Source organism: Somniosus microcephalus, unplaced genomic scaffold (assembly GCF_052327205.1).
Source record: "Somniosus microcephalus isolate GS21.2 unplaced genomic scaffold, FLI_Smic_1.0 unresolved_chr6, whole genome shotgun sequence".
NCBI classification, from domain to species: domain Eukaryota; kingdom Metazoa; phylum Chordata; class Chondrichthyes; order Squaliformes; family Somniosidae; genus Somniosus; species Somniosus microcephalus.
In genome coordinates, this window is record NW_028225184.1 from 51,426,120 (window position 1) to 51,566,229 (window position 140,110).

The following is a 140,110-nucleotide window of genomic DNA, read 5'->3' on the forward strand; positions in this document are numbered from 1 at the left end:
TAACATCTCTGGTAGGTAAAATTTTGGAGTCCATTATTAAGGAGACAGTAACAGGACATTTGGATAATCATAATTTAATAGGACAATGTCAGCATGGTTTTATGAAGGGGAAGTCATGTTTGACAAATCTGCTGGAGTTCTTTGAGGAAGTAACATATAGGGTGGATAAAGGGGAACCAGTGGACATAGTGTATTTAGACTTCCAAAAGGCATTTGACAAGGTGCCACACAAAAGATTATTGCTTAAGATAAAAAATCACTGGATTGGGGGTAATATTCTGGCATGGATAGAGGATTGGCTATCTAACAGAAGGCAGAGAGTTGGGATAAATGTTCATTCTCAGACTGGCAATCAGTAACTAGTGGTGTTCCGCAGTGGTCAGTGCTGGGTCCCCAACTCTTTACAATCTATATTGACGATTTGGAGGAGGGGACCGAGAGTAACATATCAAAGTTTGCAGATGATACTAAGATGGGGGGGAAAGTAGTGAGTGAGGAGGACATAAATAAACTGCAAGGTGACATAGACAGGCTAAGTAAGTGGGCAGAGATTTGGCTGATGGAATACAATACTAGAAAGTGTGAGGTTATGCACTTTGGCTGGAAAAATCGTAGAGCAAGTTATTATCTTAATGGCAAGAAACTGGAAAGTACTGAAGTACAAAGGGATCCGGGGGTCCTGGTGCACGAAACTCAAAAGGTTAGTATACAGGCGCAGCAAATGATTAATTAGGCCAATGGAATGTTGGCTTTCATTGCTAGGGTGATAGAATATAAAAATAGGGAGGTATTGCTTCAGTTGTACAAGGTATTGGTGAGACTGCACCTGGAATACTGCATACAGTTTTGGTGTCCATACTTAAGTAAAGACATACTTGCTCTCGAGTCAGTACAAAGAAGGTTCACTCGGTTAATCCCGGGGATGAAGGGATGGACATATGAAGAGAGGTTGAGTAGATTGGGACTCTACTCATTGGAGCTCAGAAGAATGAGAGGCGATCTTATTGTAACATATAAGGTTGTGAAGGTGTTCGATCGGGTGGATGCGGGGAGGATGTTCCCGATGATGGGTGAAACAAAACTAGGGGGCTTAGACTTATAACAAGGGGCTGCTCTTTCAAAACTACTGTGATGAGGAGGAACTACTTTACTCAGAGTGTGGTAGGTCCATGGAATATGCTGCCCCAAAAAGCTGTAGAAGCTACATCATTACATAAATTTAAAAAAGAAATAGACAGTTTCCTAGAAGTAAAGGGAATTACGGGATACGGGGAGCGGGCAGGAATTTGGACAAGTCTAGGTTCGGATCAGACATGGCCCTGTTGGTAGCAGAGCGGGTCATGGGCCGTGTAGCCAGATCCTGCTCATATTTCGTGTATCTAATTCTGTAAGATTCAGGAGATGGTTCTGTGATAGTAGATTGGCTGTTAGGATCAGATCAGCCATGACCTTATTGAATGGCGGAGCAGGCTCGAGGGGCCGATTGGCCTATGCCTGCTCGTATTTCTTATGTTCTTATGTTCTTATTAAGAGAGTTGGAACAGTTTGGGCCTATACTTATTGGAGGTTAGAAGATTCAGAGAGGATCTTATTGAAATTTATAAGATTTTTAAGGGTCTTGACAAGGTAGATACAGAGAGAAATCTGAAACTAGGGGGCATACTTTCAGAATATGGGGGCACACGTTTAAATCGGAAATGGGGAGGAATTTGGTCCCTCATAGGGACGTGATTCTTTGGAGTTATCTTCCCCAGAGATCTGTGGAGGCTGGGTCATTGAATCTATTTAAGTTGGAGTTAGACAGATGGTTGAAAGGTAAGGGAGTCAATGGTTATGGAGAACGGGCAGGAAAGTGGATTCGAGGCCAAGATCAGATTAGCAGTTATCTTATTATATGACAGAGCAGGCTCGAGGGGCCAAATCACCTACTCCTGCTCCTGCGGCTTATGTTCTTATGATGATATGTAACTCGCTCCGTGCCCAACATTGCGAGCACTCGCCTGGAGTCTCAGCTGATAGTGTTTATAAAAACTTCAGTGTAATTCACTCCAAGCCCGGCACTGTGAGCTCTCCCTTGGTGTGTCAGCTCCCTGTGTTTATAAACACTTCAGTATGATTCACTCCGTGTCCAACACTGTGAGCTCTCCCCTGGTGTGTCAGCTCACTGTGTTTCTAAACACTTCAGTGTAATTCACTCCGTGCCCAACATTGTGAACTCGCTCTTCGTGTGTCAGCTGACTGTGTTTCTAAACACTTCAGTGTAATTCACTCCGTGCCCAACATTGTGAACTCTCTCTTGGTGTGTCAGCACACTGTGTTTCTAAACACTTAGTGTAATTCACTCCGTGCCCAACATTGTGAGCTCTCCCCTGCTGTGTCAGCTCACTGTGTTTATAAACATTTCAGTGTATTTCACCCCCTCTCCAACCAATTGAGCTTTACCCAGGTGTGTCAGCTCACTGCGTTTATAAAGTCTTCAGTGTAATTCACTCCGTGTCCAGCACTGCGATCTCTCCCCTGGTATGTCAGCTCTCTTTTTTTATAAAAACTTAAGTGTAATTCACTCAAAGTCCGACACATTGAGCTTTCCATTGGTGTGTCAGATCACTGTGTTTATAAACACTTCAGTGTAACTCACTCCGTGTCCCACACTGTGAGCTCTCCTTTAGTGTGTCAGCTCCCTGTGTTTATAAACACTTCAGTATGATTCACTCCGTGTTCAACACTGTGAGCTCTCCACTGGTGTGTCAGCTCACGGTGTTTCTAAACACTTCAGTTTAATTCACACCGTGCCCAACATTGTGAACTCTCTCTTGGTGTGTCAGCTGACTGTGTTTCTAAACACTTCAGTGTAATTCACTCCGTGCCCAACATTGTGAACTCTCTCTTGGTGTGTCAGCACACTGTGTTTCTAAACACTTAGTGTAATTCACTCCGTGCCCAACATTGTGAGCTCTCCCCTGGTGTGTCAGCTCACTGTGTTTATAAACATTTCAATGTATTTCACCCCCTCTCCAACCAATTGAACTTTACCCAGGTGTGTCAGCTCACTGTGTTTATAAACACTTCAGTGTAATTCACTCCGTGTCCAGCACTGGGATCTCTCCCCTGGTATGTCAGCTCTCTGTTTTTAGAAACACTTCAGTGTAATTCACTCAAAGTCCGACACATTGAGCTTTCCAATGGTGTGTCAGATCACTGTGTTCATAAACACTTCAGTGTAACTCACTTCATGTCCCACACTGTGAGTTCTCCTCTGGTGTGTCAGATCACTGTGTTCATAAACACTTCAGTGTAACTCACTCCATGTCCCACACTGTGAGCTCTCCTCTGGTGTGTCAGCTCACAGTGTTTATAAACACTTCAGTATAATTCACCCTGTGTCCTACACCGTGAGCTCTCCCCTGGTTTGTCAGCCACCTGTGTTTATAAACTATTCAGTGTAATTCCCTTCGTGTCTGACACTGTTAGCTATCCTCCGGTGCGTAAGCTCTCTGTGTTTATAAACACTTCAGTGTAAATCACTCCGTGTCCGACACTGTGAGCTCTCCCCTGATGTGTCAGCTCACTGTGTTTATGAACACATCAGTGTAATTCACTTCACGTCCGACACTGTTAGCTATCCCCTGGTGTGTCAGCGCCATGTTTTAATAAACACCTCAGTGTAATTCACTCCGTGTCCAACAATGTAAGCTCTCCCCTGGTGTGTCAGCTCACTGTGCTTATAAACACTTCAGTGTAAATCACTCCGTGTCAAACACTGTGAACTCTCCCCTGATGTGGCAGCTCACTGTGTTTATAAACACTTCAGTGTAATTCACTCCATGTCCAACACTGTAAGCTCTCCCATGGTGTGTCAGCTCACTGTGTTTATCAACATCTCAGTGAAGGCAACAGTGCATGGTAGCGATAGGGGTAATGATAGCCAAAATTTGACAGAGAGGTACAGAGCGTATACACATAAGAGAGCATATGAAAGAGGGGTCCGAATAGGGAAAAATAGTTAATAGACATCATTAACAACTCTATATCTGAAAGCAAGCAGCATTCGTAACAAGATAGATGAGTTGGCAGCACCAATAGAAGTAACTGAGTTTGATCGGACAGCCTTTAGACAGACGTGGTTGCAATGTGACTAAGGCTGGGAACTGAATATTCAGGGGGTTTTGGCATTTCGTAAGGATAGGCAGAAAGGAAAACGAGCTCTCTTAATAAGGGTTAACTTCAGTGCGGTATTGAGAAATTAAATTGGCCTGCAAGATCAAGATGTAGAATCAATTAGGGTAGAGATAAGAAATAATAATCGTAAGAAGTCACCGGTGGGAATGGTCTCCAGCCCCGCAAAACAGTAACCACACGGTAGGGCAGAGTATACATCAAGAAATAATAGAAGTTTGTAACAAAGGTAGGGTAATCATCATGGGAGATTTTAATCTTCATATTGATTGGACAAAGCAAAATGGCGAAGGTAGACTTCAGGAAGTGTTCTTAAAGACTAAATGGGATGGTTTCTTGGAACAATATGTTATGGTTCCAGCCAGGGAGAAGAGTATTTTACATCTGGTAATTTGTAACGAGGCTTGATTAGTTAATGATCTCGAAGTGAAGGATACTCTTGGGAAGAGTGATCAAAGCATGGTAGCATTTCAAATTCAGTTTGAGGGTGCAAAAGTTAGCTGTCAATCTAGTGTCTGAACATAAACACAGGTAATTACAAAGGTATGAAGGCAAATCTGGTTAAAGTGGACTGGAAAAAACATGTTAGAGTGTAAAACTGTAGAAAAGCAATGGTAATCATTTAAGGAGACATTTCATAACTCTCAGTAAAGATATTTACCTGTGTGAAAGAAATACTGTAAGGGAAGGATGAACAATTCGTGGCAAATTAAGGATGTAAAGCATGGTATCAATTTGGAAAAAAAAAGTATATCAAAAGTTGCAAAAAATAGTGAAAGGCCAGGAGATTGAAATTATTAAAAAAACCAGCAAAGGACAACTAAAAAAATGGTAAAGGGAGAGAAGATAGCTTATGAGATTAAGTTAGCAAGAAATATAAAAACAGAGAGGAAGAGTTTCTACACGTATATTATAATGTAAAGCGACTAGCTACAGTAAACGTTGGTCCCCTAGAGGATGAGTCTGGGGAACTAATAATAGGAAACAGGGATATGGCTGATATTTTGACCAAATATTTTGTATTGGTCTTCATGGCAGAAGGCATTTGAAGCATGCCAATAATGGATAATCAAAGGGCTACTGGAGTGCGGGGTGGAAACTTGAAACAATGACTGTCACTTGACAGAATGTACTGGGCAATCTAATGGGACAAAAGGTCGACAATTTCCCTGGACACGATGGCCTGCATCCCAGTGCCTTAAAAGATGTGGCTGCAGAGATAGTGGATGCATTGGGTGTAAATTACGATAGATCCCTGGATTCTGGAGAGGTCCCAGCCGACTTTAATCCACAAATATAACGCCCCTATTTAAGGCTGGAAGTAGACAGAATGCAGGGAATTTTCGACCTGTTTGCCTAGCTTCTGTCATTGGGAAAATGCTAGAGTGCATCATTAAGGACATGGTAGCAGGAGAGTTAGAAAATTTAGAGTATAGCCAAGCAGAGTTAGCTTAGTTTTATGAAAGGGAAATCATTTTTGCCAATTTTCTGGAGTTCTTTGAGGATGTAACGAGCAGGATGGATAAAGGGGAACCAGTAGAGATCGTGTATATGGATTTCCAGAAGGTATTCGATAAGGTGTCACATATAATGTTTCTACACAGGACTAGACAGACTAGATGCAGGAAGGATGCTCCCGATGGCCGGGAAGTCCAGAACCAGGGGCCACAGTCTAAGGATAAGGGGTAAGCCATTTAGGACAGAGATGAGGAGGAATTTCTTCACTCAGAGAGTGGTGAACATGTGGAATACTCTATCACAGAAGGCAGTGGAGGCCAATTCATTAAATACATTCAAGAAGGAGTTAGGTATATTTCTTAAGGCTAAAGGGATCAAGGGATATTGGGAGAAGGCAGGGACAGGCTACTGAAGCTGTATGATCAGCCATGATCTCCTTCAATGGCAGAGGAGGCTCGAGTGGCCAAAGGCCTACTCCTTCTCCTATCTTCTATGTTTCTATGTTTACACATGTTAAGAGCTGATGGGGTTGGGAGTGATATATTAGTATGATGGATAGAGGATTGGCTAACAAACATATAACAAAGAGTAGATGTAAATTGGACAATTTCAGATTGGCAATCTTTAACTAGTGCAGTGCCGCAGGGATTGGTGCTGGGGCCTCAACTACTTACAATCTATATTAGTGACTTGGTTGAAGGGACTGAATGTAATGTGGCAAAGTTTGCCGAAGTTAGAAACATAGGTGGGAAAGGAATTTGCGTGGAGGACACAAAGCATCTCCAAATGTATATAGATAGGCTAGGTAAGTGGGCAAACATCTGGCAGGTGGGGTACTGCGAGGTTATCCGCATTGGTAGTAAAAATTAAAAAGCAAATTATTATTTAAATGGGGAGAGATTACAGAATGCTGAGGTACAGATGGATCTGGGGGTCTTTGTACATGAATCACAAACAGTTATCATGCAGGTATAGCAAAAAGTTAGGAAGGTGACATATGAAAACTACTAGGCACTTGGTCTAAGCATTAAACAAAGCTTCAATCAACTGTTTTACAACATGGAGGTCTAGTTCTGTCCTTCACTAGATCCTGATAAGAATTGTGTGGAAATGCCGGAGTTGTACTAGGGTGGACAAATGTAAGAAGTCACACAACACCAGGTTATAGTCCAACAGCTTTATTTAAAGTCACAAGCATTCAGAGCGCTGCTCCTTCTTCAGGTGAAGTGGAGAAATGCATAAAGACACAGCTTATATAGTCAGAGAATCATGTCAGATTTTTACAGGTAACCTTTCCAAATGCCATTTATCACACCTCGGCAGAGAGATAATCACAGCAGTCAAAGGTGTGAATGGTGTCCAAACAGGTCAGTCAGGGAAACATTACATCAAAGAACAATGAGGTGGTGTCACAAGGGGTCAAATATTGCAGATGCTGGGGTCTGTATGAAAAACAAAAAAACTGAGAAAAAACATTTTTTTGGCTGGATATCACAGCAGGTCCGGCCGCATACAGACCCCAGCATCTGCAATATTTGACCCCTTGTGACCCCACCTCATTGTTCTTTGATGTAATGTTTCCCTGACTGACCTGTTTGGACACCATTCACACCTTTGACTGCTGTGATTATCTCTCTGCCGAGGTGTGATAAATGGCAGTTGGAAAGGTTACCTGTAAACATCTGACATGATTCTCTGACTATATAAGCTGTGTCTTTATGCATTTCTCCACTTCACCTGAAGAAGGAGCAGCGCTCCGAAAGCTTGTGACTTCAAATAAAGCTGTTGGACTATAACCTGGTGTTGTGTGACTTCTTACACTGATAAGAATGTCCTGCGCAAGCTGGGCCCGTGCCCGAGTATTTATACCCTCCCTGGACAGCGCCACCCACATGCCGCTCAACATTATTTCATAAAACTTTATTTCATGAATGATTGATTCATTTCAGAAGGCAAATGGAATGTTGGCCTTTATTACAAGGGGGCTGGAGTATAAAAGGAGGGAAGTCCTTCTACAAATGTGCAGGGCGTTGATGAGACCACACCTAGAGTACTGCGTACAGTTTTGGTCTACTTATTTAAGGAAGAATATACTTGCATTGGAGACAGTTCAAAGAAGGTTCACGAGGTTGATTCCGGAGATGAAGGGATTGTCTTATGAAGATAGTTGGAACAGGTTGGGCCTATACTCATTGGAGTTTAGAAGCATGAGAGAGGATCTGATTGATAATTATAAGATTCTGAAGGGTCTTGACAAGGTAGATGCAGAGACGATGTTTCCCCTAGTAGGCGAATCTGAAACTAGGGGGCATAATTTCAGAATATGGGGGCACACGTTTAAATCGGAAATGGGGAGGAATTTGTTCCATCAGAGGGACATGAATATTTGGAGTTCTATTCCCCAGAGATCTGTGGAGGCTGGGACATTGAATATATTTAAGTTGGAGTTAGACAGATGTTTGAAAGGTAAGGGAGTCAATGGTTATGGAGAACGGGCAGGGAAGTGGAGTCCAGGCCAAGATCAGATTAGCAATTATCTTATTATATGGCGGAGCAGGTTCGAGGGGCCAAATCACCTACTCCTGCTCCTGCGCCTTATGTTCTTATGATGTTATGTAATTCACTCCATGCCCAAAATTGCGAGCACTCCCCTGGTGTGTCAGCTGACTGTGTTTATAAACAATTCTGCATAATTCACTCCGTGTCCATCACTGTGAGCTCTCCCCTGCTGTGTCAGCTGACTGTGTTTATAAACACGTCAATATAATTCACTCCTTGCCCAATATTGTGAGCTCTCCCCTGGTGTTTCAGCTCACTGTGTTTATAAACACTTCAGTGTAATTCTCTCTATGTCCGACACTGTGAGCTTTCCCCTGGTGTGTCAGCTCTCTGTGTTTATAAATACACTTCAGGAAGGTTGGGAAAGCACTAGAGACGGTGCAGAGTAGAATTACCAGGTGCTTTGTGCATTGAGTGCTGTTGGAGTTTTGCTAAGTGGGAGAAAAATCATTTAAGTGTATTTTGTGAATTTTAGTGTGTTAAGAAGTCAATTATTTGAAGTAAGTTTAATTTTTTAAGGGTTTTTTAAACTCTTGGGCAGTTTAAACAGGAAGTAGAATCCGGGTATAAAAGGGGAGGGGCTAGTGCGGTGCACGGAGTGCTTTGTGCATTGAGTGCTGTTGGAGTTTTGCTAAGTGGGAGAAAAATCATTTAAGTGTATTTTGTGAATTTTAGTGTGTTAAGAAGTCAATAATTTGAAGTAAGTTTAATTTTTTAAGGGTTTTTTAAACTCTTGGGCAGTTTAAACAGGAAGTAGAATCCGGGTATAAAAGGGGAGGGGCTAGTGCGGTGCACGGAGTGCTTTGTGCATTGAGTGCTGTTGGAGTTTTGCTAAGTGGGAGAAAAATCATTTAAGTGTATTTTGTGAATTTTAGTGTGTTAAGAAGTCAATTATTTGAAGTAAGTTTAATTTTTTAACGGTTTTTTAAACTCTTGGGCCGTTTAAACAGGAAGTAGAATCCGGGTATAAAAGGGGAGGGGCTAGTGCGGTGCACGGAGTGCTTTGTGCATTGAGTGCTGTTGAAGTTTTGCTAAGTGGGAGAGTTCGGATAAGTGGGAGGTGAGGGTGTGTTTTTTGCTCTGTTTTGTTCCCCACTCCCAGGCTTAGACATCACTGCGGAGGCGGAGCAGCGAGACGAGTCAACCAAACAGGCTCCACAGACAGTATTCAAGGAGGAGGTTGGTGATCAGCTGGTTGCTTGGTTTTCTTCCTTCTCTTCTCTTTCATACATTTAAGTTGGTAAGTCCTATTGAATAGTGGTGTGATATTATCATATATATCCGGGCAGGGTCTTCATAACTAATAATAAGAAATTTAATTAATTATATAGAATGGAGCAGGTGATGTGTTACTGTTGCGAGATGTGGGAGCCAGTGAACCCCATTGAGGCTAACGGTGCTTACATCTGCGACAAGTGTTTGCTGCTAGAGGAACTCAAGTTCCATGTTATGGAGCTTGAGACCGAGCTTCGGACACGGCGACACATCAGGGAGGGGGAGAAGTTCCTGGACTCTATGTTTCAGGAGATGGTCACACCTATGAAGTTAATTACTGCAGATGTAGTCCGTGGTCAGGGACAGGACGGTGTGACTACGAGTGAGGAAGGTACAGGGATCCAGGATGTAGTGTTGAAGGAGACGCAGCCCTTGTTCTTGTCCAGCAGGATCGAGGTTCTTACTCCCTGTGAGGGCGGGAGCGGGGACTGCAGGGAGGATGAGCAACCTGGCCACAGCACCGTGGTACAGGGGGCCATTCAAGTGGAGGGAGTAAAAAGAAATGTTGTAGTGGTAGGGGATAGTATCATTAGGGGGATAGATAGGGTTCTCTGCAGTCAAGACCGGGAGTCCCGAAGGCTGTGTTGCCTGCCTGGTGCCAGGGTTAAGGACATCTCTTCTGGGCTGGAAAGAAACTTGCAGTGGGAGGGGGAGGATCCAGTTGTCGTGGTCCATGTTGGTACAAACGACGTAGATAGAACAAGGAAGACGGTTCTGTTAAAGGAGTATGAGCAGCTAGGGGTCAAATTAAAAAACAGAATCTCAAGGGTAATAATCTCTGGGTTATTACCTGAGCCACGAGCGAATTTGGCTAGGATAAATAAAATTAAAGAGTTAAATGCGTGGCTCAAAGACTGGTGTGGGAGAAATGGGTTTTGCTTCTTGGGACACTGGCACCAGTACTGGGACAGGAGGGAGCTGTTCTGTTGGGACGGACTCCACTTGGCCAGTGCTGGGACTAGAGTCCTGGCGAATCATATAACTAGGGCTGTATAGAGGGCTTTAAACTAATTAGTGGGGGGGAGGTTTCTAGAGAGCAAATCATAGAAATGACAACAGAGAAGGTCATAGACTTAGGTAGCAGTGGGGGAATTAAAAAACAGAATATGTCAGGAAGGGACAGAAGGTATGGAGTAAAAAGTAAAGTACTAAAAAGGGAAAAAACAGGAACTAAGTGTTACAAAACATATTTGAAAGTTCTTTATCTGAATGCACGTAGCATTCGTAACAAAATGAATGAGTTAACGGCACAAATAATGACATATGGGTATGATCTTGTGGCCATTACAGAAACATGGCTGCAGGGTGACCATGACTGGGAATTAAACATACCAGGTTATTTAACAATCAGGAAGGACAGGCAGGAAGGGAGAGGAGGTGGGGTGGCTATGTTAATAAAGGAAGGAATCACTATAATAGAGAAATGATATTGGGTCAAAGGAGCAGGATAGTGAAACAGTTTGGGTGGAGGTAAGGAATAATAAGGGGAAAAAAACACTAGTGGGTGTAGTCTATAGGCCTCCGAACAGTTGCAACTCTGTTGGACGGAGTATTAATCAGGAAATAGTTGAGGCTTGTAATAAGGGAACAGCTATAATTATGGGGGATTTTAATTATCATATTAACTGGACAAATCAAATTGGGCAGAGCAGCCTTGAGGAAGTGTTCATTGAGTGTATTAGGGATGGGTTTCTTGAGCAGTATGTAACTGAACCGACCAGGGGGCAAGCAACCTTAGATTTGGTCCTGTGTAATGAGACAGGATTAATTAAAAATGTCCTAGTAAAGGATCCCCTTGGAATGAGTGACCATAACATGGTTGAGTTCCATATTCAATTAGAGGGTGAGAAGGTTGGATCTCAAACAAGCGTGCTGAGCTTGAATAAAGGAGACTATGAAGGTATGAGAGCGGAATTAATTAGAGTGGACTGGGAAAATAGATTAAAGGGTAAGACGGTACATGACCAGTGGTGTACATTTAAGGAGTTATTTTACAACTTCCAAGAAAAATATATTCCACTGAGGAAAAAAGGGTGTAAAAGAAAAGATAGCCATCCGTGGCTAAGTAAAGTAATTAAGGATAGTATCCGACTAAAAACAAGGGCATATAAGGTAGCCAAATCTAGTGGGAGGATGGAAGATTGGGAAGTCTTTAAAAGACAGCAAAAAATAACAAAAAGATTGATTAAGAAAGGGAAGATAGATTATGAAAGTAAATTAGCAAAAAATATAAAAACAGACAGTAAAAGTTTCTATAGTTATATAAAAAGAAAAAGGGTGGCTAAAGTAAATGTTGGTCCCTTAGAGGATGAGACCGGGAAATTAATGGTGGGAAACATGGAGATGGCAAAAACACTGAACAATTATTTTGTATCAGTCTTTACAGTAGAGGACACTAAGAATATCCCAACACTGGACAAACAGGGGGCTCTAGGGGAGGAGGAACTAAATACAATTAAAATCACTAAGGAAGTGGTACTTGGTAAAATAATGGGACTCAAGGCGGATAAATCCCCTGGACCTGATGGCTTGCATCCCAGGGTCTTGAGGGAAGTACCGGTAGGGATTGTGGATGCATTGGTGATAATTTTCCAAAACTCACTGGACTCAGCAAAGGTCCCGGCAGATTGGAAAACTGCTAATGTAACACCATTATTTAAAAAGGGTAGTAGGCAGAAGGCTGGAAACTATAGACCTGTTAGCCTAACATCTGTGGTTGGTAAAATGTTAGAGTCCATTATTAAGGAGACAGTAAGGGGACATTTGGATAAACATAATTTAATAGGGCAAACTCAGCATGGTTTCATGAAGGGGAAGTCATGTTTAACAAATTTGCTTGAGTTTTTTGAGGAAGTAACATACAGGGTGGATAAAGGGGAACCAGTGGACGTAGTGTATTTAGACTTCCAAAAGGCATTTGACAAGGTGCCACACAAAAGATTATTGCTCAAGATAAAAAATCACGGGATTGGGGGTAATATTCTGGCATGGGTGGAGGATTGGCTCTCTAACAGAAAGCAGAGAGTTGGGATAAATGGTTCGTTCTCAGATTGGCAACCAGTAACTAGTGGTGTTCCGCAGGGGTCAGTGCTGGGTCCCCAACTCTTTACAATCTACATTAACGATTTGGAGGAGGGGACCGAGTGTAACATATCAAAGTTTGCAGATGATACAAAGATGGGACGGAAAGTTGTGAGTGAGGAGGACATAAAAAACCTGCAAAGGGACATAGACAGGCTAAGTAAGTGGGCAGAGATTTGGCAGATGGAATAAAATACTGGAAAGTGTGAGGTTATGCACTTTGGCAGGAAAAATCATAGAGCAAGTTATTATCTTAATGGCAAGAAACTGGAAAGTACTGTAGTACAAAGGGATCTGGGGGTCCTGGTGCACGAAACTCAAAAAGTTAGTATGCAGGTGCAGCAAGTGATCAAGAAGGCCAATGGAATGTTGGCTTTTATTGCTAGGGGGTTGGAATATAAAAACAGGGAGGTATTGCTGCAGTTGTACAAGGTATTGGTGAGGCCGCACCTGGAATACTGCATACAGTTTTGGTGTCCATACTTAAGAAAAGACATATTTGCTCTCGAGTCAGTACAAAGAAGGTTCACTCGGTTAATCCCGGGGATGAGGGGGTGGTCATATGAGGAGAGGCTGAGTAGATTGGGACTCTACTCATTGGAGTTCAGAAGAATGAGAGGCGATCTTATTGAAACATATAAGATTGTGAAGGGGCTTGATCGGGTGGATGCGGTGAGGATGTTCCCAATAATGGGTGAAACTAGAACTAGGGGGCATAATCTTAAAATAAGGGGCTGCTCATTCAAAACTGAGATGAGGAGAAACTTCTTCACTCAGAGGGTGGTAGGTTTGTGGAATTTGCTGCCCCAGAAAGCGGTGGAAGCTACATCATTAAATAAATTAAAAACAGAAATAGATAGTTTCCTTTCCGGGGAGCGGGCAGGAAATTGGACATGAGTCTGGGTTCGGAATGGTCATGGCCCTGTGGGTAGTGGAGCGGGCCCAGGGGCCGTGTAGCCTTGTTCTGCTCCTACTGTGTTCTAATTCTGTTAGATTTCAGGAGATGGTTTTATTCCTGTTCCTGGCTGGGGTGGAGATCGCCTTTACAGAAGGTAAGTACTGTAGAAAATATAGGGACAGAGTGATCTCCTGGAAGAATTTCGATCGCCTAGATGGGTCGGAGAGGAATTTCCCAGATTTTTTTCTCCCAAATTGGCCATTGGGTCTTTATCTGGTTTTTCACCTCTCCCGGGAGATCACATGGGTTCGGGTGGATGCAGAGTGATAGAAGATTTGAGGTTAGGATCATATCAGCCATGATCTTATTGAATGGTGGAGCGGGCTCGAGGGGCCGATTGGCCTACTCATACTCCTATTTCTTATGTTCTTATGTTCTTAATTGTTCCGGGTTTGGGGGATCTTAGCAGCAACGACAGATTGGAGAATCTAGATTTGTTTTTATTTGAGCAAAGGAGGCTGAGGGGTGATTTGACAGAAGTGTACAAGTTTTTGTCGGGCTGGATAGGCAAGGCGGGGAAAGGTTGTTGCCACCAGTTGATAGAACTAGGGCTACGGGACGCAGATTTAATTTGTTGGGCAATAGATACAGTGGTTATGTGAGGAACAGCTATTTTACACAGCGAGTGGTGAGTACCTGGAACTCGCTGCTGATGGAAGTGGTGGAAGCGGAGACACTCAATGTTTTCAAGGGGAGACTGAATAGGCACTTGAGGGAAATAAACTTGCAGGGCTACGGGGATAGAGCGGGGGAATGGGACCGACAGGATTTCCTGCAGAGAGTCTGCATGGACACTATCGGCCGAATGTCCTCCTTCTTTACCGTTATGATTCGATGACACTATGACTATAACTATTGATTGCATTCCTAAATCAGCCTTTTTTACCAATTTGGTTTATGCTTCCCTTGTCCAACTCTTCCAATTTCGATTACATATTTATTTTTAATTTCCTTTTCCATACCATCAATTATCTCCCAATCGGCCTAGTCACGCCTTATCGAAGTTGGTAATTCCAGATTCCTCCATTATTTCCTCAATAACCAGGGCTTCCACATTGGGGATCACCCTTGTGGCTGTTCCCTGCACTGCCTCAAGTATTTGAATATATCCCTTGTGTCTCGGTGAATAAAGGTGGACAGATTTCTTAAGCTTCTGACTGAGCCGAGCTCCACACAATAAAATAATTAATTTCACTGACTTGTACACTATTGCGTTGGATATGTAGTTGAATATGTTATTGATTTTTTGATTGCTGTTTTGCAATGGAAATCCTTGTTGAGTATGCAATCTAATTAGAATCCAAAGGGTATTTCTGCTTTAGCCTCAGCTCAACAAACACTATTCAAATAGTATATGGACGTCCCATTCACCTTACGATGTGTAGTATGTAACGAGATTCAGCATAAAATCACACCGACCGTTATTATCCCTCCCGAAGCTTTTGCCCAAAACGTTGTGTTGTTTCTGAGCTGTGATCTCCGCCAACTGAAACTCCCGAAAATATCTGCAAGACTGACAAATTTACATTGAGTTTCATAGGTTTTATTTTTGAAGTAAATTTGCAATGAAAGCTATCTCAGCACCGATCAATAGCAACCCCACTCAGTAATTTGCCAACCTGGTATAACGCCTGTAACATTTACCAGATGAATTCTACTATTACACCTGTTTGTTATCCATTTGAGGAAAGATATTATTCCAATGTTTGACGTGTCACTTTGCTATTTTTATTCCCATAACAGTATTAACCTGGGAGTAAAGTGGCTGACGCAACCTGTTTGTTCAAATGACTGTAACTAACATCAGTTGCCCGGGGACAGAACTGTTCACTGGAGATTTCCCTGCTGTATAAATAAAGGCTGCCTTCAATGTATCACATCACACTTTCCACCGGGCCTGCTGTGTCCATCACTACAGGGATCATCGCTTCTCACACTAAATGGAAGTCCTGATACTTCAGCAGATAAGCGCCATTTACTATCCTATTCTCGCAGCTGTTGGTGTTCCTGGTGAGTGGTGAAGAAAGACATGAATCTGATAAAAAATCTCTTAACTACAAAGCTTCTCGTGCTGCGTGTCTGGCAAAATGTGCTTTTCTTATTCTCTGGGTAGCACAGTTATGTAAGGTTTGCTGTCAGATTAACCCGAATGTTCCCTGCTTAATTAACGTGGTGTCTTCCTTCACACTGCAGTCTCCAGTGATGATACCATGCTTCTTCTAAAAAGAATGGCATGCAATCTGGGTTCCGGATGAAAGGACACTAAAACATTGAGAAATAGGGTCGTCTGACTTAAATCTGCAACACTTTAATAACTAAATAGAACTGAATCATGCTGCTATGCTCGCTTTCTCCAAAAGTCACTTTCAACTAATAAAGAATGTATTTATTGATGCTCAGTGGTGTTTCTGTATTGGAAAGAAGGGATGCACTACCCAATAACATTATTTCTATTTCAGTGATATTTCTTTTGACTGTTATACAGCGAAAACTTCAGGAATGTTTTCCAGCACAACAAGTTGTAAATGTTAAAGGAATTTCAGTGACTGTGTTTATTTATCTATTGAAGCAATATTCATTCATATATTCACCTTGAGCAATTCTGCAGATCTCACTATTCAGTTCAGTCCAGTGTTGCTCTATATTTCCTGATATGGTGTTTTACTTTCAAACTTTCTTTAATGTATAACTGAATTGCCTTGGGAAGTATACGGTCCGATTTTACATCTTGTCAACTACCTGTCCCTCAGTGATAAACATAAATTGCCACTTTAGAAAGTGGGATTGCTGATTACAAAAGTATTATTAAATTATACGTTAAATTGTAAAATTCTTTACAATATGTATATTTTTAGCTGGTCCTTGGTACCAGCTGCCAATATTTAATTCAGAAAGTTGCCTGTTGAAGTTTCACTCTGCTATATAAACTTGCAAGAAACTGACATTTCCTTTAGTTGGTGCTGCATTGTCAAGGGTGAGGAACCACGTTTCCCCTTTTAAACCAGGAGCCTTTGCAGGAGGGACTGCTCTCCAAGTTTTCCCCTTTTTGTGGCCAGCGTGCCTACTTTAAACCAGCGCCACCGAAAAATGTGTTCATTGGATCTTGCTCGGTTGCTGCTTCAGCTACAACAAACGGGGCAGCGCTTCAGATCTTCATGGGCGCTTTGGGATTTTAGCAGAAGCCATGTCAAAGTGCTAATCTCTGTTTATATTGTGAATCGCACATTCCTGCTGAACAGATGTGGAAGTAGAAATACAAATACATTCTTTAACAGCAATAGGGTTAATCAAAGAAGGCCCATTACAAGAGTGAACCCCAGGAAACTGAAACGTATGTCTGCTGAACCTGATATAATTACCACACTACAAATCAACAGGAGTTCAAAAATAGGTTGAATTTTGAAAGAACAGTGAGTAGTTCAGAGCATAATTCATTGGAGATTGCAGTATTTAATTTGGTTGATAATTCAGTGGATAATCGAGTGCTTACTTCTTTGTATAATATAATGTGTCATTCGCTAGATAGTTGTGTGGTTAATACATTGGATATTTCAGAGTTGAATACTATAGATAACTAAAGGATAATTATTTGTATGTTTCAGTGTTTAATTCGATGGATAATTGTGTGGATAATTTTTTGGATATTTCATAGTTCAATTCGGTGGATAATTGAGAGGATAATACTTTTGATATTTCAGTGTTTAAGTCGATGGATAATTGAGAGGATAATACTTTGGATATTTCAGTATTTAATTCGATGGATAATTGAGCTGGTAATTCTTTAGATATTTCAGTGTTTATTCGGAGGATAATTGTGTGGATAATTATTTGGATATTTCAGTGTTTAATTCGATAGAAACTTGAGAGGATAATTATTGGATATTTCAGTGTTTAATTCTATAGAATATTGAGTGGTTAATCTTTTGGATATTGCAGTGCTTAATTCGATAAATAATTGAGTGGATAAATATTTGGATTGTTTAAATCGGTGGATAAATGAGTGGATTTTTCTTTCCATATATCTATATTACATTCACTAGATAATTGAGTGCATAATTCAGTTGGGAATTCTGTTGATAATTCAGTGCTTAATTCGGTGGATAATTTAATAAATAATTATTTTGATGATTCGGTTGATAGTCGTTTGGAAAATTCTTTGTATATTTCAATACTTAATTCGGTTGATATTTGAATCGATGTTTTCGATGACAATTATTTGACTCCTTCAGTGTTTCATGCGCTGGATAATTCAGTAGGTAATTATTTTATAATTTATGGGATAAATATATATGAAATCCATTGGAATGAATTTCTCGAAATTGCAGAACCAATGAAAGTTCTGTGGACATATCTGCTTGTCGTTCACATAATATTACTTCTCACTTTTCTAATTTAATCCCACTTTAAATCAAACTCAATTTTTTTTTGGTCTAACAACAGAAACCGCTGGAAAAGAATTTTCCAAACCACTATCAACCGAATCATCAAAATAATTATTTATTAAATTATCCACCGAATTAAGCACTGAATTATCAACAGAATTCCCAACTGAATTATGCACTCAATTATCTAGTGAATGTAATATAGATATATGGAAAGAAAAGGCCAGGCAACATCCGTGGAGAGAGAAATAGATTCAACATTTCAGGTCGATACCCTTCATCAGAACTGAGAAAGAAAGGCAGGAAATGAGATAGATTAAAAGGCCATTTGGCGGATGGGAAATGGGGGAGGGGATGAAAGAACAAAAGCGAAGTGAAGAGACATTAGGAGGTATTCAAGACGAGACGAGGTGGTAATAGGACAAGTGAAGAGACTAAAGACGGCTCTAGATGAAGTGTGAAATGCGCTGGCAGAATAAGAGACAGCTAGCATGTGGGAGAGAAAAAGGGGGAAGGCACAATCAAAGGCGTGGATTAAAAATATATAGAAAATTAATAGAGGCCGAGATTGTGATGTGAATTTGTTGAACTCGATATTGAGTCCGGGAGGCTGTAAACTGCCTATTCGGATGACGAGGTTTCTGTTGTTATTTCGGATTTCCAGCATCAGCAATATTTTGCTATCGTTTTAATTCAGCCTGGTGGCGTAGTGTGGGGGGAGGTAGGGAATTCTGCTTCGAATTATCGCGTGTTTTATCCGCAGTTATTAAAACGTTGCTAAGTTAAGTCTCTGTGGTCAACATCAGCAACATATTTGATATCAGACAGACAGCAGTGCGGAGCCTAGGCCCAGCACCATATTCAGATCCTCCCCACAGGTGAATGTAAAAGGTTTCTCGGCTTCTATGTATGAAAACACGCCTATCCTCGTATCCGTGCCCAATATCTGCTCCTGGCTTCCCTCCAGTGGTCGCTATTCATGTCCTCTTGCTGCATCCTTACTATTATTGGGTCCACCTCTAACTATATCACAATGATTCAGCACTATCAACAACTCATTACTTCTTTCTCACTTATCTACCGTACAGCAAGCCCGATTTTAAACTGGAGGAAACACGTGTTCCAATTGTACCTTCTTCCTGCCACGTCCCCATTGCAGCTTTACACCTTCCGGTCCCCAATTCTCCTTCCCCAGGTGCAGTACTCATTGCACCATCACCATGCCGAGTCCCCATTGCAATTTCACCTACCCATACCCCATGTACCTTCCTCCTGCCCTGTTTCCATTGTACCTACACCCCGCAGGTTCCCCTTACATAGAATAGGATAACTTACAATTTTACAGCATAGAAACAGGCCATTCTGCCCAACAGATTTATATTCCACACGAGCCATCTCCCGCATTTCCTCATCTCACTCCACTAACACATCATTCTATTCATTTTTGACTCCTATAGTTATCCAACTGCCACTTACATGCATCTATGCAAAGTTCTGCAAATACTGCATGGCATAGAGTCATAGAGTCATAACGGCAACAGAGGAGGCCAGTCGGCTCATCGAGTGCGTGCCAGTTCTCTGTAGAGCAAGTCAGTCATTCCCATTCCCATCGGGGGTTGTCTTATGAAGAACATTTGAGCAGGTTGGGCCGATACTCATTGGAGTTTAGAATATTGAGAAATGATCTTATTGAAACTTATAATGACCCAGAAATTCGGGTCTCCACGGTTGAGTACGCACGGGGTACTCGCCCGTGGGCCCAATCGAAGTGCCGTTTTCGTGTGTGCACTGCACATGCGCGGGAAAGCAGAACTTCCATTCCCCTGAAAGATGGGGTTAACAGGTGGAACGCGTGCGTGGGAGAGGCAGCGCGTGCACATTTAACTTACTATTTTTTCCAGGTTTCTCCGGGAAGGTAAGTCTCCAGAAATTAGACACGTAAAGTGCAGTCCTCAGGCCTGCTTTTAAAAAGGTAAGTGGTGCATTAATCAATGTTATAACATTTTTTCCACAGGTTTATTATTTTTAAATACTTCAAAGAAAGGTAAGCTTATTTTTAGCCCCGTTAGAAAATGTAATTAATTTTTTCAAAAATTTAAATTATTGTTTAAAATAGTTGTTTCATGTAATTTATAGTTATTTTAAAAATGCAATGTTTTTTTTTAATTTATTTGAAATTTTAGTTACGTTTTGGGGCTTATAGTATTTATAGGATTGACAGCTCTTCCTGTCAAACTTATGAATGAAGCATTCCCTGCTACCATTGGCTCTCCATGGCCCACGTGATCCCAGGGGGGTGACTCGAACTAACTGCGCCCCTGGGATACACAAGCACTTCGCGCCGGCAGTTGGAGGAGGCACAGGATCGGAACACCACGCAGGCCCACATCTCAACGGCCGGCATGCTAGGTAAGTGCACGTCAGAGGCATGCACCCGCGGGAAGCCACCGAACCGAATTTCTGGGCCAATATTCTAAGTGGGCTTGACAGGGTAGATGCACAGATAATGTTTCCTCGCGTGGGGGAATCTAGAACAAGGGTGGCATAGTTTCTAATTGGAGATGAGGAGGCATTTCTTCTCTCAGCTGGTCGTGAATCTTTGGAATTCTCTGCATCAGACAGCTGTGGATGTTGGGTCATTGAATATATTCAAGGTGGAGATAGACAGAATTTTGAATTATAGGGGAATCAAGGGTTATGGGGAGCGGGCAGGGAATTGGATTCGAGGCCAAGATCAGATCAGTCATAGCCTTAATGAATTATAACGAGTTCCACTTTCTAATATTTTTTGCACTTTCTCCAGTGCTTCTATCCTCTTATTGGGCTAAGCAGATCATAACTGTTCACAGCACTCTAAGTGTGGTCTCTCCAAGGTTCAATATAAGTTTAACACATCTCCTCTGTTATTGCTTTCCATTCCTCTAGATATGAACTCCGTTGCTTTGACTGTACGCTTAATGGCTTCTTTCATCTCTTTGTGAATTTGTAGCCCTAAATTCCTTATCTTCTCCCACCATTTGGACTCTTATTTTCCAAGTCTCATGTGCCCTACTTATTCCACCTACCAAAATACACAACCTCACATTATATTTACTGAAAATCAGTTATCATTTTCTCTCCATGATTCCATTTTGTTAATAACTTCCTGAATTTTGTCGCAAACATCCGCAGTGTTAACTATACCCCATAATTTGGTGTCATCCACAAATGTTGATATTATATTTCTGATTCCCAAGTCCAACCCACTACTGTAAATTGTAACCAATAGTGACCCCTGTGGAACACCACTTCCCACATTTCCCCAGTCTGAGCAACTACCTTTAACATCTACTCTCTGTTTTCTATTGAGCAGCCAGTTTTTCTATCCATTCGGCCACTTTTCCACTGAGTCTACAGGCTCGTACCTTAGTCACGAGTCTACTATGGCGGTGGAAGCTCTTATAAATGTCTATTTATATTATATTCACTACCTTACCATTATCTACTCTGCTAGTTTTTCAAATAACGCAGTACGGTTGGTCAAGTAGGAGCTTCCCGTTTGAAATCCGTGCTGACTAGACTTTATTATGTTTCGGTTTCAAGAGAAATTTCTTTTTTATGTTTGAGCGAAGATTACTATACCTTTCCTCTCACCCTTGTTAAGCGCACTGGATGAAAGTTCTAAGAATGTTTACATATATTTATATACAGTGCCTCTGCTGTCTCTTCCTTAGCTTTGACTGTGAGTGGAAATAGTCCTTCCAGACACGGGATTTATCCTCTATACATATGTTTAGTTTATCATAAGAACATAAGAAAAAGTTGCAGGACTCGGCCATTAGGCCCCTCGAGCCTGCTCCAACATTCACTGAGTTCATGGCTGATCTTCTTCCTCAATTCCATGCATCGGCCTTATCGTCATATCGCTTGATGGCCTTACTAGTCTGAAATCTATCGACTCCTGTTTTGAATACGCCCAGTGACTGAGCCTCCACTTCCCTCTAGGGCAGACAATTCCAATGATTCTCCACCCTCTGTGTGACGCAATGTCCTCTCGTCTCAGTCCTGAATGGCCTTCCCTTTACCCTGAGGCTGTGCCCCAGGTCCTAGACTCCCCAGCCAAGGGATACATTCTCCCAGCATCCACCCTATCAAGCCCTGAAATCATTTTGTATGCTTCAATGAGATGCCCTCTCATTTTTCTAAATTCAAGCAAACACAGGCCTAGTTTACTCAATAACTTCTCATGCGACCGTCCTGCCATCCCAGGAATCAATCTCGTTAACCTTCCTTGCACTCCCTCTGTGGCAATTATATCCTTCCTTAGGTAAGCAGAACAAAATTGTACACAATACTCCAGGTGCGGTCTCACTAATGCCCAATATATATGGAGTAAGACGTCTTTACTCCTGTATGCAAATCCTTTTATAATGAAGGCCAGCATACCATTTGCCTTCCTAATAGCTTGCTGCAACTGCACATTCATTTTAGTGACACATGTACAAGGATACCCAAGTCCCTTTGAGCATCTACATTCCCCAATCTTTCACCACTTAGGAAATACTCTGCCTGTCTGATTTTTCTACCTTCAAATTTATCCACATTATAATCCATCTGCCCTGTTCTCGCCCTCTCACTGAACCTGTCGAGAGCCCCTTGAAGCCTCTTCACATCCTCTTCGCAACAGACACTGCCACCTAGCTTTGTGACATCAGTAAAATCTTGAAATGTGACATTTAGTCCCCTCATCTAAAACATTGACATAGAACGTGAATAGCTGGGACCTAAGCACTGTCCTTGCGGTACCACTCTCGGCACAGCCTGCCATCCTGAAAAATACACGTTTTTCCCTACTCTTTGTTTTCTGTCTGTTAACCAATTCTTAATCAAGGCTAGTATATTTCCCCCAATTCCATGCGTCCAAATTTTGGTCACCAACCTCTTGTGTGTGACCTTATCGAAGCCTTCTGAAAATCCAAATATAACACATCAACCAGTTCTCCTTTGCCTGCTGCATTAGTTCCATCCTAAAAGCACTCCAATAAGTTTGTTAAACAGTATTTCCCTTTCATAAATCAATATTGACTCTGCCCAATCTTACTATTCGTTTCTAAGTGCCCAGTTATTGCATCCTTTATAATATATTCCAGCATTTTCCCAACGACTGATGTGAGGCTAACAGGTCTGTAGTTCCCCGTATTCGCTCTCCGCACTTTCTTAAATAGAGGGGATACATTTGCTATCCTCAAACCTGCAGGAACCGTTCCTGAATCTATAAAATTTTGGAAGATGAAAAGCAATGCGTCCACTATCCCAATGGCCACCTCTTGCAAAACCCTGGGATGCAGGTCATCCATTCCTTGAGATTTATCGAATTTTAGTCCCATTAATTTTGCTACTATTGTTTTTTTTTACTAAAAATAATTTCTTAAAGATCCTTATTCTCGCCACAGCTTTCGTTTTCTCGTATTTATGGGAGATTTGTTGTGTCTTACTTCGTGAAGACAGAAACAAAGTATTTATTTAATTTCTCTCACAATTCCTCATTCCCCATTATAAATTCTCCCGTCTCTGACTGTAAAAGACCTACATTTACTTTCGCCAGACTTTCCCTTTTTACATACCTAGAGAAGCATTTACAATCCGGTTTTACATTTTTGGCTAGTTTGTGCTCATATTAAAGTTTCATTTTCTTTATCAAATTTTGGTCACCCATTGCAGATTTCTAAAAAATCCCAATTCTCAGGCTGACCCCTTTTTCTGGCAACTTTTTAAGCTTCCACCTTTGACTCAATACTAGTTCATTTTATTTTGTTTGCCTTGGTTGGATCACTCCTCCTTTTGGGTTTTTATGCCATAGAGAAATATATGTTTTTTTTCAAAATATGCATTATTACCTTGAATGTTAGCGATTGTATTTCCACCTTCATACCTTTTAGTATAGTCTCCCAATCTACCATGCTCAACTTGTCCCACATTCCCTTGTAGTTTCCGTTGTTGAGACTGAAGAATTTAGTTTCAAATTGGACTACATCACTCTCAAACGTATTACAATTCAATCATATTATGACCATTTGTCAGTAAAGGACACTTTAACACAAGATTATTGATTAGCCCTTTCTCATTAACAGTACCAGATCCAGCAGAGTCTGTTCCCTGGTTGGTTCCTCCAAATACTGATCGAGGAAACCATCTTGCATGCATTCCAAGAATTCGTCCTTCACACCATTAGTGGTTTTTGATTTGTCCAGTCTATATGTACATTAAAGTCCACCATGATTGCAGTATTGCCCGTGTTACATGCACTTCTAATCAAAGACCTCGCTCCTGTCTATCTTAGAAGCCTTGGTATGCATTTTGAATTCCTCGGATAATTTCACGCCCACCATGTTTGTGGCCCGGGTAAAAACTGAGGTATAAGAACTGTTCAATTTATTTCATTTCACTGCTTTTATTTTAGAGTTTATCCTGTCCATTCCTAAGTGGCCATATCCCTATTTAACTATTCCTATGCTTATAGAATTCTGAAATATTTATTTTTATATTGATTGATAATTTAATTTTGTAATTCGACATTGATTTCCTAATTGTATATTGGCTTATTTCCGAACATCGTTATCGCATTTGCCTTCCTCTCCTTTATTGTCTCTGTAATGTACTCAATGTATACCTTTAGTTATTTTTTTCTCTTTAATCAGCCGGGCTCACTTTGTATAGGCACTTGACTTTCACCCCACAGTCCCAATTTCACCATCACTCTGCTCAGTCAACGTTGCACCTTCACCCAGCCAGTTCCCCATTGCATCTTCACCCAGCCTGTTCCCCATTGCACATTCATCCCACCGACTTCCATTGAACGTTCAGCCTGCCCAGTCCCTATTGCACCTTCAGCTCGCCCAGTCACCATTGCACCTTCACGCAGTCCATTCTCGATTGCACGTTCACCCAGCCTGTACCGCATTGCACTTTCACCCTGTCCACTTTCAGTGAAAAATCAGACTGTCGAGTCCCTATTGCACCTTCTCCCAGCCCGATCCCCATTGCACCTTTGCCTAGTCCGTGCCCCACTGCACGTTCACCTAGCCCCTTCCCCATTGCACCTCCAACACGCCCACATCCATTGAACATTCACCCTGCCCGGACTCTCTTGCAACTTCACATCGCCCAGTTTCCATTGCACCTTCATCGAGACTGTTCTCCATTGCAGCTCCACTGCACATCATCCATTGGATATTCACCATGGCCAGTTCCACTGAATATTTACACTGCCCAGTCCCTATTGCACCTTCACCCCGCCCAGTTTAATTTGCAAATTCGCCCAGCCCACTTCCATTGCACCTTCAGCCTGCCCAGTCCCTAATACACCTTCACCCCGCCCAGTCCATATTGCTTTTGTAGTGGAAGGCACGGTCGCCAATGGTGGATCGATTGAAATCCAGGATTCCCAAGAGGCCAGAATTGGAGGAGGGCAGAAACGTCAGATGATTGAAGGGCTGGAACAAGTTACAGAGATAGGGAGGGGCGAGGCCAGGGTGAGATTTGAAAGCAAGAATGAGAATATTAAAATATAGACTTTGATGAACCGGGAGCAATTGTAGATCAGCGACCTCAGGGGGTGCTGGGTGAACGGGCCTTGCTGCGAGTTGGGATACAGACAGCAGAGTTTTGGATGAGCTCAAGCATACGGAGGTTGGAAGATGATAGGGTTGCCAGGAGAGATTTGGTGTAATCAATCCTAGAGGCCACCGCAGCATGTATGAGTGGTTCAGCAGCAGTTGAGCTGAGGCAGTGGCTGAGTCGGGCGATGTTCCGGAGGTGGAAGTAGGCAGTCTTTGTGATGGAGAAGATATGTGGTCGGAAGCACAACTCGGGGTCAATTACAATGCCAAGGTTGCGCACAGTCTGGTCCAGCCTCATAAATTTGCCACGGAGGGATGTAGTCGTTGGCTGGGAATGGAGTTTAAAGCAGGGACGAATACAATGACTTCGGTCTTCCCGATAATAGGTTGCAGGAAATTTTGCCTCATTCAATCTGACAAGCGGTGTGACAAAATGGGGACAAGTGCCGTGTTGGGAGAGGTGGTGTTGAGATGGAGCTGGGTGTCCCCGGCGTGCCTTTGAACAAGACGTTGTGTTTACAGATGATATCGCTGATGAGTAGCATGTAGATGATGATAAGATGGGGGCAGAGGTAACAGTGTTGGAGCGAGCACAGAAGCCGTTGCAGGCTATGGTTATATAGATAAGAATAGAGCCAGGCGTTTGCAGTCCCACCCAGCTGGACGACGCTGGAGAGGCGTTGGAGGTGGTTTGTCCAGACAAAGGCATGAGACAGGTCGGAGAGGAAGAGAGGGAATAGCTTACCACAGACACAGTTACATACAATACAAATTCTGACTTTGGTAAGGGCGATTTAGAAGTCGGGCAGGGGGCGATAGCTGATATGACGGGGTCTAAAATGGAATTCTGTGAAAGATGGGCACGGACTTGGGAGGAGACAGCACGAACAAGGACATGGTAATGAAAGGGATGTTGGAGATAGGGCGGTATTTGGCAAGGACACAGGCTTCAAGGATAGTTTTTGAGCAGTTGTTCATGACAGCATGTTTGAAGGGGAGGGGAGAGTATGTGAGGAGAGAGAACCATTAACAATATCAGCTAACATGCGGGCCAGGAAGTGAAGTTGGGTGGTCAGCAGTTTGGTGGGAATAGGAGCAAGTGAGCAGCAGGTGGGTCCCATAGACAAGTTGAGCTCGTACAGGGCATGAGGGGAGCTAGGAGAGAAATTGGAGAAAGATGCGAGTTCAGCGATAGAGCAGATTGGAAGCAACAGAGCACACATCATATCCCATTCATCAGTGCAATAGCAACCTGAAACTCCACTCAAAATAACTGTAATAACGATGGATATAAAGTGTGTCTGAGTGGAAACAAATCTCACTGATCTGTGTATCTCTTGCAGGTAACTTGGCGGCGATTGTGATCCTGTCCCGAGGAAAGTGCGGTCTCTCCAAATGTATCACTCGCTACCTGGTCGCCATGGCAACGGCCGATCTCCTGGTTGTTTGTACGGATGTAATATTAAGCTGCATTGTTGAAATTTATTTCCCAGTTTCATTCTTGACGATTACCCCCGTGTGCTGTCTCAATACAGTCTTGCTTTGTGCAGCCACGGCGACCTCTGTCTGGTTCACAGTGGTTTTCACCTTCGATCGATTTGTGGCCATTTGTTGTCTGAAGCTGAAAACAAAATATTGCACCGAGAAAACGGCATCTGTTGTTATCGGGGTGGTGATTGCGCTTGGCTGTTTAATAAACATTCCGTGGTACTTTGTATTTGACCCTGAATATATAATGGAGAACGTACCCCGGGGTTGTGTCAGGAAACTGACCTTTTTTACTGCACCCACGTGGGCAGCATTTGACGTCTTTATTCTTACTTTAATCCCTTGTGTCCCATTCGTTCTGATTTTGTTGCTCAATGTTCTCTCCGCTAGACACATTTTAATGTCCAGTCGAGTCCGGAGGGGACTCCGGGGCCTCAGCAATGGAGAGAATCACAAGGATCCAGAGATGGAGAACCGAAGGAAATCCATCGTTTTGCTGTTCAGTATATCGGGCAGTTTTATTTTGCTATGGACGACCATTGTTGTTTATTCTCTATCTATCCGTACAACCACCATTCAGTATGATTATGATAATGACATTGAATCTGTGGGATTCATGCTTCAGGTTCTCAATTGCTGCACAAACACATTTATTTATGTGCTGACCCAGGGTAAATTCAGAGAGGAGCTAAAGAATGGGGTAAACTATCCACTGCATTTAATTGCAAAATTATTTAAATAATAGAAATAGCTGATGTCTATCCATACAATGTTTATCGGCCATTGCAATAAAGATCAAAACCTGTTTATTGGATCAATTGATATTGGTACAACATTTTAAGCAAAGTTGCAAATCGAAGGTTACTGTAATATATTCTCCTTAACAAACTGTGTTATGTAACGTCACATGTATGATTATAATATTAAATGTTTTCCTGTTATTAACTGTGAAAATTAAAATAAATGCTGACTGAACATGCCCAGCTGATTATTAATGTTACACAGGATGATTGATTGGGTGGATTTAGGGCCAGTTGGAAGGATGACGCAGCATATTGTATCATTGGAGCAACTGTTCCCATCAGAAGGGAACCGTCGCACATCATCACCTGAATCATCTGTAACTAACACAATATAAGTGTAACTTTCAATCAACGGGAAATACCCAGATTGTCTCTTCTCAGCTAAATTTACCTCAACGGCTGATGTACTGCCTAAATGGACCTGAAAATCCTTCACCACCACTCAGCGTCACTCCCCCAGTAACCAGCCTGCTTCTCCTCAGAAAACCTTCATTAAATATTGAGGCCGGGCGTATTCGCACCCCCTCAGCAGTACTCGTCTGTGGGTGACATCGCTGATGCTGCGACAGCTGAAAGAGCCAAGATAACCAATTCATTTCTGTAGTTAGGGCTACTGCGGGCATCGAAACATAAATTTAAATAATATTAAATTCATGGGTTGCTCGCGGCAATCTGGAAATGTATCGCCCATTTTCCATTTTCTCTCCAATGTAAGGAGGTCCAAGAATGTCATGACCCAGCTCCACAGAGGGTGACCTTGCTAGTGATTGCTATTTCCAGCAAGTTGTTCATGCGGGAATAATTTTACAGACCTTACCAGGCCAGCCAAATAAACTGGACACAAGTATGGCCCGTAAGAGTGCCGTGTAAATAGCATGATTGACAATTGGAGCCACTTTCCTCTCACTGCATCAAACAATATCTGAAATTTACTGTGATACGGCGTTCCACAATATCTTAGACATTTCATTCAGCAGCAATTCTTATTGTCTTAAGATCTGAACACTCTAAGACGCAGTTGAAGGCTCTTGTGACAGATATTCCCTTACCAATATATGATTTCACCCAATCAATGAAAGCGGTATGAAACCACAGTTGGAACATGTATGGTTTTGGAGCAGTTTCACTCGAGCAACTTTATTGTAACATGGGAACTAGCCTACAAGCAAAGACAAGGAAAAATTAACCTCAACCCCCATGGGTTCTGCTGTAACTACTCACCCACCAACTAATATTCCTGTACGATGACACCTAACTCTCTCTGAAATTCAACATTTAATATTTTGTCACCAGTTAAATGTATTCTGTTTTTCTATTCTTTATACCAAAGTGAATAACCTGACATTTGCTCACATTTTAGTACATCTGACAGTTTATTGTACAAACACGCAAACTGTGTATATCCCTTTGCAGGATCTGTGTATCCCCCTCACAATTGACTTTCCCACCTAGCTTTGCATCGGCATCAAATTGAATACTTTACAATAGGTTCCTTCATGTAAATCATTATTTATGATTGTATATATTTGTGGTCCAAGCACTAACCCTTGCGACACCCCACTAATAAGAGCCTGCCAACCGCAAAATGACCCGTTTTTCCCTTCTCTCTGTTTTCTGCCCGTTATCCAATCCTCTAACCATGCCAGTGTTTTACACCAACCTAATGAGCCTTTATCTTCCATAGCCATTTGTAAGTGGCACCTTGTGGAATGCTTTTTGGAAATCCAAATAATCTACATCCAGATAACCTGCTTCCTCTTCATCTACCCTTCCAGTTGCATCTCAATATACTCCAATAAATTTCCTTAACACGATTTCCCTTTCAAAAAACCATGTTGACTCTGCCTAAACATATTATGATTTTCTAAGTGCCCTGTTATCTCATCGTCAATAATGGTAAGCGTGATAGTTTTGAACAAATGCATATGGTTCGACTGGATCTGATTAAGCCTGTAAACAGAAAGCTGAATTTTGAGGCATTTGGCTCCCTCAAGTAAAACAGCAACTTTGAGTTGTAAGCATTTTTAAGTGTAATTTGAACGACTATTCAGTTGTACATTCAGGTACAGCAAACAATTAGAAAGGTAAGTGGCATGTTTGCCTTTAGTGCAATGGGGTCGAGTACAAGAGTAAGGAATTCTTACTACAATTGTACTACAGGGCTTTTGTGAGACCTCACCTGGAGTACTGCGCACGGGGTTGGTCTATTTAATACAGAAAGGGTATACTTGCCGTCAAGGCAGTGCAATGGCGGTTTAATAGATTGATCCATGCGATGGGAGGAATGTACTAAGGGGAGAGTTCAGTAGATTGAGCCTGAACTCTGTGTGGCAAGATGGATGCGGCGATGCTACTGACGCGGAATTAGGTGAACTTTGTTATAGAGTGACTATTGTGTATAACGCAGAACCTATGATCAGAGAGATGCTGAGGGTCATTGGCAGCTAACGCCCAATGTAGGGATTGATATTGGTGATTAGGATACAATATTTGTGGCTGCGACTAAAGCTGATGCATTTAGCCATGCCAATGTTTGTTTAGAGAAAATTATGGCTCATCCAAAACAGGATATTGGAAATGTAGTCCGACATCAAAGGGGGGGGGGAGTGGGTGGCGATAGAGGGGACAGAGGATTAAAACTGGTTTCGTCAACGTACATGGAACAGCTGATCACATATTTGGGAATGAAAGTTTCAATGGGAAGCAGGAGGATGAGGAAGAAGAGAGGGCTGGCATATGGAGAGTTAGAAAATAAACAACAATGGGCGTCCATAATAATATATAACAGCCAGATATACTGAAGAGCAAAACGATGGATTTCCTCCGATTTTCCATTTCTGGGTCTTTGCTCAACTGATTGCAGCGCGTAGAGAGGCAGAGGTAACACGGTAAAGAAAGTAAACACTGCAAGAGACGAATCAATATAGGTAAAGATGCAAAGGGTAAGTGATGTAGATGCTGAAATGGATAGTGAAACAAGAGAGAAAGAAGAATAGAGAGACAGAGCGAGAGAGCGAGAAATTATTGGGCAGACATACTGAGAAGGCAGAAAGAGAAACCGGCAAAAGATAAGATGGAGGAAAATAGAAAGAAAACAATATAATGAGGGAAATTACATGGACGAAAGCCATAAACAGTAAAGGCACATGTATATAAATTAAGAAAGCAGCACACATTCAGCACAACTTAAGAGAAAGATAGGAGTTTGTGAGCAAGAGGAAGCTGCGAGAAATTGTTGTACAAATGGAGACAGAAACTGAGAGAGGTAGAGGAAAGTTAAACAGGAATAATTGTCACACAGGGGAGTTATCAGCTTACATTCCCACTAATTTCTCCAGCTCTATTATTTTTACTATTACTAAGTTCCTTTAATTCCTCCTTCTCACAAGACACTTGGTTCCCTCGCATTTCTGGAAAGTTAACTGTGTCCTCTTCCATGAAGACAGAACCAAAGTATTTGTTTAATTGCACTGCCATTTCCTTGTTCTCCATTATAATTACTCCCATTTCTGAATGTAAGTGACGTACATTTGTCTTCACTAGTCTTTCTCTTTTTACAGACTTGCAGAAGTTTTACAATCCACCTTTATGTTCATTGCAAGTTTACTCTCATACTATATTTTTCCCCTCTTAATCAATCTCTTGACACATTTTTGCTGAACTCTAAACTGCTTCCAATCCTCAGGCTTGCTAGATTTTCTGGCAACTTTATATGACTTCACTTTGGATTTAATAGAGTCCTTCATTTCTTTTGTAAGCCATGGCTGTGCCTCTTTTCCTTTTGTGCTTTTGCACCAGAAAGGAATGTATATCAGCTGCAATATCACTGTTTTCTGGTTGAGGGTCAGATGTCGTTGTAATGGCATTAATAGAGTAATACATAGAGTTACACAGCAAAGATTGAGGCCCTTCAGCCCATCATGTCCATGCCAGTCATCAAGCCCTGTCTATAATAATCCCATTTTCCAGCACCTGGTCCATAGCCTTGTATGCTATGGCGTTTCACGTGCTCATCTAAACGTTTCTTGAATGTTTAGAGTTCCTGCATCTACCAGCCTTTCAGGCAGTGATTTCCAGATTTCAACCAACCAGTGGGTGAAAATATTTTTCCTCAAATCCCCTCTGAACCTCCTGCCACTTACCCTAAATCTATGCATGCTGGTTAACGACCACTCTAATAAGGGGGAACGTTGTTTTATATCTACCCTATCTATGCCCCTCATAATTTTGTACACATCAACATGTCCCCCTCAGCCTTCTCTGCTCTAACGAAAACAATGCCAGCCTGTCCAATATCTCTTCATAGCTGAAGCTCTCCAGTCGAGGTAACATCCTGGTGAATCTCCTCTGCAACCTCTCCAATGCAGTCACATCCTTCCTATAGTGTGGTGACCAGAACTGCACATAGTATTCCAGCTGTGGCCGAACCAGCGTAAAGCTCCTTCATAACCTCCCTGCTCTTATAGGCTATGCCTTGGCTAATGAAGGCAAGTATCCTATATGCCATTTTAAAAACCTTATCTACCTGTCCTGCTGCCTTCAGGGATGCACCATGTACATGCACACCAAGGTCCATCTCATCCTCTGTTCTTCCTAGGGTCCTACTATTCATTGTGTATTCCCATGCCTTATTATTATTCTCAAAATGCATCACCTCACACGTTTCAGCGATAAATTCCATTTGCCTCTGTTCTGCCCATCTAACCAACCCGCCTATATCGTCCTGTAGCCTGAGGCTTCCCTCCTCACTATTTACAACTCCACCAATTTTCGTTTCATTTGCGAACTTAATGATCGTACCTCCTACCTTCATATCTTAATCATTAATGTACACAACAAATAGCAAAGTACCCAGCGCCAATCCCTGCAGTGCACCACTGGATACAGGCTTCCAGTCGCAAAAACAACCTTAGACCATCATCGACTGTCTCCTGCCACTAATCCAATTTTGGATGCAATGTGCCAAATCACCCTGGATCCCATGGTCTCTTATCTTCTTGAGCATTCTCCCATGTGGGACATTTTCAACAGCCTTGCTGAAGTTCATGTAGACTACATCAACTACACTACCCTCATTCACACACCTAGTCACACCCTCGATAAATGCAATCAAATTGTTAGACATGATCTCCCCCTGACAAAGCAATGCTGACTATCCTTGATTAACCCTTACCTCTCCAATTGGAGAATAATTCTGTCCCTCAGAATTTTTTCCAGTAATTACCCGACCACTGATGTTGGGCTCACTGGCCTGTAATTCCCTGGTTTATCCATACTAACTTTCTTGAACAATGGTTCTACGTCAGCTGTTCTCCAGTCCTCTGGCACCTCCCCTGTGGCCAGAGAGTTTCTGACCATTTATATCAGACCCCCTGCAATCTCCTCACTTTACTCACACATCAGCCTGGAATACATCGCGTCAGGGCCTGGGGATTTATCCACTTTTATGTCTGCTTAAATGGCTAGCACCTCCTCCCTCTGAATACTCATTTGTTCAAGTATATCACAATCCCCCTGCCTAATTTCTATGCCTACATCACCCTTCTCCATAGTGAACACAGATGCAAAATATTCATTTAAAACCACAACTACATCTTCCGGCTCTCTACACAGATTGCCACTTTGGTCCCTAATGGGCCCTACTCTTTACCTGGTTATCCTCTTCCATTTAATATACTTATAAAAACACCTTGGGATTTTCCTTTATTTTGCCCGCCAGTGTTTTTTCATGCCCCCTCTTTGCTCTCCTTATTTCTTTTTTAAGTAGGCCCCTGTCTTTTCTATACTCCTCTAGAGCTTCCACTGTTTTTAGTCCTTTGTACCCACCAAAAGCCCCCCTTAATTCCTAATCCATTCTTATATATCGCTTGACAGCCAGGATTTATTTGGCTTTTTGAACCCACCCTTGACCTTTACGGGAACACGTTGGCGTTGTACTCTCCTTATTTCCTTTCTGAAAGACTCCCATTCCTCTGATGTGGATTGTCCTACAAGTAGCTGATATCAGTCCACTTTGGCCAGATCCTGCCTTTTCATATTAAAATCGGCCTTCCCCCAATTTATAATCTTTATTTCCGGTCCATGTTTCTGCTTTTCCATGACTACCTTGAATCTCACCGAATTATGGAAACTATCACCAAAATGCTCTCCTACTAACACTTCTACCACTTGCCCGGCTACATTCCCTAGATTTAGGTCCAGTTACCGCCCCCTCTCTTTGTGGACTTTCTACATGCTGGCTGAAAAAGCTCTCCTGGATGCACATTAAGAATTCCGCCCCTCTAAGCCTTTCACAGTCGGTCTATCCCAGTTAATATTGGGTAAGCTGAAATCCCCTACTATTATTGCCCTAATATTTCCACACTTCTCTGATATTTGCCTCCATATCTGTTCCTCTATCTCCCCCTGATTGTTTGGGGGCCTATAGTACACTCCCAGCAAAGTGCTGGCACCATTCTCGTTTGTAAGTTCTACCCATATGGCCACATTAGAGGAACCTGCTAAGATATCATCCCTCCATACAGCAGTAATTGACTCCTTGATTAATATTGTGACAAGCCCTCCTCTTTTACACACCCCTCTGTCTCGCCAGAAAATTCTATACCCTGGAATATTGAGCTGCCAGTCCTGCCCCTCCCTCAACCATGTCTCTGTGATAGCAACAATTTCCTACCCCCATGGTTGCACCAACACCTTCAATTTAGCTGCCTTGCTCACAAGACTCCTCGCCTTAATACAAATGACACCCAGCCTTGACATACACCCTTGTGCCATTACATATTTGCTCTGCCTTACAGGATGACTTGTTTTTTCCTCTATATTTGGCTGTGCAGCGACCCCTTCTATAGCTGCACTCCGTATCCCATCCTTCTGTCAAGTTATTTTAAACCACTCCCCAACAGTACTAGCAAACTTCCCCACAAGGATTTTGGTCCCGTTCCGGTTCAGGAGCATTCCTTCCGATTTGTTCAGGTCCCACCTTCCGCAGAAGCAGACCCAGTGATCAAGGAAACTTAAGCCCTCCCTCCTGCACCAACTCTTTAGCCACACATTCATCAGCTCTATCCTCCTATTCCTATACTCACTAGCACTTAGCACCGGGAGAAATCCAGAGATTACAAACTTTGAGGTCCTGCTTTTAATCTGCTACCTAGCTCCCTAAATTCTTATTGCAGTACCTCATCCCTCTTTCTACCCATGTCCTTGGTACCAATGTGAACCATGGCTTCCGATTTTCACCCTCCCCCTCAAGAGTGCCCTACAGCCGTTCAGTGATATCATTGACCCTGGCAGCAGGGAGGCAAAATACCATCCCGGAGTCACGTCTGCAGCCACAGAAATGTTTATCTGTTCCCCATACGTTCGAATGACCTATCAGTATTGCTCACCAAATCTTTTTCCTCCCCATCTGTGCAGCTGAGCCACTGCTAGTGCCACGGACTTGGCTCTTGCTGCATTCCCGAAGAACAATCTCCCCCATCAGTATCCAAAGCAGAAAATATGTTGGTGAGGGAGATGGACCCAAGGGACTCGTGCACTACCTTCCTAGTTATTTTACTCTGTCTGGCGGTCACCCATTCCCTGTCTGCCTGTGCACTGTTTATCTGCGGTGTGACCACCTCGTTAAACATGTTATCCACGAAGATCTCAGCTTTGCGGATGCTCCGCAGTGACCCCAGCCACAGCTCCAGATCCGAAAGGCGGATTTCGACTAGCTGCAGCTGGAGACACTTCCTGCACACATGTTCGCCCTGGACACAGAAAGTGTCCCTGACTTCCCACATAGCACAGGAGGAGCACTCCACACTGCCGAGCTGCCCTGCCATGCCCTACTCTTAATTTACTCCCTTTACTTTCTTTAAATTAAAGAATAATGGCCCAGTAATTCGGGTCCCAACACGTGAGTATGGACGGAGTACCCACGCGTGGACCCGATGGAAGTGCCAGTTTCTTTCATGCATAGCGCATGCATGGGAAACCGGCATTTCCGGACCTCTGAACGAACGTGTGCACAAGGGAGTCTCTGCGTGCGCTTTGCACTTACGTTTTTTTTTACAGATTTTTCCGTGCGGGTAAGTCTTTAGATTTTAGAAATGTAAAAATTGGGCATAAGGACTGCATTTCAAAAGGTAAGTGGTCCAATAATTAAAGTTTAAATTTTTTTTCCACAATTTTATTATTTTAGTAGAATTTACAGTAAGATAAGTTTATTTTTGGACCAGATATCGTGAAAAAAAATGTTTTCCGAAATTTGAATAATTGTTTAAAATAGTTTTTTAATGTTATTAATAGTTCATTTAATTAGTGGGATTTTTTTAACTTTTATTTTAAGTTTAAGTACTGTTTTGGGCGCCCGGAGTTTTCATGAGTTTGACAGTTCTTACTATCAAACTCATGAATGAACTTTTGCAACCTCCGATTAGTTGCCCAGTACTCACGTGATCCCAGCTGGCTCATCGAACTAACTACGTCGCTGTATCACGCTAGCACAGTGCGCCGGGACCTGGACCGGGCCACAGACGCTTCCACACAGGCCGAGGTCTGAAATGTCGGCATGCTAGGTAAGTGTAGTTCGGGGGCTTGCACCCGCGGGAAGCCCCCGACCCTAATTTCTGGGCCATTAATTACACTAGGGACCTTATATTATTTAAACACTACTTATTCTAAACTATAGACCTTACTTTTACTTTAACGACTGGAATGTACATTTAGTCACCAGGTCCTACTTAGCAATCAGCTCCTTCCATGGTTGTGAGGTCATTTTAGTGGTTTTGCAGTTGTTGTTTGACTGCTCCTGCTCTCGAGCTCTTTACTTGGTGTAAAGTAAGAACCAATTCCTACAGGGTGAAATGTTAGGAAAAGCAAAGGCGAAGCAAGGGAACTCCTCCTCCCACTCCTCACCTAACTCCCTGATTCACTCAACTCGCACTACTCTGTTTAAAACACACTCAGTTCAAAATCGCACTGCACAGCCTGTTTTTAGATGTGAATTAACTTAATTGTATAAACAATTTGTTCTAAATTAACCTCATACCTACACAGTCATAAGGACATTTCTGTGGCCGATTATCTCCGTTCGGGAGCATGCGGCATTGAATCCTTAAGCAATCGTTTCAAACATAGTCATAGAATCATAAAGGCACAGATGGAGGTCATTCGGCCCATTGCGTCCTTGCCGGCTGTCTATAGAGAAATCCAGTCAGTGCTATTCCCCCGCTCTTACCCCGTAGCCCTGAAACTTTAATTCCCTCAAGTGCCTATCCAGTCTCCATTAGAAAAATTTGAGTGTCTCCACTTCCAGCCTCTTCTAACGGCAGCGACTTCCAGATCGTCACCACTCGCTCAATCAAAACGTTTTTCCGCACATCCCACCTGTATCTTTTGCCCAAAAGGTTAAATCTGTGTCCCCTAGTCATTGTAACATCAGCTGTTGGGAAGAGCCTTTCCCCGTGTAGCCAAGGCAAACCTGTCATAATCACCTCTATCAAGTCACACCTCAACCTCCTTTGCTGTAATGATAAAAATCCAGCTTCTCCAACCTGTCCTTGTAACTAAGATCCCCCATCACCGTTAAATCTCCTCTGCACCCTCTCAAGTGTCTTCACATCCTTCTGAGAAACATACAAACAAAGAAACATAGAAGATAGGAGCAGGAGTAGGACATACGGCCCCTCGAGCCTGTCCCACCATTTAATGAGATCATGGCTGATCATCCAAATTCAGAACCTGGTCCCTGCTTTCTGTGATATCCCTTGATCCCTTTAGCCTTAAGAAATATATCTAGCTCCTTCTTGAATATATTTAATAATTTGGCCACATCTGCCTTCTCTGGTAGAGAATTCCACAGGTTTACCACTCTCTGGGTGAAGAAATTCCTCCTCATCTCAGTCCTAAATGGCTTACCCCTTATCCTTAGACTGTAAACCCTGGTTCTGGACTCCTGCACCAACGGGAACACCCTTCCTGCATCTCGTCTGTCTAGTCCTGTTAGAATTCTATAAGTTTCAATGGATCCCCCCTTATTATTCGAAACTCCAGCGAATATAAGCCTCATTGACCCAATCTCTATTCATACGTCATTCCTGCCATCCCAGGTATCAGTCTGGTGAATCTTTGCTGCACTCCCTCCATGGCAAGAACATCCTTCCTCAGATAAGGCGACGGAAACTGCACACATTACTCGAGGTGTGGTCTCACCAAGGCCCTGTACAACTGCAGCAAGACATCCTTACTCCTTTACTCGAATCCTCTCGCTGTGAAGGCCAACATACCAGTTGCCTTCTTAACGGCCTGCTGCACCTGCATGCTTACCTTCAGCGACTGGTGCACAAGGACACCCAGGTCTCCTTGTACTTCCCCTTTTCCGAATCTGTTGCCTTTCAGATAACAATCTGTCTTCCTGTTCTTGTCACCAATGTTGATAACCTAACATTTCCCCACATTGTACTGCATCTGCCATGCATCTGCCCAATCACCCAACCTGTCCATATCATACTGGAGTTTCACTGCATCCTCCTCAAAGCACACTCCCCCACCCAGCTTTGTGTCGTCTGCAAACGTGCAGATATTACAGCTAGTTCCCTCGGCTGGATCATTAATGTATATTGTGAACAGCTGTGGTCCTAGCACCGATCCCTGTGGTACCCGACTAATCACTGCCTGCCACTGGGAAAAAGACACGTTTATTCCAACTCTTTGCTTCCTGTCTGTCAACCGGTTCTCTATTCAATTCAATACATTCCCCCCAATGCCATGTGCTTTAAATTAGCAAGCTGATCTCTTATGCGGGACCTTATCGAAAGCCTTCTGTTAGTCCAAATGCACCACGTCCACTGGTTCTCCCTTATATATTCTACTAGATACATCCTCAAAAAATTCCAGTAGATTATTCAAGCATGATTAACCTTTTGTAAACCCATGTTGACTTTGTCCGATCCTGTCACTATTTTACAAGTGCTCTGCTATTACATCTTTTATAATGGACTCTAGCATTTTCCCCAATACCGATGTCAGGCTTACCGATCTATAATTCCCCGTTTTCTCGCTACCACCTTTCTTGTAGTGGGGTTAATTTAGCTGCCATCCAATCTATGGGGACTATTCCAGTGTCTATAGAATTTTGGAAGATGACCAGCAATGCATCTACTATTTCTAGGGCCACTTCTGTAAGTAGCCTAGGATGTAGATTATCCAGCCCTGGGGATTTATCGGCCTTAAATGCCGTCAATTTCCCTAACACAATTTCCCTAAAAATACTGATTTCATTGAATTCCACCCTCTCATTCAAACCTATGTTCCCCGACATTTCTGGAAGGTTATTTGTGTCCTCCTTTGTGAAGACAGAACCAAAGTATGTATTTAATTGTTTTGCCATTTCTTTGTTCCCCAGTATAAATTCCACTGATTCTGAGTGCAAGGGACCTACGCTTGACTTCACCAATCTTTTGCCCTTCGCATATCTATAAAGACTTTTCCAGTACGTTTTGATGTTCCCTGCAAGCTTACTCTCATATTATATTTTCCCCCTATTAATTAATCCCTTTGTCTGCCTCATAACATCGTAGTTTCCTTTATTTAAATTCAGGACTCTAGTCTCTGATTCAATTATTTCACTCTCCACCTTCATATTATGATCGCTCCTCCCCAGGGGGCCGGACACAACACCATTGCTAATTAATCCGTTCTCATTACATAATACCCAGTCTAAGATGGTCTGATCTCTAGTTGTTTCCTCGGCAAATTGGTCCAGGAAACCATCCCGTATACAGTCTACTATTTCCTCGTCCACAGTATTGTTACTAATTTGGTTAGCCCAATCTAAGTGTAGATTAAAGTCACCCATGATAAATGCTGTGCCCTTATTGCACGCTTCTCTAATTTCCCGTTTAATGTCAGCCCCAAACTCAGTATTACTTTTTGGGTGTTTGTATACAACTCCCACTATATTTTTCTGCCCCTTGGTAAGTGTCAGCTCTAACCCTACGGGTACCACATAATTAGTGCTAATATCCATCCTTGCTATTGTGTTAATCTCCTCTTTTAAATGTGGTGACCACAACTGAACGCAATACTCCCGTTATGGCATAACCAGTGCTTTATAAACGTTCATCATAACTTCAGTACTTTTGTACTCAATACCTTTATTTATGAAGCCCAATATCCCATATGCTTTGCTAACCACACTCCTAATATGTCCTGCCACCTTCAAGGACGTATGCACATTAATTCCCAGGTCCCTCTCTCCCTGCACACTCTTTAAAACTGTGCCATGAAGTGTATATTGCCCCTCCCTGTTATTTCTGCCAAAATGCATCACCTCATACTTCTCTGTATTAAATTCCATCTGCCACTTGTCTTCCCATTTTGCTAGCCTATCTATGTCATGTTGCAGTCTATTGGTATCATCCCCACTGTTTGTCACCCACCCCCAAGTTTGGTGTCATCAGCAATTTTAGAAATTCTACTCTGTATACAAATATGCAGGTCATTTAAACATTTCAAAAAAGCAGTGGCCCCAACACAGACACTTGCGAAACACCACTGTCTACGATTCTCCAGTCTGCAAGGCAACTATTTACCACAACACGATGTTTTCTGTCCTTAAGCCAATTCCATATCTAACTTGCCTATTCCATGTGGCGCAATGTTGGTACCCAGCTTTCTATGTGGTAATTTGTCAAATGCCTTCCTAAAATCCATGTAGACAACATCCATTGCATTCCCTTCATCAATCCGCCCTGTTACTTTAGCAGAAATTTGAATTGAATTAGTCAAACACGATCTGCCTTTTAAAAATTCGTGGTGGCTCTACTTCACTAATTTAAAGCTCCCAAGTGCCCGTTAATTTTCCCCTTGATTACAGTGCGCTTGCTCGGCACCCCATCCACGAGTTTAAACATCCACTTTTCATGAGGGCAGCAAGTTGTTCCAACATCTGAGGCTCCAGCTGCATTGAATTGGCCCGGAGCTGCTCTTCATCAACCCGGACTCCTCAACATCTCAGCTCACAGCAGCCGCTGGCTGACGGTTTCGTGTGTATTCACAATGCAGAGCGAGCAGTCACAGCTCTTGTTCCTGTTTGACTCCCTGTCGTTCTTCCACCTCACTTTCTGTTTCGGACATCGGATTTTGGTCTGGTCACAAAACCTTCACAATTGCTGCTTTGCTGCAGTTTCTTTTAATGTTTACAGGGGAGATGAGCAGAAACTTAACGAAAGGAAGTCGGCAGCAGCATCTGAACAGTTTGCTCCAGATCTCGGTAACACCTCGTAGGGAGCTACAGGGTTACAACGGGATTAGTCTGATTGATAGTGGACTGACTAAAGGGAACTGATGTGAGATAGAGAACGAGGATCCTCAGAAACTGATCCTAGTGAACAAGTGCAATGTACATGCTACATGTGAGGATAAGCATTCAGACTGTCAGTGAAAACTTTTGTTCTCCTTACCTAAGGGAAAATACACGTGCCTTAGAGGGAGTGCAAACACAGGTTCACCAGACTGATTGCTGGGATAGGGGGATTGTACTATTAATATATGTTGAGTAGACTAGGCCTATATTCTCTCGAAACATATACAATTCTTACAGGGATCGACAGGCTAGATGCAGCGAGAATGTTTCATTTGGCTGCAGTGTATAGAACCAGCGGTCACAGTTTGAGAATAAGGGGACGGCCATTTAAGACTGGGAAGAGGAGAAATTTCTTCACTCAGATGGTGGTGTATCTTTGCAATTAATCACCCCAGGGGACTGTGGATGCTCAATCCTTGAGTAAATTCAAGACAGAGATCGATAGAATTTTGGATATTAAAGGAATTGATGGAATTGGGATAGTGCAGGAAAGTGGAGTTGGGGTAGAAGATGAACCGTGATCTTATTCAATGGAGGAGCAGGCTCGAGGGCCCAAATGGCCTACTCCTGCTCCTACTTCTTATATGTTCTTAGAAGGATAGTTATGGGACAAATAGTGGGCTGTGGGATTAAATTGGATTGTTCTTTCAAAGAGACGACACTCTCACAACGGAGCCAAATGCCCCTGTTGTGATGTAAGATTCTATGATTATATGTTGTTATCTCTTCATAATGATAAAGGCCTCTCTGAGGTCTCCTCTTAGTCTCCTTTTTCCCTGAGGGAGGAGCCCAAGGAGTCCCCATGTCTTCCTGCTCAATGCCCCTTTCACACTTCTGTGCTGAGCCCTGGTTTCTTCTCTTCACCCACAGTTGTATTAGGTGCACATATTCAATACATACTTGGAGCAAAAAAGGAGCTTATTTTAAGTCCAGCAAATGAATGTTGGCATTGAGAAAGTAAGGAACTCAGTCCGTCTATCCTTGATGTCATTAGCTTGGTGCCCCGGACATGTAGCTCAGTGGTATGCGAGCCTAAGTTGCATCTCCAAGCATTTTCTTTAACCACAGTTGCTGAATGTTGCTTTATGAGGGCAGCAGGTTACAACAGCTGAGGCTCCAGAAACATTCAGTGGGCCGAAGCTGCTCTTCACCCACAGTCACAGACTGGCCAGATTGTGTGACGTCACAATGCTGAGCGAGCAGCCACAGCTCTAGTTCCTGTTTGACGCCCTGTGGTTCTTCCATCTCACTTGCTGATTCAAAGATCGAATGTCAGCTTGGAAACTAAACCTTGGTCATTGCATTTATGCAACAGACCTGTTTTTGAAATATTCAAAGAGGAGCAGAAACCTTGAGAAAAGAAAAGTATTTAAAAGCTGTGAGCCATCAGTATCGCTGGGCAGCTGGCTCTCTGTCAGAGAAAATAGAGATTATATTTTCATAATTACAGTCATAATGTGCTTGGAGAGACTAAAAATTATAACACGTGACCTTGATACATTCAAAGCATGCGCTCTACCACTGAGCTACACCCACACTGACAGCTAAGCACGCAAACCTTGGACAGAGAGAGGAGCGCTGCTGTCCAAGGGCTGCTGTTTGCTTCTTTGAGCGCCTCTCCCGCAGACTCATCACCTCCAAACATTTAATTATATCGGAGCAGGAGTTAATCTCAGGCTCCCAGAAACAGCTCAGTTCAATGGGTAGTGCCTGAATATGTGATGGTGTCCACGGTGAGCGAGCAGCCCCTCTTGTTCCTCATTGGCTGCCGATGATTGGTCCTCCCACTTTCTGAATCACAGTTCAGATTCCAGCCCAATCTTCAGTTCTCACTTTTACAAAGCGCTGACCGCTGGTCCACACAACGTTTGTAATTTTATCTTTGGGAGCTAGTGTATCATGAGCGATATAGGTTTACCCACCCGTTAGTGGAGATGTGTGGACGTGAAAGAGGGCGGAAAGTATGTTTTGTGGGGGCTTTAGTAAGGGCAAGGTATTTCCACCCTGTTAAAGTCGAAAGAAAAAATAAAGTCTTCCATTTCACGAACTCAGGAAACACTGTAGAGCAAATGAAGTACGTTTGAGGAGCAATCACTGTTGCAATGTCAGAAATGCGGCATCCAATTTGTGCACAGCAATGTCCCACGAAGTGCAATGCGAGGAACAGTACCTCATCTTCCGATTAGGCACTTTGCAGCCTTCCGGACTCAATATCGAGTACAACAATTTCAGATCATAACCTCGTCCCCTATCACTTTTTTACTTTAATTTTTTCCACCCGTTTGTTTTGGGTCTTCCTTCCCACCCGCATTTCCTTCTGTTTCTCCCTCTCACCTGGCAGCTGTCTCTTGCCTGCTAGTTCACTTCACACCTAATCTCAGCTGTCTTTTGTCTCCACCGGCCTATAACCATCTCGTTTGCTTTCGAATACCTTTTATTGTCTCTTTTACTCCTTTTGTCGATCGCAGTCCTGCCTTCGATCGATTTAATTTCTTTCCAATTTTGAAAAATGGTTCCGACCCGAAACGTCAACTCAAATTTCTCTCCACGGATGTTGCCTGAACTGCTGAGTTTTTCCAGCATTTTCTGTTGTTATGAGGTGGAGATGATCTGTTTTAGTGATGTTGGTTGAGAGACAAACATTGTCCAGAACACAGGGGAGAACTCCCCTGCGCATTATCGAATAGTGCCATTGGATACTTTATGTCTACTTGAGAAAGTAAGCGGGGACTCGGTTTAACGTCTCAGCCATTTTGATCTCCTTATCGGAGCAAGGATATACATGCCTTAGGAGTGGTGCAACGAAGGTTCAATAGATTCATTCCTGAGATCAGGAGGAATAACTTCATTCAGAGGGTTATGAATCATTGGACTTCTCTACCCCAGAGGGCTGTGGATGCTGATTCGTTGAGCATATTCAAGGCTGAGACAGATTGATTTTTGCACTCTAGGTGAGCCAAGGAATATATATCTTCTCAGATACCTCGATCTCAATTTTTTTCTGATTACCTTCCTGTGAAACACCTTGGACCGTTTAAGGAAAGGATATAAATGCAATTTGTTTTTATTGGACTTTCAAACCTCATGGGACCTTGTAGTAAATAAACAAACACCACTACTGTGTAATTAGACTTCTGCGAAATTGTAATGCCTTTATTCAGATATTGAACACATGACATTGCTGTACGCTCAAATGCATATGCTATTATAAAGCTATTAAATCATCTTCCATGCCATTAACAGTTATAATTATTTCCTGCAACAAAGCATCACCCGGGCAGAGCGCAGAGAGGAAACTCTGGCAGGGCAGAGGGGAATCGCACAGTTTTAACATAATAAACCCCGTTTTTATCAGTGAAAGGAAAGTCAATCCCATTCCTCAAGGTGCGCGCGATACTCTGCGCCAGATTTAACATTCGGCGCTCTGCTATGGTGAAACTTAGCACCCAGGCAGTAAAAGCAAAAACATATTTTACAGCAAATTATTTAGAGCAGAATTGCCTTCCTGGAGGAAACTCCAGCAGTAGCGGAGAGGGCAAAGATGTTCATGAAGTTTCCTGATCTATTCTAATTTCCCCAAAGTGAGGTCCGTTCTGTAATGTGCAAGCTTAGTAAGAAGTTTTACTTTACTAAAACACCGCTTCTACCCTACTGCTGCAAGGTGGTGCCGAGAGTATTGGCGAAATTGATAGCCCCCAATCCGGTGGTTAATCGATTATTGAAATTCATGGACTGGGGGCCAAGTTTGCATTTTGTGCCCGGCTACACAGAAACAGCGATTCAGTCACAATTATCTCAAGGAACATGGCAAAAAGGATGGAATTTAAACTTGAGTTGTACAAATCCTTGGTCAGACCCGGTCTGGAATACTGCGGTCATTTCTGGGCATCGCTCTTCAGGAAGGATCTATTGGCCTTGGAAGGGGTGCAGCGCAGATTCACCAGAATGTTACCGGGGCTTAGAGAGTTACATTCTGAGGATAGGTTGCATTGACTTGGATTGTTTTCCCTTGAGTACAGGAGATTATTGTGTTAATTAATCAAGGTTCTTAAAATGTTTACACTATCTGATAGGTTGGCTATAGGTAATCTATTTCTTCTGGTAATGAAATCTATAACAAGGTAATTATAAAATTAGAGGTAGGCCGCTCAGAAGCAAATTCAGGAAGCACATCTTCACGCGAAGTTTTGTAGAAATTTAGAAGTTTACCCGCAGAAAGGCTCTGTGCTGGGGGACAATAGGAGATTTCGAGAGAGGGATTGAAAAGTTTTGTTAGGTCAGCATATCAAATGATTGGCACAAACCGGGTAAACCGAGTTGACGTTCAGACCAACCATGATCTCATTCCATAGAGAAGGCTCGAGGGGCTGAATGGCCGGCTCCTGGTTACCATGTTCTAAAATGTTTGTTTAAATTACGCACAAAGTAAACTAAATACCTGGAGTGGGGTCAGACATTTCTCACAGATTACATTTCTATAGATGGCTTCTTGCAAACACAAAGTCTCGCTGAATAATATTTTAATGGGTGAAATGCTGATGACCATGGCATTGTCCGGTACTGTTGAGATGGATGTGCCTGGTCTTCTAGAGTTTCACTGCTGCATAGAGGACGGAGTCCTCACCGAGGTTTTGGACGGTGTCTCGCTGACTCTGAAAGGAATGGTGCAAATGGTCAGAAAAGCAATCGAACAACTACACTCTGGTAACAGTTCAGCGAAATTCTATCAGCTGATGCTCCAAGGCAGAAGCCGAAAAATGTCAAAAGCAGCGTTGTTGGAGTGAGCAGTATTAAACGGGGAATATTGCACTGCTCTAAAGGGTATTAACTGTCTGCTAACGGTTACATTTGCAGATGAAGTTTTCACCTCAGGTAATGCTGTTTGTTTAAAACAAGAAGGGACACTCGAGCAGCAGCAGGGCAACAGGACATGATGGAAACAGAGAGCGGGAGGAATTTTCTACTTGATCAGAGGTGCTGAAGGGACGATAAGGGTTCGGCCACCGATCACTTTGACATCGATGGAAAGGGACATCAGTAAGGTGTAAAATGGGCGGCTGAATCCAGATCACTGTTTTAGGCCCACTCTAAGCCAAAAGTTCCAGCGCCTATCTCTGACAGCATCGGAAAATGAAGGGACAACTTAACTTTCCAGGTGGGATACTAGGATGTTGTGTGTAAGATGTGGAAACCGCATGTTGGTTCAGTGGGTGAAATAGAAAATGGTCTTGTTTATGTCAAAATGCTCTGCATATTCCAGACATTAACCAATTGTTAAACTGTAAATGCTGTACACTGCCTAGATTCGCTTGTACAGGAGTGTGTTTGCAGCTGCATTCGTGGTAATTGAACTCTGTAATTTCCCTTCAGTTCCTATAGCGGGCCCAAATCTACACCTCACCCCTCAAATATTATTGTTCTATTGCAAATACATTTGTTCAATCCGCTTAGAAAAATAGAGATCCGTTCATTATTCTGCATTGGACATCATTCTGTCGCCGTTTAAAGACATATTGAAGTGTGATCAAAAACATTTTTGTCCTCATGTATATTAATTACTGGACAAGGCAATTGTGATATTTCAAAAGAAGAAGAACTCTGAAGGCAACAAATATTTGGACACATCGTTCCAGGAGATGGAATGAGCGAGATAAAAGTCCACATCAATGGAAAAATAAAATCCCAGTGCATTTTTAACTTACAGCGTTTACTCTCGGCAATGTTTGCAGGTTAAGAACAGCATCTAAACAAAACAAAACACAATAACAAATGGATTGATGTTTAAATACTTAGAGCATTTCCCTCTTTTATTAAAGAGTTTTATTCCTATGGAGGGTTTGTTTATCATCATATGGATGGGACACCATCTCCACACTCAATAGTGGGAACTAGCTGGCCATTGACAACTACCAATGGGTATTTGACTATCCACTAGGAAGTGAATGCATCTCCTATGCTGAGCTTCCCTTCTCAATTCCTCGGTTTCTCCAGGAAGTGGATGGGTTGGCTGAGGTTTCTCTCGACATGGGCAGTAGATTTTCACTGTATGACTTGATGTTTCTCGGATTATCGCTGATGCAGCGATAGCTTGCCTAATCTAGAGTTGTCCTGTGATCTGAATGAGTGCTAAACTCTCGATTGTTGAATATTAATGCATTTTTATCCATGATAATAACTTTAGCTATTTGAATAAGGAAACACTTGATTCCGAAATATTTACATCATACAGGCATGTTGCTACCTCTCTACAAAATCTTACTTGTTGTTGTAAAAATGTTGTCATCATTTTTGTTCAATCTTTTCTCATTATAATAACCTATGTGATCCTTTATTCTGGAAACTTTATATGTAAATGTCTCACACTGTTATTACACCATCTAACCACGGGTGGCACTACAACGCATTAAAAGTTACTGGAGAAGAAGTTCGGTGCTCCTCCTAACCCAATGTGTTAGCTTCACATCTTTGAAAGGGTTTTGCTATTTATCATTAAATAACAATAAAACGTGAAGTATTGTACAAAAGGGAAAGACGGCCAACATTGGAATTTAATTACATCTGTGTACCCCGGTCCAGTAATTCACTACCCTACAAGAGCAAAAATTGGAAGGAGCGCACGTCAACCCATGCAGCCCACCAACCCACCCCTTCAACCACCGTCTGCCCCACCTTTGACAGAGCGTGTAGTCACCTGAGAACTAATTTTTAGTGTGGAAGCAAGTCATCCTCGGTTCCGACTGACACCCTAAGAAGATGACCCTGCAATGCTGCACTTGAAGACTCTACTTAGCCCGGACTCCACATGCCTATTGCACTGCGAATTCGATGAGCAATACCATACAAATCTTTTGTGCTCTTTATAAATCGCACTTCCGATTGTAATTAGTTGCTTCACATTGCTCATGATAAATTCCTCTGCTTGATTCACTTGTAGAATCAAAATCTGCGACAGAAATTTGGCATACTGTAATTACATCTATCCACCAGTGGTGGCGTGGTGCAGCTTCTCAGCATGTTTGCAAAAACCTGTGATGCTATTACCGACTCCACTTGCTTCAGCAATTGCCATCTATTACACTACTGTACTGCAAATATATAAATATTTAAAAAAATGCATGATCAGATTTCCTATTAGAAACAAATTAGCACAGTGGGTCGGAATAAAAAAGGGGTTTGTTTTACATCTATGTGCCGGGTCGAGCGACCTCTTTCCGACTATCCTCTCTGCATCTGTTGACTACAGTCCCTCATCACTCCCTGTCTGAAAAATCACTTTCATTGAATGATGAAAATATATATTCAGAGTTTATTTTGATTCTTGGTCAGATTCACTAAATGCTTCAGAATGATTGACAGTATATGTGATTCAAAGTTGGTTTGCTAATACAATAAAATGTCTACAAACGGTTACTAGAAATGTAACAATAATATTGTGTTCATTCCTTTTCGTTAACTGCAAGAAAAGCTAAATGCAAAGGAGAATTTTGGATGTACGAATACAAAACTGAACTTACATGTTAGGGTCTCACTGCTTTGGTCACCAGGAGGCGCTGTGTTCCTTAAAACAACATATATCGTCAATTAATCATTTTATTTTCGATGGCACAGATCATTAAATTCTTGATACAGGTATTGATTGGATTTCAGACATGGATCCCATGTTATATGTAGAAGTATCTCTCTGCCCACGTCCTGGAACATGTGTTTATCCAACTGTTCCCAGGCCAGGTTATTCCTTGTTACCCTGGAACTAATGATTAGTTTGACGTCTAGGGTGATTAATGAGGACCTATCTCCTGCTCTCACCATGTGGAGCGGCACCATTACATAGTTTGTGAATATTTCCTCCCGTTGGACAATCTTTTTGGCGAGCAGAATTTCCATTGGGCTAAAAATAAGAATTTGATGAAATCATCACAAACCGATTCGCGATATCGATTCAGTGAGCACAAAGAGGGATTTCATCTCTCATTGAGCTGTCGTTAATATGGGATCCCCAGATGAGAAAGGCTATAGTTTAATGAGATAATGAACAAAAACACATTTAAAGGGATGTAGTGCAGATGCAAACAAAATTACTGAAGTAAGTGAAAACTGCCTGGATTAGTGTTTGAATATGGTTGAGTTTGTGTGATTGTGTGTGTGTTTGAGTGTGTGTGATTGTGTGTGTGTTTCAGTGTGTGTGTGTTTTATTATGATTGTGTGTTTGAGTGTGTGTATGTGTGTTTTAATATTTGTGTGTTTGAGTTGGAGTGTATGCTTTATTATGAGCGTGTATCTGTGTCTTTCACTGAACGTATGAGAAAATATATGTGTTCTTGTGTGTGAATGTGTGTGATTATGTATACCAGTCTGTGTATATATATATGTATTTGTGAGTGTATGTATGTATATACGTCTAATTGCGTGTTGGAGTGTGTGCGTGAGTGTGAGTGGGGGAGTTTCTTTCTAATATGAAAAGGAAGTGAAGTATACAGGGTACAATTATTCCTGAACATCTGCATCTGAGTTTTATCTTGGCCAGGTGTGGTTGTAATTGTCAATTCAACAGTCAATGATCTCACCTAATTTCTCTGCTGCTTCTCCACTTCCCTGAGAAGAAAATGTAAGTGTTAGAAATCTGAGCCAAATAATGGTTTACAAAATAGAAATAAGAGTAGAGTCAATGAGCTGAAAAGGTCTTTTGGACACAGAAACCTGTGCCCCAGCACCATAACTGTCCCGACACAACCACCCAATGTTTTATGAAGGAACCCGAAGGGGGTACTTTTAAATAAACCCACCGGTGGGAAACGGTCGAATTCAGGCAGGATTTCCATTGTACACAGTGCCCATCTCCTGCTCCGCTAAACTATAATTTCATTCCATGCTGTGTTGCACATTTTCCTCCTCCATACTCATGTACTACCCTAGCCACCTCCACAACATCACCTCTCAGCCGTCTCCTTCCAGACTAAGAATACCGAGTTTTTCGATTCATTCGTTACAATGTGACACTGTGGGTTGGAATTCCACTTGACTGATAAAGGAAAATGGACGGTATCGCTCACTCAGCATGTTCTACACCCCACAGGACATTCAGTTCCATACATGAGGAATACCATAGGTGGCAAATGCGATATCATCCATCTTGCACGGTCAAGTCAGACACATTTGTGCTCCAGCAATGCAGTTGCTCAAAATTAGCAGTAGCGTTGAGCCGCCCATTCTACGTTAAAATCTATATTCTATTGAAATCAATGATACTAAATATCGGATGGAGCAAATAACAGGCGGCTATTTAAAATACTCCCGTTATGTGCTTCCACCAAAGACGCATTTCTACCCAGGACCCTTTCTGCTTCGACCCTCGCTATTTCGCCTGTCAGTCTACGATTTCCAAATATTTACAGTCCGAGCTTATGGGTGAAGTGGGAGATGGTTGGAGGAGGTTGTCAGTACTGTGTTCATGGAGAGGCGGCAGTAAGCATGGTCTGCGTGTCTGTAATGAACGGATAATGCATGTTGATTAACCCACCTTTCTTCCAGAAGCACACACCCAACAGAACAAAGATGAGAATCAGACCCACAGCAGAGCCAACACCAGCCTCCAGCGCAAAGGATTTATCTAAGTGAGGTAAAGGGACACAGCGTAACCAAGTTAAACAATAGTTTCTACAAAAAATAGATAATCTGCAGCTGAACAGAAGCCACCGATAGGCAGTGGATCCGAAGTGAATTCCAAAGCAGAAAAAATACATAAGAAATTAAAAGGTTGATATAATATCATAGAATTGCACAGAAAAGAATGAGTCCATTTGGCCCATCGTGCCTGTGAAAGAGCTATACAAATAGTATCACACCTCTGCTCATTCCCCACAGCCCTGCATTTTGTTATCACTTTCAAGTATATATCCGATTCCCTTTGGAATGTTACTATTTAATCTGCTTCCACCTCACTTTCAGGCAGTGCATTCCAGATTACAACAACTCGCTTGTTTATTTAATAATTTTATCTCCCCTCTGTGTTTTGCCAGTGATCTTTAATCTGTGCCCTGTGGTTATCGACCCTACTGCCAGTAGAATCAGTTTCTCCTTATCTGCTCTATCGTAAACCCTCATAATTTTGAACCATTCTATTACATCTCCCCTTAACATTCTCTGCTCTAAGGAGAACGACCTCAGATTCCCTTGTCTCTTCACATAAAATGGCATAGCATTTCCAACACTCGCGATACTTAATGTTAGCGGTTCCTTGGATTTTCACTGTTTCGAAAACGTGCCTCAGATGTTCAAAGTCGTTCTCTCCTCCTCTGTTTTTTATAATAAATGACCCGCATTAAATCAGTGCTGCAATATCAGCGAATCAGTAATAAAGTCGGCGGGGGTTTGGCATGCAGTTGACGTCACAATGCATTGGGAGAACATGACGCAGCACGAAGCTGATTCTCATTGTTCGATTGATTAGTTGCCTCGTTCATTCTTTGATTCTTTCATTGGATATTAACCGTGTTCTGGGACAAAGCGACTGTTCCCAGCTGGCGGCAAAAATATAACAGATTGCACGTAAATTAGTCAGTTTCATTCTGTAAGTTTCATTCTGGTCATTGGGTCAAAACTGCGCATGCGAGGAGAGAATGAGTTGAGCTAATTTTTTAGGCGCAGACCTTTGTCACAACATCCTGCTCTCTCCACAGACGCCGACTGAACTGTTGTATATTTCAAACAGCAGATTGTTTGTTTTGCTTATTGCTTACCAGGTTAAAATGACCTTTTGTTAAAGTCTGTAACGTGAATATTTTTTTTTCTCAACTTCCCTAGGGTTAATCTTGCACTATTATAGAATCGATGAGGAACTACAGGAGAAAGCGAGTGAATCAAACTTTTAATCGGAGTTGGAGAAGTAAAACCATCCAATGGTTAGCGCTTTAGTTCTGCCATCAGTCACGCAGTAAGTAGCAAACACTTAATGGAATAAGAGTCAAAGGGTATTCGAGCACTGGCATAAAAGTGGGCAATGTCACATCGCCCACCTGTTCAGTCCTGTATGACGGGGTGTAAAGTGGGCAGCCTATGAGTCAACATCCAATAAGAATTTTAACATATTGATGTCATTTACATGCCAGTTTTAATCCTTAAACAGAACAACTGATGCACACTAACTATGATGCAAGCACCCCTTGTGCTGGGGTCCGATAAATACAGTGACTCTGTGAATCTCACTCACCTCCTACAGTTATATGTACAGGGTCACTCAGAGCCGATGTTAGCCGCCTTCCGCTCACATCCGCTTTGTACAGGCAGGTGTAACTTCCTCCATCGGAATGACCTATATTCCTGATGGTGAAGGTGAGAGAATTACACCCTGCAGCAGCATGCTGGACATCCGAGTGATTCGTTTCTCCATGTCTGTATAAGTAAAATGTGATGCCAGGAAGCTCCCATGGACTTGTACAGTTAAAGGTGACTTCTCCACCCTTCACAAGAACATTGGAATCCATTGATATATTTGGTTTGGGTAGACCTGTAATTCGAAAGGAACAAGTAGTGACCATCGATTCAAAATGCAATATAGACTTATTCTTGAGAACCAAAATATGATTGAGCTGGCCTTGTGTACACAGGGGATAACTGAAACGTTTGGAGAAGACAAGACAGTCGAAAATATAGTGAGCAGTGAGGATGATATCAACACACATCAAGGGGACCTGATTCTGCTATTCCTATTTACACTTCCTCTAGGCCCAGCTTTTGTTTCTTTACTGGTCCCATACCATCTCCTTTTGCATTGTACAATCAGACCTACTGTAATTTAATCTTTCCTGCATTCCAACCTAACACAGACCTTCCCATTTGATCTTTCCTCCATTCCCCCATTTCACTGCCTCTGCATTTGCTTAAAATGTTTTATAACTCTAGGTTTTCCAGTTCTGAGGAAAGATCATCGATGTGAAACGTTAACACTGTTTCTCTCTCTACAGAGGCTGCCTGGCCTGCTGAGTATTTACAGCATGTTCTGTTTTTATTTCAGGATTACATAGAGAGACTGGTGAAATTGAGAGAAACATGGCAGATGAAATCTAATGCAGATAAGTGTGAAGTGACACAATTTCGTAGAAAGAATTAAGAGGGAATGTTTAAACGAAATTGTACAATTTCAAACGTGGTGCAGGAACAGAGGGACCTGGGGTGCACATGCACAAGTCTTTGAATGTGGCGGGATAGGCTGAGGTTACATTTAAAGAAAAGCTGTATCAAACAGAGGCTTAGACTACAAAGTCAAAGAAGATATACTAAAGCTGTAGGAATCACTGGTTAGACGCCATGTAGGAATACTGTGTCCCAGAATAGGGCACTACACTTTAGGAAGGATGTCAATGCCTTACAGATGGTGTAGAGGAGATTTACCAGAATGGTTCCAGGGAAGAGGGATTTCAGTTATATTGAGAGACTGGAGAAGCTGTGATTGACTCGTCAGAGCAGAGAAGGTTGAGTAGAGATTTAATAGAGGTGATCAAAATCATGAAGCGTTTAGATAGATTAAATAAGGAGAACGTTTTTCCAGTGACAGCAAGGTAGGTAACCAGGGGACGCAGGTCTGATTGTACAAATCAAACTTCCTCTCCACCTTCTCTGCTCTAAGGAGAACTACCCCAGCTTCTCTACTCTATCCACGTAACTGAGGTCCGTCCTCCCTGGAATCGTCCTCGTAAATCTTCTCTGCCCTTCTCTAAGGCCTTCCAACCCTTCCTAGAGTGCGGTGCCCAGAATTAGACCCAATGCTCCAGTTGAGCCGAACAAGTGTTTTATAAATGTTTATTATGACATCCTTGCTTTTGTACTTTATGCTGCTATTTAAGAAGTTCAGGATCCCGTATGCTTGTATAAGCGTTTTGTCAACCTGCCCTGCCACCTTCAACAATGTGTGCACAAATACCTCCAGGTTTCTCTGGTTACACATACACTTTAGCGTTGTAGCTTTTAGTTTTTATTGTCTCTCCTCGTTCTTCGTACCAAATATATCATGTCACACTCTTCCACGTTGATATATTTCGTATTGTTACTGCATCTGTGGTAAATGAATGTAAAGAACAACAGAAATGGATTTCTGCATGTTCTTGTGCCATGAAAGGCTGGTAACTCAATAACGATTGTGACGTGTTTAATTGAAATGTTCGTATCGGCAATTGAGATTCGACAAAAAGGGAACTGATGGTTTCAAAAAGAAAATAAATCAGTTGGGGATCTTGTTCCAAAATCTGGGCTTATCGCTGAAATTACCATCTTTGATACCAGGAGAAGATATTTTCCTTTGAAATTCACATTTATGCTAACTTAGTCGAGCCATAACCTGAATAAAAAGAGTGAACAACTCCCATAAACTGTGTGGATTTACATTTCACATCAGGCAGTGCAGAGTTGCTCGGCTGTAGGATGTGGGCTTCGCTGGCAAGGCTGGCATTTAGTGCCCGAACCCAGTAGCCCTTGAGAAGATGATGGTCAGTCTTCTTCTTTAACCCATTTATGCTCCCACAATGCTGTTCGGTATGGACTTCCAAGATTTTGAGCGAGCGACGATGAAGGAACGCCAAATATATTTCCAAGTCAGGATGGTGTGTGACTTGGAGGTGGAACTAGGAGATTATGCTGTTCAGATGCTACGACTGCCATCGTCCTTTTTTATGATGGAAGTCGAGGGATTTCGAGGTGCAGACGAAATCCATTGAGTGATATGAAACCTTAAATGTACTTAAGTTAAAATATTTTGCGTATCAGGATGTTTTTGTAAATCTCATTCCGCTGTTTCGGTTATCTGACTGAGAATCTGTAATCTGACAAGGCCACCCACACTGGCGGTGCCTCGTGAGGTGACCATACATTCAGTGGAGTTAAAACTTTGGCAGGAAGAAGCCATTTGACGTTAAACATTCCACTGTGGTAGTTCCAGACATTTAGTGAGTAAAATTGGAAATCAGGGTCAGATTTTGCGTGATTTTAAGAGATAGCCGGCCGCCCCCTGTCAGAATGTGTTGTCTTCACATCGCTAAATATCCAATCTCTCAGCTCCATCAAACAGCATTCCCTCAGTACTCAGTCACAGGGACAATGGTAAACTAGCACGATATTAGATTCCATTTAAGTCAATGGAGGGTATAATTGGGCGGAGAGTAAAATGGAAGGTCGATCCCTATCCGCCTCTTTTCCACCTGGAGGATGTGGTTAAAGTTACCCTCCAAGTGTCGCCATGGACTGTGAGCTCATGTTTTTCGTCGGGATTGAATGCACAACATTCAGACGCATTGGAGTATAAATTCGTCTTGTACAGTAGCCTAAAGCAGGCGATAGCTCAACATCAGCACGTTTTACACATCGCCGGATTTCCATTTCAATTGCCTGCAATGGAATCAGAAATCTGTCGGGTGTGAATCGGGCGGCTGTTTCGCTTTCGCCTGTTTTACGCTAATTCCCGTGAGGAATGTCACACTATCTCCAGTAATGCCCTTTGCGGTGAGCAGGTGCACAGCGAGTGATTGCAGGGCATGTTACATGAATCCTGTCAAGAGTTGAGGAATCAGATTAAAATCTAGCCCCACTATGTATGAAAGGAGGGAGAGAGGAAACGAGGAACTACAGGCCAGTTAGCCTGACATCAGTAGTAGGGAAATAGTTCGAATCTGTTATTGAGGAAATGGTAATAGGTCACTCAGAAAATACAAATAGCATTGACAGAGTCAACACGGATTTATGAAAGTGAAATCATGTATGACAAATCTGGTGGAGTTTTTTGAAGTTGTAAATGGCAGAATTGATAAGGGGGAATCAGTGGAGGTGGTGTATTTGAATTTTCAGAAGGCATTCGATAAGGTGCCAAACACGAGGTTACTAAACAGAATTAGGGCTCATGGGATTGGGGATAATATATTTGCATGTATTGAAGATTGGTTAACGGACAGAAAACAGAGAGTTGCAATAAAAGATTCATTTTCGGGTTGGCAGGCTGTAACAAGTGGGGTTATGTAAGGATCTTTGCTTGGGCCTCAGCTTTTCACAATCTACATCAATGGTTTGGATTAGGGGACCAATTGTAATATATTCAAGTTTGCTGATGATACAGAGCTGGTGCAACTTAAGGTGTGAGGAGAATGCAAGAAGGCTTCCAGGTGATATAGACAGGCAAAGTGAGTGGGCAGGGACAGGGCAAATGGAACAGAATGTGGAGAAGTGTGAGTCTAGATCCAAGGTCCACAGTCTCAGGTTAAGGTTTCGGCCATTTAGGAATGAGATGAGGAGAAATTTTTACACTGACTGGATGATAAATCTTTGGAATTCAGTACCCCATAGGGCTGTGAAGGCTCAGTCGTTGAGTATATTCAAGACAGAGGTAGATAGATTTTTGAATATTAAGGGAATCAAGGGATATGTGGATAGTGCAGGACAGTGGAGATGCTGTAGAAGATTGCGAATGATCCTACTGAATGGCAGAGCAAGCTTGAAGAGCCAAATGGCCTTTCCTGCTCCTGTGTCTTATATCCTTATGTTCTTAAAACCAATTCTGTTTTATTCCTCTCTCCAAATATTAAACCATTAATTCAGTTACAGTGATAGAAGCATGATTTTATAAACATACCAAGAGTGCTGGAAAAATACTAAAATCCTCTGCTCCCTGTCACTCACCTGCTACAGTGACCATCACAGACTCACTGCGCTGAGTTCTAACCACCTTCTATTGACGAAGGTCCCATATTTGCACTGGTACCGCCCTCCTTGGTCAGTACTGTTAACCGGGATTGTTAAAATATTGTCCTTTCTGACCATTTGATCAGATTGCAGGTATTGATTATCTTTGTATAAGTAGAACGATTTGCCTCGATAATCTCCGGTCACATTGCAGGTAATGGTGATCGCCTCTCCTACTACATACACCCCACTCGGTTGATCAAGTGATATCATTGGTGTAGTTTATCACTCTCTCGTCTCTGAGTCAGATGATTGTGGGTTCGAGCCCCATTCCAAACACTGGAGCTCATAATCTGGGCCGACACGCCCACTGCAGTACTGAGGGAGTGATGCACTGTGGAGATACCAAACCTTGGGTGAAACTTTAACCCGAAGACCTTACCTTCCTCAAAGGTGAATATTCCCTGGCACTTTCTGCAGAGCAGGGAGGTACTTGTGCTCTCTTGTGTCAAGGGAGTAGGAGGTGGTGTTCGTGCTCAGAACGAGTTCAGATAGGGCATATGGGGAGATGGGAGATAATAGGAAATAAAATGCAATTCAAGTTCAGGGCAGGGTGAGCGGGATAAGGGGATGGTTTCTTTTGCAGGGCAAGGGAAGGAGTTGAAGGATCAGAGGCAGCTGAGTGGATGACCTTAGGAATAGAGGAGTGTACTGAGATGAAAATTTCTAGGGGAGGTGATGGTGGGTTTGGGTATTAGAGGAGGGAGAGGTTTAGGAACACAGCCGAGCTCCGAACACACGGGGTGGGGAGAGAAACTGACATGGGAACTGAAAACACTGAGGACAAGGAGTCGCTCAATGAACAGGTCCTGGGATGAAAGGGAGAAAGCATATCTTAGTAAGAGACTCGGATGGGACTGGAGTTTTTAAGGCAACTATGTCTGTGGAGAGACCAGGAGCGTGGATCATGTTGAGGGGGTGAATGTAAGTGTAGGTAACAGATGAGCAAGAGTAGAGTCTGCGTTGAGATTTGGTGATTAGGGCCACAGTGCTACCACAGGTGCTAGAATGCGGAAGCACGTCGGGAGGCTTCAGCGAGGTTCATGATGTTGCCATTGTGAGTCAAGTCTCAGGCAAAGTCAATAGATCAAAGCAATTCAGCAATCACCCACATGGATTGCAACTGCCTTGTTTGTTTGCATTACATTATACGGCAGCACAGAAACAGGTCATTCGACCCATTAATTCCATGTCTGCTGTTATGCTCTACACGACCCTCCTCCCACCCTCTCCTTCTGACCCCATCAACATATCCTTCTCCTCAACTAGCGAGTTCCATATTCTAACTACTCTCTGGATAAAGAGGTTTTTCCTGGATTCCCTATTAGATTCATCAATGACGATCTTATGTTGATGGACCTTAGATCTGGTCTCCCACGGAAGTGGAAAAATGTTCACTACAACTGCCCTATCAAACCCGTTCATAATCCTAAAGAGCTTTTTCACATCACCCCTTCGTCTTTATATACCTAGAGAAAAGTGCCCGAGCCTTTTCAATCTCTTCTGATAGTTACATTATTTCAGGTCTGGTATCATCGTGGAAAATATACATTTCACCTTCTCCAGTGCCTCTATATCCAGTTTATAATATTAAGACCAGAACTGTTGAGAGTGCTCCAATGTGGTCTGCCTTAAGAAATGAATCCCAGGGCGTTCTTTGTTTTGTTATGTTAATTAAATTGTCTCTCAAATTTTAGTGATTTGTGCCCTGTTCCCCCAGATTCCTCTGCTCTTCAACCCCATTTCGGAAATTAGTTTCTACGTAGTAAGTGTTATCCTGATTTCACTTACATATGTTGATCCACGTATATCCTTCCACTTCACACTTTGTACATATTATAATAATAGTGAACAATTAATCCAGATGGAAATTGGTAGCGGTGCTGGTTGACACATTGAACAACCCAAGGGGTTAGTGGTGAATTACTTGACTGGGATGGATAAATAGATTGTGTGATTAGGCTTCAGCAAGAGTGATGTGTGTCGTGATCAGCAACAGAGCAGGAGCGGGAGTGGGCGTTGCTGCTCGTATGAAAAGATTGACAGAAATCTCGATGGACCTTTCATAGAATGCCAGGAGAGGCACAGAATGCCGCTGTGGATTGTTCACCAATAAATCATTCATGCAAATTAAGGAGAGTGGAATGCCAGGGAAGCTGGATAAAAAGGGACTTGAGTTGTTAACAAAATTATACACAGGTTAGATCAAAATAAGTTATCGTAATATTAAGTCGAGCATTTGTCCGGTAAAGCGCATGGAATTGAAGACAAATTAGTGACATTGGTACTGAATTGATTAGCAGTTACGAATCATAGAGCAGCGATAATGTGTCTGTAATCTAACTGGCAAAAAGTGACAAGTGGTGTCCCCAGGATTCTGTAATGCGGCCTCGTGTTTTAACTGCATTGATCTATGAGTTACAGGAACGAATAAAGTTCCAGATATCCAACTCCACTGATGGCACTAAGTTGTATATTCTGGCGATAGCAGCAGACCGTTGTAATGGGACATTGCTACCTTAATGAGTGGGCAAAACTCTGGGCAATTTAGTTCAGTGTCGGGGGCTGTTTGGTCAACCAATTTCGACCTAAGCAAGATATATATTACACCTGGAATACTGTGAGCACTTCAGCAAACCACACCATAATTAGCATACAGGAACATAGGAATCGAACTAGGCCATTCAGTCCCTCGAGCCTGTTTCTGCCATTCAATTCGATCATTGCTGATCGGTATCCTTACTCCTTCTAACTTCTAGCAGATTTCAGTGAACAATTCTGTACTTTCAACATAAAGGAAGCACGGTGGCATAGTGGTTAGCACTGTTGCATCACAATGCCAGGGACCCAGGTTCAAATCCGGCCTTGGGTGACTGCCTGTGTGGAGTTTGCACTTTCTCCCTGTGTTTGTGTGGGTTTTACTCCGGGTGCTCTGGTTTCCTCCCACATTCCAAAGATGTGCGGGTGAGGTTGATTGGCCATGATAAAAAAGTGGCCCTTAGTGTTAGGGGGATTAAATACGCGGGGTTACAGGGATCGAGCTTGTGTGGGATGGCTGTCGCTGTAGGGACCGGGTGCGAGGGTTTGGATGATCAGCCATGATCTCGTTGAATGGCGGAGCAGGGCCGAATGGCCTGCTCCTATCTTCTATGTTTCTATAACAAACAACATAATCCCTCTATAACGTGGAGAGCAGATTTATTTATTAACAGTCTAAATGATGTCTGAAAAATATATTTTGATACTGGAAATTAACATTGAAAATATGGCTGGGAATGTATTTCTGAAGTTCAACAGCATTACCTGTCGGAGATATAAAACATTGTTAGACTTTTTCTGGGTGTCAAAACAAGAGGTTGTATAGCGAGGGACCAATAGATTGTGGTTTTGATGAAAACAAATAAAACAAACGGCGGATATATAAAAAGGTACAAGCACCAGTTAGTTAAATATTTTTAGAAGTTCTTAGAAGTTTGGAAAGTTTTTTAAAATGTAATTAAAATGGAAGAGACTGAAAGAGGTTAATGTGGGCGTGGCTTAGTTTTCACTGCTTTTGTGGGCGTGTCTTCACTTACTCATTGGCTGTAGGCTGCACTCCTGGCCTTAGTGATGTCATATGCTGCCCACAACTAAGCAGTGCCGAAGAGCAAGTCTCAGTTCTCTGCAGCTCCATCGAGACTGACCGCAATTTTTGGGCCTTCATATCATTCATATGGCCCACTGCCCAGAACTGAATGCAGTTCCACCAGACGGGGTCTATCATAGAGAATATAAGCAGGAGTAGGCCATTCGTTCCATCGAGCCTGCTCCACCATTCAATATGATCATGGCTGTTCCTCTATCTCAATACCATATTCCCACTCTCTCGTCATATCCCTTGGTGCCTTTTGTGTCTCGAAATCTATCTCTCTCCTTCTTATATATATTCTGTGCTATGGCCTCCACAGCCTTCTCTGGTGGAGATTTCCAGAGGTTCAACACCCTCTGATGAAGACGTTTTTCCTCATCTCAGTTGTAAATGTCCTACCCCGTATACTCAGACTGCGACCCCTCGTTCAAGTCCCCACAGTCAGGGGAAACATCCTCCCTGCACCCAGTCAAACCCTGTCAGAATTTTATATGTTTCAGTGAGATTCCCTCTCATTCTTCTAAACTCTAGCGACTACAGGCCTAGTCGACCCAATCTCTCCTCATACGGCAGTTCTACCATCACAGGAACCTGTCTGGTGAACCTTCGCTGCACTCCCGCTAGGGCAAATAAATCCTTTCTTAGGTAAGGAGACAAAAACTGCACACAGTACTCAAGGTGAGGTCGCACCACGGCCCTGTATAACTGTAGTAAGACATCCTTGATCCTGTGCTCAAACCTCTTGCAATGAAGGCCAACATGCCATTTTCCTTCCTAGCCGTTGCTGGACCTGCATGTTTACTTTCAGCGACTGGTGTACAAGGACATCCAGGTCCCTTTGTACATCAACATTTTCCAATCTATTACCTTTAAAGTAGTACTCTGCCGTTCTGTTTTTCATACCTAAGTGGATAACTTCACATTTATCCACGTTATACTGCATCTGCCATATATTTGCCCACTCACTCAACTTTTCTAAATCGCCTTGAAGCCTCTTTGCATTCTCCTGACAAATCACAGTCCAACCTGGCTTTGTGTCATCAGAAAACTTCACAATAATACATTTTGTCCCTCATCCAAATCATTGGTATATTTTGTGAATTGTTGGGGCCGCAGCACTGATCTCTGCGGTACCCCAATAGTCTCTGCCTGCCACCCCGAAAAAGACCCATTTATTCCTACTCTCTGTTTCCTGCCTATAACCAATTAACAATCCATGCCAGTATATTACCCCCAATCACATATACTTACCTTTGCACACAAAACTGTTATATGAGACTTTATCAAGGCCACCAGAAAAGCCAAATGCGACACATCCACTAGGTTTCCCTTATCTATTCTACCAATTACATCCTTAAAAAACTCCAGTAGGTTTGTCAAACACAATTTCCCTTTCATAAATCCATGTTGACATTTTCTAATCCCGTTCATATTTTCTAAGTGTCCGATTACCACACCCTTTATAATAGACTCCAGTATTTTACCTACTGCTGATGTTAGGCTAACCGGTCTGTTGTTACCGGTTTTCTCTCTCCCTCTATTTTTAAATAGTGGGGTTACATTTGCCACCCTCCAATCTGCAGAAATTGTTCTATAATCTATAGAATTATGGAAGATGACAACCGATGCATCCACAATTTCCATGGCTACCTATTATGGTGCTCTGGGATGCAGATTATCAGATGCTAGGGATTTATCGGCTTTCAGTCCCTTTAATTTCTCCAGCACTATTTTTTTACTAATACTAAATTATTTAATTCCTCGTTCTGCCTAGACCTCAGGTACCCTACAATTTCTGGGATGTTATTAATGTGCTCTTACGTGAAGACAGAAAGAAGTATTGTTTGATTGCTCAGCCATTTCTTTGTTCCCCATTATAAACTCGCCCGTTTCTGGCTGTAAGGGACCTACATTTTTCTACACTAACCGTTTTCTTTTTAGATACTTGTGGAAGCTTTTGCAATCCGCTTTTATGTTCCTTCCAAGTTTACTCTCATACTCTATTTTCCCCTCTTTATCAAACTCTTGGTCCTTTTCTACTGAACTCCAAGCTGCTCCCAATCCTCAGGCTTGCTACTTCTGGCAACTCTATATGGATTCTCTTTGGAGCTAATTCTATCCTAAATTTATTTGCTTATCCATTGTTGGGCCGCTTTTTCTTTTCGGTTTTTGCACCAGAACGGAATTTATAACTTTTCCAATTCTTGCTTTCGTTCCTTAAACGTTAATCATTGCAATCCACTGTCATGCAATTAAATTAAGCTCCCAAATCTATTATATCCAACTCCCTCCTCATATTTCGTACTTTCCTTTGTTTAGATTAAGGACCCTACTTTCGGATTAGAAACATAGAAACATAGTAGATAGGAGCAGGAGTAGGCCATTCGGCCCCTCGAGCCTGCTCTGCCATCCAATGCGATCATGGCTGATCATCCAAATTCAGAACCCGGCCCCTGCTTTCTCCCCATACCCCTTGATCCCTTTAGCCTTAAGAAATATATCCAACTCCTTCTTGAATATATATAATGTATTGTCCTCTACTGCCTTCTGTGATAGAGAATTCCACAGGTTCACCACTCTCTGGGTGAAGAAATTCCTCCTAATTTCTGTCGTAAATGGCCTACCCCTTATCCTTAGACTGTGACCCCTGGTTATGGACTCCCAGACCCTCGGGAACATCCTCCCTGCATCTAGTCTGTCCAGACCTGGCAGAATTTTATAACTTTCAATTAGATACCCTTTCATTCTTCTAAACTGCAGCGAGTACAAGCACAATCGACCCAATCTTTCCTCATCCGTCATTCCTGCCATCCCAAGTATCAGCCTGGTGAATCTTCGCTGAACTCCTTCCATGGCAAGAACATCCTTCCTCAGATAAGGCGACCAAACTGCACACACTACTAAAGATGTGGCCTTAGCAAGGCCCTGTATAACTGCAGCAAGACATCACTCTTCCTGAACACAAACCCTCTCTCTTAGAAGGCCAACATACCATTTGCCTTCTTAAATGCCTGCTGCATCTGCAGGCTTACCGTCAGCGACTGGTGCACAAGGGCACCCAGGTCTGGTTGCACTTCCCCTTCTCCCAATCTATTGCCATTCAGATAATAATCTGCCTTCCTGTTTTTGCCACCAAAATGGATAACCTCAAATATATCCACATTATATTGCATCTGCTATGCTTTTGCCCAATGAGCCAACCTGTCCAAATCATCCTGGTGTTTCTCAGCATCCTCCTCACAGCACACACGACCACCCAGCTTTGTGTCATCTGCAAATTTGGAGATATGACATCTAGTTGCCTTGTCTAGATCATTATTATATATTGTGAATAGCTGGGGTCCAAGGACCGATCCCTGCGGTACCTCACTAGTCACTGCCTGCCACTTGGAAAAAGACCCGCTTATTCCAACTCTTTGCTTTCTCTCTGCCAATCAGTTCTCTATCCAATTCAATACCTTGCCCACAATCCCATGTTGCTTAAATTAACACGCTAGTCTCTTAAGCGGGACCTTATCGAAAGCCTTCTGAAAGTCCAAATACAACAATACCACTGGTTCTCCCTTATCTATTTTACCAGTTACATCCTCAAAAAATTCCAGTAGGTTAGTCAAGCACGATTTACATTTTGTAAATCCATGTTGATTTTGTCCGATCCTGTCACTGTTTTCCAAGTGCTCTGCTATTACATCATTTATAATGGACTCTAGCATTTTCCCCATTACCGATGTCAGGCTTACCCGTCTGTAATTCCACATTTTCTCTCTACCACCTTTTTTCAATAGTGGGGTAATATTAGCTACACTCGAAACCATGGTTACTGTTCCAGATTCCATCGAATTTTGGAAGATGATCAGCAATGCATCTACTTTTTCCAGGGCCACTTCCTTAAGTACACTAGGATGTAGATTATCAGGCCCTGGGGATTTATCCGCCTTCAATCCCATCAATTTCCCTAACACCATTTCCGTACAAATGCTGATTTCTTCCAGTTCCTCCCTTTCATCAGACCCTATGTTCCCCGACATCTCTGGGAGGTAATTTGTGTCCTCCTTTGTGAAGACAGAACCAAAATATGTATTTAATTGGTCGGCCATTTCTTTGTTCCCCATTATAAATTCCCCTGATTCTGACTGCAAGGGACCTACGATTGACTTCACCTATGTTTTTCTCTTCGCATATCTATAACAGCTTTCACAGTCGGTTTTTATGTTCCCTGCAAGCTTACTCTTATTTCTATATTCCCTTTCTTAATTAATCCCTTTGTGCTGCTTTGTTGAATCCTAAACTGTTCTCAATCCTCACGTTTACTGCTTTTTCTGGCCAATTTATATGTCCTCTCCTTGGATCTTATGCTATCCCTAATTTCCCTTGGTAGCCACGGTTGAGTCACATTTTTCGTTTTATATTTATGCCAAACTGGGATGAACAAATACTGTAGTTGATCCATGCGGTCTTTGAATGTTTGCCATTGCATATCCACCATCAACCCTTTGAGTGACATTCCCCAAGCAAACCTACCCAACTTGCGCCTCAGACTGTCGTAGTTTCCTTTATTTAAATTTAGGTACCAAGCCTGTGAGTCGACAACGTCATTCTCCATCTGAATGATGAATTCGATCATATTATGATCGTCTGACTCAAGGGGCCTCGTACAACAAGATTGCTAATTAATCCTTTCTCGTTACAAAATACCCATTCTAAGATGGCCTGATCTCTGTTTGGTTCCTCGACATATTGGTCCAGGAAACCATCTTGTAAACACTCCAGGAATTCCTACTCCACAGTAATGTTAAAAATTTGGTTGATTGGAATTGTTCACTTTCCATCGTAATGAAGAATTGCATCATATTATGGTAACTCTTCCAAAAGTATCCATAACAACTAAATTATTAATTAACCCCTTCTCATTGCACAATACCCAACCTAGGATAGCATGTTCCCTGGTTGGCTCCTTAACGTACTGGCCTAAATCACAATCTTGTGCACGCTCCAGTAATTCATCCTCCACTCTAATAATGCTAATTTGGTTTGGCCAGCCTATTTGTAGATTAAAACCACCCATGATTACTGTACAACCCTTGTTGCACTCATCTCTATTTTTCGGTTTGATGCCATCCCCTACAGATCCACTATTGTTTGGAGGCCTACAGACAACTCCCACCAATGTTGTCTGCCCCTTGGTGCTTCTTAGCTCCACCCAAACTGATTCTACATCTTGATTTTCTGAGCAAATATCCTTGCTCACTATTGCTCTGATGTCATCCTTTACTAACAGTGCCACCCCACCTCCTTTTCCTTCTTGACTTTCCTTCCTGAATATCAAATACCCCTGGATATTCAGCACCCAGTCTTGGTCACGCTGCAACCATGTCTCCGTAATCAAGTGCTCTGTACAGCGACAACTTTCTTCCTCCACTTCGAATTCCAGCTATCTTGAGATAAAACTCTATCTTGAGATAAAACTATATATTGAGATATAAGCTGTGTCTTTATGCATTTCTCTACTTCACCTGACGAAGGAGCAGCGCTCCGAAAGCTTGTGATTTCAAATAAAACTGTTGGACTATAACCTGTTGATGTGTGACTTCTTACATTTGTCCACCCCAGTCCAACTCCGGCATCTCCACATCTTGAGATAAAGGCTAACATTCCAATAGTCTTTGTAATGATGTTCCTACCTTTCCACTAGATTTTACTAATTTCTGTACTTTGATTCCTAAATCTATCTGATCCTCCATTTTCCCCAGTTTTTCACCAAATAGGAAAAACAGGAATCTTGTTTTACGTCCAAAATGGAAGTTCTCACACTTTTTTACTTTACATTCCATCTGCTACATTTTTCCCACTCACCCAATCCATCAATGTCCCTTTACAACTTTCTGCTCAAGAGTGCATTATTTACTGCGTCAGTTAAATTAATTTCACCAGCACACTTAAATATACGACTCCCTATTCCTTCTTTCAAGTCATTGTTAAATTTACTGAAAATCTGAGATTCAGTTCAGATCCCAGGTGGACACCACTAATCACATCCTGCAGTGTCATTACAGAGCCATTATTCCTACTATCTGTCTCCAGCAATATAGTAAATTTCCTGTCCTTGAAGTCTATAAGTTTCCTCCAATTCCATGCACAAGCTAGTCGAATGCCTTCTGAGATTCCATTTGAATAACATCCATAGACAGTCCTTTACCTACCACTTTAGGTATCTCCTCAAAACGATGAACTAGCTTCGACAGAGGTGACTTAACCTTTACAAATTCATGCTGGATCTCTCTGATCAGCTCATTTATTTCCGAATGCTCTGTCACTCTGTCCTAATAATAGATTGTTGTACATTCCCCACAACTGAGAGCAGTCTAATGAGCCCATAATTTCGTGGTTGATCTCTCGTTCCCTCTTAAATAATGCTCTGCGTCTTGCTATTTTCCAATCCAATCGTTCAATTCTTCAATCGAGAGACTTTTGGAAGATGATGACTCGATAGGATTACATAGGATTTCATCAGATATACGGCACAGAAACAGGCCATTCGGTCCAATCAGTCCATACCGGCGTTTATGCTACACTCGAGCCTCCTCCTGTCTAAATCTAAATCTGTCAGCGTAACACTCTGTTCCCTTCTCCCTCATCCTCATGTCCTGCCTCCCTGAAATGCATCTATACTATTCGGTTCAACCACTCACTTTGGAAGCGAGTTCCAAATTCTCACAACTGTTTGGGAAAATAAGTTTCTTCTCAATTATCTATTGGATTTCTTGGTGTCACTCTTCTAGTGATGGCCTCCAGTTATGCTCCTCCCCACAAGTGGAAACATTCTCTCCTTATCCAATCTATTAAAACCTTTCATAATATTATAAGCTCACTCCTCATCCTTCCTTTTTCAAGAGGAATGAGACCCAGCAATTTTATCTTTTCCTATATGTATACCATCACATTTTTGTATCATTCTTGTAAATCTCATCTGCCCTTTCTCCCTTGAATCTAAATCCTTTTTAACATATGGCGACCAGAACTGCAAGCAGTACTCTAAATGCAGTCCAACAAAGGTTCAATGCAGGCTCAGCATAACTTCGCTACTTTTCTGTTGTGTCCTTCTAGAATAAACCCTAGTGCTTGATTTGTTTCTAAGTGGCCTTGCTAACCTATTTCGCAAATTTAAGTGAATGTATGTATTTGAAATCAGTGGAAATGTTGTTCCTCTACCCCACCTAGATTCGAACCTACCAAGTGATAAGTGACCTCCCTATTCTTCCTGCCTAAAGGTATTACCTCGTATGTATCTATGTTGAACTTAATTTGCCAATTATTTGCTCATTCTTCGAGTTTATTAACATCCCCCTATAATGGATTGCACTCCTCCAGATTATTGACTATTGCCCCAATTTGTTATCATCTGCAAATTCAGAAATTGTGTTTTGATTGAATAGTTTAAATCGTTAATGTAAATTGTGAACAGCAGTGATCTCAGCACTGATCGTTGTGGAACACCAAAACGCACCTTCTGCCACTGTGAATAGAAAAGCTTTACTCCCACTCTCTGCTTTCTGTCTTGAAGCCAGCTAGCAACCTACTCTGCTACTTATCTCGTGACTCCGCATACTCTGACCTTATTCGGTAGTCTATTGATTGGACAAATCAAATTCGCCAAGGTAGCCTTGAGGAGGAGTTCATAGTGTGTATCTGGGATGGTTTCCTAGAACAGTATAGAAACATAGAAACATAGAAGAGGGGGCAGGTGCAGGTCATTCGGACCCTCCAGCCTACTCCGCCATTTAATGAGATCATGGCTGATCATCCAAATGCAGTACCTGTCCTGCTTTCTCCCCATATCACTTGATCCCTTTAGCCTCAAGAAATATATCTAACTACTACTTGAATATATTTAATGATTTTGGCCTCAGCTGCCCTATGTGGCAGAGAATTCCAGTTTCACCACTCTCTGGGTGAAGAAATTCCTCTTCATCTCAGTCCTAAATGGTTTACCCCTTATCCTTAGACTGTGAACCCTGCTTCTGAACTCCCCGCCATGGGGAACATCCTTCCTGCATCTAGTCTGTCTAGTCCTGTTAGAATAGTACAAGTTTCAATGAGATCCCCACTCATTCTTCTAAACTCTAGCGAATGTAAGCCAAATCGACCGAATCTCTCCTCATACGTCATTCCTGCAATCCCAGGTATCAGTCTGATGAATCTTCGCTGCACTATCTACATGGCAAGAACATCCTTCCTCAGATAAGGCGACCAAAACTGCACACAACACTCAAGGTGTGGTCTCATCAAGGAATGTACAACTGCAGCAAGACATCGTTGTTCCTGTACTCGAATCCTCTCGCTAAGAAGTCCAACATACCATTTGCCTTCTTAAAAGCCTGCTGCACCTGCATGCTTACCTTCAGCGACTGGTGCACATGGACACCCAGGTCTCTTTGCACTTCCCCTTTTCCCAATCTATTGCCTTTCAGGTAATAATCTGCCTTCCTGTTTTTGCCAGGGACGTAGATAATCTCGCATGTATTCACATTATGCTGCATTTGCCATGCATCTGCCCAATCACCCATCCTATACAAATCGTACTGATGTTGTTCTACATCCTCCTCACAGCACACACGCCCACCCAGCTTTGTGTCATCTGCAAACTTAGAGATATTATATCTAGTTCCCTCCTCTGGGTCATTTATATATATTGTCAATAGCTGGGGTCCTAGCACCGATCCCTGCTGTACCCCACTAGTCACTGCCTGCCACTCGGAAAAAGACACATTTATGCCAACTCTTTGCTTCCTGTCTGCCAACCACTTCACTACCCAAGACAGTACCTTACCCCAATCCAATGTGCATTAACTTTACACACTAATCTCTTACGTGGGACCTTATTGAAAGCCTTCTGAAAGTCCAAATACACCACATCCACTGGTTATACCTTATCTATTTTACGAGTTACATCCTCAAAAAATTACAGTAGGTTACTGAACATGATTTACCTTTTGTAAATCCATGTTGACTTTCTGATCCTGTCATTGTTTTCCAAGTACTCTGCTATTACAACTTTTATAATGGACTCTAGAATTTTCCTCACTACTGTTGTCAGGCTTACCGTTTCTTAATTCCCCGTTTACTCTCTACCGCTCTTTTTAAATTTTGGGGTTACATTAGCTATCCTCCAATCCATGGGAACTGTTCCAGAATATTTAGAATTTTGGAAGATGACCAGCAATGTATCTACTATTTCTAGGGCCACTTCCTTCGGTACTCTTGGATGTAGATTATCAGGCCCTGGGGATTTATCGGCCTTCAATCCCATCAATTTCCCTGACACCATTTCCCAACAAATACTGATTTCATTCAATTCCTCCCTCTCATTAGATCTATGTTACCCGACGCTTGACTTCACCAATCTCTTTCTCTTAACTAATCTATAGAAGCTTTTACAGTCTGTTTTTATGTTCTCTACAAGCTTACACTTATGAACTATTTTCCTATTCTTAATTAATCCCTTTCTCTTCCTTTGCTGAATATTAAGGGCTCCGAATCCTCAGGGTTGCTGCTTTTTCTGGCCAAATTGTATGTCCTCTCCTTGGATCTTATGCAATCCCTAATTTCCCTTGTTAGCTACGGTTGAGTCACATTTTGTTTTATTTTTATGCAAGCAGGGCTGAAAAAATTCTATAGTTCATACATGCGATCTTTAAATATTTGCCATTGCCTATTCACCGTCAACCCTTTAAGTAACATTCCCCAATCCATCCTAGCAAACTCTTGCCTCATACCATCGTAGTTTCCTGTTTTTTAATTCAGTACCCTTGTCTCTGAGTCAACTACTTCACTCTCCATTTTACCGAAGAATTTTATCATATTATGATCGCTCCTCCACAAGGGGCGTCACACAACAAGATTACTAATTAATCCTTTCTCATTAAATAATACCCAGTCTGAGATGATCTGATCTCTAGTTGGTTCCTCGAATATTGTTCCAGGAAACCATCCCGTATAAACTCTAGGAGTTCCTCCTCCACGGTATTGTTACTAATTTGGTTAGCCCAATCTACATTTAGAATAAAGTCACCCATAATAACTGCTGTGCCCTTATTGAACGCATCTCTAATTCCCGGTGTAATTCCATCGCCAACCTCCGCATTACTCTTTGGGGGTTTGTAGTCAACTCCCACTATCGTTTCCTGCCCTTGGCATTTCTCAGCTCTGCACCTACAGATTCAACATCATCAGAGCTAATAAACTTCCTTACTATTGTGTTAGTCTGATCTTTAACCAGCACTGCTACCCCACCTCATTTTCATTTTTTCCTGTCCTTCCTGAATATTGAATACCTCTGGATGTCGAATTCCCAGTCATCGTCACACTGGAGCCATGTCTCCGTAATCCCAATTATATCTTATTCCTTTACTTCTATTTGCACAGCTAATTCATCCACCTTATTATGAAAGCTCCTCACATTAAGAGACAAAGCCTTCAGGCTTGATTTTTCATCACTCTTCGTACTTTTAGAATTCTTATTTACTATGGCCCGGTTTGAATTATAGCCTTGATTTCTCTGCCTTGCACTTTTGCTTTTCTCCTTTCTGTCTTTTGCTTCTATCATTGCTTCCCTTTCCTCTGTCTCCCTGCACAGGCTCCCAACCCCTGCCATTTTAGTTAAACCCTCCCCAACAGCACTAGCAAACACTCCCCCTAGGACTTCAGTAATGGAACCAAGCAGGCTACCTAGTATCTGGTACTGTGTAATATGATAGCATTAATTAATGACCTCATACAAAAGGATCCTCTAGGAAAGAGTGATCATAACATGATTGAGTTTCAAATTCAGTTGGAGGGTGAGAAAGTTGTATCTCAAACCAGTGTCCTGCTCTTAAACAAAGGTGATGTCAATGGCATGAGGGCATAGCTGGCTATAGTGGATTGGAAAAAAACAAATTAAAAGGAAAGGCAGTTGAAATGTTGTGGCAGATATTTAAGGAAATATTTTACAACTCACAACAAAAATATTCTCCAGTGAGAAAGAAATACTTTAAGAGAAAGCAGCACTATTCGTGGCTATCTAAGGAAGTAAAGGATGGTATCAAATTGAAAACAAATGCAAACAAGATTGGTGGGAGGCAAGAGGATTCCGATTATCTTTAAACCAGCATTGGATTATTCAAAAAATAATAAAGTGAGAGAATATGAATTACCAGAGTAAGCCAGGAAGAAATATTAAGTCAGATTGTAAGAGCCTCTACAGCTACATAATCAGGAAAATAGTAGCTAAAGTAAATATTGCTCCCTTAGAGGATGAGAATAGGGAATTAATAATGGGGAACGGGGAAATGGCAGAGACTCTGAACAAATATTTAGAATGTGTTTTCACGGTAGAAAACATTAACATTAACCCACTAATGTATAATCAAGGGACAACAGGGAGGGGGGAACTAAAGACTATTACTATCACTAAGGAAAATGTATTTGGTACAATAATGGACTAAACGACGAAAAGTCCCCTGGACCAAATTGGCTGCATTCCGGTGTCTTTAAATAAGTGGCTGCAGTGATAGTGGATGTATTGGTTGCAATCTACCAAAATGCACTGTACTCTGGAGAGGTCGCAGCGGATTGGAAAACATCAAATATAACACACCTATTTATGAAAGGGGGGAGTCAGAAAGCAAGAAACTATAAACCAGTTAGCCTTACCTCTGTCGCTGGGAAAATGCTGGTGTCCTTTATTAAGGAAGCAGTGGTAGAGCATTTGGAAAATCATAATGCAGTCAAGCAGAGGCAGCATGTTTATATGAAAGGGAAATCATGTTTACCAAATTTGCTGGAGTTCTTTCAGGATGTACCGAGTTGGGTGGATAAGGGTGAGCCAGTGGATGTGGTGTATTTGGATTTCCAGAAGGAATTCGATTAGGTGCTACATAAAAGGTTACAGCATATGATAAGAGCACACAGAGTAGCGGGTAATAAATTAGCATGGAAGATAATTGTCTAAATAACTAAAAGCAGAGAGTCGGGATAAATGGGTCATTTTCCAGTTGGCAAACGGTAACGAGTGGGGTGCCACAAAACTCGATTCTGGGGCCTCAACTACTTACAATCTACATTAATGACTTGAACGAAGGGACCGTGTGTCATTTAGCCAAGTTTGCGGAAGATGCAACAATAGGTGAGAAAGCAAGTTGTGCAGAGGTCTAAACGAAGCTGCAAAGGGATACAGAGAGGCTAAATGAATGCGCAAACATATGACAGTTGGAGTATAATGTGGGAAAGTGCGAGGGAATCCACTTTGGCAGGAAAAATAAAGTGTCTTGATATCACATCCTTTATAATTGACTCTAGCATTTTCCATACTACTGATGTTAGGCTAACCAGCCTGTAGTTTCCGGTTTCCACTCTCCCTCCTTTTTTAAGTAGTGGTATTACATTTGTCACCCTACAATCTACAGGAACTATTGCATAACCTATAGAATTTTGGAAGATGACAACCAATGCATCCACTATTCCATTCTCCCGGTGTCTCCTTCAAACTTGCTCTGACGATGCCACCTTCCCTACTAGTGCTTCTGATTTGTAATTCGTTTACCTCAGCCGAGGATTCCCCTCTACCATGGTTGACATGGCCCACTGCTGTGTTCATTCCAGTTCCCGCACTTCTGCTTTCATTCCATCCCAACCCTCCCAGAACGACAGTAGGTTTCGCCTTGTCCTCAACTTTCATCCCACCAGCCTGCACCTTCGATGGATCATCCTCCAGGATTTACGAAATCACCAGCGTGATCTCATCCACCAAACACATCTTCCTCTCACCTCTGCTTTGTGCATTCCAAAGGCACTGCTCCCTCGTCGACACCCTGGTCCACAGCTCCCCCCCCGACAACACCCCTCCCCCTTCGCCCAGCACCTTCCCGTGCAAGGGCAAGAGATGCAACAACTGCCCTTTTACCTCCTCCCTTCCCACTGTCGAGAGCCCCAAACACTACTTCCAGCTGAAACAACGATTTACTTGTATGCCTTGCAAATTAGTATATTGTATTCGTATTCACGATGTGGTCTTCTCCACATTGGGGATACAAAACGCAGATTGTGTGACTGCTTTGTGGAACTCCCCCATTCAGTCCGTGAGGGTGACCTGAGCTCCCGGTCACCTGTCACTATAATTCTCCACTTCACTCCCACTCTGAAATCTCCATCCTCGGCCTCTTACACTGTTGCAGTGAAGCTTAACGTAAGCTCGAGGAACATTGCCTCCTCTTCGATTAATCACATTACAACCGTCTGGACTCAACATCGACTTCACCAATTTCAGATCATAACCTCTGCCTGTATCAATTGGTTTCTTTCCCTCACATGGCAGCTGTCTTTAATTCAGCAATTGGCTTTTACATTTCATCTAGAACCATCTTTAAAACACAACAGTAAAATATTTTACAGGCACCTCAATAAGTAAGAGAATTGGGATGGGAATAGTGCCATTAACGGGTAGATAGGATAATACCACAGGTAACGATAGAGAGATGCCAGAAACATTAAATAATTATTTTGCTTCAGTATTTACCAGGGAGATAGAACAGCTGGGCATCTCATTTGATGATGAGATTAGTAACGAGATAAGTGCATTTAAAATAAAAAGGATTTATTAACTAAACTAATCAAACTCAAAGAGAATAAAACCCCTGATCTGGATGGATTGCGTCCACACATTTTAGTAGAATCTAGCGAAGCGATAGCAGAGGTATTACAACAAACATTTAATAATTCGTTTAAAAAAGTGTTGTGCCAGAGATTTGGCGGATAGTGAATGTAATACCTATAGTTAAGAAGGGGCATAGAACATGTCCAGGGAATTATAGACCAGTCAGCTTAACATCGATAGTAGAAAAAAATGGAGCACTTACTAAAGGATAAAATAGAAGAACATCCCGAAACAGAAGACATAGAAATGATTAGTCAGCATGGATTTCAAAAGGGAAAGTCTTGCTTGACCATCATCATTGAATTTTTTGAAGAGTTAACAGAAAGTGTCGACAATGATAATGCAGTAGGTTTAATTTTCCTAGATTTTCAAAAGGCCATCCATAAGGTAACCCATAATAGACTGATATACAATATCAGATAATGTGCAGTCAGGGAACAAGTAGCAGAATGGATAGTTAGCTGGCTTCAAGACAGAAAGCATTGAGTGGGAGTAAAGTGTAGCTTATCACAGTGGCAGAAGTGTGTAGTGGTTTTCCACAAGGATCAGAGCTGGGACAACTGTTGTTCTCAATTTATATTTTCGAATTAGATTTGAAATCAAAAACACAATTTTTAAATTTGTGGATGACACCAAATTGGTTGGGGTATAGTCAATCCTGAGGAGGACTACAACAAATTACAGGCTGACATGAATAAACTTGCAGAATGGGCATATAATTGGCAAATGAACATAAACACATATAAATGTGATGTATGACGTTTTGGTAGGAAGAACAGGGAAGTCAAATATTAATTGGATGGTGCGAGTCTAGTTTGGGTAGAAGAGCAAAGTGATCTCGTAGTACAACTACACAATTCACTAAAAGTTGCGACACAGGTTAGCAAAGCCATCAACAAGCAAACCAAGAATTAGGGTTTATTTCTAGAGGTTTAGAGTTGAAAAGTAGGGAAGTTTTGCTAAACCTGAATCGAAACGTGGATAGACCACACTAACTGCGCTCAGTTCTGGTCGCCATATTTTAAAATAATATAGAGGAACTGGAGATGGTGCAGAGGATATTTCCAAGGCTGATGCCAGAAATGCGAGGGTATACATATCAGGAAAGGATGAACAGGCTGGGTCTCTTTTCTCTTGAAAAGAGGAGGTGGTGGGGTGACCTGAAAGAGGTCTTTAAAATTATGAAAGGTTTTGATAGATTCGATAAAGAGAGAATGTTTATAATTGTGGGGAAGTTCATAAATAGAGGCCATTAATATAAGATAGTCACCAAGAAATGCAATAGCGAATTCATAAGAAACGTCTTTACCCAGAGAATGGTGAGGATGTGGAACTCGTTATCACAGGGATTGGTTGAAGGGAAAAGTATCGATGAATTTAAGGGGAGGCGAGTTTAGCATATGAGGGAAAAGGGAAGAGAGGTTTATGGTGATAGATTTTGATGAGGTAAACCGGGAGGAATCTCGAGTGGAGCATTAACGTTGGCATGGACTGGTTGGGCTGAATGGCCTGTTTCTGTGTCGTATATCCGACTTAGTCCTATGTAATCCTATGTAAAGTAAATCTCCTCTCAACCATCACTGCTCTCAGCTGAACAACTCCAACTTCTCTGCTGAATCCACGTAACTGATATCATTCACCCTTTGAATCATTCTCGTAAATCTTTTATGCACCCTCTCTACTGCCTTCACATCGTTTCTATACTGTGGTGCCAAGAATTAGACATAATCGCTTTGAGGCCGAACCAGTGTTTTGTAAAGATTCATCATAACTTCCTTGCTTTTGTACTCTATGCTTCTATTTATGAAGTTCAGGATCCTGTATGATTTTTTAACCGCTTTCTCTACCTACCCTGGCACCTTCAACGATCTGTCGACATATAACCCCAGATGTCTATGTTCATGCACTCATTTTGAATTTTACCATTTATTGCCTCTCCTCATTCTTCTTGCCAAAATGTATCACCTCGCACTCTTCTGCATTAATATATTTGCTGCTGTTAGCGAATCTGTGGTAAAGTAAATGAAAAGAACAACAGAAATGGATTGCTGCATTTTCTTGTGCCGTCAAATGTTGGTAACTCAATTACCATTGTGACGTGAAAAATTGAAAGGTCCGTATCAGAGGTTGAGATTCTATAAAAGTGGAACTGATGGTTTCAAACAGAAGTGGGACATAAAATAAACCAGCTGGGGATCCAGTTCAATAACGTGGGCTCATCGATGCAATGTCCCTCTTTGATACCAAGAGAAGGGTTGGATTGAAATTCACATTTCTACTAACTTTGTGGAGCCATAACCTGATTAACCAGAGTGAACAACTCCCATGAAACGTGGGGATGTGCATTTCATATGAAGGAATTCATTTTTGCTGGAATTTAGGACGTGGGCGTCGTTGGCAAGGCCGACATTTACTGCCCAACCCCAGTTGCCCTTGAGATGATTGTCAGCCCACTTCTTGAATCCACTTGTGTTCCCACAATGCTGTTTGGTACGGACTTTCAGGCCTTTGAGCGAGCGACACAGAAGGAACGCCAGATACAGTTCCCAGTCAGGATGGTGTCTGACTTGGATGTGGAACTGGGAGATGATGCTGTTCCCATGCAGCTGCTGCCATCGTCCTTTCTGATGATGGAGGTCGTGGGTGTGCGGAGTGCCGTCAAAATGCAACCCATTGAGTGATATGGAATGCTACAATGAGCTTAAGTTAAATATTTCACATATCAGGATGATTTCGTAAATCTCATTCTGCAGTTCCGGTTTTCTGACTGAGAATCTGTAATCTGACATGGCCAACCAATCTGGCGGTTTCTCGTGAATTGACCATACATTCAGTGGAATAAAAAAATATCAGGATGATGACATTTGGCATTAAACATTTCGCTGTGGTAGGCCCAGAGATTTAGGGAGTAAAATTTGAAATCAGGGACTTTGATTGTGTAATTATAATAGCCAGCCTGCAGTTCCCCTGTCAGAATGGCTTGTCTTCACATCGCTAATTATCGGGTCTCTCAGCTCCATCACACAGCATTCCCTCAGTACTCAGTCACAGGGGCAATTGTAAACTAGCACGATATTACAATCCATTCAAGTCAATACAGGTTATAATTGGGCGGAGAATAAAACGGGAGTCCGATCACTCTCCGCCGCTTTCCCGCCTGGAGAATGTGGTTACAGTTACTCTCCAAGTTTGGCCACGGGCTGCGCTGTCATGATTCTTTGGCCGGGTTGAATTAACAAAATTCTGACACAATGAGGTAATCATTAGTCCTGTACAGTAGCCTAAAACAAGCGATAGCCCATCATCAGCCCGTTTTACACATCACCGGACTTTCGTTCCCATTGCCTACAATGGAATCTGAATTCATGGGGTGTGAAACGGGAGGCTGATTTGCTTTCGCTCGTTTTGCGCTTCCGCCCGTAACGATTTTCATCCCATTATCTCCTGTAACGCCCCTTGCCGCTAATAGATTCATAGGGTCTGAATGCAGGGTCAGTGTTACAGGGATCCTGTCAAGTTTTGAGCAATAAAAACAAAACGTAACCCCACTATTTAAGAAAGGAGGGCGAGAGAAAATGGTGAACTACAGACCAGTTGACCTGACATCAGTATTCGAGAAAAAGCTAGAATCTATTATTAAGGACTTAGTAAAAGGGCACTTCGAAAATAATAATAGGATTGGCAGAGTCAACATGGATTTATGAAATGGTAAACGTGTTTGCCAAATTTGTTGGAGGTTTTTGAGGTTGTAACTAGCAGAATAGATAAGGGGGAACCAGTGGATATGGTGTTTTTGGATTTGCAGAAGGCATTGTATAAGTTGCCACACAATAGGTTATTAAACAAAATTAATGCTCATTCGATTGGTGGTAATATACTAGCATTTATAGAGGATCAGTTAACGGACAAAAAGCAGAGAGTAGGAATAAACGGGTCATTTGCGGGTTGGCAGGCTGTAACTGGTGGGATACCGCAAGATCAGTGCTTGGGCCTCAGCTATTCACAATCTATAGCAATGATTTGGATGAGGGGACCGAATTTATTATATCTATGTTTTCTGATGATACATAGCTGGGTTGTAACATAAGTTGTGAGCAGGATGCAATGAGGCTTCAAGGGGATACAGACAGGCTATGTAATTGGGCAAGAACACGGCAATTTGAACATAATGTGGAGAAATGTGAGGCTACCTCCAAGGTGCGCAGTCTCAGATTAAGGGGTCGGCCATTTAGGAATGAGATGAGGAGAAATTTCTCCTCTGTGAGGGTCAAGAATCTTTGTAAATCACTACCCCAGAGGGTTGTGAAGGCTCAGTCGTTTCGTATATTCAAGACAGGTAGATATGTTTTTGAATATTTAATGAATCAAGGGATATGGGGAAAGTGCAGGAAAGTACAGATGATGTAGAACATTAGCAATGGTCTTACTGAATGGCGGAGCAGACTTGAAGGTCCAAATGGCCTACTCCTGCTCCTATTTCTTAAGTTCTTATATTCGTAAAACCAATTCTGTTATATTCCTCTCTCCTAATATTAAACCATTAATTCTGTTACAGTGATTAAAGCAGAAATTAATAAACATATCACGAGTGATGATAAAACATATCAAAAATCTCTGCTCCCTGTCACTCACCTGCTACAATAACCATCACGTACGCGCTTCGTAGGGAGTCTAACTGCCTTCCATTGACGGAGGTCCTATATTGGCACTGGTACCGCCCTGCTTGGTCTGTACTGGTAACCGGGATTGTTCCAATGTTGTTCTTTGTGACAAATTGTTCGGATTGCAGATATTGATCATCTTTGTAAAAGTAGAAGTTATTATCACGACTATCTCCAGTCACGTTGCAGGTAATGGTGACCGTCTCTCCTACTACATATGCCCCAGTCGGTTGATCAAGCGATATCAGTGGTATTGTTAGTGGACCTGTGGTAAAATAAATAGAAAGTACAATGTGAAATGGATCTGCGGATTTTCATGTGCAGTGCAAGGTTGGGAACTCACTGATGAATGTGTGGTGTTGAAGCGCAGTTTCATATCAGATAGAGAGATTCCACAAAAGGGGAGTTCGGAATTTGATTACACAGAAGGAAAGACTTGCATTTCTATAGTGCCTTTCATGACCTTGTGACGTCCCAAAGCAAGTTACAGCCAATTTAGTACTTTTGAACTGTAGCCGCTGTTGTAACATAGGATATTGAATGGCGGAGCAAAATAACCTAAATAAGCTCCAGTTCTCTGTACAAAGCCCGGTTTTAAGCCAGAGATTTTACTCCGGGATACGAGCGGAACACGTAAAAGGTTGCTTTCAAATGCCCAGTGCATCTAATGTAGCCCAGATGAAGATGCGATCAGAAAGATTTAAAGGCTCCATTATACTCACACTGCGAGCGCTACCAGTTCAAGTATGAAACCTCCGCCAACCTCATTGAGGCTGAGACCGTCACACATTTCAAATAACTGAATTGTTTTGGTGGGCCGGATATTATTGTTATCGTTACTGCTGGAATAGTCGCTGGCATATCCGGCAACTACTGTCCATCCCTAGCTTCCCATTCAGAATGTGACGGGTGGCCTTCTAATTGAATCACAGCAAGTCCGGTGAGGTCAAAGTGTAAAACAAAATATTGAGTACTAAGATTTGGATCTAGCGACGATGAAGGAACAGCAGGATCGTGTGTGATGTGGAGTTGATTTTGAGGTGTTGGTGCACCCATGCGCCTGCTACCCCTGTCGTTCTAGGAGGGAGAGGTCGTGGGTGTGGGAGGTGCTGCTCAAGAAGTCTTCATGAGTTGCTGCAGTGCATCTTGTAGATGGTATGCATTGCAGCCACATTGCGCTGGTGGTGGTTGGAGTAAATGTTTAAGGTGGTGGCTGGCGTGCCAATCCAGCAGGCTGCTTTGTCCTGGTTGGTGTCAAGGTTCCTGAGTTCGAGCTACACTCATCCAGGCAAGTGGAGAGTATTCCATCACATTCCTGACTTGTGCATGCAGATGGTGGAATGCCTTTTCGGAGTCAGGAGGTGAGTTATTCACCGCAGAATTTCTCACCTCAGATCTGCTCTAGCAGCCGTAGTGTTTATATGGAGGGAAATTTGCAATTGATGTTTTTGTTTGTGAATTTGTTGGTGATGGTTTCCCCATGTGCATGCTGCCCTGGTCCTCCTGGGTGGAGAAGGTCACCTGTTTGTGAGTTGCTGCCGAAATGCAATGCAGAGACTGATCTGGAACCTCACAATGTAATTAGATTAAAATACAGGACCATTTTGCAAGTCTCGGCACGCAGATTCTGTTCCCTGACAGCGTAACCTGTAATGTTTCAACGCCAGTCAATCTGGAGAGGTTTCTGAGGTGACGTTACATTCAGTGGATGTAAATCCCTGGCGCCGTGCTGTCATTGTGCCATTAAACTTTGATAGTTCGAACATGTAGAGGATAATTTTTCTTAGGTGGTTCCTTGAAACAAGTGGTCACGATTCGATTTTACACAAATAAATAAATGGAAAACATTATCAGGCGAGGCATAAAACGGGTGGACAAATCCTGTCTACAGTTGAGCGATAAGATCAAATCCCATTAGGTTATCTTCTTCTCTCCTAATATTAAACCATTCATATTGTTCCAATGATTAAAGCATGATTGTATAAAGAATTTCAGGAGCTTGAAAAAAACATACTAAAATCCTCTGCTCCCTGTCACTCACCTGTTACAGTGACCGTCACAGACTCGCTGAGGTGAGATTCTAACCACCTTCCATGAACGAAGAAATCATATCGGCACTGGTACCGCCCTCCTTGGTCTTTACTGGTAACCGGGAATGTTCCAATATTGTCCTTTGTGACAATTTGATCGGAGTACAGCCGTTGATTATATTTGTAAAAGTAAATGGTTTTATAGCGATAATCTCCGGTCACAGTGCAGGTAATGGTGACTGTCGCTCCTACTACATAAAGCCCAGTCGGTTGGTCAACAGATATCACTGGCGCTGTTAGCGGATCTGTGGTAAAATACATAGAAATAGCCTTTAGAATTGGGTCTGCGGACTTTCATGTGCAGTGCCAGGTTGGTAACTCAATGTTGATTGTGCAGTGTTAAAGTGCAGTTTCACATTGCTTACAGAGATTCCACAAAAGGTGAGTTCGGGATTTGATTACAAGGAAACAAAGAAAGACTTGCATTTCTGTAGCACCTTTCATGAACGCGGGACGTCCAAAATCACTTTGCAGACAATTTATTACTTTTGCAGTGTATTCGCTGTTGTAATGTAGGAAATCAAACGGCGGTGCCAAAGAACCTAAATCAGCTCGAGTTTGCTGTCAAAAGTCTGGTTTAAGGCTGAACATTTTACTCTGGGATACGAGCAGAACAAAGAAGTTTGCTTTGAAAAGCCCAGTGCTGCTAATTTAGCCCAGGTGATGATGCGATCTGAGAGAGCGAAAGTCACCATTGTACCCGCACCGTGACTGGAACCAATGCAATTATGAATCCTCCACCAAGGGAAGGGCATTAGAAACCAATCTCAGCGAGGCTGTGACGGTCACACATTTCAAATAATGGACAAGTTTTGGTGGGCCCGCAATATTGTTATCATTACCGCTGTGACAGTCACTGGCATGGCCAGCAACTGCTGACCTTCATTAGTTTTCCCTTCAGAAGGTCGGTGGCCTTCTAATTGAACCCATTCAGGATGGTGTGGAACTTGGAGGGAACTTTGAGGTGATGGTGTTCCCATGTGCCTGCTGCCCATAATTCGAAAAAAAGGAGTGAACAACCTACTAAACTCCTTGGATTCACATTTGAAACTGTGGGCCCACCAGAAGCATTCAAAGAGATTTCCAATTAGTCTCAACCGCTGCCCTTTTCCCGGAGTCATACAGCTATTCCGTTTTTAGGTATTCATTCAATTCTATTTGGAGGGTAATATTCAATCTGTTTCCACCACCAATTCAGGCAGTTCATTCCAGATCATAAAAACTCGCTTTGGAAAACAATTCCCTTTTTATCCATCCTGGTTCTTTTGCCAATTAATTTAAATCTTTGTCCTTTGGTTGCAGTTTCTTTTTATTCATTCTATCGATACGCGTCATAGTTTGGAACAACTCTCTTGATACTCCACTTATTATTTTCTGCTCCAAGCGTATAACCCCACCTTATCTAGTCTGTCCACATCAAACTACCCGGGGTTATAAGGCACAGAGCTACGTGATGGCTAGCAGAGAGAGAAATACAAAGAGAGGGAGAGAGATTGAGACAGAGATAGACAGGAACAGCGTGGGAGAGGAAGAGAGAGAGATCACGACAAATCAAAGATAGCATCCAGAGAGAGGAAAGAACAATTAACAGGTTAAATGGATTCGCAAATGAAGTGGAAGAGAGCACACGATAGAAAGAGAAGACGACAGAAAGATGAATAACAGGATTGGGAGAGAAACAGAGAGAGAAGGACTGCGAGAATCATTGAGCAATGGAACGAGGGGGAATCAGCGAGACTGGATAAGGGAGATAAAGGGAGAGCGAGGGCTGAAGGCCGTACAAGTCTAAGCTCCGGACCGTACTATCTGACAGGGTCGTGGTAACAGATTCCAGAGGAACTCTCGAAAGGCAATTGGACATGTACTTGAAGATGACTAATTTGCAGGATTAAGCGAAAAGCTGAGGAATGGGACTAAAATGGGCCACTCTTTCCAAAAGCCGCGACAGGCAGGCCGGGCCAAATTGCCTCCGTCTGTGCTGTAAATCTTCATGATTCCATGATTGTATGATCAACCGAAATATAAAAGGGATTTAAATTACTGATCTACATTTGCATTGGTGTCTCTCTGGGTAAAGAGTTTCTCTTTAATTCCCTATTATCATCATTAGTGACGAGCTTCTATTTATGGAACTTATTTCTGGTCTCCCCCACATGTGGACTCATCTTTTCTGCGTCTGCCCTGACAAAACTTTTCATAAACTTAAAGACCTACATCAGATCCCCGTCTCCAGTCCTCCCTTTCCTAGAGAAAGGAGCGCAAACCTGTTCCATCTTTCCTGATAGATATAGCCTTTCAGTTCTGGTATCCTCCTTGTCAATATGCATTGCACCTTATTCAGTGCTTCGATATCAATTATATAAAATGGAGGCCAGGACTCTGCACAGTGCTCCAAGTGCAGTAAAACCCTCGACTATAAATTGCACCTTCTCCAGTGCTTCGATATCCACTTGATAATATGGAGACCAGAACTCGGCAAAGTGCTCCAAGTGTAGTAAAACCCTGGTCTATGCATTGCACCTTTTCCAGTGCTTCGATATCTATTTTATACAATGGGGACCAGGACTCTGCACCGTGCTCCAAGTTTAGTGTAACTCAGGTCTATACATTGCACCTTCTCCAGTGCTTCGATATCCATGTGATAATATGGAGACCAGGACTCTGCACAATGTCCAAGTGTAGTTAAACCCTGGTCTATACATTGCACCTTCTCCAGTGCTTCGATATCCATTTTATAAAATGGAGACCAGGACTCTGCAGAATGCTCCAAGTGTAGTAATACCCTGGTCTATACAAGGTTAACTTATAAACAAAGAACAGAGAAAAATAGGAGCAGGAGTAGGCCGTTCGGCACTTCGAGCCTGCACCGCCATTCAATATGATCATGGCTGATCCTCTAACTCAATACCATATTCCCGCTCTCTCCCCATACCCCTTGATGCCTTTTGCGTCTAGAAATCTATCTATCTCCTTCTTCAAAACAATCAGTTACTTGGCCGCCACAGCCTTCTGAGGTAGAGAATTACACAGGTTCACTACCCTGTGAGTGACGAAATTTCTCCTCATCACAGTCCTACATGTACTACCCCGTATCCTGAGACTGTGAACCCTCGTTATATACCCCCAGCCAAGGGAAATATCCTCTTTGTATCGAGTCGGTCTAGTCCTGTCACAATTTTATACGTTTGAATGAGATCCCCTCTCATTCTTCTAAACTCTAGAGAATAGAGGCCTAGTCGACCCAATCGCTCCTCATACGACAGCCCTGCCATCCCATGAATCAGTCTGGTGAACCTTCGCTGCACTCCCTCTATGGCAAGTATATCCTTTCTGAGGTAAGGATACCTGAACTGCATACAGTACTCCTGGTGTTGTCTCACCAAGGCCCTGTACAGGTGTAGTAAGACAGCTTTTTTCCTGTATTCAAATAAGAACATGAGAACATAAGAAGTAGGACAAGGAGTAGGCCATATGGCCCCTCGGGCCTGCTCCGCCATTCATTAGTATCATGGCTGATCCGAACCTGGACTCAGGTCCACTTCCCTGCCCGCTCCCATAACCCTTACTTCCCTTATAAGCTAGGAAACTGTCTATGTCCGTTTTAAATGTATTTAATGTTGCAGCTTCCACAGATTTGCTACCCTCTGAGTGAAGAAGTTTCGCCTCATCTCAGTTTTGAAACGGCAGCCCCTTCTTCTAAGATTATGACCCCTAGTTCTGGTCTCACCCATCAGTGGAAACATCCTCCCGGCATTCACCCGATCAAGCCCCCTCACAATCTTATATGCTTAGATAAGATCGACACTCATTCTTCTGAGTCCCAATGAGTAGAGGCCCAACCTACTCAACCTGTGCTCATAAGTGAACCCCCTCATCTCCGGAATCAACCGAGTGAACCTTCTCTGAACTGACTCGAGAGCAAATATATCTTTTCTTAATTATGGAAACCAAAACTGTACGCAGTATTCCAGGTGTGGCCTCAGCAGTACCCTGTATAACTGAAGCAAGACTTCCCTGCTTTTATACTCCATTCCCCTTGCAATAAAACCCAAGATTCCATTGGCCTTCCTGATCACCTGCTGTACCTGCATAACAACCTTCTGTGTTTCATGCACCAGGACCCCAGATCCCTTTGTACTGTAGCACTTTGCAGTTTCTTTCCACTTAGATATAACTTGCTCTTTGATTTTTCTGCCAAAGTGCATAACCTCACACTTTCCAACATTATATTCCATCTGCCAAATTTCTGCCCACTCACTTAGCCTGTCTATGTCCATTTGCAAGGTTTTTTATGTCCCCCTCACTCACTGCTTTCCCTCCCAAATCATCTTGCAATGAAGGCCAACATACCATTTGCCTTCCTAACTGATTGCAGCACCTGCATGTTTGCTTTCAGTGACTGGTGTACAAGGACAGCCAGTTCCTTTTGTACATCAGTATTTCCCAAATTTTCAACATTTATGTAATACTCTACATTTCTGTTTTTCGAACCGAAGTGGATAATTTCACATTTATGCACGTTATACTACCATGTATTTGCCCACTCACTCAACTTGTCTAAATCGCCTTGAATCCTCTTTGCCTTCTCCTCATAACTCACAAATCCCACCAAATTCGTGTCGTCAGCAAACATGGAAATATTACATATTTCCCTCATCCAAATCATTGATATATATTGTGAATAGCTGGCGCCCAGGCACTGATCCCTATGGCACCCTGAAAAGATCAATTTCTTCCTACCCTCAGTCTCCTGTCTGTTAAACAATTTTCTCTCCCTGCCGGTATATTACTCCCAATCCCATGTGTTTTATTTTTGCACACTGAACTCTTGTGTGGAACTTTATCAAAGGCATTCTGAAAATCCAAATACTCCATGTTAACAGTTTCTCCCTTATATATCTGCCAGTTACATCCTCAAACATTCCAGTAGGTTGGTCAAACACGGTTTTCTTTTCAAAGTAAGGCTTTTGACAAAGACTCGCATGGGAGACTGGTCAAGAAGGTTAGAGCCCATGGGATCCAGGCCAATTTGGCACATTGGATCAAAATTGTCTTAGTGGCAGGAGGCAGAGGGTGATGATCGCAGGTTCCTTTTATGACTGGAAGCCTGTGTACAGTGGTGTACTGCAGGGGTCAGTGCGTGTTCCGTTGCTCCTTGTAGTATACATCAATAATTTATGTGAGAAGTCACACAACACCAGGTTATAGTCCAATAGCTTTATTTGAAATCACAAGCTTTCAGAGCGCTGCTCCTTCGTCAGCTGAAGTGGAGAGATGCATATAGGCACAGCATATATAGTCAGAGAGCACTGCCAGATGATTGCAGGTAATCCTTCTAAGTGCCCTTTATCACACCTCGGCAGAGAGATAATCACAGCAATCAAAGGTGTGAATCGAGTCCCAACAGGTCAGTGAGGAAAACATTACATCAAAGAACAATGAGGTGGAGTCATAAGGGGTCAAATGTTGCAGATGCTGGGGTCTGTATGAAAAACAATAAACAAGCAAAAAACAATTTTTTGCCTGAAATCACAGCAGGTCTGGCCGCAGCTGTGTAGAGAGAACAAGCCAATGACTACTCGAGTCTGGATGACTATACGCCAGGTGGGGTTAGATGTAGCGTGACATGAACCCAAGATCCCGGTTGAGGCCATCCTAATGAGTGCGGAACTTGGCTATCAGTTTCTTTCGACGATTTTGCGTTGTCGTGTGTCTCGAAGGCCACCTTGGAGAATGCTTACCCGAAGATCAGAGGCTGAGTGTCCTTGACTGCTGATGTATTCCCCGACTGGGAGGGAACACTCCTGCCTGGCGATTGTTGTGTGTTGTCCGTTCATCCGTTGTCGCAGTGTCTGCATGTTCTCGCTGATATACCATGCTCCGGGGAATCCTTTCCTGCAACGTATGAGGTAGACAACTTTGGCCGAGTCACATGAGCATGTACCATGTACCTGGTGGGTGGTGTCCTCACGAGTGATGATGGTAGCTGTGTTGATGATCTGGCATGTCTTGCAGAGTTTGCCGTGGCAGGGTTGTGTGATGTCGTGGTCGCTGTTCCCCTGTAAGCTGGGTAATTTGCTGCGAACGATGGTCTGTTTGAGGTTAGGCGGCTGTTTCAAGGTGAGTACTGGAGGCGTGGGGATGCCCTTAGTGAGGTGTTCGTCGTCATCGATGACATGTTGAAGGCTGCGAAGAACATGGCGTAGTTTCTCTGCTCCGGGGAAGTACTGGACGACGAAGGGTACTCTGTTCGTTGTGTCCCGTGTTTGTATTCTGAGGAGGTCTATGCGATTTCTGCTGTGGCCCGTCGGAACTGTCGATCGAAGAGTCGAGCGTCATATCCCGTTCTTACGAGGGCGTCTTTCAGCGTCTGTAGGTGTCCATCGCGTTCCTCCTCCTCTGAGCAGATCCTCTGTATTCACAAGGCTTGTCTATAGGGGATGGCATCTCTAACGTGGTTAGGGTGGAAGCTGGAGAAGTGGAGCATCATGAGATTTTCCGTTTCAGGAAAGGATGCCCCAGATCATGGTACATCAGCGAGGCCATGCAGAAACTGCGACAACGGATGAGCGGATACCGCACAACAATGGCCAGGCAGGAGTGTTCCCTCCCAGTCGGGGAACACTCAGCTCCGAACTTCGGGTAAGCATTCTCCAAAGCGGCCTTCAAGACACACGACAATGCTCTACACATGTGCGGCCGGGCCTGCTGTGATTTCCTGCAAAAAATTGTTTTTTGCTTGTTTTTTGTTTTTCATACAGACCCCAGCATCTGCAGCATTTGACCCCTTATGACACCACCTCTTTGTTCTTTGATGTAATGTTTTCCTGACTGATCTGTTTGGACACCATTCACACCTTCGATTGCTGTGATTATCTCTCTGCCGAGGTGTGATAAAGGGCAGTTAGAAGGTTTACCTGTAACCATCTGGCAGTGCACTCTGACTCTATATTCTGTGCTTGTATGCATCTCTCCACTTCACCCGATGAAGGAGAAGCGCTCCGAAAGCTTGTGATTTCAAATAAAGCTGTTGGACTATAACATGATGTTTTCTGATTTCTCACATTTGTCCACACAAGTCCAACACTGGCATCTCCACAATATCAATAATTTAGATATGGATGTAGGAGGTATGATCAGGAAGTTTGCAGATGACACGGAAATTAGTGGAGTGGAAGACAGCAAGAGGGAAGCCTCATGCTACTGAACGATATAGACGGGTTGATTTGATATGCAGAACAGTGGAAAATTGAATTTAACCCTGATAATTCTGAGGTGATGCATTTTGTGAGGACTAACAAGGCAAGGGAATATACAATGAATGGCAGGATCGTAGGGAGGACAGAAGATCAGAAGGACCTTGGTGTGCATGTACATAGATCCCTGAAGGCAGCAGGGCAGGTAGATAACGTGGTTCAAACGCATATGGGACACTTGCCTTCCTTCGCCGAGGCATAGAATATAAAAGCAGGGAGGTTATGATGGAGCTGTACAAAACGCTAGTTAAGCCACACTATAGGAAGGATTTGATTGCATTGGAGAGGGCGCAGAGGAGATTCACCAGGATGTTACCTGGGCTGGAGCGTTTCAGCTATGAAGAGTGACTGGACAGGCTAGGGTTGTTTTCTTTATAGCAGAGAAGACTGAGTGGGGACCTGATTAAGGTGTACAAAATTATATGGGGCACAGATATGGTAGATAGAAAGGAACTTTTCCCCTTAGTAGAGGGGTCAATATCCAGGGTGATAGTTTCAAGGTAAGAGGCTGGAGGTTTAGAGGGGATTTGAGGAAAAACTTTTTTACCCAGAGGGTGGTTGGAATCTGGACCTCACGCCTGAAAGTGTGGAAGAGGCAGGAACCCTCACAACATTCAAGAAGCATTTAGATGAGCACTTGAAACGCCATAGCATACAAGGCTACGGATCAAGTGCTGGGAAGTGGGATTAGAACAGATAGGGCTTGATGGCCGGCGTGGACACGATGGGTCGATGGGCCTCCTTCTGTGCTGTATAACTGTATGAATCTCTGATTATTTTGCTCATTTATATCACAATTCCCCTGCCTGATGTCTATGTCTACATTGTCCTTCTCCATAGTAAACACAGACGCAAAATATTCATTTTAAACCTCACCTACATCTTCTGGCTCTACACACAAATTGCCACTGTGGTCCCTAATGGGCCCTACTCTTTCCCTGGTTATCCTCTTGCATTTAATATACTTATATATAGCACTTGGAAAATAGTGACAGGATCGGACAAATTCAGCATGGATTTGCAAAAGTTAAATCATGATGGACTAAACTACTGGAATTTTTGAGGATTTAACTGGTAGAATAGATAAGGGAGAACGAGTGCATGTGGTGTATTTGGACTTTCAGAAGGCTTTCGATAAGATCCCGCACAAGAGTTTAGCGTGTAACTTTAAAGAACATGGGATTGGGGGCAAGTTACTGAATTGGATAGAGAACTGGTTGGCAGATAGGATGCAAAGAGTTGGAATAAACAGTTATTTTTCCGAGTGGTAGGCAGTGACTAGTGGGGATCGGTGCTAGGACCCCAGCTAATCACAATATATATGAATGATCTAGACGATGGAACTAGTTGTAATGGGGCAGAAATTCGGGTCGGGGGCTTGCCGCGCGTGCATGCCCCCGATCTACACTTACCCGACGCGCTGGCCGTTGAGCATCAGCGACGCCTGGAATTCCTGTTTTAAAATGTTGACTCCCGGGCAGCGTCTGACGTCACGCCGCCCAGGAGTGCAGCCAGCGCGAAGCCTGGAGCACGCAGTGCGAGTGAGACACGCCCCTTGAGGTCTCATTTTAAAAGGACACGCCCCCAATGTTTCTCACAAGCTGCAAAGCATTTTTACATGTAGAGCAGCATTTTAAATAGGTTTTTGGTATTTTTAAGAAGTTTTTGATAACTTTTATAAACGTTTACTTTTTTTGAAGAATCTGAAGTAGTTTTAAACAGAATTAAAGCCTTTTAAAAGCCCTGAAAGCATTTTTTCATTCCATTTATTTAATTAGCAACGTCGTCGTCGTACGTGTCTTCACACTGTTCCCTTTGGGGAAATGTATGAAGTGGTGGAAGGATTTCTGGCCGTGCTTAACGCTCCTTCTGTGATCGTAACCATCTTTGTACCAGCCATTAGGGTGGTTAGACCTATGGCGGGAGGGTTTTACGGGCTCCCACAACCTATATGAAGGGGGGGGGCCACCCACACCTACGGACGCAAATATCCCAATTGATGTCTACCCAGAATTTAGTGCCGGAGCTCCGACTCCACTTGCCGGGATTGTCTGGAGCGGGGTTAGAAACCCTACGCCGTGTGGCCCAGCGGCGGGGATGCTACCACTATGCCAAAGGCCCACTCACATTAGCAACGTGAAATGGCTGGAATGAGCACAATTCACGGCATTAAAATAACTCACAATTGAACTGATGATGACCTCAGCAATCTCCTCAACGTGGTGGATGTGCAGCGCCTGCTCATCATTGGTAATGAGAAGTCCAAGGCGCCGCAAAAAGTACAGATGATAGCTTGGTCTTTCAAGTGGCAGCATAGGGCTCCAGTCACGGGGAGGGATAAGGCGCAGGAAACGTATGGGTGTCACCTTTTGCACGGAGTGGGCCTTTTGCGTAGCGGTAAGCATCCCCGCTTCTGGGCCAGAAGGAATAGGGTTGCGAGCCCCGCCCCAGACAGTCCCGGCAAGTGGAGTCGGAGCTCCAACTATAAATTCTGGGTGGACATCCAGTGGGATACTTGCGTCCGCGGGTGTGGGTGCCCCCCCCCTCAGATGGGTTGTGGGAGCCCGTAAAACCCTCACGCCATAGGACTAACCACCCTAATGGCTGGTATGAAGATGGTTATGGTCACGGAAAGAGTGTTAACATGGCCAGAAATTCTTCCACCACTTCATACAGATCACGAAAGGGAACAGTGTGAGGATACGTACGACGATAACCTCTTGCGCAATGCACCTCCTTGGACCCACAGTCGCAGATGCGAGGGGGCAAATCGTGCAATTGTTAACTTTTTCATTTTATTGACTTGTAAAATGCTGGCCCAGTAACTCCGTTCCAAATGCATGAGTACGATCTGGGTGCTCACGCATCTGGCAGGAGGAAATGCCGGTTTTCAGCATGCACAGCGCATGCGGGGAAAACCGGCATTTCCTGTCCTCTGAAAGAAGGGGTTCAGAGGCAGAACGCATGCAACTGCACAGGCAGCGCGTGCGCAGTAAAATTCGCCGGTTTCATTCATGCTTTCATTGAGGTTAAGTCCTTACAACTTACACATGAAAAAAGCATGAGTACAGTTGCTCCAGAGGCTGCGGAGGAAGATATATTTTATCGTGGAGCTTCTGAAAGGCAATATTTTTGTTTGGGAAAGGGAGGAAAGTTATTTTAAGAAATGCTGAGCTAAGTTTTAAAGTTTATTTTTATTTTTAAACGGTTTTTCAGTACTTTAGGTAGAAGGAGCAATTGTGGCTATGTGAATTGAATTTGCTGTGTTTATTAAATGTGAAAATGACGCCAACATTTTTAAGAAAGAAACTTTTCATCAGTAATATATTCTTTTAAGTAATTATGTATGTATGTCTGTATATATTCCTTTGTGTATATGTATGTATATATTCCTTTACTTGTGTATGAATGTATGTTTTTAATTATGACTTTCAGAGAAAGTAACTTATTGGAATATCATAATTAAATACATACCTTCATACACATTAGTAAAGGAATATATACATATACGTAAAGGAATATACGGACATACATACATAATTACTTAAAAGAATATATTACTGATGAACCGTTTCTTTCTTAAAAATGTTGGAAATGTTACATTACTCATTTTAGAACAGTCATTTTCACATTTAATAAACACAGCAAATTCAATTCACACAGCCACAATTGCTCCTTCTACCTAGAGTACTGAAAACCCGATTAAAAAAAGGAATTAAACATTAAAACTTATCTCATAATTTCTTAAAATAACTTTCCTCCCTTTCCCAAACAAAAATATTGCCTTTCAGAAGCTCCACGATAAAATATATCTTCCTCCGGAGCCTCTGGAGCAACTTTACACATGCTTTTTTCATGTGTAAGTTGTAAGGACTGAACCTCACTGAATCCATGAATGAAATCGATGAAGTTCACTGCGCACGCGCTGCCTGTGCAGTTGCATGCGCTGTGCCTCTGAACCCCTTCGTTCAGAGGACAGGAAACGCCAGTTTTCTCCGCATGCGCTGTGCATGCTGAAAACCGGCATTTCCGCCGGCCAGACGCGTGAGTACCCCGACCGTAGGCACGCGTTTGGAACGGAACTACTGGGCCAATATCTCCAAGTTTGCAGACGTCATAAAGCTGGTTGGGCGTGTTTGCTGTGAAGAGGATGCAGAGACAGTCCAGTATGATTTGGAGAGGTCGGATTATTCGGAAGTTGCATGGCAGATGCAGTATAATGTGGATAAATGCGAGATTATTCACTATCGTGGCAAAAACAGGAAGGAAGGCAGATTATTATCTGAACGGCAATAGATTGGGAGCAAGGGAAGTGCAACGCGACATGGGTGTCCTTGTTCACCGGTCGCTGAAGATAAGCATGCAGGTGCAACAGGTGGATAAGAAGGCAAATGGTATTTTGGCCTTCATAGCGAGAGGATTCGAGTATAGGAACAAGGATGTCTTTCCACAGTTGTACAGGGCCTTGGTGAGACCACACCTTGAGTATTGTGTGCAGTTTTGGTCGCCTTATCTGAGGAAGGAGGTTCTTGCCATGGAGGGCGTGCAGCGAAGCCTCACCAGACTGATACCTGGGATGGCAGGAATGACGTATGAGGAGAGATTGGGTCGATTGGGCTTATACTCGCTGGAGTTTAGAAGAATGAAAGGGGATCTCATTGAAACTTATAACATTCTAACAGGACTGGATAGACTAGATGCAGGATGGATGTTCCCGATGGCGGGGGAGTCCAGAACCAGGGGCCACAGTCTAAAGATAAGGGGTAAGCCATTTAGGACAGAGATGAGGAGGATTTTCTTCACCCAGAGAGTGGTGAACCTCTGGAGTTCTCTACCATAGAAGGCTGTTGAGGCCAATTCATTAAATATATTCAAGAAGGAGTTAGATATATTTCTTAAGGCTAAAGGGATCAAGGGATATGGGGAGAAAGCAGTGACAGGATACTGAATTTGGATGATCAGCCATGATCTCATTAAATGGCGGAGCAGGCTCGAGAGGCCGAATTGCCTACTCCTGCTCCTATCTTCTATGTTTCTATTTTTCTATTATACAACTTGAGATTTTGCTTTATTTTGCCCGCCAGTGTTTTTTCATGCCCCTCATCGCTCTCCTAATCGCATATATAAGTGCCCACCTGCACTTTCTCTATTCATCTTGGACTCCCAATGTTTTCATTCCTATGTATCTGCCAGAAGCCTGCCTTTTTTTCCTAATCCATTCTTGTATGTCCCTTGACATCCAGTGTGCGATGGGTTTGTTGGTCCCACCGTTGACCTGTACGAGAACATGATGCCGTTGTACTTTCTCTATTTCCTTTCTGAAAGACTCACACTACTCTGATGTGCATTTCCCTACAATTAGCTGGTCCCAGTCCACTTTGGTCAGATCCTGTCTTATCATATTATAATTGGCCTTCCCCCAAATTGGACACTTTATTTCCGGTCCATCTTTGTCATTTTCCATGTCTTCCTTAAATATCACCGAATTATGGTCGCTGTCACCGCAATGAATGCTCTCCTACTGACACTACTAACACTTGCCCGGATACATTCCCTAGAATTAGCTCAAGTACCGCCCCCTCTCTTTCAGAACTTTCTACATGATGGCTCAAAAAGTTATCCTGGATGCACTGTAAGTATTCTGCCCCCTCTATGCCTTTCACACTCTGACTATCTCAGGTGATATTGGTGAAGTTGAAATCCTCTACTATTATTACGCTATTGTTTCTACACTTCTCTGAGATTTGCCAACATATCAGTTCCTCTATCTCCCCCTGACTGTTTGGCGGCCTGTTGTACACTCCCAGCAAAGTGCTTGGCCCCTTTTTGTTTTTAAGTTCTACCCATATGACCTCGTTAGAGGAACCTTCTAAGATAACCTCCCTCCTTACAGCAGTAATTGACTCCTTGATTAATAATGCGACAACCCCTCCTCTTTTACACTTCCCCCTTCTCGCCTAAAAATTCTATACCTCGGAATATTGACCTGCCAGTCCGCAAACATATCTCTGTTATTGCAACAATATCTGACTCCCATGTTTTTATCACCAACATCAATTCATCTGCCTTACTCGCAAGACCCCTTGCATTAAAAAAATGCCATCCAGCGTTGCCATACTCCCATGTGCTGTTACATATTTGCTCTGTCTTCCAGGCTGACTTGTTTTTTCTGATATATGTAGGTGTGCATCACCCGCTACTATAGCTCCACTCCTTATCCCATCCCCCTGCCAAGTTAGTTTGAACCCCCGCCCCCCAACAGTACTAGCAAACTTCACCACAAATATTTTGGTCCCGTTCCGGTTCAGGTGCAACTCGTCTGATTCGTACAGGCCCCATCTTCCCCAGGAGCAGAACTAGTGATCCAGGAAACTGAAGTCCTCCCTCCTGCACCAACTCTTCAACCACGCATTCATCTGCTCTATCGTGCTATTTGTATATTCACTAGCATGTGGCACTGGGAGTTATACAGAGATTACAACCTTTGAGGTCCTGCTTTTTAATCTGCTACCTAGCTCACTACATTGTTGTTGCAGGACCTCATCCCTCTTTCTACCCATGTCGTTGGTACCAATTTGAACCACGACCTCTGAATGTTCGCTCTCCCCCTTCAGAATGCCCTGCAGCCGTTCAGTGACATCCTTGATCCTAGCGCCAGTGAGCCAACATAGCAACCTGGAGTCACGTCTGCGGCCACAGAAACGTCTATCTGTTCCCCTTACGATAGAATCCCCTATCACTATTGCTCTCTCACTCTTTTTCCTCCCCTCCTGTGCAGCTGTGCAACTCGTAGTGCTACGGACTTGGATCTTGCTGCATTCCCCTGAGAAACCATCTCCCCGATCAGTATCCTAAACTGAAAATCTGTTGGAGAGGGAGATGGACCCAGGGGACTTCTGCACTACCATCCTAGCTCTTTTACTCTGTCTGGCGGTCACCCATTTCCTGTTTCCCTGTGCACTGTTTAACTGCGGTGTGACGACCTCGTTAAACGTGCTATGCACGAAGATCTCAGCTTCACAGATGCTCCACAGTGACTCCAGCCGCAGCTCCAGCTCCGAAGTGTGGAATTCGAGTAGCTGTAGTAATAGACACTTCCTGCACATGTGTTCGCACTGCACACCGAAAATGTCCCTGACTTCCCATATAGCACAGGAGGAGCACTCCACATTGCCGAGCTGCCATGCCATGTCCTACCCTTAATATACTCCCTTTTCTTCCTTTAAATTAAAGAATATTAAATACACTAGGGACCTTACTTCCCTTTAAACATTACTTACTCTGAACTAGAGACTTTACTTTTACTTTAACGACTGGACTGTAGAAATAGTCACCAGGTCCTATTAACAATCAGCTCCTTCCCTGACTGTCACGTTGCTTTTTCGCTTTCGCAGGTTGTTGTTTGACTGCTCCCACTCTCGGACACTTTCCTTGGTGCAAAGTAAGAGCCAATTCCCAACTCGCAGCATCTGTTTAAACCTCACTTAACTTTCAGTCCCATTAAATTCTCCACCACTATTTTTTTAATAATACTAATTTACTTTAATTCCTCCTTCTCACTAGATCCTTGGGTCCCTTGAATTTTCGGGAAGTTATTGCTGTCCTCTTCTGTGAAGACAGAACCAAAGGATTTGTTTAATTGCCATGCCATTTCCTTGTTCCCCATTATAAATTCTCCCGCTTCTGACTGTAAGGGACATACATTTGTTTTCATTAATCGTTTTCTTTTTATATACTTGTAGATGCTTTTACAATACGCTTTTATGGTTCTTGCAAGTTTACTCTTGTACTGTATTTTTCCCTCTTAATCAATCTCTTGGTCATTTTTTGCTGAACTCTCAGCTGCTCCCAATCCTCTGGCTTGCTACTTTTACTGGCAAATTTTTGTGACTCCTCCTTGGATCTTATATTATCCGTAATATATCTTGTTAGCCATGTTTTGGCTGCTTTTCCTTTTCTGTTTTTGCGCCAGAAAGTAATGTATAACTGTTGAAATTCATGCATTCGTTCCTTAAGTTTTTGTCTTTTCCTATCCACCTTCATGTCTTTTAATGAAGCTCTCTATTTTATCTTCCCTGCTTTCCAATTCTCGGCCTCTTGAAATGAATGCCAGGGTATTCTTTGCTTTCCTAGAATCATAGCATCACCGAAATTTCTGGCACAAAATGAGGCCATTCGAGCCATCGTGTCTGAGTCTACCGATAAAGTGCCATCCAGCCTTATCCCATTTCCCAGCTCTTGGTCCATAGCCTTGTAGGTTATGGAACTTAAATGCATATCCAAGCACGTTTTAAATGTGATGAGGGATTCTCCCTCTACCACCCTTTCAGCCAGTGAGTTCCAGAACCCCACTACCCTCTGGGTGTAAAAAAGCTCTCCTCAACTCCATTCTAATCCTTTTACAATTTACTTTAAATCTTTGCCTCCTCTTTATTGTCCTCTATGCGAGGCGATGCAGGTGCTTCCTGTCCACTCAATCTAGGCCCCTCATCATTTTAAACATCTTATTCAAGTCTCTCCTCAGACTTCTCTGTTCCATAGAAAACAACGCGAGCAAACCCACCTTAGTTATGGCCTTATTAACCTGTGTCTCAACTAGAAGTGATTTGTGTGCCTGTACCCCCAGTTTCCTCTTCTCCTCTACACCATTTAGATACTTTTTTTCCAAGGAGTAATTGCCATCCATATCACAAGTATATTGGTTATTCCACGTATACCCTTCCACATCAGACTTTTTATATAAATACATATATAATAGTAAACCATCATTCTGGATGGAAATTGGCAGGGGCGTTCGTTGATCCATTGAAGAGTCCAAGGGGATAGTGGAGGATTCATTGACTGGGACGGATCAGTAGTTGTTGAGATTATGCCTCAGTAAAGGCGATGTGTGTGAGGATCAGTGGAGGATTCATTGACTGGGATGGATTAGTAGTTGGTGAGATTTGGCCTCAGTAAAGGTGATGTGTGTGAGGAGCAGCAACAGTGAAGGAGCGGGAACTGGTTTTGCTGCTCGCATGAAACGATTGATAAAACTCTCGATGGGCCTTTCAAAGAATGCCAGGAGAGGCACAGAGGGTCACTGTGGACCTGTTCACGAATAATTCAATTCTAGAAATGCAGGGGATTGGAAACCTAGTGGAGTAGTGAAGTGTTGGGATATTGGCCATTAATTAAGGGCAGAATAGAGAATTACAGAAAAGAGCGAATTAATAAAAGGGATATGGGACTCATGGCAGATTGACACTTGAACTCCTGCAGCTCATCTCTGGCTCAAGCCAAATGTCAGTATATGGGGTGCTAACAAAATGATCCACTTGTGTGATCAAAATCAGTAATCGTGACATTAAGTAGAGCATTTGTCCGGTAAATCACGTGGAACTGAATTCAACCTATTGACGTTGGTAGCGAATTGATAAGGAGTTAGGAGACAGAGAGCAGGGATGACGGGTATGTAATCTCATTGGCAGGATGTGATAAGTGGTGTCCCCAGGATTCTGTAATGTGGCCTCATGTTTTCACTGCATTGCTCTATGAGTTACAGGAATGAATATAGTTCATTACATCCAAATTAATGTCGAAACTACGTTAGGTGGCATTGCAAATTCAGGAGCTGGCAGCAGAATGTTGCAAGGGGACTTTGCTAGATTAAGTGAGTGTGCAAAACTCAAGTTGATTCACTTCAGTGTGGTTGGAGTGTGAGCTCACCCACTTTAGACCGAAGCAAGATATACATTCCACTTGGAATGCTGAGTGCACTTTATAAACCAACACCAGATTAAGGATGTAAGAACATATGAACAGAACTAGGTCATGAGCCCCTCTAGTCTGTTTCACAAATCAATACTATCATTGCTGATCTGTATCCTAACTCCATCTACCTGGCTTGGTTTTATAAAACGTATTACCCTTTCTTAATACAAATCTACTAATCTCAGTTTTGACATTTCCTATTGATCTAGTCACAACCGTAATTTTGAGTGAGAGTTCAATGTTTTCAGCTTACTTTGTGTATAGAAGTGCTTCATCACATCACCCCTGAAGGACCTAGCTATAACTGTAAGGTTATAAGAACATAAGAACATAAGAAATAGGAGCAGGAGTAGGCCAATCGGCCCCTCGAGCCTGCTCCACCATTCAATAAGATCATGGCTGATCTGATCCTAACCTCAAATCTACTGTCACTCTGCATCCACCCGAACCCATGTGATCTCCCGGGAGAGGCGAAAAACCAGATAAAGACCCAATGGCCAATTTGGGAGAAAAAAATCTGGGAAATTCCTCTCCGACCCATCTAGGTGATCGAAATTCTTCCAGGAGATCACTCTGTCCCTATATTTTCTACAGTACTTACCTTCTGTAAAGGCGATCTCCACCCCAGCCAGGAACAGGAATAAAACCATCTCCTGAAATCTAACAGAATTAGAACACGGTAGGAGCAGAACAAGGCTACACGGCCCCTGGGCCCGCTCCACTACCCACAGGGCCATGACCATTCCGAACCCAGACTCATGTCCAATTTCCTGCCCGCTCCCCGTAACCCTTTATTCCCTTTACTTCTAGGAAACTATCTATTTCTGTTTTAAATTTATTTAATGATGTAGCTTCCACAGCTTTCTGGGGCAGCAAATTCCACAAACCTACCACCCTCTGAGTGAAGAAGTTTCTCCTCATCTCAGTTTTGAATGAGCAGCCCCTTATTTTAAGATTATGCCCCCTAGTTCTAGTTTCACCCATCATTGGGAACATCCTCACCGCATCCACCCGATCAAGCCCCTTCACAATCTTATATGTTTCAATAAGATCGCCTCTCATTCTTCTGAACTCCAATGAGTAGAGTCCCAATCTACTCAACCTCTCCTCATATGACCACCCCCTCATCCCCGGGATTAACCGAGTGAACCTTCTTTGTACTGACTCGAGAGCAAGTATGTCTTTTCTTAAGTATGGACACCAAAACTGTATGCAGTATTCCAGGTGCGGCCTCACCAATACCTTGTACAACTGCAGCAATACCTCCCTGTTTTTATATTCCAACCCCCTAGCAATAAAAGCCAACATTCCATTGGCCTTCTTGATCACTTGCTGCACCTGCATACTAACTTTTTGAGTTTCGTGCACCAGGACCCCCAGATCCCTTTGTACTACAGTACTTTCCAGTTTCTTGCCATTAAGATAATAACTTGCTCTCTGATTTTTCCTGCCAAAGTGCATAACTTCACACTTTCCAGTATTGTATTCCATCTGCCAAATCTCTGCCCACTTACTTAGCCTGTCTATGTCCCTTTGCAGGTTTTTTATGTCCTCCTCACTCACTACTTTCCGTCCCATCTTTGTATCATCTGCAAACTTTGATATGTTACACTCGGTCCCTTCCTCCAAATCGTTAATATAGATTGTAAAGAGTTGGGGACCCAGCACTGACCCCTGCGGAACACCACTAGTTACTGGTTGCCAATCTGAGAACGAACCATTTATCCCAACTCTCTGCTTTCTGTTAGAGAGCCAATCCTCCACCCATGCCAGAATATTACCCCCAATCCCGTGATTTTTTATCTTGAGCAATAATCTTTTGTGTGGCACCTTATCAAATGCCTTTTGGAAGTCTAAATACACTACGTCCACTGGTTCCCCTTTATCCACCCTGTATGTTACTTCCTCAAAAAACTCAAGCAAATTTGTTAAACATGACTTCCCCTTCATGAAACCATGCTGAGTTTGCCCTATTAAATTGTGTTTATCCAAATGTCCCGTTACTGTCTCCTTAATAATGGACTCTAACATTTTACCAACCACAGATGTTAGGCTAACAGGTCTATAGTTTCCAGCCTTCTGCCTACTACCCTTTTTAAATAATGGTGTTACATTAGCAGTTTTCCAATCTGCCGGGACCTTTGCTGAGTCCAGTGAGTTTTGGAAAATTATTACCAATGCATCCACAATCCCTACCGCTACTTCCCTCAAGACCCTGGGATGCAAGCCATCAGGTCCAGGGGATTTATCCGCCTTGAGTCCCATTATTTTACCAAGTACCACTTCCTTAGTGATTTTAATTGTATTTAGTTCCTCCCCCCCTAGAGCCCCCTGTTTGTCCAGTGTTGGGATATTCTTAGTGTCCTCTACTGTAAAGACTGATACAAAGTAATTGTTCAGTGTTTTTGCCATCTCCATGTTTCCCACCATTAATTTCCCGGTCTCATCCTCTTGTTCTGTACTCTCCCACCAGCTGAAATCGTTTCTCTCTTTCTAACAGATCAAATCCGTTAATGAACTTAAACAGCTGAATTAGATCACCCGTTAAGCTTCTGTACTCGAGCGAATGCAAGCCTAGACTATGGAACCTCTCCCCATAATTAACCCTTATTGACCTGTTATCATTCTGGTCAATCTCCGCTGCACCCCCTCCAAAGCCAATGGGGCAGATTTTGCGGTGTGTATGGCGGCGTACTCTGAGAGTGCTCCGTCACATTTACTGCAAGTTCGGGATTTCCACAAGTGCTTGCACAGGCACTAACTCCCGAAATTGTGATTGTTCCAGGTTCGCCTTAACACATGATCCGCACCGATGGGGAAGTACTAATGAAAGGTGCAGATTTGGCCGAATTACAAACTGCCTAGCAATTACATCCGCATATCTTATGGTTACTGAAAATGGGCACAAGAGGCTGTGTCACATTTTAAAAGATCTGTGACTGTAAATTGTGGACGTTTTGGTGGAGGAGACTTTTTTGTTGTTTGAGTTTAATTTTACTTATTTGGGAAGTTGAAAAAGAAAGTAAAATAAAATGAAATTCTAACAAATTTCAGTGAAAAAATTATTCCAAATAATAAATGAACAAGATAACTTATATAATAATCTCTCTTTATCATGGAGAATAGATTTGTTGATTACCAGCCTAAATGAGGTCTGAATAATATATTTAATACTGAAAATTAACTTTGAATATATGGTTGGGAATCTCTTTCTGAAGTTCAACAACATTACCTGTAAGAGATAAAGGACAATTTTAGCCCTTTACTGAGGATCAAAAAAGGAAGTTGTATCCAAAGGGACTAATAGCTTGTGGGTCTGTATGAAAGCATAAAACAAAGGATTGATATATGAAATAAGACCAGATAAACTATCTTTTTTTAGAAGTTTTGATAAGTTTTGAAAAAATTATATCAATGGAAGAGACTGAAAGAGCCTTTTCTGGGCGTGGTTTATTTTTAACAGAATTTATGGGTGTTTCTTCCATTACGCAGAGGATGTACGCTGCACTCCTGGCCTTAGTGATCTCATACGTGGCACACAACTCTGCATCGCCGAGGAGCAACTATCCATTCTCTGCATCTCTATACTCTGTATCTATGCGCCCGATGCAATTGTTGGGCCATTATATCCTTCCTGAGGCCCGCTTCATTGATCATAATGCAGTTACTCCAGACGGGGTCTAGCCATAGCTCTGTACAGCTCCAGTTACTCCAGATGGGGTCTAGCCAGACTCTGTACAGCTCCAACTTAACTTCCACCGCCACGTATTCCAGCTCTCTTGAGGTGAAGCACATTATTCCATTAAACTTTGTAATTATCTGTACCTGTCCACTAAATTTTAGCTATCCCTGTACTTCGACCTTTAATTCACTCCATGTTTCCAATTTCCCGAGCTTTATAGCAATTAGAAAATCGAAAAATCTTTTTTGTACGTCCAAAGGGAAAGAACTCACACTTTCTCTCTTTAAATTCCATCTGCTACTGTCTTCCCGCTCACCCAATCAAACAATGTCCCTTTACAACCTTTTACTCACGTGTGCATTATGTACTGTGCAACCTAACTATTTTCGCCAGCGAAATTTGATATATGGCTCTCTATTCCTTCATCCAAGTCAGTTATAAATATGGTGAAAAGCTGAGTTCCCAGTACAGATCCCCGGGGACACCATTATTCACATCCTGCCAATGTGAGTTTAGAGCCATTATCCCTACTAACTCTCTCCAACAAAATAACCATTTCATTTCCTATTCAATATGTTGCCTGCAATTGCACGCATGGCTACTCGAATGCCTTCTGGATGTCCCTATAAATAGCATTCATAGACAGTTGTTTAACTCCAATTAGGTACCTTCTCAAAATAACAATTGGTTCGATAGACGTGATTTGCACTTTACAAATCCATGCTGGATCTCTCTGGTCAGTTCATATCTCTCCAAATGCTCAGTCACGCTGTTCCTAATAATAGATTGTAGTGCTTTCCCAAAACGGATGTTGACTGATGGGCCAAAAATTTTCAAGTTGATCTCTCCTCCCGTCGTAAATAAACAGTGCCTGTTAGTTTCCAATCGAATTGGCCAATTCATCAATCGAGAGACTTTTGGAAGTTCATGACTAACGCATCAGCAATTTCCTCACCTAGTTATATTAACCGCCCCCACCCCTCCCGCCACACGCCCATCGGGTAGAAACACTCGGGTCCTGGAATTTTTTTCTATCTTTGATGTCATTATCTTCTCCATCACCATTTTTTTACGTATATTGAACCTAGATATGTCTTCCTATATTTATTGTACTTTTCCTTGAATCGCTGACCAAAATGTTAGAAAACAAAGACATCTCTCATAGTACCTGGGCAATGAAAGCTACTGAGATGCAGACATGCATTACTGCTACAAACTTCACAACATGATGCATTACAGCAATGAATTTCAATTACATAATAACAAATTCATTTATTGAGCAGTTTGAAATTTAATTGCTCAATTTCATTATATTAGAGAAAAGCGTCGACACTAACCTTGAGAAACGATTCTCCGAGCCCCAAAAACCACTAAAAAGAGAGAACATGAATCAGTTACTCAAACACCAAAACCTTTAGCGGCTGAATATACTGACTGACTGCCGTGTATTGTTTTATGGACATTTCACAGTGTGACTGAGTTGGTGACATTCTGGCTCCTTTTACTTCAACTCCCGCTCCAGTACATGAACACATAATGTAGGCAGACACTAATTACAGAGAGTTCCAGATTTACACTACACTTTGTGTGAGAAAGTATTTCCAGTTTTCACTCCAAATTATTTGGCATCAGTTTAGATATCCTGCTCCTTGTTTTAGATTCACCCACCGTGACTGAAGAAATTCTACCGAGATGTTCATTTTCATCTAATTCCAATAATGCACGGCAATTAACAAAATGTGCCCTTGGGCCTAATGACACAAAACACGTGAAATGATAACAGATCCATTTTGTGGCTTTGTGACAACGGCACTGAAAGACAAATGAATGCAACTGCATGGAATGTGGGTGCAAACACTGAGCATCTTTACAGATCTCCACATGCGGCTACACCACGATACAGAATGGCAATGGCAGGGCCGGAGCTCCATTATTGAATGGATTCAGGCATTACCAGGGGCAATTTTGTTTGGAGACGTTGTTGATTAAGAGGTTAATGCAGCTCTGTGTCTTAGTAGTGTATTAGTCTCCGCGCACTGTGCAGATCTCTGTCTCAGTGATATGCTCAGCTCCAGCAGATTGAATGAGGAAATGGAATTAAAATACATTCCTGGATCTGAAAGCTGCCTGAATTATTCACCAGAAAGCATTAGTTGTACAGACAGTACACAGACGCTCAACTATATCAAAGAGCACCTAAAATTGTGATGCAAGACGGAAAAGAGAAAGAAGTATAATCAAATAAAGGAAAATGGTCAGTACTGCAGACAACAGTAGCAGCAGTTAGGTGTGAAAACGGAAGCCTGCGGTTTCAAGCCGAAGGAGCTTTAATTCATAAAAAGCGGCACTTAGCTGCTCACAGAAAGAACAAAGTCTCAGAACCAAAGAAAATACTAAAATATATTTACTACAATATACAGTGACTGTGTTAAAATCATTCTCATCCAGTTTCTCTCTCGAAATCTTTAATGCCCCCGGCATTATCTGTTCATGTTTGAGTGCAGACACTGAGTGGGTTGCTTGACGCGAGTTCAGCAGTGGTGAGCCCGGCAGAACTTTAACCTCCTACCGCACATGCTCGCTCTGCAGCAGGCAACAGATATCAAAGAGCTACATCACGACATTTGGCCGAGGCTTCCTTCAGTGGCCTCGGAGCATTAAGCTGAATGGTAGCGCCAGTACCTCCGCTTGTTGGAGATCAGGGAACACAGCAAGGAGCGGATGTTAATCATTCGGTCTTACTATGATTTATTTCTTAGCTCTGCACTGCAGGCACTTACTGAGCTATCAGGAGACCAATATGCTCCACTATTCTCCTGACAATATACACAATTCTCCAAATCCATTCCAGTAACAAATTAAAAAGTGCCGTATAAAACCGAGAGATGATCATTTACTTCAACTTTTCCAAAAAGGAGATTAGGAGACCCATCAACACCCAGAGAGTGGACACAATGTGGAAAATGGGACCACATGGTGTAGTTCCGGTGAATAGCATAGATGCATTTAAGATGAAACTAGTTGCTAAAATGAGGGAAAAAGGAATAGGAGGATATGTTGATAGTGTCATCTGAATTCGATTGCGAGGTGGCTGGTGTTGTGTAGACCTGTTGGGGCCGAATGGCCTTGTCTCTGTGCTTTTATTTCCATGTAAATCTATTTAATTTCAGGCTGAAATTAACAATGACAGCAAATGCTGTAAACGGAAGCCTGTGGTTTCTGCTCTGAAGCATTTCTCCATTGGCAGGTAGTATGTTAACCCCTGACAGTAAGTACAATACATCAGAATCAAGAATGTATATATACACTTCGAAAAAGTATTTTGTGGCAATCTTTCTTATACACTTTCAACCGTATAATTCATTAATTGGTGTCCATAATTGTGAAAGGACATACTTGCTCTCGAGTCAGTACAAAGAAGGTTCACTCGGTTAATCCCGGGGATGTGGGGATGTACATATGAGGAGAGGTTCAGTAGATTGGGACTCTACTCATTGGAGTTCAGAAGAATGAGAGGCGATCTTATTGAAGCATATAAGATTGTGAAGGGGTTGGATCGGGTGGATGCAGGGAAGATGTTCCCGATGATGGGTGAAACTAGAACTAGGGGGCATAGTCTTAGAATAAGGGGCTGCTCTTTCAAAACTGAGATGAGGAGGAACTACTTCACTCAGAGGGTGGTAGGTCCATGGAATATGCTGCCCCAAAAAGCTGTAGAAGCTACATCATTACATAAATTTAAAACAGAAATAGACAGTTTCCTAGAAGTAAAGGGAATTAAGGGTTACGGGGAGCGGGCAGGAATTTGGACATGAGTCTAGGTTCGGATCGGTCATGGCCCTGTGGGTAGCGGAGCGGGCCCAGGGGCCGTGTAGCCTGATCCTGCTCCTATTTCGTGTGTCAAATTTTGTTAGATTCAGGAGATGGTTCTGTGATAGTGGATTGGCGGTTAGGATCAGATCAGCCATGATCTTATTGAATGGCGGAGCAGGCTGGAGGGGCCGATTGGCCTACTCCTGCTCCTATTTCTTATGTACTTATGTTCTTATGTTCTTAATTATTGGATAATAATTAAGGAGTCAATTACTGCTGTAAGGAGGGATGATATATTAGCGGGTTCCTCCAATGAGGCCATATGGGTGGAACTTAAAAACAAAAAGGGGGCAAGCACTTTGCTGGGAATGTACTATAGGCCCCCAAACAGTCAGGGGGAGTTAGAGGAATAGATATGTAGGCAAATCTCAGAAAAGTGCGAAAATAATAGGGTAATAAAAGTGGGGGATTTCAACTTCCCCAATATAAATTGGGACAGTCAGAGTGTGAAAGGCTTAGAGGGTGCAGAATTCTTAAAGTGCAACCAGGAGAGCTTTTTGAGCCAACATGTAGAAAGTCCTACAAGAGAGGGGGCGGTACTGGACCTAATTCTGGGGAATGTAGCCGGGCAAGTGGTGGAAGTGTCAATAGGGGAGCATTTTGGCGACAGTGACCATAATTCAGTGAGATTTAAGGTGGTCATGGAAAAAGACAAAGACGGCCCGGAAATAAGGGTTCTAAATTGGGGGAAGGCCGAGTTTAATATGATAAGGCAGGATCTGGCCAAAGTGGACTGGGAGCAGCTACTTATAGGAAAATCCACATCAAAACAATGGGAGACTTTCAGAAGGGAAGTTGAGAGAGTACAACGTCAACATGTTCCTGTAAAGGTCAAGGGTGGGACCAACAAGCAAAGGGAACCTTGGATGACAAGGGATATACAAAAATGCATTAGAAATAAAAGGGGGGCTTTTGGCAGTTACAAAAGACTAAAGACGGAGGAAGCCCTAGAGGAGTATAAAAAGTGCAGGGGCATACTTATAAAAGAAATTAGGAGGGCGAGGAGGGGCCATGAAATAACACTGGCGAGCAAAATAAAGGAACATCCTAAGATGTTTTATAAGTATATTAAGGGCAAGAGGATAACCAGGGAAAGGGTAGGGACCATTAGGGACCAAAGTGGCAATCTGTGTGTAGAGCCAGAGGATGTAGGCGGGGTTTTAAATGAATTTTTTGCATCTGTGTTCACTATGGAGAAAGACGATGCAGACATAGAAATCGGGCAAGGGGACTGTGACATATTTGAACATATTAGCATCGAGAGGGAGCAGAGGCTAGCGGTTTAAGCAGGCCAAAACGTGGATAAATCCCCAGGCCCGGACGAGATGCATCCCAGGCTGCTGTGGGAGGCAAGGGAGGAGATTGCAGGGGCTCTGACACTAATTTTCAGAACCTCTCTGGCCACAGGGGATGTACCAGAGGACTGGAGAACAGCTAACGTTGTACCATTATTCAAGAAGGGTAGCAGGGATAAACCAGGGAATTACAGGCCAGTGAGTCTAACATCTGTGGTGGGGAAATTATTGTAAAAAATTCTGAGGGACAAAATTAATCTCCACTTGGAGAGGCAAGGATTAATCGGGGATAGTCAGCATGGCTTTGTCAAGGGTAAATCATGTCTGACAAATCTGATCGAATTTTTCGAGGGGGTGACTAGTGGGGTGGATGAGGGAAATGCTGTGGATGTGGTTTACATGGACTTCAGTAAAGCTTTTGACAAAGTCCCGCATAGGAGACTGGTTAAGAAGGTAAGAGCCCATGGGATCCAGGGTGCCTTGGCGCGTTGGATCCTAAACTGGCTGAGTGGCAGGAGGCAGAGGGTGATGGTTGATGGTTGCTTTTGTGATTGGAAGCCTGTGTCCAGTGGGGTACCTCAGGGATCGGTGCTGGGTCCCTTGTTGTTCGTGATCTACATAAATGATTTGGATGAGAATGTAAAAGGTATGATCAGTAAGTTCGCAGATGACACGAAAATTGGTGGGGTGGTAAATTGCGAGGAGGAAAGCCTCCGGCTACAGGACGATATAAACGGGTTGGTCAGATGGGCGGAAAAGTGGCAAATGGAATTTAACCCTGAAAAGTGCGAGGTGATGCATTTTGGACGGACAAATAAGGCAAGGGAATACACAATGAGTGGTAGGACCCTAGGAAGTACAGAGGGTCAGAGGGACCTTGGTGTACATGTACATAGATCCCTGAAGGCAGCGGAGCAGTTAGATAAGGTGGTTAAAAAGGCATATGGGATACTTGCCTTTATTAGCCCAGGCATAGAATATAAGAGCAGGGAGGTTATGATGGAGCTGTACAAAACGCTGGTGAGGCCACAGCTGGAGTACTGTGTGCAGTTCTGGTCGCCTCACTATAGGATGGATGTGATTGCTTTGGAGAGGGTGCAGAGAAGATTCACCAGGATGTTACCTGGGATGGAGCGCCTCAGCTGTGAAGAGAGGCTGGACAGTTAGGGTTGTTTTCCTTGGAGCAGAGAAGGCTGAGGGGGGACCTGATTGAGGTGTACAAAATGATGAGGGGCATAGATAGGGTAGATAAATAGGAACTTTTCCCCTTAGTGGGGGGGTCAATAACAACGGGGCATAGATTCAGGGTAAGGGGCAGGAGATTTAGAGGGGATTTGAGGAGGAACTTTTACACCCAGAGGGTGGTTGGAATATGGAACTCAATGCCTGAAAGGGTGGTAGAGGCAGGAACCCTCACAACATTCAAGAAGCATTTGGATGAGCACTTGAAATGCCATTGCATACAAGGCTATGGACCAAATGCTGGAAAATGGGATTAGACTGGACAGGGATGGATGGGCGGCGCAGACACGATGGGCCGAAGGGCCTCTTTCTGTGCTGCAAAACTCTATGACTCTATGACTCTATAACCACCACCATGTGTGATGGAGTAGCAGACTGAAACGCCATACTGTCATTTATTTATGCAATTCAATTCAAGTCAATTTAATAAAATAAAAAAGCTGTTTCATATTCCACTAGCATCTTGTAACCTGTATAAAAGCAGATGTGTTGTGGGACATCACAGAAACAGAATGGGATAAATCGGAGGATACTATCAGGCACAATGCAGTTTTGCGATAATTCGATACTTCAGCTTGTTTAAGGCCTGAAAGGAAGTTAGATGGTCAGCTGTTCACTAACGTAAGTTCAAGGCCAAGGTGGTGGGTTTCACAGGCACATTAAACAGGAGAAGTGCATGTGTGGGGATAGGAGAGACATTAAGGAAAGATGCAGAATCAGAGCTCAGAGAGGGCGGACCCTCAGGTGTTTGAACGTCGTGACCAGGGGAACTGTGTGATGTAGCATCTGAACTGATGGACTTGATCTTAGAGACTTCATCTTTGTAGAGAGATTAGAGAAGCTGGGATTGTTCTCCTTAGAGCACAGAGGTTTAAGCGGAAATTCACCAGAATGACTTGGATTTGTGTCATTAGAGCAGTGAATGTTAAGTGGAAATTTAACATAAAAGTACCGGGAATGAAGGACTTCAGTTATGAGGAGAGACTTGAGATATACGTTGATCTCCTTAGAGCAGAGAAGGCTAGGTGGAGATTTAGTTGTATGATTCCTGGGGAAAGGGACTTCAGTTATGAGGAGAGATGAGAGAAGCTGAAGTTGTTCTGGTGCAGTCTGCGAGGAACTAAGAAGTGGATTTAAATACAGTTAATAATAGTTTTTGAAAATATTTCAGGCTAAAGCTAACACTGAAAGAAAATGTTGAAAACAGAAACCTATTGTGTCAGCTCAGAAGCACTTTACCTCGGACAATGAGGAATTTAATTTAAGGAGGAAAATACATTTTGACAATATTTCTTTTATGTTTCTGGCCATATAATTAATTAATTCTGTGTTTACCACCACAGATAGAATCAGCAAATCACAGAACTTTCCAGCAGCGCTGGAACCACAGCACCATCGTGTCTGTGCTGACTCTTTGCCAGACCAATCACATTAGTCCCACTCATATGTTTTTTCTTCAAAGTCCTGCAAGTTTTTCACTTTGGATCATTTAGCCCATTCCATTTTGACAGTTACAATTAGAGTTCCATAGAGGGAGTGCAACGATGGTTCAACAGATTGATTCCTGGGATGGGGGGATTGTCCTATGAGGAGAGACTGAGTAGTCTAGGCCTATTTTCTCTAGAATTTAGAAGAATGAGAGGTGATCTCATGGAAATATATAAAATTCTTAAAGGGCTTGACAGGGTAGATGCAGGAAGGATGTTTCCCCTGGCTGGGCCGTCTAGACCCAGGGGCCACAGTCTCAGAATAATGGGTCGGCCATTTAAGACAGAGATGAGGAGACATTTCTTCACTCAAAGGGTGGTGAATCTTTGGATTTCTGTATGCCAGTGGGCTGTGGCGGCTCAGTCGTTAATTATATCCAAGCAGAATATCGATTAATCTTTGGATATTAATTGAATCATGGTGTTTAGGGATAGTGCTGGAATGTTAGATGTCCTACTCCTGCTCCTATTTCGTATGTTTTTATGTTCTTAATATACATTTAGAGATAATATTCCACTTTACATCTCGTAAACTGTAAATTTAGTGGTATTATATACAAACACAATGGATGAAATAGAATGATACAATCCGCCTAATAACCCTGTATTGTGCGGCAAATGTAACTGTGCATTGAAATCAATGTAGTTTGTTTCTGAGTCCAATTAATTTAAAGAAATTAGCCGACTTTGAAACAATAAGAATAAAACTCAATTTTGACGTGAATGAAATCCATGTGTTTTATATTCACCATTTCATTCAACTGAAAATCAAGTCAGCTTGGAGCTTGGTTGGAAATGCAGTAAACTTTAAATTGTAGTAAACAGTGAGGGGGATAGCAGCAGACTTCGGAATAGAGACAGTCTTGTGAAGTGGGCAGGTACATTTAATGTAGTGAAATCTGAAGTGATGGAATTTAGGTAGACGAATGAGGAGAGACAATGTATAGGAAATTAAAATATATTACAGGGCGTTCCGAATCAGAGCGCACATTCACAAATCTTTAAAGGTGGCAGGACCTATTGATCAATATGTTAAAACAACCTTTAAGATCTATTGCTTTAATAGTAGAGACATAAATACAAAAGGAAGGAGGTTTGCTAAACCTTTGTAAATCACAGGTTAGGCCTCAGCTGGAGCATGGTGTCCAATTCTGGCCACCACACATTAGGAAGGATCTCATGACCTTATAAATGATGCAGAGGAAATTTAGCAGAATGGTAGAAAGATTGACAGAAGTTAGTTATGTGGAGAGACTGGTGAAGCTGGGGTTGTTCTCCTCGGTACAAAGCAAGCATGTACCCATAAGGAGGAAATATGGGGCTTCCAAAGCTACAGCGCTTGGATGAGAAAGACAATGGAGGTTAAATTAAATTATGACAAATGTCAATTGCAGAATACAGCAGAACACCAGGTAGAATAGGGAGAGTGCAGGCGGAAATTGAAAAATTACATAAGAAGGGAAAGGGGAGCAAATGGAAACAAATTAGCGGGTAAAATGTATCATTTATAAGCATTAAAGTAATGTTGGGGCCGATTAATGTCAAAAGAGGAAAGATTCTTGTGGAGGCAGAGAGCATGACTGGGGTACTGAATGAATAGTTTGCAGCTGTCTTCACTTAGGAAGATGATGAAGTTAATGTTGCAGTAGATGTACTGGATAGGATAAAATAGATAGCAAGGATGTAGAAAATAAGTTGCCGATATTTACGTTAACAATTCGCACGATCCATATGGAATGTATGCTACATTGCTGAGGGAAGTAGTGGAGGAGATAGCTGAAGGTCTGACCACGATTTTGCAAAGCTCCTTGGAAATCAGAGTGGTGCCCAAGGACTGAATCATTGCAAATATCATGTGACTGTTCAAAAAAGTGGAGAGAGATATACCGGTTAATGCCAGGCTAATCAGTCTACTTTCAGTGGTGGGAAAACTACTGGAGACCATTGTTAAGGACAATATTAAGTCTGACTTACAGAAGCATGGTGTAAAAAGGAACAGTCAACTTGGAGCTGTTCAAGAAATATCATGTTTGACTAACTTGACTGAGTTTTTTGAAGAAATAACAAACAGGCCATGCAGCCGATTTTGTATATCTGGAATTTCAATTAATATCACATAACAGATGCGAAATGTAGAAGCACATGACAGTATAGGCAGGATGGTAAATTGAGTACGTAATTGGCTAAGGGATAAGAGGCAGAGAGTAGTGTATTTGCCTTAAAGAAACAAAACACCATTAAGGGATGCACAGATACAAAAATGGTCAATTTTAATGGAGTGAAACCATCATTTAAAGACAAAGCAAGCACCTGGGTGGAGTCTGTGTACAAATAATGAGCATCTTTACAGATTTCCACATGCGACCATACCACAAAACACAAGGCTATCGTGGAATCTCCATTATGGATTAGATGGAGGCAGTAACGGTAGGAATTCAGATTGGGAAAAAATTGAGTTGAAGAGATAAAGTCTAAATTCTGAGCACCAAAGGCAGCTGCAGCATTGTATTGCTTGAAGGACATTCGTCTCAGCCCACTGTTCAGATCTGTTTCTCAGTGATATGCTCAGTTCCAGCAGTCTGAATGAGGAAATGGAATTGAAATAAATTCTTATATCTGAAAGCTGCCTGAATTATTCACCAGAAAGATTTAGATATACAAGCAGTATACACACGCTCAATGATAGCAAAACGTGCCTGAAGTTGAGAGGCAAGATGCTAAAGAGAATGAAAAATAAGCAAACAAAGGGAAATGCTAAATACTGCAGAGAACAGCAGCAGCAGTTAGTTGTGAAATCGGAAGTCAGCGGTTTCAACTCGAAGGAACTTCAGTTCAAAGAAAGAGGAACAAAGCTGCTCGCAGAAAGAACAGTGTCTCAAAACAAGCGAGACAACTACAATATATTTAGTATAATATACAGTGACTGTATTAAAAATTCAGTTTCTCTCGCGAAGTGTCCAATACCCCCGGCATTATCTGTTCATGTTTGAGTGCAGACACTGAGTGGGTTGCTTGACCTGAGGTCAGCAGTGGTGAGCCCGGCAGAACTTTACCCTCCTACCGCGCATGCTCGCTCTGCAGCAGGCAACAGATATCAAAGTGCTGCATCACGACTTTTGGCAGAGGCTTCCTTCACTGTCCTCAGAGCACTGAGCTGAATGGTAGCGCCAGTATCCGCTTGTTGGAGATCAGGGAACTCAGCAAGGAGCCGATGTTGACCATTCGGCCTTACATTTATGTACTTCTTAGGTCTGCACTGCAGGCACTAACTGAGCTATCGGGGGATCAGTATGCTCCACTATTCTCCTGACAATAAACATTATTCTCCAAATTAAGTCGAGTAACAATTTAAACCGTGCTTTTTCAAACCGAGAGATGATGACTTAGTTCAATTTATCCAATAAGGCCTTTAGGAGACAATTGTTCACGCAGTGATTGGACACAATAAGGAAAATGGGATCACATGGTGCAGTTGCGGTGAATAACATAGATGCATTTAATTTGAAACTATTTGGTAACATGAGGGAGTTAAGAATAGGAGAATATGCTGATAGTGTCATCTGAATAGATTGGGAGGTGTCTGATGTGGAGTATAATCAATGGCATAGACCTTTTGGTGCCGAATGGCCTTGTCTCTGTGCTGTTATTGCAATGTATTCTATTTAATTCTCAGGCTGAATTTCACAGTAACAGTAAATGCTGTAAACAGAAGCCTATGGTTTCAGCTCTGAATCGCTTCACCTCGGACAGAGAGTAATTTAACCCCTGACAGTAAGAACAGTGGTTCAGAACCGAGAATGTGTTTAAACACATTTAAAGAAGTACATTGTGGCAATCTTTCTTATACAATTTCAACTGAAAAATTAATTAATTCTTGTATAATCCACCACCGTGTGCGTTGCTTTAGCCGACTGGAAATCCATACTGTCGTTTATTAGTACAAATTGATTCAATTATTAAAATAAAAATAGTTATTTCATATTCCACCAGCAACTTCCAAACTTGAAAAGGGGATGTGCTTAGGGACATCACACAAACAGAATGGGATAAATCGGAGGATACTATCAGACAGAATGCTGTTTTGCAAGTGAATTACAGTAACTGAAGTGACAATAATTCAATACATCAGCTTGTTTAAGGTCTGAAAATAAGTCAGATGGTCAGCTGTTCACTAAAAATAAGTTCAAGGCCAAGGTGATGGGTTTCACAGGCAAACTAAACAGGGGAAGAGCATGCGTGGGGATAGGAGAGAGATTCGGGAAAGACTCAGAGTCAGTGCTCAGAGAGGGCGAAGCCTCAGAACTGTTTGAGCGTTGTTATCAGGGGAACTGTGTGATGTAGCAGCTGAACTGATGGTCTTGATCTTACAGACTTCAGTTATGTAGTCAGAGGAGAGCAGCTGGGATTGTCCACGTTGGAGCGCAGAGGTGTAATTGGAGATTCACCAGAATGGCACCAGGCCTGAGCAACTTCAGTTATGCGGAGAGATTAGAGACACTTGGATTTGTCTCCTTAGAGCAGAGAATGTTAAGGGGAGATTTATCATAAACATACCGGGAAAGAAGTACTTCAGTTATTAAGAGAGACTAGAGAAGATTAATTTTTTCTCCTTTGAGCAGAGAAGGCTAGGTGCAGATTTGTCAGTATGGTACCAGGGAAATGCACTTAATTTATGAGGAGGGATGAGAGAAGCTGGGGTTGTTCAGGTGCAATCTGTGTGGAACTAAAAAGTGGATTTAATTACCGATAAAAATAGATGATGAAAATATTTCAGCCTGAGGTTAACAGTGAAAGAAAATGCTGACAACAGAACCCCTGGTTACAGCTCAGAAGCGCGTCACCTCGTACAATGAGGAATTCAACCCTGACAGCAAGGGAACGGCATCAGACCCAAGAATGAGGATAAACATATTGAATGAAAATGCACTGTGACAATCTCTCTGATATAGTTTAACCGTATAATTAGTTAATACCTTGCTTACCACCACAGATAGAATCAGCGAATCACAGAGCCTGACAGCGGAGCAAGAGGACATTCGGCCCCTCGTGCCTGTCCTGGCTCTTTCTCAGACCCAAAACATTAGACCCCCTCATATGTTTTTCCTCATAGGCCTGCAAGATTTTCCATTTGACACATTTACACTATTCTGCTTTGACATTTACAATTAGAAGTGCACTAACAGAATGATTCTCAGACATTCAATTATTAATGAAATTGAATTCAAGACACTTATTGCAATTATATAGGGCCCCAGTGAGACCAAACCTTCAAATTGTGTACAGTTTTGATCTCCTTACCTAAGGCAGGATATACTTTCCATAGAGGGACTGCAACGTTGTATCAACAGACTGATTCCTGGGATGGGTGGATTGACCTATGAGGAGAGATTGAGCAGACTAGGCCTATATTCTCTAGAGTTTAGAAGAATGAGAGCTAATCTCATTGAAATATATACCATTCTTACAGGGCTAGACAGGGTAAATGCAGGAAGGATGTTTCCCCTGGCTGAGGCGTCCAGAACCAGGGTTCACAGTCTATAAATACATACTCAGCCATTTAGGACTGAGATGAGGAGTAATTTCTTCAATCAGAAGGTGGTGAATTTTTGGAAATCTTTACCCCAGAGGGCTTTGGAGGCTCAGTCGTTAATATATTCAAGTCCATGATCGATCATTTTTTGGTTATTAAGCGAATCAATGGGTATGGGGATAATGCGTGAAGGTGCAGTGGGGTTCAAAGATCAGCCAAGATCTTGTTCAATGACGGATCAGGCGAGAACGGCAGGATGCCCTATTTCTGCTCCTATTCTTATGTTCTTATGTTCGTAAAATATATGAAGAGAAAATGTTCCACTTTACCTCTCGTAAACTATAAATTAGGGGAATTATATAGAAACACAATGGAAGAAATAGAACTGTACAAACGACTACTACACAACTATTGTGCTGCAAATACAACTGAACATTGCAATCAATGTAGTTTGTTTCTGAGTCCAAATAATTTAAAGTAATTAAACGACATTGAAATAAAAAACTTTAAATTGCATTTGGAAGTGCATGAAAGCCAAGTGCTTTATATTCTCCATTTCTTTCATCTGAAAAGCAAGTCAGCTTGCAGCTTGGTTGGAAAAGTAGTAAACTTGAAATATGTAGTAAGCAATGCACTGTATAGTAGCAGACTTCCGGAGGACAGAGAGAAACTGGTGAAATGGGCAGGTACATTGCAGCTGACATTTAATACAGAGAAATATAAAGTTTTGGAATTTGGGCAGACGAAAGAGGAGAGGCAGTGTATAGGAAATTATAAAATATTACAGGGCGTTCAGAAACAGAGCGCACATAGAAAAGTATTTAAATGTGGCAGGACTCGTTGATCAATGTGTCAAAAAAATCTTTAATATCTTTTGTTTAATATTAGCGACATAATATATAAAAGGAAAAAGGGTTATGCTAAACCTTTGTAAATCACATGTTAGTCCTCAGCTGGAGTACTGTGTCCAATTCTGGCCACCACACATTAGGAAGGACCTGATAACCTTGTAAACGGTGCAGAGTAAATTTGCCAGAATTGCAGGAGGATAATCAGAATTCAGTTATGTGGAGAGTCTAGTGCATTTTGGATTTTCCACCTTATGGCATAGAAGGTAAACGGAAAATTTACCAGAATGGTAGCAGGGATCATGGACGTCAGTTATGTGGCGGGATTAGTGAAGCTGGGTTTGTTGACCTCATGGCAGAGAAGGTTAAGCGAAGATTAACCAGAATGGTAGCAGTGATGATGAGCTTCAGTTATGTGGAGAGACGAGTGAAGCTGGAATGATTCACATTATGGCATGGAAGGTTAATGGAAGATTAACTAGAATGGTAGCAGGGATGATGAACTTCAGTTATGTGGAAAAACTTGAGATGCTGGGATTATTCACCTTATGACAGAGAAGGTTAAGTGAATATTTACCAGAATGGTACCAGGGATGATGAACTTCAGTTATGTGGAGAGACTAGTGAAGCTGGGATTGTTCACCTTAAGGCAGATAAGGTTAATGGAAGAATAACCAGAATGGTAGCAGGGATGATGAACTTCAGTTATGTGGAGAGAGTTGTGAAGCTGGGATTGTTCACCTTAAGGCAGAGAAGGTGAATGGAAGATTAACCAGAATGGTAGCAGGGGTGATGAACTTCAGTTCTGTGGAGAGACTAATGAAGCTGGGATTGTTCACCTTAAGGCAGAGAAGGTGAATGGAAGATTAACCAGAATGGTAGCAGGGATGATGAACTTTGGTTATGTGGAGAGACGAGTGAAGCTGGGATTGTTCACCTTAAGGCAGAGAAGGTTAATGGAAGATTAACCAGAGTGGTAGCAGGGATGATGAACTACAGTTATGTGGAGAGACCAGCGAAGCTGTCATTGTTCATCTTATGGCAGAGAATGTTAAGAGAATATTGAACAGAATGCTACGAGGGATGATGGACTTCAGTTATGTGTAGAGACTAGTGAGCTGGGAATGTTCACCTTATGGCAGAGAAGGTTAAGGGAATATTAAAAAGAATGGTACCAGGGATGATGGACTTCAGTTATGTGGAGAGACTAGTGAAGCTGGGATTGTTCACCTTATGGCAGAGAAGGTTAAGGGAATATTAAACAGAATGGTACAAGGGATGATGGACCTCAGTTATGTGCAGAGACCTGTGAAGCTGGGAATGTTCACCTTATGGCAGAGAACGGTAAGAGAACATTTACCAGAATGGTACCAGGGATGAGGGACTTCAGTTATGTGGAGAAGCTGGAGAAGCTGGATTTGTTCTCCTCTGTACAAAGCAAGCATGTGCCCATAAGAAGGAAAAATGGGGCTTCCAAAGTTAGAGTGCCTGGATGAGAAACAGAATAGAGATTGCACTAAGCGGAGTTCAGGAGGCTTATGACAAATGAGAATTGCAGAACGCAGCATAACACCAGGTTGAATAGGGCGAGTGCAGGCAGAAATGTAAAAACGATATAAGAAGTGCAAAGGAAGCCCATGAAAACAGATTAGTGGGTAATATACACCTTTAATAAATTTTAAAGGAATGGTGGGGCCGATTAATGTCAAAAGAGGAAATATTCTTGTGCACGCAGAGAGCATGACTGAGGTACTGAATGAGTAGTTTGCATCCGTCTTCACATAGGAAGAGGATGGAGTCCATTTTTGCAGTAGATCTACTGGATTGGATAAAATACATAAAAAGAATATGAAAAATAAGATTGCGTTAATTACATTAACATGTCAGCCAATCCATATGGGAGGTATCCTACATTCCTGAGGGAAGTGGTTGAGGAGATAGCAGAAGTTCTGACCGCAATCTTACAAAACCCCTTGGAAATGGGAGTACCGCCAGAGGAATGAAGGATTGCAAATATCATGTGACTCTTCAAAACGGGGAGAGCGATACACCTGTTAATGCCAGGCTAATCAGTCCACCTTCAGTGCTGGGAAAACTACTGGAGACCATTGTCAAGGACAACATTAAGTTCTCACTTACAGAAGCAAGCTTTTTTCAAGAACAATTGTGTTTGACTAACCTGATTGAGTTTTTTGATGAAATATCCCTGAGGGCTGATGAAAGTTGTGCCGTAGATTTTGTATATCTGGAATTGCAATTAAGTATCACATAACAGAATCACCCGAACTGCAGAGGCTCATGGTATTATAGGGGCGATAATATATTGATACGAGGGAGTGAGCAGTGGTGAATGGAAGTTTTACTGAATGTGTGGAAATATGCAGTGGTATTCCTCCAAGGGGCGGTATTAAGACCATTGATAATCGTGTTCTACCTACATGAATTGGACTTGTGTATAAGGGGTAACATTTCGAATTTTGCACTGATGGAAAATTTGGCAAGGTTATATATAGAGAGCTGGATAGCAGCAGATTCAGGAGGAAATAGACAGAGTGGTGAAATGGGCAGACTATGACAGCTGGAATTTACTGTGGCTAACAGTGCAGTGAAGCACTTTGGTAGAAACTTCATGGCGAGGCATTATAATACAAATGACAATATCTTCAAGTTGTCAAAGAGCAAAGGTAACTGGGAGCACATGCTGACCGATCATTGAATGTGGCACGGCAAATTAAAGAGGCAGTTAAGAGCGTGTACGAGATATTTGGCTTTGGAAAAAGATGCACTTAATAGATGAACAAGGAAGTCCAGCTAAACATTCACAAATTACTGGTTAGGCCTCAACTGGAGTATTGTGTAAAATTCTAAACACCGCATTTTAGAAATGATTTCAAGTGCTTCGCGAGGGATCAGAGAAAGTTTCCAGGATAATACTAGGTATGAGTGCCATCCATTGGAGGAGCTGAAATTGCTCTCCTTACAACAGAGTTATTAGCAATATATGGGGCTTTGATAGAGCAAGGAGTGATAAACTGTCGGCAAGCAAAGTTCAAAGATTTCAGATAAACAGCTAAAGTTCCAGAGCGGAGATGAGGTGAAATGATTTGACACAGAGGTTTTTTAAGATCTGGAACACACTACCTGAAAGTGTGATTGAATCAGATTCCATATAATCTTTCATATTTTGCATGGTTATGTGTTAAAACCTCGATCCTGGGACTAAATGTCTTTCTTCTGCACTGTAAGATTGAATGGCTAAATAAATAAGGCCTATCGAGACGACCATGTGTAAACAATTTCAAAAATCCATGGCTGGTATCAGGATGTGCCTTTGCCTTGAAGAAACAAAGCCATGGTAAATGATGCACAGATACACACATGGTCCATTTTGTGACTGAGTGAAACCATTACTGAAAGACAAAGGAAAGCAGCTGGGCGGTGTGTGTGTGAAAAAACTGAGCATTTTTACTGATCTCCACAATCGACCATAGCACGGAAAAGAATAGCAAGGCCACCGTGGAATCTCCCTTATGGAATGAATGGAGGTACTGACGGTGGAAATTGAGATTGAAAAAATGGAGTCTAAGAGATAAATTATCAGCACAGCAGGGCAGATGCAGCCCAGCATTTGTTAGCGGACATTAGTGTCCGCACTCTGGGCAGATCAATATCACAGTCAGATGCTCAGCTCTTGCAGACTGAATGAGGAAAAGGGGTTAAAATAAATTTCTAGGTCTGCAAGCTGCCCGAAATATTCACCAGAAACATTTAATTGCACAGACAGTACACGCAGGCTCACAAATATCACAAAACGCCTTACATTGAGATGAAAGTGTGAAAAGAGAATGAAAAATAAGCAAACAAATGGACAATGTTCAGTCATGCAGAGAAAAGTAGCAACAGTTAGGTGTGAAAACGGAAGGCTGCGGTTTCAACTCGAATGTTCACGGAAAGAAAAGTGTCCCAGAAACAAAGGCAGTGCTAAAAATATATTTACTGTAATATCCACTGTCAGATAATATTGTTCTTCTCCTCTTTCCAAACCTCCTAAATTGTAGAAACATGGAAACGTACGGCACAGGAAGCCATTCGATCCATTGTGACTGTGCCGGCCAGAAAGCATCTTCCTTTGCCCACCGGGTACATTCCTGTTCTTTTCCACAGATTAGCCGGCATTACTGAACCGACAGAAGAACCTTTAAGTCAACCGAACAACATTGTGAAACCGCACACCTCATCAGGTGATATTGTGATTTATCAGACATACTCTTAACCGTTTTATTTCAATTACTCTTATCTTTCCCCTCTCCTTTGTGAAGAAGGAGACTCACCCTGGAACATGGCTGTAAGGGCGGCGGTTTTCTGTTTTGCCCTTGGGGAGAGTGGATACATTGCATATCTGATCTCCGACGCTGCAAATCTCTCACCTCTCCCGAAAACTAATACCACTTGCACTGTCTCAATGTTACTCATGGAGAATTCAGCACAAACAAATATCCACTCTGACAGATTGCCGATCTAAAGTGGTCCACTTAGTTTGCCAGGAGTTGCTTTAATCCACTGAACTACCGGAGATCGGTCACCACCGGATTCAGTCCCACTCTCCTGCTTACATTTGCCCACTCAGTTACCTCGCAGACCCAGAATCCAGCAAAGCAGGTATTAAATTGATCACGACTCACCAAACAGCATTAACATGGCGGCTCTCTCCATGTTCTAGTGTGAGCTAAATTGAGAGATGAGAGCTGTAAGTAACGGCGACCGATTGTTATGCTCCGCCTCGCAGAAGTTCATACCAGGAAGCGTTGAGGCACTGAGAGCAGAAAGAGAGGCCGGCAGGAAGTGAGGTCATCCCCACAATTAAAGCAACAGCACTGAGTTTGTTTACAAGCTGGAATGCAGTACGGATTGGAACGTTGCAAGCTCCAGCTTTACAAAATTTGAATATTAGACAATAATAACCGGCAACAACAATCATTAGGGTTGAAAACGGGCTGCAAAATCGCTACCACCTCTTTCCACCCTGCGGTGTGACAATTCACCCCAAACAGTTTACTATCATTCTCTTCCCTGAAGGACCTTAATTATCTAGTTGACTATGTACGACCTCCCGTTGTTTCCTGTTTATTTTCCTGCCGTCAACTAATCAATTACCCCAATTTAAGATTTAAGTTTCCTAAAGTGGGATTATGAACTCATCACCTGTGAGCACCTCAACAGACTCCGGTCCATTAATCTCGGGGTGAGGTTTGTTATTGCTGTTGGGGAGGATTTACACTAACTTGGCAGGGAAAAGAGCACCAGCATATTCAAGTAGAAAAGAGGAATAAGGTGCATAAAAGAGTGCTTGTGTTAGCTAGTACTAGAGAAGACAGTACTTGAGGCGGTAATAATACAATTTTATGTAGGAGCAGACTAAAAAAGACAATGACAAATTCAGAGATGGGTTTAGAATGCATGTACGTAAACTCTCAACGTGTGGTGAGTAGCGTTTTTGAGCTAAAATCACAAATAGCTGTGTGGCAATATGATGTTGTGGCAAGAACGGAAACGTGCCATTAAAACTGTGAGGACGGGACACTTATTATTCAAGGGTACAAGGAATTCAGAAAAGAGAGCAAATGAAAAAAGGGAGGTGGGATGGCAGTGCCGATTAAGGAAAACATTGTACTGTTGGAAAGTGTGGATGTTCTTGAGGGGACAATGACATAATCCATTTGGTTAGAGTTCAGCAGCAAAGAGCGTATGATGACGGTATTCGCGTATTCTATAGGCCTCCAAAGAGTTAGAGTGATATACAGGAGCTTGTGGCGTTGCCACATTGGGGAAACACTGTGTGTATGTAGATAAACCTGTAAAATCCCCTTTTAACTGCTGTATTCCCCTCCCCCCGCAAGACAGTTGCAAGCTGAGAGGAATAAGGCACGTTCAGACTTGTCTGCTGCTGATAGAAGGAAAACCAATCAGGTTCCAGCAGGTGACCAATCCGTGAGTCATCACAGGTTTGCGGGCTTCACGAATTCAGTACTGTGTTGTGAGAGTTGGAGTAAAAACTTATTTATTGTAGCTCGCTGTGTTGCCTATTTCTTTACGCGGGAGACTGTAGTCCCCCACATTGGTGACCCTGGATGCCGACGGTCGAAGCCCCCGACTCACGCAGCCCAACAGAGGCCAGTAACGACCCGATGGCAACCAGCAGCAGCTTGATGTCGGCCGGCGCCGCGTCCTTGAAGCACCTCACCTTCTGGGAACACCAAGCACCAGCTTGGTTCGCGCACTCGGAGGCCCAATTCACCCTTCGCAGGGTTCAAGATGATGAAGAAAGGTACCTCCACGTAGTCTCAGCACTAGCAAGCTCTACCACCACCGAAGTTCTCGACCTGCTGGGGAACCAACCACAGACCGGCAAGTACTCAATCATTAAGGGCCGCTTGCTGCAGGCTTATGGCCTGTCCAAGGAGGAGAGGGCCCGCAGGCTTCTCTGACTACCAGGCCTCGGCGAATCTACCCCAACCCACTTGATGAGCCGGATGCTTGCGCTCCTGGGCTCTGTACCGCAGTGCCTTTTGTTTCGGGCCCTTTTCTTCAGCCATCTTCCTCAGCAGGTACAGACTGCCCTCGCGGGGTCCCCGATCACGGACTGCGTACAACTGGCAGCCGCCACGGACAAAGTTTTCACCATCGCCCAACTCGGCTGTGCAGCCGCGAGGCTCCCTGACACCACCGAGCGCGCGCCGCCACGCCAGGCCGCAGAACTATGCTACTACCACGCGCGTTTTGGCCACAAAGCCCAACGCTGCAGAGCACCCTGCTCTTTTGATCAAACCAAGGTGGCCGCCCAGCCCAATGCACCAGCCCCGGGCCACCGCCTAGGCCTGCTTGACCGCACCCCCGCCGCCACGATGGCCATTGGCACCACAGTTAAACTGCTGTACATAACCGACTCTCTTTCTGGGCGCAGATTCCTTTGCGAAACCGGAGCCTAATGCAGCATAATTCCTGCCTCACAGCTCGACATTTAGGCAGGCCGCAGCAGCCCACCCCTCGTGGCGGCAAATGGCGCAGCCATTGCTACTTTCGGAAAGCGACGGGCCGAGGTTTGTTTCAATGGCCAGCGATTTATGTGGGATTTCGTGATGGCCTCGGTGGCACATCCTTTGCTGCGCGCCGATTTTCTTTGCGCCCACGGACTCCTGGTCGACGTCTGCGACAGGCGCCTGATCGATGCAGCAACTTTCGCTTCACTGGCCTGCCAGCAGAGCAACAGCCCAGCCCTCGTCGGGTCCTGCTCCGCCCCGGCGCATGACAACTACCCCCGCCTACTCGCAGATTTCACTAGGCTCACACAACCGACCCTCTCAGCCACGGCAGCCAAGCATGGGGTCGAAGATCACATCGCCACTACGGGACCACCAGTGTTCGCTCGAGCCAGACGCCTGGACCCATCCAAGATGGCGGTGGCCAAGAAAGAATTCACCACGATGGAAAAACTGGGCATCATCCGCCGCTCGAACAGCCCTTGGTCATCCTCCCTCCATATTGTACCCAAGACGGGCGGTGGCTCTCGCCCCTGTGGCAACTACAGATGGCTCAACGACGCCACCACGCCCGATAGATACCCCATTCCGCACATCCAAGACTTCTCGGCACACCTAGCAGGAAAGTCCATCTTTTCCAAGGTCGACCTGATTCGCGGCTACCATCAGGTCCCCGTCTACCACGCAGACATCCAGAAGACGGCGGTCATCACCCCCCTTCCGACTGTTTGAGTTCCTGCGCATGCCCTTCAGGCTTAAGAACGCCGCACAGGCCTTCCAACGGCTCATGGACTCCGTCCTACGGGACCTGAACTTCCTGTTCGTCTATCTGGATGATATCCTCGTGGCCAGTACCAGCAAGGTCGAGCACATTGCGCATTTGCGCTCCCTTTTCCAGCACCTCAGCCAACACGGTCTAATCGTCAACCCGGCCAAATGCCAGTTCGGAGCAGCCCAAATTGACTTTCTCAGCCACAGAATCTCGCCAAGGGGAGCCATTCCCCTACCTTCCAAGGTGCAGGCGGTGGCGGACTTTCCCCAGCCCACCTCGGTTAAGGCGCTGCAGGAATTTTTGGGGATGGTCAATTTCCATCATCGGTTTGTGCCCAGTGCCGCCGCACTCATGCGCCCCCTCTACAAAGCCACCAGGGGCAAAACGGGCAAAGAGCAACTCACCTGGTCCAGCGAGATGGCGACAGCCTTCCACCAGACCAAAAGCGCCTTTGCCAACGCCACAGTACTGGCCCACCCCATCCCGGGCGCCAAGACCACCCTCACCACGGACGCTCGGATTACGCCGTCGGCGCCGTCTAGCAACAGTGGGTTGAAGGCGTGGCAGCCACTGGCATTATTCAGCTGACAGCTGCGCAAGAACGAGAAGGCTTACAGCACATTCGACAGAGAGCTGCTGGCCCTGTTCCTGGCAATCCGGCACTTCCATTTCCTTCTGGAAGGCCGGCCGTTCACCGCATTCGTGGACCACAAGCCGTTCACTTTCGCCATGGCCAAAGTAACCAAACCCTGGTCCGCGCGCCATCAGCGCCAACTCAACTTCATCTCGGAGTTCACCACGGACATCCGCCATGTCGTCGGCAAGGATAATTTGGTGGCCGACTGCCTCTCAAGACCCTCGTTCCACGCAGTGCACCTGGGCATCGACTACACCGGCATGGCGAGAGACCAGGCTGCCGATGCGGAGATCCAGGCCCTCAGGACGTCAACTACCAGTCTCACCCTGGCCGACATCCACTTCCACGCAGCTGGCACAACCCTCCTGTGTGATGTCTCAGTCCCTTCGCCTAGGCCGGTCGTTCCATCCGCCTGGCGCAAGCGAGTTTTCGACATCATCCACGGCCTCTCACATCCAGTAATGCGTGCGTCTCAGAAACTTATGTCCGCGAAGTTCACCTGGCCTGGACTCCACAAGGATGTGAGAGACTGGACCAAAACATGCATGCCGTGTCAGCGTGCTAAGGTCCAGCAGCACACCAAGGCACCATTGGAGTGTTTCCCGGTTCGCGAGAGGCGTTTCGACCACGTCCACGTCGATCTGGTAGACCCTTGCCGCCATCGCATGGTTTTACACACCTGCTCACGATCGTCGACCGCACCACCAGAAGGCCCGAGGTGGTTCCCCTCGCCTCCACCACCACGACTGACGTCGCGCGAGCATTCGTCTCGACATGGGTGGCCCGGTTCAGTGTGCCGACCGACATATCACCTCCAGTTCACCTCACAGTTGTGGAATGCCATCATTGCCGGCCTCGGCACCAAGTTGCACAGGACAACAGCCTACCACCCGCAGGCCAACGGGCTCTGCGAGCGCTTTAATCGTTCTTTGAAAGCCTCTCTCTGCGCCAGCCTGGTCGATACCAGACAGATCGACAAGCTACCCTGGGTTCTCCTCGGATTGCGTACCACGCCCAAAGAGGACCTCCGCGCCTCTGCGGCCTAGATGGCCTATGGCTGACCACTCAGAGTACCAGGCGACTTCCTCCCCCTGACAACGGAGCCGTGGTCGGCCGCCAAACAGCTTTCCCTGCACCAGGACGCGGCCCAGCAACTCTGTCTAGTGCCCACTTCGCAACACGGCCCGCAGCTGTCCTACGTGCCTCGAGACTTCCGACATGCGGAGTTCGTCTTCGTGCACCGGGACATGCACAGAGGCCCACTGCAGGCACCATACACCGGCCCCTTGCCAGTATTGGAGACAGAGGAAAAAGATTTTCTTATCGATGTCGGCGGGAAGCCGGACCTTATTTCAGTAGACCGCCTCAAACCGGCGCACCTGGACCTTAGCTTCCCGTTTCGGTCGGCTCTTCCCCCATGGCAGGGCAGACCTCCTGTGTTGGCGGCGGCCCCAGCAGAGGACCAAGACATGCCAGAACCTTACTTTCCGGCCGCCGCCCCACCTTCGCCGGCAGCCCGTTCAGCCAGCCCACCAGCAGACCATCCGCCTGACCAGCCGACGAACCAACCGGCCGACCTCCCAGACAGCCCTCCTCACACGCCAGATCGCTACTACAGCCGCTACGGCCGCTTGGTCAAACCTCCGCAGAGACTGACTTTTACAGTTAACGAGGATTCTGGGCGGGCGTATGTGCCGTTGCCACATTGGGGAAACACTGTGTTTATGTAGATAAACCTGTATAATCCCCTTTTAACTGCTGTATTCCCCTCCCCCCGCAAGACAGTTGCAAGCTGAGAGGAATAAGGCACGTTCAGACTTGCCTGCTGCTGATAGAAGGAAAACCAATCAGGTTCCAGCAGGTGACCAATCCGTGAGTCATCACAGGTTCGCGGGCTTCACAAATTCAGTACTGTATTGTGAGAGTTGGAGTAAAGACCAATATCTTGTAGCTCGCTGTGTTGCCTATTTCTTTATGCGGGAGATCGTAGTCTCCCACAAGCTAATCTGCAGGGAAATTGCAGAGACATGCAAGAGCTTTAGAGTGGTGATATTGGGGCACTTGAGTTACCCAAATATCGATTGGGATATTGCTCCGGTAAAGGGAAAGCAGGGGCAGGAATTTCTGAAATCAAGAGTGGAGTTTCTATACTGGAATAGGGCTAACTTCAATGGGATGTGAAAGGATCTAGCCCTGGTAAAATTGAAAAACAAAGACTGACAGGGAAAACTGCAACGGAACAATGAGTGATCTTTAAGGAGGAGATGATCCATTCCAACAAGGGCTCCTTGGATGACGAGGGAGATAGAGAAGATAATGAAACAAAAAAGGGGTTGCATGATGCATGTCAAGTGAATTCTTCAAAGGAGAACCAGACGAAATGCAATAAGTTGAGAGGGGATGTGATGATGAAAGGAAGATTGACAAAGAGATAATATGATAGTAGAATGGCAGTTCACTAAAATCTTCTACCAGCCTGTAAAGTGTAAGCGGATAGTAAGAGACGGTGTGGGGCCTATTAGAGACAAAGAAAGTGCTATTATGCTTAGAGGCGCAGGGCAAGGCTAGAATATTCAATGAGCACATGTTATCAGTGTATAATAAAGAGGTGAATGCTGTCAAAATAACGATAGAAGAGCAAAAGCGAGAAGCAACAGAAGGGTTGAAAATTGATAGACAGGATGTACTAGAAAGATTGGGTATGCTTAGAGCGGACAAGTCGCCTGGTCTAGATGTCTTAAATCGCAGGTTGCTAAGGTAATTGGGGGAGGAGATAGCGGAAGGGTTTGCCATAATTTCCCAATCTTTCCTAGATGTGGGGGTGGTGCCTGAGGGTTGGAAAGTGGCAAATGTGACACCATTGTAGAAGAAGGGTGTAAGGAAAATCCTAGTAGCTACTCCTTGTCAGTTAACATAAGTGGTGGGTAAAGTTGTAGAAACAATGACCAAGAAATAAATTACCGGGCACTTAGAGACGTTCAAGCTAATTAAGGGGAACCAACAGGGATTTGTGAAAGGCAGAACGTGTTTGACTAATTTAATTGAATTTTTTGCTGAATTAACAAAGAGTATTGGTGAAGGGAATGCAATGGATGTTGTCTACATGGATTTTCTGAATGCGTTGATAAAGTACCCTATAGAAGGCTGGTTATCAAAATTGAGGTGCATGGAATAGGTGGGGCAGTGGCAGCTTGGATAAGGAATTGGCTTAAGGACAGAAAACAGCGAGTTGTGTTAAATGGCTCTTTTTCAGAGTGTCTGATACCAGACAGTTGTGTTCCTCAAGTGTCAGTGCTGGGGTCACAGCTTGTTTTGAGATATATCAATGACATGGATATTGGAATGCAGAGCAAAATTGCTAAATTTGCTGATGACACCAAATTTGGGGATATGGCAAACAATGATGTTAATACCAATCGAAAGCATCAGGACATAGAAAGACTAGCAGAATGGGCAGACAAGTGGCAGATGGCATTTAATACAGAGAAGTGTGAGGTGATGCATTTTGGCAGAAGGGACAGGGAGAGGCATTACACACTTAATGGCATAGTTTTAATTAGTGTGCAAGGAATGAGGGGCCCTGGAGTTAATAGACAAAGTTCCCTGAAGGCAGCAGGGCACATTGAGAGAATTTTTAAGAAAGCATATGGGATCTTGGGCTTCATAATAGAGGTATTGAGTACAAAAGTAAATAAGTTATGCTAAATCATTATAAAGCACTGGTTAGGCCACAACTAGGGTATTGAATACAGTTCTGGTCGGCCCACTTTAGGAAGGATGTGAAGGCCCTTCAAAAGGTGCAGCCGAGATTTACCAGAATGGTTCCCAGGATGGGGGATCTTATCTACAAGGACAGGTTAGAGAAGCTGGATTTTTTTAGCAGGGCTACGGGGATAAGGCGAGGGAGTGGGACTAACTGGTTCACTCAGCAGAGATCCGACAAGGACTCGATGTATCAAATGGCCTCCTTCTGTGCCGTTATGCCTCTATGACTGTAGTGCGTGAAGTTGGATTTGATGTAGAGGATCAGCCATGATCTTATTGAATGATGGAGGAGGGGCAAAGGGAAAAGGGCCTAAATCTGCTCCTATTGCTTATGTTCTTAAAATACAAGAAGAGATAATATTGCACTTAACATTTCCTAAACTATAAATTTAGGGGGTTTAAATACAACACAGTGGAAGAATTTAAGGTTACAAGCCGCCTATTTTCGCTGTATTGTGCTGCAAATGTAGCTCTGCATTGAAATCAATGTAGATTGCTTCTGAGTCCAATTAATTTAAAGTGGTTTAACGACATTGGAACAACAAGAACTAAATTCTGTTTCGACGAAAATTAAAATGATGTTGTCTGCATTCCGCATTCTTTTCATCTGATAAGCAAGTCAGCTTGGAGCATGGTTGGATATGTAGTAAACTTGTAATTGTAGTAAGCAGTGAGGAGGATAGCAGCAGACTTCAGCAGGACAGAGGGAGACTGGAGAAAGGCCAGATACTTTGCCGCTGACATTTAAGGCAGAGAAGTGTGAAGTGATGAATTTTGGGCAGACGAATGAGGAGACGCAATGTACAGGGAATTGGAAAATATTCCAGGGCATTCAGGAACAGAGTGCACATACACAAGTCTTTAAAGGTGGAAGGACCATATGATCAATCTTTAAAAAAAATCTTTGAAGACCTTTTGCTTGAATAGTAGAGATATAGGCCCAGAAATTCGGGTCTCCACGGGTGTGTACACATGGATTACTCACCCGTAAGCCCAATGGAAGTGCCGGTTTCCTGCTTGCACTGCGCATGCGCAGGAAACCGGCACTTCCGTTACCCTGAAGGAAGGGGTTCAGAGTTCAAACAAGTGCACAGGAGAGGCTGTGCATGTGCATCGAACTTACATTTATTTTGCAGGTTTTCCTGGGAAGGTAAGTCTCCAGGAGTTGCACATATACAAAGCAAACGCAAGGCCTGCTCTTTAAAAGGTAAGTGATTAATTAATCAAAATTAAAACATTTTTTCCACGGATTTATTATTTTTAAATACATTAAAGAAAGGTAAATTCATTTTTAGCCCCGTTAGAATATAAAATTAATTTTATTCAAAAATTTAAATTAGTTTAAAATAGTTATTTCATGTATTTTAAAAATGTGATTTTGTAAGAAAAAACTTTGAAGATTTAGCGATGTTTTGGGGCTTATAGCTTTTATAAGTTTGACAGCCCATCCTGTCAAACTTAGGAATGATGCATTCCATGCTACCATTGGCGCTACAAGGCCCACGTGATCCCAGGGGACGCATCAAACTAACTGTGCCCCTGGGATAAGCAAGCACTGTGCGCTGGCAGTTGGAGGAGGCCCAGGATCGCAATTCCATGGGGGCCCACAGCTCAACGGCCGGCACGCAAGGTAAGAGCAGGTCGGGGGCTTGCACCCGCGGGAAGCCCCCGACCCGAATTTATGGGCCATAATGTACAAAATGAAGGAGTTATGCTAAATCTTTGTAAATTACTGGTTAAGCCTCAGCTGGAGCTTTGTCTCCAATTCTGGCCTGCAAATATTAGGAAGGATCTCATGACCTAGTAAATGGTGCAGAGGAGATTTACCAGAGTGGGAGGAGGGTTGACAGAATTCAGTTTTGTGGAGAGTCTTGAGAAGCTGGGATTGCTCCACTTGGTACAAACCAAGCATGTGCCCATAAGGAGGATAGAAGGGGCTTCCAAAGTTAGAGCGCCTGGAAGAGAAACAGAATAGAGATTAAACTAAACAGAGAAAAGGAGGCTTATGACAAATGTGAAATGCAGAATACAGCAGAACACCAGAATGTGGACAGTGGAGGCAGAAATTGGAAAACGATATGAGCAGCGAAGAGGGGGCGCATGAAAACAGACTGGTGGGTAACATAAATCTTTTATAAACATTAAAGGAATGGTGGGGCCGATTAATATCAAAAGAGGAAATATTCTTGTGGAGGCAGAGAGCATGACTGAGGTACTGAATGATTAGCTGCATCTGTCTTCACATAGGAAGAGGATTATGTTCATGTTGCCGTAGATCTACTGGACAGGATAAAATAGATAGGTAGGATGTGGAAAATAAGTCGACGTTATTTACATTAACAATTCACCGGATCCATATGGGATGTATCCAACATTGCTGAGGGAAGTGATGGAGGAGATAGCAGAATTTCTGACCACAATATTACAAACTTCCTTGGAAATGAGACTGATGCCAGAGGACTGAAGTATTGCAAATGTCACATGATTGTTCAAAAAAGTGGAGTGCGATATAACTGGTAACAGCAGGCTAAACAGTCTGCCTTCGGTGGTGGGAAAATTACCAGAGACCATTGTCAAGGACAATATTATTTCTCCCTTACAGAAGCATGCTTTAATAACGGACAATCAGCTTGGAATTGTTCAACTGAAATCGTGTTTGACTACCCTGACTGTGTTTTTAATGAAATAACAAATAGGCCGTGCAATCTATTTCGTATATCTGGAATTTCAATTAAGTATCACATAACGGACTCACTCGAAAAGTAGAAGTCATGGTATTATAGGCATGATGGTAAATTGAGTACTTAATTGGAGAAGGGATAAGAGGCAGAGAACAGTGATGAACGGATGTTTCACTGACAGTGTGAAAATCCGCAGTGGTATCCCCCGGAGGTCGCTGTTAAGGCCATTGATTATCTTGTTATATGTAAATAAATTGGAATTGTTTATAAGGGGTAACATTACGAATCTTGCATTTGCAGCAAAATTTGGCTACCTTGTAAATAGTGAGTTGGATAGCAGCAGACTTCAGGAGGATATAGTGAGAGTGGTAAAATGGCCAGACAGATGCCAGATGCAATTGACGGCGGCTAACTGTGCAGTGAAGCACTTTGGAGGAAACAACATGGAGAGGAAGTACATTGTAAAGGAAACTGTCTTCAAGGGGTAAAAGGGCAAAACGTAACTGGGGAAACATACTCACAAACATTGAAGGTGACAGGTCAAGTAGATAGATCAGATAAGGCCGTGTATGGGTTAACTGGCTTTGAAAAAAATAGGTTCTGAATAAAGAACAATGAAGTCATTCTAATTACTTACAAATCCCTGGTTAGGCCTCAACTTGAGTGTTGTGTACATTTCTAAGCACCACACTTTAGGAACGATATCAAGTGCTTCCGGAGAGTTCAGAGAATGCTTGCACGATAATATGAAGCATGTGGGCCGTCCTTTGGAGCAGCTGGAATTGCATTGCGTACAACAGAACATGCTAATGGGAGAACCAACAGAGATAGTGGCAATAATATGGAGCTTTGATAGAGTATGAAGCGAGATATATTGTCGGCAAGCAAAGTTCGTGGATTTTGGCAAAGGGCCCAGAGGGAAATGAGGTGACATTATTTGACAGAGTCTGGTTAAGATCTGGAATGCACCACCTGAAAGTGTGGTGGAATCAGTTTCCATAGGAACTTTCATAAGACCATTGGACATTTACTTGAAGAGCACAAATTTGCATCTTTATGGGTTAAAAGCTCGAACCTGGGACTAAATGTCCTCCTTCTGCACTGTAAGATTCAATGACTCTAACTAAATAAGATCTATTGAGATAAACATGTGTAAACAATTCCAATAATCCATGTCTAGGATCAAGATGTGCCTGTGCCTTAAAGAAGCAAAACACATTTAAATGATGCCCAGATACACAAATGATGAAGTAGTTACACAGATACACAAATTTTGAAGTAGGGTTTAAACCCGAAACGTCAACTCAAATTTCTCTCAACGGATGATGCCTGACCTGCTAAGTTTTTCCAGCATTCTCTGTTGTTATTTTACACAAATGATCAATTTTGTGACTGAGTGCAACCATCACTGAAAGACAAAGGATAGCAGCTGGGTGGAGTCTGTGTTCAAACAATGAGCATCTTTACACATCTCCGCATGCGATCATACCAAGAAACAGAATTGCAAGGCTATCGTGGAAAATCCATTATGGAATGGATTGAGACATTATCGGTGGGAATTGCGACTGAAAGGATTGGAGTTTAAGAATTATATTCTGAGCACCAAAGGAAGCTGCAGCAGTGTGTAAGTTGGAGGACATTAGTCTCCACCCACTGTGCAGATCTGTAATTCAGTGATATGGTCAGCTCCAGCAGACTGAATGAGGAAGTGGAATTAAATAATGTTCCTTGATCTGAAAGCTGCATGATATATTCACCAAAAAGCTTTAGATGTACAGACAGTACACACACATCCAAAAATATCAAAAAGTGCCTGAAATTGAGATGCAAGATCGAAAAGATAATGAAAAAACGCTCTCCAGCAGGCAACAGATAATAAAGAGCCACATCACGGCATTTGGCCGAGGCTTCCTTCAGTTGCCTCGGAGCACTGAGCTGAATGGTAGCGCCAGTACCTCCCCTTGATGGAGATCAGGGAACCCAGCAAGGAGCGGAAGTTGATCATTGGGTCTTACTTTGATGTATTTCTAAGCTCTGCACTTCAGGCACTAACTGAGCTAAGGGGAGACCAATATGCTCCACTATTCTCCTGATAAAATGCACTATTCTCGAAATCCAGTCCAGTAAAAAATTCAAAAGTGCCTTTTCAAACCGAGGGATGATCATTTATTTCAACCTATTCAATAAGGAGTTCATGAGACACTTCTTCACCCAGAGAGTAGACACAGTGTGGAAAATGAAACAACACGGTGTAGCTGTGGCGAATAGCATAGATCCATTTAAGGCGAAACTAGTTGGCAACATGATGGGGAAAGGAATAGGAGGATATGCTGATAGCGCCATCTGAATTAGATTGGGAGGTGGCTGGTGTGGTGTATAATCAATGGCATAGACCTGTTGTGGCCGAATTGCCTTGTCTCTGTGCTGTTATTTCCATGTAACTCTATTTAATTTCAGGCTGAAGTTCACAGTGACAGCAAATGCTGTAGACGGAAGCCTGTGGTTTCAGCTAAGATTCGCTTCACCTCGTGCAGAGAGCAATTTAACCCCTGACAGTAAGAGCAGTGCATCAGAACCAAGAATGTGTATAAACACATTGAACAAAATACATTGTGCAAATCTTTCTTATACACTTTCAACCGAATAATAAATTAATTATTGGATAAACCACCACCATGTGGGGTGCAGTAGCAGACTGAAACTCCAGACTGTCAGTTATTAATACAATTCAATCCAAGTCCAGTTATTAAAATAATAAAAATATTTTTCATATTCCACTGGAATCTTCTAAACTATATGAAAGGGGATGTGATGAGGGACATCACAGAAACAGAATGGGATGAATCGGAGGACACAATGAGGCACAATGCAGTTTTGCAAGGGAATTACCGTAACTGAAGAGAAAATAAATCAATTCTTCAGCCTGTCTCAGGTCTGAAAGGAAGTTAGATGGTCAGCTGTTCACTAAAACAAGTTCAAGGCCAAGGTGGTGGGTTTCACAGGCAAATTAAACAGGACAAGAGCAAGTGTGGGGATAGGAGAGAGTTTGAAGAAAGACTCAGAATCAGAGCACAGAGAGGTTGGAGACTCAGAGGTGTTTGCACGTTGTAACCTGGGGAACTGTGTGATGTAGCATCTGAACTGATGGCCTTAATCATAGAGACTTCGGTTATGTAGAGGGACTAGGGACGCTGGGATTGTTCTCCTTAGGGCACAGAGGTTTAAGCAGAAATTCACCAGAATGGCACCAGGGCTGTGCAAATTCAGCTATGCGGAGAGATGAGAGACACTTGGATTTGTGTCATTAGAGCAGTGAATATTAATGGGAGATTTAATATAAAAATACCTGGAATGAAGGACTTCAGCTATGAGGAGAGTCTAGAGAATATTAACTTTTTCTCCTTAGAGCAGAGAAGGCTAGGTGAAGGTTTACCAGCATGGTCCCTGTGGAAATTCACTTCGGTTATGAGGAGAGATGAGAGAAGCTGGGGTTGTTCAGGTGCAATCTGCATGGATCTAAATAGTGGATTTAAAAACCGGTATAAATAGATTATGAAAATATTTCAGACTGATGTTAACAGTGACTGGAAATGCTTACAACCGTAACCTGTGGTTTCAGCTCAGAAGTGCTTCACCTCGGAAAATGAGGAATTTAACCCCTGACAGTAAGAGCAGGGCATCAGACCCAATACTGAGGATTAACATATTGAATGATAATGCAATGTGGCAATCTCGCTGAGATGGTTTAACCGAATAATCAGTTAATTATTTGTATACATCTACAGATAGAATCGGGAAATCACCGAAACTGACAGCAGAGCTGAAGGCCAATCGGCCCATCCTGACTGTGCTGGCACTTTGGCAGACCACTCACATTAGTCCCTCTGATATTTGGTTCCTCACAGCCCTGCAAGCTTTTCCCTTTGAAACATTTAGCCAATTCCCTTTGACAGTTACAATTAGAGTTACAACAACAGACTGATTCTCAGACATTCAATTAATAATAACATTGAATTCAAGACAATTAATGCAGTTATATAAGGCGTTGCTGAGACCAAACCTGGAGTATTGTGTACAGTTTTGGTCTCATTTCCTAAGGAAGGATATACTTGCAATAGAGGGAGTGCAAAAGATTGATTCATAGAAACATAGAAACATGGAAGATAGGAGCAGGAGTAGGCCATTCGGCCCCTCGAGCCTGCTCCGCCATTCAATGAGATCATGGCTGGTCATCCAAATTCAGTACCCTGTCCCTGCCTTCTTCCCATATCCCTTGATCCCTTTAGCCTTAAGAAAAATATGCAACAGCTTCTTGAATATATTTAATGAACTGGGCGGGGGTGATTGTCCTAGGAGAAGAGATTGCGTAGACAAGGCGTTCGTTCTCTAGAGTTTAGAAGAATGAGAGGTAATCTCAATGAAACATACAAAATTCTTACAGTGCTTGTCAGGGTTGTTGCAGGAAGGATGTTTCTCCTGGCTGTGCCGTCCAGAACCAAGGGTCACAGTCCCAGAATAAGTGCTCGGCTATTTAGGACTGAGATGAGGAGAAAATTCTTCACTCAGAGGGTGGTGAATATTTGGAATGCACTACCCCAGAGGGCTGTGGATGCTCAGTCTGTCCAGTATATCCAAGCAAATATCGCTAATTTTTGGAATATTAAGCGAATCAAGGGGTATGGGGATAATCCGGGAAGGTGGGGTTGAGGTCGGAGATCAGCCATGACCTTGTTAAATGCGGATCAGGCTGGAATGGCAGCATGTCCTAATCCTGCTCCTATTTCGTATGTTCTAATGTTCTTAAAATACATGGAGAGATAATATTCCACATTTATCTCGTAAACTATATATTTAGGGGAACATGCAGACACAATGGAAATTCTCTCTTCACAAAGGACGACACAAATAACCACCCAGAGATGGCGGGGAAAATAACATCTAATGAGAGGGAGGAACTGAATGAAACAGTATTTTTCGGGAAATGGTGTTAGGGGAATTGATGGGATTGAAGGCCGATAAATTCCCAGGGCCTGATAATCTATATCCTAGGGTACTTAAGGAAGTGCTCCTAGAAATAATAGATGCATTGCTGGTCATCTTACAAATTTCTATAGATTCTGGAACAGTTCCCATGGATTGGAGGGTAGCTAATGTTACCCCAAATGTTCAGTACTGCGGCAAACAGTAACAGCAGTTAGTTGTGAAGACGGAAGGCTGCGGTTTCAACTCGAAGGAGCTACAGTTGAAAGAAAGAGGAACTGAGCTGCTCACAGGAAGAACAGTGTCTCAGATCCAAAGTCAGATCTAAAATACATTTAGAGTAATATCCACTGACTGTTAATGTTTTTCTGCTCCTTCTCTCTCCATACATCCTGAATTATAGAATCATTGAAGCGGAAGGCACTGGAAGCTATTCGGCCCATCGTGTCTGTGCTGGCCGGAAATGATTTTCCTTTGTATACTGGACACATTCCTGTCCTGCTCCACAAATAAGCCGGCGTTACAGAACCGACTGAAGAACTTTTAGTTCAACTGATATCTTTGTGAACCCTCAAACCTCATCAGCTGATATTGTGCATTATCAGACACTAAACTAACCTTTTTCGTTCAATTAATATAATCTTCCCCCTCCCCTTTGCGAAGGCAGCGGCTCAACCTGGAACACCTTTGTAAGGCCGACGCATTTCTGGTTTGCCCTTGCGTAGAGTGGACACTTTTCATATCTAAGCTCAGACTATGTGTGTCCGTGAACAGTCTGATTACAGAATGTGTAATCATGGAACCTGACAGTGTCCTCAGTGGACATCCACTAATCAACACTGTACACCGGGGCCAAGAGGTAATGATCAGCAGCGGGAACTTTACTTCTCTCTAACTCACAGTGTCCTCAGTGGATATCCACTAATCAGCACTGTAAACAGGGGCCACGAGGTAACGATCAGCAGCGGGAACTCTCTCTACTTCTCTCTGCGCACTAAATCCCCCACCTTTCCCAAAAACTGATACCACTTGCACTCTCTCAATTTTACCTACGGAGAATTCTGCATTTTGACCCAGCGACGATAAAGGAATCGCGATATATTTCCAAGTCTCGATGGAGCGTAACTTGGAGGGGAAATTGGAGGGGAACTTGCAGGTAATGCCGTACCTATGCAGCTGCTAACCTTGTCCTCCTAGGTGGTAGAGTTCGCGGGATTATAGATGCTTCTCACAAAGCCTTGGCGAGTTGCAGCATTGCATCCAGTAGATGGTACACAGTGCAGCCACGCTGCGCCGGTGGCGGAGGGAGTGAACGTTTAAAGTGGAAGATGGGGTGCCAATGAAAACGGGCTGCTTCGTCCTGGATGTTGTCGAGCTTCTTGAATGTTGTTGGAGATGCACTCATCCAGATAAGTGGAGAGCAATCTATTACACTCTTTACCTGTGCCTTGTAGGTGGTGGTAAGTGTTTGTGGAATCAGGAGGTGGGACATTGGCTGAAGAACAGCCAACCTCTGAGCTGCTCTGACGAAGCTGGGGTTGCTCCCTTTGAGTAGAGAAGGGTAAGAGGAGATTTATAGAGCTGTTTGAAAATTTGAATGGTCTAAAATAGAGTAAAGGATGATAAACTGTTTCCAATGGCTGAATGATCGATAAACTTAGGGCACAGATTTAAGTTAATTGGCAAAAGAACCTGAGCAGACGTGAGGAAAATCTTCTTTATCAACGAGTGGTTAGGATTTGGAATGTACTGCCCCATAGGGTGGAGGATACAGATTCAATAGTAGCCTCCAAAAGGGCATTGGAAAATACTTGAAGGCGATCCATCTGCAGGGATGTGGAAAAACAGCCGGAGAATGGGAAAAACAGAATTGCTCTTCGAAACAGACTTGATGGGGCGAATGGCTGTACTATTCTATGACTCCCTGATTGTGTGGTTCTAGTAGATTTCGATGCCTGCGCATATAAGCTCCAAAAGGAAGCATGTAGAGGAGGAAGAAGAGATCTTTGGGAGACATCATAGGTAACGGTACTTCGGGGTGGGGTAGGGACAGAGAAAACTTTGCTGGAGGTTCTTTGGGTCCGATCAGAGAGTTAAACGTGGAAACAAGCAATGCGATGTCCGACCAACAGGGTGTCCGAAGTCAGAGGAGTGAAGAGGAGACGGATTGGAGGTGAGGACGGAGAGTGTGGTGCTGATAAATGCCTGATTGTATGTTTCAGTGCCATGTGGCCTGAGGCAGGGGCAGAGCGCGGCGATGTTATGGTGGCAGAAGTGGGCGTCACATGTGATGGAGAGGAGGTGAGTTTGGAAGCTCAGGTCTGGGACGAATAGCGATCAGAGGTTACAAATCCTCATATTCAGCCTCAGATAACAGGCAGGTAGGAGGATAGAATCTGTTACATGGGTTTGGAATTTGAGTTGGGGCCAGAAGGTGTAGGCTTCGGTCTGTAGATGATGTCACAAAGGGCAGCATGTAGATGAGGAAGAGGAGGGACAAGAATGGAAAGTTCAGAGACTCGAAAGTGAACGGTGCTGGCGTGGGAAAGGAACCCATTGCTGGAGCTGCTCTAGCTACGATCAGATCGGTGAGTCTGTAACTAATTGAAGGCAGTCTCACCGATAGAGGCCAGTGTCAGAGATATGGAGAGATCACTGGTAGGTTTGCTGCATGTTTGAAGGAGATGGTAGAGTTGCCGAGGGGTGAGGCCATGGAGGAATTTAAATCAAGGATGCGAATGTTAAATTTATGTCATTGGCAGACTAAGAGGAAATGAGCCTCAGTGAGGGCAATGGTGATGGTCGACATGGACAGCAGATTTTCGGATCGGTTTTCATTGATGGAAGGTCGAGGTTAGGTTGCCGGTCACGACTGAACTGGAGGAATGGAGTCAGGAGGTGTCACAGTTCTAATTTTAATTGAGCCCTTAACCAATGTAGAAAAAACAGGTAAACATCTGCAGTAAAATAGCAGAGAAAGGAATGTCAATGGGACACTTTCAGTGTCCGTCCCCTAATATCACCCACAATAATTATTCGGCTCCAATCCTGAACGTGGCCTTTAACTGTCCCTGAGTCAGGGACTGACACTTCACATTTTAACTGGGAAACTGCAGGGACATACTGAAACGGCTCTGCCTGTGTCCCTGGGTTCAGTCTACAGTGGGGAGAAATTGGTAATATTTAAAATGAATTGACAGGAGTGAACATGGTCAATACAATTACATGAACGCTGAAAATGAAATCGCTCATTATTATTATTGGTTCAGTCCTGTACTGGGAGACATCCCAGCTCCATTCCCGAGAGAGGTCTGATTAAGATAATGTCCTTGAGTTGTTTGTGTTTTATCCACCACATTATTTACATCGGAATCAAAGCTGCTGATGTAATGGGCTGGATTTTGCTAGGGCCGGGGAGGCGGGATTGGAGGCGTGTGGGGGATAAAAATCGCAAAACTGGCGTGCGGGCCCAAACCCGCCTCCATCCCGCCTCCACACAATTTTCCTAAATTCGTGTCTGCTGGTCCCGACTCCAATGCACAAGGCCGTTTGCCGACCCAACTCGGTTCCCCAAGCGGGAATGCAGCACCCGAAGCCCCGGTAAGGCGGCCGAATCCATTCCCATAGGACTTCCGTCCCCAATGTGAATGCCATGTATTCAGTTAATGAGTTGCCCTTTTGGTTTATCATTTGCTACCTTGACAACTCATTAACCAGTGTTTCAGACAATGCACAAGGCCATTTGACGACCCCAACTCGGTTCCCCAAGCGGGAATGCAGCACCCGAAGCCCCGGTAAGGCGGCCGAATCCATTCCCATAGGACTTCCGTCCCCAATGTGAATGCCAAGTATTCAGTTAATGAGTTGCCCTTTTGGTTTATCATTTGTCGATCTGACTTTTGGTTAACCAGTTGTCGATGTACAAATTTCAGTTACTGAGTTGCCCTTTTGGTTTATGATTTGCTACCTTGACAACTCAGTAACCAATGCTTCAGACAATGCACAAGGTCATTTGACGACACGAACTCGGTTCCCCAAGCGGGAAAGCAGCACCCGAAGCCCCGGTAAGGCGGCCGAATCCATTCCCATAGGACTTCCGTCCCCAATGTGAATGCCAAGTATTCAGTTATTGAGTTGCCTCCTTGGTTACTCATTTGTCCACAGAAACCCCGCAGTGCAGATAGAGGCCATTTCAGCCCATCGAGCCTGCACCGACACATATCCCACCCGATCCCCGTAACCCCACGTATTTAATCCCCCTAACACTAAGTGTCAATTTTATCATTAAAAAAAACCTAACCTACATCTGCAAACTCCACACAGACAGTCACCCGAGGCCGGATTGGAACCCGGGTCC

General features: G+C 43.1%; 1 protein-coding gene and 1 pseudogene across 1 annotated transcript; one reads left to right on the forward strand and one right to left on the reverse strand.

Annotated features, from left to right (window-relative positions):
• Positions 1 to 20,291: 20,291 nt before the first annotated feature.
• Positions 20,292 to 27,933, forward strand: LOC147087291 (putative G protein-coupled receptor 139). Its single transcript, XM_085978148.1, has 2 exons — positions 20,292 to 20,298; positions 26,831 to 27,933. The coding sequence occupies exons 1-2, from the start codon at positions 20,292 to 20,294 to the stop codon at positions 27,715 to 27,717; spliced, it is 894 nt and encodes a 297-aa protein (XP_085834274.1). The 3' UTR covers positions 27,718 to 27,933.
• A 16,319-nt stretch (positions 27,934 to 44,252) lies between these two features.
• On the reverse strand, positions 44,253 to 120,652 carry LOC147087292 (Fc receptor-like protein 5; annotated as a pseudogene).
• Positions 120,653 to 140,110: the final 19,458 nt, after the last annotated feature.